This window comes from Martes martes (genome assembly GCF_963455335.1).
Source record: "Martes martes genome assembly, chromosome: 4".
Taxonomy (NCBI): Eukaryota; Metazoa; Chordata; class Mammalia; order Carnivora; family Mustelidae; genus Martes; species Martes martes.
Genome location: NC_137891.1, coordinates 102,114,983 through 102,259,161, shown reverse-complemented (window position 1 = coordinate 102,259,161; position 144,179 = coordinate 102,114,983).

Here is a 144,179-nt window from a genome sequence, read left to right as displayed (position 1 = left end):
TAATCCTTCACCATCTTTTCTCCCTTCTGAGAGTTTTAATCAGAGTGAGTAAGGTGATATAACTTATTACTTAAAAAAAAAAAATCATCATTCTTGGTTTCAAACAGAGGAGTAAAAGTGACACCATGGAGTCTATATTATCAGCCACAGGACAGAGGTATAACAGACCAGAGCAACAATGAAGGTGGTGGTAAGGAGATGTCAAAGAGGTCATGGAGAGGAGAAAACTTGCTGATGGATTGGAAGTGGCATTGGAGAGAAAGGGAGGAATAAAGATGACTCCATAATTTTGGGCAAGAATTACTAAGTGAATTGTGGTGTCATTAATTGGGAGGGGGAAGACTAGGGATGAAGGGACTTCAAGTGGGAAAGGAGGTCCGAGTTCTCTTTTGGACATGTTGCCTTTGAGACAGCCTGTGAAATATCCCACATATACTGTAGGCATCAAGAGGTATCAAGAAGAAAAGAAAATTCAGTAGATGACTCAAAATATGGTATTCTCCAGTATCAACTGTATCTGACTCTAAAATGTATTAGAATAATGTAGTGATTCACATAAAACTATTTTATAACTCAAGAAAAAATAATTGAGAAGCAAGCTTCTAGTTAAACGTTTACAGTACTATCCATTACAAGTTCACAAGGTTAATTTTTCCTACTAAATTGTGTTCTCTCCCTAGCAAATAAGAAATTACAAGGAGAAAAAAATATAGGCCAAAAAGGGCCTCTATTATTTAACACCAGACTCAGTCCCTTACAACACTTAAATTATTAACATTATCATCAAAGTCAATGTCCAGAGACTACATTCTGCTTGCAACCTCATTTCATTATTCAGCTCAACTCTGAAGAAATGCTTCCAGCACAAAATGAACAACCCAGATTATCTTCCTCCCAGGCCCCAAATCATCTCTTGCTACCATCTCCAGGGGGTTTAAGAGGAAAGAGAGGTTGAAAGGTCTATGTGTTTGCCAGAGGGTGTCTCTTAGTCAGTTAAATGGCCTTTGAGAATCTGCCTCTTCCCTTCCTGAGGCTTTCAGGCCACAAGAGTTTCTCCCTCTCTAAGAACAAATGAAAGAATGAAAACATTACCTGGTAGTTTCATTCCAGAAAAATAATTTCTGCCAAAAAGAAGTTTCTGAGAACATGCTTCTGTAATAAAAAATAGTGGAAAACATCAACAAAATAATTTTAATTAAAAAAAGATAATTAACAGATTTATAAAGTCAGATTTAATTATTTTAAAAGAGCCAACCTTTAGTAGTTTTAATGATATAAATGCATACTTTGATATTATTATGAGTAATTGAGGCAAGAATGCTTTGTCATTGGAAAGGCAAGTTAGTGTAGTAGTTACCAGCTGTCTCCAGAATCAAACACCTTGGCTTTGAATCTTGACTGTGCCTCCTATGAGCTGCATAATCTCAGACTGGTTTTACAATTCTCTATGCCTTTATTTATATTTGTAAAATTATTATACATTAATAAAATTTCCTCAGAAGGTTATATAAGTACTAAATACTTAAATAACTTAATAGAAGTAAAGTACTCACTGGGGCGCCTGGGTGGCTCAGTTGGTTAGGCACTGGGCTCGTGATTTCACCTCAGATCATGATCTCAGGGCCCTGAGACTGAGCCCTACCTCTGGCTCCATGCTGGGCCTGGGACTGGCTTAAGATTCTCTCTCTTTCTCTCTCTCTTTCCCTCTACCCTTTCCCTCCCCTCCCCCAACTCATGCACACTCTCCCTCTCTCTCTTTAAGAAAAAAAATAAAAAAATGTGCTCAGTACTCAGAACAGGGAATGGCACAGAGTATGCCTTATGCCAGTTAAGCTTATGTATTAGCCATTATTAATTCTCCTTCCCATTCTTACTCTTTAATTTGCATCTCTCTCAAGATGATAGTACTCATTGTTCGTTACATGATCTACATAGATCCTTTACCCTTTGAAAACCAAGAATTCCTCAATTAGAGGCACAGAATACTGAACTGAAATGCTCATCCTACATATAGTGACAGCAATGTAATTATGCAGATTATTGTAAAGAGGGTAGGAAACACTTTTAATTTTTCTTTGGAACTGTAGTAATTGTCATTTGTTATCTATTTGCTTCTTATAGATGTTTCGCTAATAAATAGTATCTAAAGACTGTTTTGAGTGCCCAGTAAAATTATGCGTGGGTGTGTATATATCCGTTCTATCCAAGCACTATGCTGAGTTGCTTTAAAATTCAATTCTTACAACAGGCCTATAAAGACACATTATTTGCCCCATTTTACAAACAAACAAACAGGCTCATGAAGATAAATGTGTACCTTAAATCATATCAACAACAGACATGACACTGGGATTTGACTCCAAAATCCATACCTAAGCATGGCAGTAATAACGAAAAAAATATAAATAAAAGAAAATCACATTATATATCACTGTATTAAAGTTTGTAGAAGGCTCCATGCTCATCACAGAGTCTGCCTGGATTCTTTTATCCTCTCCCTCTGCCCCTCTACCCTACACTTGCTCTTTCTCTTTCTTCTCTCAGATAAATAAATAAATCTACAAAATAAATAAAGTTTCTAGAGCCATATGAAACCAGTTTCTCATTTGGCTTGCAAATACACATGGAGATTACTCTCCACAGGATGGCTATTTTTGACCTCATTCATTAAGACAGACTATTTGAATTGGATGTAAGATAGAACACGGTGTATTGCAGGACAAATGACCCTGAACTGAAGGATATGAGACCTTACTATCTGTGGGGATTTAGGGATAGTTTTTTAAACACTAAAAGGCATCAGTTTCCTCAATTTGAAAGCAAAATGCTAGACACTTATTTTTTTTCATTGTGTTCATGTGATGAAACACAGAAAACATGGCTCAGTGGATTTGTTTTACATATTTATCTTATAATTCTGTAAAATGTTTTTTTAAAATGCTTAACTTTTGGAGTAGATAGTTTATATAGGGTCAATTACCTCTAAGGGTAAAGGGCAGTTCTCTAAGTCAGTTAGGATGCTGACGTGTTTATGGTAATCTCTTCACATAATATTCCCTGAAACTATGGTGGGTATTTATTATTATTCCAATTTTCTTGAGAGGAAACTGAAGTTCAAAGAAGTAAACTAAATGTCCAAGGAGCAGAGCTAATAAATGGTGGATTCAGGTTTCAGAAGCAAGTCTATCAGAATCCACATCGTTTCCATGACACTTACTGTGCCCTTCTTCAGCTATTAAAAAAGCAAGAGAGTGGAGTTGAAGTTAATTCTACTGACAAAAATTCTTTTGATAGAGGTGCCTTTTTTGGAGAAAGAATCTCAGACAGGAACCTATTCATTTCATTGAGATACACCCTTTTAAATGTTGGAAAATTGACTGTTATTGCTGAGTATTTGTAGCATTCTCATTTGAAATGATACTGTCCTAGTCATTTCCTTAGCAATTACTGAGCATAATCTAATTATTTATCTGGCATCTCCTAGGGATACTCACTAAAATACCAGCTGCTGTCTCTGGAAGACAGGATTTAGTGGGCTACCAAATGGACACAAATGATGACAGACTTGCAGGCCACCTCCACAGTGGAGAAATTCCATATGAGTTAATATAAATATGTGATCCTTCATGTGTCTACTCACTCTGATGATAGCTAAATCCTATCTTCTTAGGGAGATGGCTATGTGATTAAAATGACTCTGTGGATTTTCTAATTTCCAGAGTTTTATTCTCTCTCCATGCGTGAAATTTCTGTATCTCCAATGATGATGACTGTATTCTCTTTACCTGAAAAACATACTGTCCTCCCACACAGAGGCAAAAGGAAATGTAAAATGTCTTAGGAATTTTTAGTTTAAAAAAATCTTTTTATAAATTTGGAACAAAAAGTTCTTGTTAACTACAAAATTAACTACATCTGACTTCATTGTCACTAGTGAAACTTCTTAAGGGTCTATATCAGCTGTCAAACTTCCTAAATCTTATACTTTTGTTAAAAAGCTTTTTAGTTGCAACATCTTAGAATTGTGTCTGTATCCAATCTTATCCAACTGTCAAAATCCAAGTCCATGCTAAGTTTTTGAAAAGTAAGTTAACTACCTCTAAGAGTTAAAATCAGAGTAAGGAAACCTAATATCTGGTTTCCTTTTTGATACTAAGGCTTCATGCCCTTTAATCTAAGAGAGGATAAAATGCACAACTACTGCTGAAAATAAGACAGCATGCCCAACATGGAGTCACTTAGGCTAAGTACCACATGACCAAACTCGGACTGAGGTATGTACAGTTTCACCTCTTGCAGAGATGGAATCTCAAACCACCAATCAACCAGGAATTGCCTGATCAGCACTAGTTAGGTAATCTGCCTAATCGACCCCTGCCATCCCTAAAGGAACGTGACCTTGCAAAAACCAATGCACTTGTTTGCCTAATATAACTTCCCAGTACCCACTCCCTTCTGGCTATAAAATCTTTCATTTTGTACAGCTCCTGAGAGCTCTTTTCTATCTGCTAGATTGGATGCTGCCTGATTCAAATTGATTTTTGCTCAAATAAACTCTTAAAATTTTTAATACACCAGAGTTTATCTTTTAATGATACTCTCAACAGCTCTGTAAAGTTAAATCTCTCCCAAAAAATGACCTTAGAGATGGACATGGACCTCGAGGTTTCCTCAGGACTGAAAGGATCTTCTTTACACCATATGTGATACATAGAGGGACTCACTTCAGTGTCTTTCCCTTTAAAAAAAAAGATTTTCAAATTTCCTCTCCTCTAGAAATACATTTCCTTGCCTTTCCCCAAATCTAGGTTTACAGGCTTTTAAGACAAAAAATATTTTTGAAGAGTTCCCCAAGCTCTAAGAAATGATCTTTTTAAAAAAATTTGCTTTCAAATATGGAAACTGTAAAACATTTAGAACTATATTAATGTGCTTCTTTCCCATTTCTATTTTTTGAATTCTAGAACTTTCTCACTTTCCTGAATGAAAAAGGACTCTCAATAGGAAAAAAAATAGAATAAAATGATATATAATCATGGCACATGGCACATGGCAAGCAAAATCACTGTGTCATTCAAATGCCTCCCAATCCTAAACTATGTCTCTTTTCATGGCTCACTCTGTTCTCCACAGTGTCTTCCTCTGCCTTTATCCCTTTGTCTTCTAACAATTCCCACTGCCAGTCACCGGGATACTTCTCCCTATGTGTGTGTGTGTGTGTGTGTGTGTGTGTGTGTGTGTGTGAGTGCGCATGTACAAGTCTTTGGGTGGTCATTATATCACTTTAGTTATGAGTTACCAATTTCTGACTTTTAAAACAATTTCTACTTTGAAGTAAAATAAATAACACAAAGTGTATAGACCCTGTGGCTGATCAGTGAGCGTTTTAGCCTGGGGAACACTCAGAGATAATTCTAGCTCTATAGCAATAATTTTGAGAACATCTTTGTGTCAGGTTCTGTTATCCTGGGGAAGACAAATGTTATAGGAACTGTGCTACTCTTTGTGTGTACTGTTGTCTATTATACTGTATCCTTTGTTATATTGTGTGTGGGTGTATGTGTATGTGTGTGTGTGTGCGTGTGTATATACATGTACATCTGTGTGTGAGTGTGTATATATGCATGCAAACATATTTAACACTGAGTTTAAGATGGTACATGTAACCAAGGTACATAATAGTACCCACCATATATCTGTAACAGTCCATGTGTAGAACTTCTCCAGCTTTGCTGCACATCAGAACTTTTGAAGGAATAATTGCTAATTTGGATATTACCAGCAACAATTGCAAGATTGTAAAATTCTGGGATTCTGGGACATTGTCTCTTCTTTGGAGAATGTTGCTAAGCTGCCTATGTATATACTGATTACATTGAACATCTTACTTAAACTTTGGATCAGAAAATCCTGTTTTATTGACCCAAGAGAAATCTATATCTGAACTTTTAAAAAAAGATTTTATTTATTTATGCGAGACAGAGAGAGAGGAGAGAAAGAGTAAGGGGTGGGGAGTGGTAGAGGGCGAGGGAGAAGCAGACGCCCTGCTGAGCAAGGAGCCTGATGTGGGGCTTAATCCCAGGACCCTGAGATCAGGACTTGAGCCGAAAGCAGACAGTTAACCGACTGAGCCACCCCGGTGCCGCTCTATCTGAACTGTCTTATCAGAGCATGTCGACTAATGTTTGTCAATAGGTCTTTTTTGCATATGAGAATTTCAGTAAGGAAGACCATTTGGTGGCTATGATAGGACTGTACATGGTAGCCATTCCTAGAATAAAAATTGTGCTTAGTTTTGTGAATTCAAAATTTTCATTTGGTCAGAAAAACACCAACAACATTCATTAAGTGACCACTATCTAAATATTGTCAAGTACCAATGATTAAAAAAAAAAGAGAGAGAGAGAGAAAGATACAATTTCTGTCTTTAAATCCAGGAGCCTAGACATGAAAGATATTTAATAAATACCATACATTTTTGGTAAGTAGTACTTCTTTATAGAAAAATGTGGAATTCTGTAGCAAGGAGGATATACACATAGAAGTTTCTCTTGCTTTAGTTTAAATTTGTAAATGGCATCTATGTGTAGAAAAGCTGAAAGAATAAACCTGTGTTAAGGAGAGCTTCTATTCCCTCAATGTAGTATTTCTCCTATTCTTAGCAATGAATTTCAAATTTTTAGCTGAGTAAATGGTCATCCAGAGTAAACATTATACTTCCTATCTCCAGTTATCACCATGTAATCATGTGCTGTCCAATAGGATAGAAGAAGTGATGTGTGCAATCTTAAGACAGGTCCATAGAGAGAGGGAAAAAAAACAAGCCCTTCTCTGTCTTTCCTTTGTGCTGAGAAAACTGAAGCTTGAGGAAACTTCTTATTTCAGGAAAATGAAGCATGTTGAGAATTGCGAAGTAAAAGATTGAAGGTACATAGGTCCCCAGTGTTAGTGGCAACACTGACTTAGCCCCAGTCTCCTTATATTTAGATTTATTTTTGAATAATTTTTATACAATTCTGTTTTCATTTTTTATTATACTTTTTTTCCCTTAAAAAGATATAAGCCTTTCTTTAGGAATAACTTACATATAATGAATCATACCCATTTTAAACACAGTTTGATAAGTTTTGACAAGTGATTTTGCAGTCAATCCCACACATTCTCCCCACAAACTTCCTCCCACAGCAAACACAAATTTGCTTTCTGTCAAGAAAGATTACTGTTTACTTTCTGAGATTTTGTGGAAGAGAATAATAGACTTTGTAGTCTTTTGTGCCTGGCTTCTTTCACGCAGCATAGTGAAGTTTCATACATCAGTACTATGCCTTCTTTTAGTCCTGAAAAGTATTCCATTACATGGATATACTACAATTTAGTTATCTGTTCCTCTGTTGATTAACTGGTTATATCTGAGTTTTGGCTATTGTGAATAAAACTCCCATGAACATTCTAAGTATAAGTCTTGGAGCAGACATATGTTTTGGTTTTGCTGCATCAATAGGAGTGAGTCACTTATGCTCAGTGTATGCTTAATTTTCTATTGTTATTAGGAAACTGTCCAGTTGTTTTCCAACGTGGTTTTATTATTTTACATTTCCTTCAGCAATGTTAGAAAGTTCTAGTTGTTCTATATCCTTATTAACATTTGGAAAGTTTACCTTCATTTTTGCCATTGTAATGAAATCTCATTGTCACTGCAATTTAGTTATGTTCTTATTTTCTCATCGTGGCTTTCGTTTGCATTTCCTTGATGATTAACAGTGGTAACATCTTTTTTATTTAATGGCCATTCATAGATCTTTGGTAAAGTGTCTTTTCAACTCTTTTGCCCACTTTTAAGTTGCTTTCTTATTGAATTATAAGAGTTGCTTACTTTTTACAAAAGGTCCTTGTCACATCTATGTAACACAAATGTTTTCTCCCAGTCTATAACTTCCTATTTTTAATACTGTCTTTTTTTTTAATACTGTCTTTTAAGAGCAGAGTAAGGTTGTGCTTTTTCTGTCCTATGTAAGAAAGCTTTGCATACCCCAAGTTTACAAAGGTTTCTCCTATTTTTATTTTTAGAATTTTTATAGTTTAATTTTTTACATTTATGTCTATGATTTTTTTGAAGATTTGTAGATCGTGTAAGATGTCAATGTTTGTATTTCTTCCATACAAATACCTAGTAGTTTCAACACTATTAACTGAAAAGACTTTACTTTCCCTCATTGAATTGCCCTGAGTCCTTAGTTAAAAATTAATTGATCACATGAGTGGGCTTATTTCTAAACTCTATTCTGTTCCATTGATCTAGAAATAATACCCTTTTGTAAATATTGTTTTGTCTTCATTACTATAACTTTAAGGTAAGTGCTGAAATCTGGAATTGTTAATGTTCCAGATTTGTTCTTTGCTTTCATCATTGCTTTGCTATTCCAGGTCATTTGCATTTTCATATAAATTTAGTTCTTTTGTAAATTTCCTCAAAAATGCTCAATTATTTCAATTACCATTAAATCTAAAGAGCTAAAGATCAATTTGGAAAAAATAATATCTTAATAATAAATATTCTGTCTCTGATTCCAAAAGAATGGTATGTCTTTCAATTTCCTTATGTCTTTATTTTAGCAATATTTTACAGTTTTCAATATATAATATTATGCATATTTTGTTAAATATATTCCTAAGTCTTTCATGTTTCAGAACACTACTATATATGAAAATGTATTTTTATTTCTTATTACAGCTGTTTAATGTTAATAAATAGAATACTTTTTGTAGGGCGCCTGGGTGGCTCAGTGGGTTAAGCCTCTGCCTTCAGTTCAGGTCATGATCTCAGGGTCCTGGGATCCAGACCCGCATCGGGCTCTCTGCTCAACAGGGAGCCTGCTTCCTCCTCTCTCTCTCTGCCTGTCTCTCTGCCTACTTCTGATCTCTCTCTGTCAAATAAATTAAAAATTTAAAAAAATTTAAAAAAATTTAAAAAGAATACTTTTTGTATATTAACTTTATATGCTGTGACTTTGCTAAACTTGGTTATTTGTTCTTGTACTTTTTCTTGTAGATCGCTTAACATTTTCTAGGTATAAGTTCATGTCATCTACAACTGAAAATGATTTAGCTTCTTCCTTTACAATATATATTCACTTTTTTTTTCTTCCTTTATTGCTCTGGCTTGAATCTCTTGTATAATAATTTGAATAGAAATGATGGAAAAGAACATCGCATCTTCTGATCTTAGTTAAAAAGCATTTAGGTTTTTCATTAAGAAGAGTGATAGTTCTGGGGTTTTGGTGGATACCTCTTAACATGATGAGGAAATTTCCTTTATTCCTAGTTTGCTGAAAGTTTTTATCATGAATGTGTGTTAAAATCTCAAATAATTTGCCTCTCTCTAGTGAGATGATCATATGGCTTTCCTCATTTTTCTCTAAATGTTATAGATTATATCAATTGATTTTTTATTCTAAATAATGTTTTATTCCTGGCATAAATCCCAATTTGTCATGATTTATTATCCATCTTATATATTTTTGAACTCAGTTTTTTAGTATTTCATTAAGAATTTTTATGTCTGTATTAATGAGAGATATTTTTTAAAATTATTATTCAGATATAGACATTCAGCAAATATTTTCTTAAAAATGAATGAATCAAGCCTGTCATTTCAAGGAAAATAACTGATAATATTTGTTGCTAAAGATCAACATTGAGTTTCCAGATATGATTGAGTTTCAGAAAACTTATACTTGCTATGATGAGCTTAACAACATACCATTATTTCAAGTTTTTTCTGATGAAACTAGTGATTGTATTAATAAATTAGATTTTTTATGTCTTATAATAAAATGTGTTAATATTTGAAAATTTTACATCACTCACTGACCCAATATATTCCAAATCACTAAGACATGATGCTACAAAGCATGCATGCATTAAAATATTCAAAGTGCAAAATAGACCAATGGGTTTTGAAAATTTCATTGTATAGCTTCAGATTTGACAATGCAATGAATCTGTAAGTCACTGCCATTTGTGGAGTTCTGATTCTGAATCAGAGAAGAACATTAAAAATTACATGAAAAGGCTGATAAAATAGTCATCATTTTCTAACTACTTAGCTGAAATGATATTTTCTTCATACAGTTCAAAACAGTCTATTTTATTGTAACAAATTAAATGTATGACCATATTTGAAAATCAAGGGGAAATTTATGAACAAACTAAGAAAAATGTAGAACAGTATCACTGTTCTGACTACCATATTCTGTTCTAGAAATTTTAGTCCTCATTTGTAACGTGTTTTTGTGTCAGCAATTAAAGTGTTTATTACTGTTATTTTAAAATTAATTGGTAAGTATGTTTATAATATTTAGTTGGCTAAATATGGCATATTTAAGCCACATAAACAAAAGCTTTTTCAGTTTCTCAATAATATTTAAGATTATAAAGAAATTCTGTTGTGAAAATACTTGAGGACTCTTGGTCTAGGTATTATAACAAATATATTTCATTTACTATAAATTACTGAGAATTATTATGGATTTTTTTCAGGTAAAATATAGCAAAGCTCCATTTATTCCCCTGTTTAGTGCTAATGTTGTTATATATAACACAGCTATCTACGTTATAAACCTGACAATATAGTATAATATGTTTTTTCCTTATATACTTTAATCAGTATGTTAAGGAAATTAATGAATAATAAAAACAATTTATATAGACTTTTATAATGTTTTATTGAGGTAAAATTCATATAACATAAAATTATTTTTTAAATGAACAATTTAGTGGCATTTAGTACATTTGTAGTATTGAACAACCACCAACTCTATTCCAAACGTTTTCATCATACCATAAGGAAATCCCCGACCCACTAAGCAGTTGCTCTCATTTCATTGCCCATGCAAGATCCTGACAATCACTAATCTGTCTTCTATTTCTTTTTTTTTTAAAAGATTTTTTATTTATTTACTTGACAGACAGAGATCACAAGTAGGCAGAGAGGCAGGCAGAGAGAGAGGGAGAAGCAGGCTCCCCGCTGAGCAGAGAGCCCAATTCGGGCTTGATCCCAGGACTCTGGGATCATGACCTGAGCTGAAGGCAGAGGCTTAACCCACTGAGCCACCCAGGCACCCCTGTCTTCTGTTTCTGTGTGTGTACTTTTTCTGCATATTTCATAAATAGATTCACTCAATGAGTGGAGCTGTTTTGCCTGACTTCTTTTGCCTAACAAAATATTTTTGAGGTTCATCCACATCGTAGCATGTATCTGTATGCCATTTCACTTTATGGATTCATAATATCCCATTGTAGGTATATACTATAATTTGTTTTACCCATTCATCCATTGATGGAGTATGGATTGTTTCCACCTTTTGGCTACTGCAAGTATTACTACCATTAACATGTATTTACATGTATTTATCTGAGTAACTGTTTTCAATTCTTTGCAATATATATCTAGAAGTAGAATTCTAAGTTATATTAATTCTTTAACTTTTTGAGGAACAGGACTCTATTTTCTTAGATATACCTTTTTATATTTGTTCACACATTTGTTGTTTTTAGTATTTCTCCTTTCTTCCTTGGAAATATGGGTCAGTATCTGTTTCCACTGGCCTTGAACCTGAAAAATGTTCTTTAGGACTTCACAGGGCTATCTACAACACTTTTCCTCCATTTTTGTTTATCTGAAAATGCCTTTAAAAAAAAAATCTTTGTTTTGAAGGATAGTTCCACTGGATATAGAATTTTTCATTGACAGACTTTCTCTCCATCACCACTACTTTAAATATATTGTTCATGTCATTTGGCCTCCACCGCTTCTGAAGAAAAGTCATTTATCTAACATCATCCTCTGTTATATAAATGCTCTCTTTTATCTGCTTTCAAGAATTTCTTACTACCTTTGCTTTTCAGGAGTTTAACCCTGTTATACTTATGAAGATTTACTTTTTATTCTTTTTAAATATTTTATTTATTTATTTGAATGAGAGAGAAAGAGAACAGAGGGAGAGGGAGAGGCAGAAGCAGACTCCCTGCTGAGCAGAGAGCCCAATGTGGGACTCAGTCCCAGAACCCTGAGATCATGACCTGAACCAAAGGTAGATGCTTAACTGACTGAGCCACCCAGGTACTCCAAGGAGATTTTACTTTATGGGGATTTGCTAAGGGTTGATTGAATTTCTTGTTTCTATAAATTAATGTTTTCAATCTTATTTGGCAAATTTCCACCCATTATTCTACATATTTTTTCTTGCCTTTTTTTCTCTTTTCTTTCTTTCTAGGATTCCAGTTACATTGCTTGGTATTACTCTTCAAATTTCTGTGGCTCTGTGTACTTTTTACCAATATTTTTATCTCTATTCTTTGGACTAGGTAATTTTTATTCATCTAACTTTGTACTATTTCTGACAACTCTAGTCTGCTGCTAAGATTGTTCTTTAAGTTTTTATTTGAGTTATACTTTTCACATTTCAAATTTCCACTTTAAAAAAGTTTCAATTTTTTTGTTGTGACTTCCTGTTTCCTTATTAGAGCCATTTTAAAAATCATTCAAATATCATATAGTAGTTGCCTTAAAGTTATTTTTACTTATTTTTAATAGGCATCACATTTTCTTTGGTGGGTTTTGGGGGGGGGGTTGTCTAGTAATTTTTGGTTGAAAATTGGATATTTCAGGTAATATAGTGACTGGATCCTGCTGTATTTTTTAGAGGACAGTTGGCTTTTTAGTTGTTATTATTATTGTTGTTGTTAGAGTAGCAATTAATTTGCATAGGATCAAAGTAGAAATTCTCTCCCACAGAGTGTACAGTGGCTGATATATCTGCTCAAATCTTACAGTTTTAGTTGCTGGTTTATTTTATTTACCCTGGCTCCTTGGCAATCTCCTTTAGGCTTGCATAATTTGAGGTTCACCAAGCATTTGGGCAGATTGTGCACTCATATTTCAGGTTTCACCATGTCTGATTTTCTTACTTCTTGGAAATCTGCTCTAATTTTCCAGTGTCTGCCAGCCTTTGCTTTTATCTTCCTATACCTCAAGAAAATAAGATTTCTTCAACTTTATTTTAACCAACTTTTAAATAGCTGGGGAATGCATTCAGTTAAAAAGAAAATGAAAACCAATGGAACAAATTCATTAATTTGGATTCATATCCTTTCTGATACTTCCATGTTTTGTTTTGTTTGTTTGTTTTTTCATTTTCCTTTATCCAGTTCTCAGCAGTCTTTCTTGTGTGTGCATAGTTGAGCAGTCATTCAGGTTTTGGGTGGAGGATTTTCTAATTTTGAGTCTCAGTTGTTCTGGAGTTCTCTTACATTAAGATATCTCTCTTAACTTTCCTCCTGTTTTTTCAGGCTCAGAATTCATTTCTACTTCCTCAAGTGGAGTAAATAAGTCTTTGGATTTTGTCCACTGTAGCCATGAGTGCCAAGGATTGCCTTTGGGCAAGAAAACTACAAACTTGCATTATATATCCTTTCTAGATGAAATGTTTTACAAGTAAACTGTTCTGGCTTCTGTATGCTTTCAAATACTTTCTCATGTCTTCATACAGCTGGTTTTAACAGTATATTTTCTCAAGACTTCATCTGTTATCTGTGGAGTGAATGACTAACCCTCTTCATTCCACTACTTTTCCATTACAGAAGTTCATCTCTGGCTTTTTTATATAAGAGGAGTAATATTCTATTTTGTTTAAAATACAGTTGAGTTTCTGTTGGTCACAGATGGGAGGATTAAATGAATTGATACCAATAATTTTCTTAGAGCAATGTCTAACATATAGTAAATGATCAATATGTTATCTATCATAGTCATCATTAATATTATTGCCATTTATCCAAGCTCAAATACCACTCCTACTCTACAAAGCCCAGAATGCTCTTGTTTACTATGTAACAGGTACCAACTTCAAGGAAATACCCACATTGTAGAAATAGAACTACAAAAATAAGAAGAGAGAAAAATCTGCCTGCCTGCAACCAAGTTACAGCCTGGATTAAAAAGAAAAAAATATGTATATATATATATGATAACTGATAAGATAACTGATGAAGTGGAGGTATATTAAAAGGGCAGAAAGTCTGTCTAGGATACTGTGGGAAGGTTTCTCATAGAAGTTAGCATTTAATCTGAAATTTGAAGGAAGAAAGGAGTTTTACATGGCGGACAAAGAGAAAAACTGTCAGATCCAGTATCTTCTTTTTATCATAGCCATCTAATACAGTGTACAGCTGAATATTTAAAGTTCCCTTTTATACTGTATGCAAATCATCCTTGCTATGGGGATTATAATTAATTTTGTTAGATTTTCTTTTCATTTATAATACTTTTTAATATGCCCAAAACACTTTGTTAGGGCTTCAGAAATCCCAAATCTACTCAGTTTTTATGCATTGGTGAATTGAACAGCTGGCTAATATCATTCATTACACTCTGAGAAGGTGACACAGTTTCTATATTCTGAGAATATTTATATTATTGAAATCTACGATAATCTTTGTCTTCCTTGTACCCAATGTACACTACTTTTTACTCTTTTGATTCCAAACATCTGAACAAAGAAAACATATGTAAAATCAGGAGTACTCTAACTTCCAAGATCCTATCCTTCAAATGTTATTGTTTTTTGTCATTTTGGTTTGATCTTAAGAGTTTTATGCATCTAATTCCAAATAATGCTTTTGGGGGGTGAGATCAGATTTTTCCATGCTCCTTCCTCATATCCCACATCACATTTTAGGCAAACCATCTCTGGCTTACACTCAGTGAGTACTTTCCCATTTACTCCTAGAACAAATATAAACCCTAGCATGATATTTCTCAAGACTAAAGTCTCCAATCCAGTCCATTCCAAAACTTTTGTAAAATGCTAAAAAGTAATTAGTAGAAAAATATGTATTTAGATGGTATAACAATGTGAAGTCACTATGAAAGTTTCTAAATGCTTACTCTAAATGTCAGTACTTCTCTGGTGTCTGAAGCACACATTAGGTATCACTGGTTTTGTATACACCCACAGAAACTGGTCAAAAGGAGTGGACAAAAACTTTTACTTCATTGAGGGTTCCATAATCAGTGCCAAGTGGTAAACACTGTTCCTGACATAGCTTTTATCTGGCATCCTGACATATGGTCTCACTGTAACCAAATTTAATATCATTGAATTTGTTGCTATCCACCTGACAGAGATGATGTTAAATCAATCCAAATTCATCTTATAATTAGACTGACCTTTGAGGCTTGTGTTGATCATCTGAGTGTTTGAGAAGCCTGTGGGAAATATTCATATTTTTTGAAAATCAATATGTGGGGTATTCTGGTTTGGCTCCCATATTTATTAAGTGCAGAGTGGTATTTTGCAGGGATATTTTATGATCACAGTATGAGAAACATTTCATTAAGTTGTATTTGCATTAATTTAGTGGTTAATGGCATCTCAAATCAAGAGAGCTGGATGAGCTGAGACCTCAGAGGTCTTTTTTTTTCCCCTGTTAGCAATGACATCTCCATTTCTGTGCTATAAAAATTCACTATAGGAAAGCATGTTCTCATTAAAATAAATATATCTTCCCATTGGTTTCCAAGTTGGGATGCAGAGGCCTATGAAAATAATCAGTTTGGAAGAATTCCCATAGTTCCTGTTACCACTGTATATTGTTAAATATAATCCTCTTGCCTAATGTGCAACCTCAAGCCAAAATGAGTAGGTATTTCATACTATGGCTGTCTCAAACATACTGTGACAAACATCTTTAGAGTTAAAACTCAAGGTCAAGACATATCCAGGAAGCAGACATGAATTTTCAGTTCTGACTCAATTCATCTGGGCAAAAACCAGAGGAATTTTTTTTTTTTTATTTCAAATACTGTTTCAGTAGGAATTGCTTCTGTCACATTTGAATGCATTTTAAGCATTCATTTGGTATTTCAGAGACTTACCAAAGTGAAGTTCACCTCTGCTTCTGTAAGTCCCCAAATGTAAGATATATTCAAGATAACATTCAGATTTTTCAGACCAAAACCAAAAAGGGATAATCTGTTTTTTCAACATTTTTCTTTACTATAGACTTAAGATGTGCAAATCCTGAATATTGTCAGAATAGGTGAGTAGATGTTAGGCTTGAAGATCTGAGGTAGAGTGGGGGTTATTTTTAGTTGGTTCCCTATTATTGTTGGTCTTGCCCTACTGTAGTTCATCTGCATATGTTTTGATGTTTTGATACATCATTTTCAATATGGATAAGTTTGAGTGAATCTCCTAGGGTGCTTCATTTTTTCAACAAATATTTCCTGAGCTGTTAATACACAGGAAGAAGTGGATATGCAGTAGCATAAAACAAAATCACATAATACCCAAATCACATAATACCCACCACCCCTGGCTGGTGGAGCTCACATTCTTTTTTCTTTTTTAAGATTTGATTATTTATTTTAGAGAGGAAGAGAGAGAGCAGACGGGAGGGGCAGAGGAAGTGAGAGAGAGAGACCCCCGCATCCTCCACATGAGTATAGAGTGCAAGGCAGGACTTAATCTCATGACTCTGAGATAAGGGCCTGAGCTGAGACCAAGAGTCAGACACTTAACCGTTTGTATCATCCAGGTGCTCCCAGAGCTCACATTCTAAGAGGCATTGATAGACAACAAACAATCAATGTGTGCTGAGGAGAAAAATAATACAAGGAAGGAGAATGAGACATGCTGAGTGTGAGGGACTGTTGGGGTCATAAAATTTTGCAATTTTGAGACTCCTTTGACCCTGCCTTCTTACTAATGTTCTACCTCCAATTTGCTACTTCTCTGTCTTGGGTGAAACTTCACATCTCAGAATGTGGATCTAGTTTTCTGTGCAATAACCCAAGGGAACAACTGACATAATCCTTAGATGCCAGGGGAATGAGAAAGTCTTGGGGCATATTTTGACAGGTGGGAAGTGGGAAAGAGCTGGGCATTTAATCTTACCTTCTTTCTTATTTTTGTGGACTGCTCTGAAAGATAGATCCTTCTAGAAATTTCTTCCATACTGAATGAATTTGTCTCTTCTAGGCTTACAGTGAAGATAAACATATTAGAAAACAGATAAACAAATAAAATTTCTCTGTTTACTCTATAAATATCTCTGCCTACCATTTCTCTCCTTTACTTTAAATGAGTTTTCCCAAGATAATGCTACATTCAATTTTTTCCTTCCCTCTTGAACCCATTCCAATCATAGCTTTTTTCATGCCATTCCACAAAGACCACCATTGTCAAAACCACCAGTGGAGCAGAAATATTGATGATGCAGGTGAGAGAAGAAATTGTTGAGATTTATAGAATCTCAATATCAGTTTCAATTCCATGTCTCTGAAAATAAGATAAATTTTAAATATTATGTGTTAGCTTAAGAATGAGTCCCTGTGAAGACAAATGTTGGCATATGTGAGCACTCCTCTTCTTTCTATAAAGTGGACCATGACACAAATGAAGAAAAATTATTTTAGTAATCATTTAGTTCACACATCATTTGTAGTTCACACATCATCCTCAACTTCAAGGATAATTCAAGTCCTATATTCTATTAGTCATTACACTTATAAAGGGAAAGAATGCATCCCTGATGTATTAAATCAGTAAGGCAATAAAATGTCATTTTCTGAGTTCTAAGCAGAGAGCTAAATAAAACATTGAAAAGAATGAAGCAGAGGGATATGAATTGACATGACATAGCAATAGGGGTACCCAATGTTTGCCTCATCCCTAGAACACAGCTAAATAAATATCAAATCATTCCAAACACCCAGGAAATCAATCTGAATGCTGATAGAACAGACTGCATAACTAGAGGGAGAAAAGAAGCAATGTTTTGGAAGGTAGAGACATGACTCAGGGGAAAAAAGAGTTGTGGATGCCATAGAAGGGAAGAGGCCTTGATCTCAGAGAGAGAGGAGAGAGAGAGAGAGAGAGAAGTGCACATTGGATTGCACAAGAGAAACACTTCTCCAAAACTATTTACTGGGAAAACTAAAGTGACTGATTATCTTGAGTCTTTACAAGCAGCTGAGCTCAAAGTCTGAAGTTTTAGAAGTCCACGCCACTATTGGGTGGAGCTTGGTGAGCATAGCAGTGCTCCTGTAGAGAAGGAGAGCAGAGTGCCAGGAGTGGACAGTGTGGTCTGAGGATCCCCTGTGTCATATAGGAGAGACAGTTCCCCTTCTTGGAGTGTATTTGGAAGAGTTGGCATGGTCTTTCAGAGGACAAGAGAGCTGGTGTGCACTACAATGCTACCCCATTCATTAGCATAGGAGCAGAGACACCTGTTGAGGGCAGCAAACCTTGCTTTCAGCTTTTTGTTGTGCTTTACCATAAACTCCAAGCCCCTGCGTGGTCATGTGACTACTTTTCTGGAACAAAGAGACACTGGCCACAGCACATGAAGACCCTCCCTTAGAAGATTAGTGCAGGTCTGTGCCACACTGGATGGCTAAATTTTGGAGTCTGGGAACCCAGCCACTAAGAATACTGTGCCCTATGGTGGGCAGACAGTGAAGACACAGGGTGAAAGCAAAGATCTGACAGAAACTGGGGACACAAGAGGGGAGATTGTATGCTCTTCCGTGAGGCAGGCCTGAGGCAGGCACAAAGTCGCAGCTCCAGGGATGAGAGAGCAGGGTGATACCATTTTCCCCAGTCCATCAGCAGGGACAGACTCAGTAAGCAACACAACACTCCTAGTGGAGGCTGGAGCAACTTACACCAAGCCCCACTCTCCTGCTCCTGCAGGTGCATCTTTACTAGGGCAAGTCCTCCTGAGAACTAGCACAGCAGGCCCCACCCCTAGAAGTCCTGTATAAACCACTCACACACACCTAGTTTACTGATCATAGAGTACTGCAAAGCTTCAGCTGTAGTGGTAACAGGGTCAAGCTTATTTTAACAAGCAGACCAAAATATACTTAGTTAAAATGCCACACACTGGACAAAGTCCAAACATTCCCCCCACTGTAGTCAAGGAGAAATTGCAGAGTCCTGATCTGGCAGGGAAGAGCAGCCAAAACACAACAGCAGAGTGTATACTCTGAAACACTTCCTGAAGCACTTGGACAGTATAGGACCTTTTCTTAGTATAGCCATTACTGTCAGGAACAGAAAATATAACAGGCTTTCCTGTTTCCTAGACAAAATGACAAAATAGAGGAATTCACCCCAAAAGAAAGAACAAGAGGAGGTCATAGCCAGGGATCTAATTAAAACAGATGTAAGTAATATGCCTGAATCAGAATTTAAAAGAACCATCATAAGGCTACTAGTTGGGCTTTTTCTCAAGCATAGAAGACATTAGAGAATCCCTTACTATAGAGATAAAATACCTAAAAACTAGTTAGGCCAAAATAAAAAATGTGATAACCAAGTGTAAAACTTAATGTAATGACAACAAGGATGGATGAATTAGAGGAATGAAACAGTGATAGAGAAGATACAATTATGGAAAATAATGAAGCTGAAAAGAAGAGGACAAGAAAAGTATTGGATCATGAATATAGTCTTAGGGAACTCAGTAACTCCATAAAGCATAATGACATTCATATCATGGGAGTCCTAGAAGAAGAAGAAGGGGGAAAAGGCACAGAGGGTTTATCTGAGAAAGTTATAGCTGAAAACTTCCCTAATCTGGGAAAGGAAACAGGCATCCAAATCCAGTAGGCACAGAGGACTCTCATCAAATTCAACAAAAGCCAGTCAACACCAAGACATATCATATTAAAATTTGCAAAATACAGAGATAAGGAAAGAATCCTAAAAGCAGCAAGGGAAAAGAAATCCTTAACGCACAAGGAAAGACAAACCACATTAGCAGCAGATCTCACCAGAGAAACCTGGCAGGCTAGAAGAGGATGGCATGATTTATTAAACACGTTGAAGCCGAAAACTATGCAGCCAAGAATACTTTATCCAGCAAGTCTGTCATTCAGAATAGAATGAAAGATAAAGAGTTTCTCAGACAAACAAAAACTAAGTGAGTTCATGACCACTAAACCAGCTCTGCAAGGAATATTGGTGTGAACCCTTTGAGCAGGAATGAAAGACCAAAAACAACAAAGACTAGAAAGGAACAGAGAAAATCTCCAGAAACAGTGACTTTACAGGTAATACAGTGGCACTAAATTCTCATCTATCAATAATTACTCTGAATATAAATGGACTAAATGCATCAATCAAAAGACACTGGGTATCAGAATGGATTAAAAAAAAAAAAGCGAGCCATCTATATACTGCTTACAAGAGACTCATTTTAGACCTAAAGATACCTGCAGATTGAAGGTGAGGGGATAATCATTTATCATAGTAATGGACATCAAAAGAAAGTCAGAGTAGCCATACTTACATCAGACAAACTAGGTTTTAAACCAAACACTGTAACAAGAGATGAAGAAGGTCACTATGTCATAATTAAGGGGTCTATCCAATAAAAAGATCTAACAATTGTAATATTAATGTGCCCAACTTGGGAGCACCCAAATATATAAATCAACCAATAACAAACATAAAGAAACTCATTAATAATAACACAATAATAGTAGGGGACTTTAGCAGTATACTTATAGCAATGGACAGATCATCTAAGCAGAAAGGAAACAATGGAACAATGTTTCCATTGTGTCTCCAACAAGGAAACAATGGCTTTGAATGACACATTGGACCAAATGGATTTAATAGATATATTCAGAACATTTCATCCTAAAGCAGTAGAATACACATTCTTTTCGAGTGCACATGGAATGTTCTCCAGAAAAGATCACGTACTGGGTCACAAATCAGCCCTCAACAAGTACAATAAAGACTGAGATCATATGCATATTTTCAGAACACAACACTATGAAACTTGAAGTCAACCATAAGACAAAATTTAGAAAGACCACAAATACATGGAGGTTAAAGAATGTCTTACTAAAGAATGAATAGGTTAACCAGGAAATTAAAGAAGAAATTTTTAAAAATACATGGAAGTAACAAAAATGAAAACACAGCAGTCTAAAAGCTTTGGGATGCGGTAGAGGCAGTCATAGGTGGGAAGTATGTAGCAATACAGGTCTACCTCAAGAAGCAGGAAAAGGGAGTGTCAGGGTGGCTCAGTGGGTTAAGTCTCTGCCTTTGGCTCAGGTCATTATCTCAGGGTCCTGGGATCGAGCCCCACATTGGGCTCTCTGCTCAGCAGGGAGCCTCCACACACCCTGCCTGCTGCTCTGCCTACTTGCGATTTCTCTCTGTCTCTCTGTATCAAATAAATAAATGAAATCTTTTTTTAAAAAAAAGAAGCAAGAAAAGTCTCAAATACACTACCTTACACCTAAAGGAGCTAGAAAAGGACCAACAAATAAAGCCTAAAACCATCAGAAGAAAGGAAATAATAAAGATTAGAGGAGAAATTAATGATACAGAAACAGACAAACAGAAAACAGTAGTACAGATCAATGAAACTAAGAGCTAGTTCTTGGAAAGAATTAATAAAATGATAAAACCTTAGCCAGATTTATCAAAAAGAAAAGAGAAACGACCTAAATAAATAAAATCACAAATGAAAGAGAAGAGAGCACAAACAATACCACAGAAATATAAACAATTGTAAGAAAATATTATGAAAAATTATATGCCAACAAACTGGGGAATCTAGAAAAAAAAATGGATAAATTCCTAGAAACATACAAACTACCAAAACAGAAGCAGGAAGAAATGGAAAATATGAGTAAACCCATAACCAGCAAAGAAATTGGACCAGCAATAAAAAATCTCCCAACAAACAAAAGTCCAGAACCAGATGGTTTCCAGGGGGATTCTATGAGACATTTAAAGAAGAGCTAATACCTTTTCTTCTCAAATTGATCCAAAAAATAGAAATGAAAGGAAAACTTCCAAACTCATTCTGCAAGGACAGCATTCCCTTTATTCCAAAGCCAGGCAAAGACCCACTAGAAAGGAGAATTAAGGCCAATATCCCTGAAGAATATGGATACAAATATTCTTAACAACATACTTGCAAATTGAATCCAACAGTACATTAAAAGAATTATTCACAGCAATCAAGTGGAATTTATTCTGCTGCAGGGGTGGTTCAGTATTTGCAAATCAATGTGATACACCAGATTAATAAAAGAAAGGATAAGAAGCATATGATTCTTTCAATAGCATTTGACAAAATACAGCATCCATTCTTAATAAAAGCCCTCAATAAAGCAGGGATAGAGGGAATATACCTCAACATCATAAAGGCCATATATGAAAGACCCACAGCTAATATCATCCTTAATGGGAAAACACTGAGAGTTTTTCCTCTACAGTCAGGAACAAGACAGAGATATCAGGGATATCCACTCTCACCATTTTCATTTAATATAGTACTGGAAGTCCTAGCCTCAGGAATTAGACAACAAAAAGGAATAAAAGGCATCCAAATTGGGAAGGAAGAAGTTGGACTTCCACTATTCACAGATGACATGACACTCTATGTAGAAAACCTGAAATATTCCACCAAAAAATTACAGAACTGATACATGAATTCAGCAAAATCACAGGATATAAAGTCAATGTAAAGAAATCTGTTGCATTACTATACACCAATAATGAAGCAGAATACAGAGAAATCAAGGAGTAGATCCTGTTTATAATTGCACCAAAACCCATAAGATACCCAGGAATAAACCTAACTAAAGAGGTAAAATATCTGTATTCTGAAAACTATAGAATACTTATGAAAGAAATCAAAGTAGACACTAAGAAATGGAAAAACATTCCATGCTCATGGATTGGAAGAACAAATATTGTTAAAGTGCCTATAGTACCCAAAGCAATCTACACATTTAATGTAATCTCTATCAAAACATGACCAGCATCTTTAACAGAGGTAGGACGAACAATCCTAATATTTGTATGGAACCACATAAGACCCCAAACACCTAAAGCAATCTCAAAAAAGAAAACCAAAGCTGGAGACATCACAATTCTGGACTTCGAGTTGTATTACAAAACTGTAGTCATCAAGACCATAGGGTATAGGCACCAAAAAAGATACATAGATCAACAGAACAGAAGAGAAAATCCAGAAATGGACCCACAACTATATGGTCAAGTAATCTTTGACAAATCCAGAAAGAATATCCAATGGAAAAGACAGTGTTTTCAACAAATGGTGTTGGGAAAATTGGATAGCAACATGCATAAGAATGAAACTGGACCACTTTCTTATACTATACACAAAAATAAATTCAAAATGGATGAAAGACCTCAATGTGAGACAGGAATCTATCAAAAGCCTAGAGAAGAACATAGGCAGCAACCTCTTTAACCTCAGCCGGAGCAACTTCTTACTCCACACATCAACAGAAGCAAGGGAAACAAAAGCAAAAATGAACTATTGGGACTTCATCAAGATAAAACTTCTGCACAGCGAAGGAAACAATCAATAAAAGTAAAAGGAAACAAATGAATGAGAGAAAATTTTTGCAAAGGATGTATCTGATAAAGGGTTAGTATCTAAGATCTATTAAGAACTTCTCAAACTCAACACCCAAAAAAACAAATAATTTAGTTAAGAAAAGGCAGAAGCCATGGCTAGACGTTTTTCCAAAGGAGACATCCAGATGGCCAATAGACACATGAAAAGATGTTCAAATGACTCATCATCAGGGAAATACAAATAAAAACCATGATGAAATGCCACCTCACACCTGTCCAAATGGCGAAAATTAACAACACAGGAAAGAAAACATGTTGGTAAGGATGCAGATCAAGAGGAACCCTTTTACACTGTTGTGAATGCAAACTGGTGCGGCTACTTTGGGAAACAGTGTGGAGGTTCCTCAAAAAGTTAAAAATAGAACTACCCTACAACCCAGCAATTGCACTACTAAATATTTACCCAAAGGATACCAAAATAGTGATTCAAAGGGACACATGCACAATGATGTTTATAGCAGCATTATCAATAGCCAAATTATGGAAAGAACCCAAATGTTCATCAACTGATGAATGGATAAAGAAGATGTGGTGTATATCTATATCTATATATGGATATTGGTGTGTGTATATATGTATACACACACAATGGAATATGATCCATTAATAAGAATAAAATCTCACCATTTGCAGTGACATGGATGGAGCTAGAGTGTATTATTCTAAGTGAAATAAGTCAATCAGAGAAAGACAAATACCGTATGATTTCACTAACATATCGAATTTAAGAAACAAAAGAGATGAGCATAGGGGAAGGGAAAAAAAAAAAGAGAGAGAGAAGCAAATCATAAGAGACTCTTAACTACAGGGAACAAACTGAGGATTAATAGAGGGGAGGTGGGGGGAATGGACTAAATGGGTTACAAGTATTCAAGTGGCGCTTATTGTATTGAACTCTGGGTGTTATATATTTAAGTGATGAATTACCAGATTCTTCTCCTGAAACCAATATTCCATTCTATGTTAACTAACTAGAATTTAAATAAAAATTTCTAAAAAAAGGAAGGAAGCAGGTTAATCAGTAATAATAGTAGTAATAGTATATAGTAGTAATATTAACAGCAATAATAATAATAGTTTATACTGACTGTTTATTAAATCATGTATATGATGATATATGTATGACCATATCTGTCTGTCTATCTATCTTTCTACTTAGTTTACCTTCATGATAAAACTTTGTAAGGATTATCAGCACTTCACATTAGGACCCTGAGGCATAGAGAGATTGATTATGTAGCCAGTAAGAGACATTATTTATACATTTATTGACATGTTTCCTCTCATACATTTCCATTTAGATTTAGGGGTTCTAAAGTACGTAACAGTATTTTCAGATATTTGCACTAACAACTACTAAGTGGGATGGAGCACTGCCATCTCTTGCTAATTGAGAACAGTGCAATAGAATAAATTTAGTCCATTTCTAAAGAAATGTTGCATGTTAAAATCTGGTTCTTATGCTCACATTTCGATTTGCTCATATTTTTATTACAACTTTTATAACTTGGCCTAACTCCGTACTAATTGTTTTAATCACTGTGACTTCAAGTTATATGAACTACTTGGCCATAATTAAGTAATACGACATGACAAGCAGTCCCTTTCATGATGATTATAGGATATTATAATTTCATAATAAACTCCAGTGATGTTCTATCTTAATTATACACATTAATAGATTCTGTACACATTTAATTATCTTTTGCATTGATATTCCCATAACTTTTTAAACGGTTCTACTTGAATATAACCAATGCTCAAACATAGATTCACTAATGGGGCATAATGAACAAGTTATCACTGTGCTTTAAGATGGAAACCATTCATTGATGTATGTGATTTTTCATAGTTATATAGTTATAAAATTAAGTGATTAAATCATATAGTTACATTATATATGTATATATAAATATAATATATATATTTGGCAGGAAATCAAGTGGGGCTATGAATAAAAAAACCATATGTAAATAATAAAGTACACTTTATTTGCCTTTTTTAAAGAGAATGGATTACTTTTATTACAATAAAGCCTGTATTTACTTATTTATTTGTTTATTAAGATTTTATTTATTTATTTGTCAGAGAGAGAGGCAGAGAGAGCACAACCAGAGGGGAGCAGCAGGCAGATGGAGAAGCAGGCACCCTGCTGAGCAAGAAGCCCAATATGGGACTCCATCCCAAGACCCTGGGATCATGACCTGAGCCCAAGTCAGACACTTAACCACTGAGCCACCCAAGTATCCCATAAAGCCTGTATTTAAAGAGTTTAACTATTAGAAGAGATTTGTTTTAACAATTTCAACTATAGAAAGTTAAAAAAAAATTATGTTGAGTGTCCTCTTCAATAACGTAAATTCTTTCCAGAGACAAATCCACTCCAAAACATCTCTAGAAATTTGTAACAAATTCTCAGATGTCTCTATTTAGAAAAATGTTAGAAGGTAAACCTTAGTCGCCATAATTATTTTTTTAAATTAGTGTAATAGATCTTTCTCCTTTGAAATCATTTTTCATTCCCTTTTCTTATTCTAAATACCCATCAGTATCATCCACTTCTCCTTAATAATACTTTGATAATATCCAGTCTCGTTTACCAGCCACCAACCTCTCATTTTTACTGTCACATTACTAGTCCAATTTTTTTAAAGATTTTATTTATTTATTTGACAGACAGAGATCACAAGTAGGCAGAGAGGCAGGAAGCAGACTCCCTGCCGAGCAGAGAGCCTGATGTGGGGCTCTATCCCAGGACCCTGAGATCATGACCTGAGCCAAAGGCAGAGGCTTAACCCACTGAGCCACCCAGGTGCCCCTACTAGTCCAATTTTTAAAAAATCTTTTTACAGATAAATGCTTGCATTAATTGCTCCCTGAAACTAGTGGCTTCTTTCTCAACAATTTTCAAATTTATCAACTACGCCGAAGGCTATTTGATGTAAGCCAGCTTTTTGTTATCTGTGTCTCTGTATCTCTCCGTATCTCTCTCCCCCAGAAACACTGAACACATATACATATACATCTATTAGTGCCTTTCTGTTGTAAAGAAAGGCTTTTCCACTCCCATTTATTTATTTTTATTGGTTGATGTGTGGGTTGACTGATATCAGTGGGGACTTTCAGATTCCTCTCCACAAAGCTTATAGGAATTTTCACTGCCACCAGAAACTACATGTGAATGTCTGGTTCCCCGCAGACTTGCCAGTAGAAAGTGTTGTCATTCTTTTATTTTTTTTTAACATCTTAATTTTATTTTATTTTTTTCAGTGTTCCAAGATTCATTGTTTATGCACGACACCCAGTGCTCCATGCAAATTGTCATTCTTTGAAATGTGCATCAGTTTGATAGACATGATATCACAGTGTTTTAATTTGAATTTTTTCTGATTATGAGTGACCTAAGGGCCTTTTTAATTTATTTTTAATTATTTATTTCTATTTTTAGACTTTCTCTTCTCTTATTTTTCTCTTTTGTTCTAATGCAAAATTAGTTCACTCATATGCCAGAACAACAATATTTTAATTAAGGAAATTATTCTATATTTTAATATCTGGGAAGATTAAATCTCCTTATAGTTTCTTTTTCCAGTATTTCCTGGCTTTTTCTTGCAAGTTAAAAAAAAAAAAAAAGATAACTTGGTATTTTTTATTTGGATTGTGTCAAATGTACAAATTAAGCAGAACATAAATTTTATGATGGTTGGCATACCATCCAAAACCAGTAAATGTCTTTATCATTTGTTCAGTTCTCATTTTGTATCTTTCACAAGTTTAAGACATTTTCTCACATAGTATAGTATAGTATAGTTTTTGTACATCTCTTGTTAATTTTATTCCTAAATATTCTGTCTTCATTGCTATTATAAACGGGTTTTTTTCTGTCTTTATATGTTCTGACATATTATTAATTGTGTGTGTGAAAGACACTGATTTCTGCATGTTAATTTTATATCCTCTCCCATTTTACTGTATTCTTATATTATTTGAATTAGTTGTATAATAGATTCATTTTTCAGGTTGGCTATCATATCATCTGCAAAAAGAGATAATTTTGCTGCTTTTCCAATTATCCATTCCTTTAACTGATTTCTCATGTTTAATTGTGTTGGCTTATACTTCCAGCACATTTTTCAATAGCAGTGGAGATTGTTCCTAATCTAGTGTAAAAGTCTCTAATCATTCCATGTTACATCAGGTGTTGTTTTCAGGAATAAGGGGTATTTTAGTCTATCTATATTTTCTTTTTTTTTCCCCTCCATAGTTAAATAGTAGTATGTATATTTTGTTAATTAAAAAAACCTAGAATTTGATTTATTCATTTGTTACATGATTTCTGTATTCTTTATACCATTAATTTCATTCATTTTTACTAATTCCATATGTGTTCTTTTGCTCTTCCTTTCTAAACTTTTGTTTGGGAAATTATTTTATTCATTTTTTACTTTTAAATCTTAACATGAGTGCTTGGAGCTGTTATTTTTCCTCTGATCAGTGGTTTCAAAGCATCTCATAGATGATGATACAGGTGTTTTTGTTATCTATTTTTTAGGAATTTTAGAATTAAAAATTTTTAAAGACTTTATTTTATTTATTTGACAGAGAGAGAGAGATCACAAGTAGGCATAAAGGAAGGCAGAGAGAGGGGGGAAGCAAGCTCCCCGCTGAGCAGAGAGCTGGATGTGGGGCTTGATCCCAGGACTCTGAGATCATGACGTGAGCAGAAGGCAGAGGGTTAACCCAGTGAACAACCCAGGTGCCTAGAATTAAAATTTTTTATTTAAATTTAAAAGTTTTACATTTTTGTGTTTCTCTTTCAGCCAGGTTTTGTTTAATAAGCTTTAAAAAATATCCTCAGTTGGAAGAAATTTTTTATTACATTAATAATTTCTAGCTTGTTGCTTTGTCATCAGTCAATATTATTTAAAATATTCCTAATTTGTGGAAATTATTCATGTTTCCATAGTGACATAAAAACTATCAATTTTTTTAAAGTTTTACATTCTCAAACTTGAGGTGTATTCCATTATCACATACCATTACCAGTATGTAAAATTCAATATGTATGCATATGCTCTACCTTATTGATGAAGTTTAAGCCCTCTATAACTTTTATTTTTGTCTACTGGAACAGTATTCTTTTGAAATTGATGTTAAATATGTTTCTTATTATCATGCTTATATGTCTGTCTTCACGAATCTCTTTAAATTTCTTCATTATAAAGTAGCTGTTTTGTTACTTAACATAGACATACTTATGTATTATGTTTTTATTATGAATTGTGGCTTTTAGGATTTAAAATGGATCTCTCTCTTACTGTAATAGGCATGATAATATGGTAGGCAAAATTCTAAGATATCTGCCAAGATCCCCACCCTCGTTGAACATACCCTATATAATATCCTGTCCTGGAGGGTGGGCAGAACCCTTGAAGATTATGAGATATCACTCACAAGATTGAATTATGTTTTGTGGAAAAGGGATTTTGCAGATATAATGGAGGTTTCTAGTGAGTTGAACTAGAATTAATTTATGATTAGCCAGCTGAATGGACTCAACTTTATTAGGCAAGATTTTGAAAGAGACAGACGTATATTTTCCTACTAACCTAGAAGAAGCAGACTACCATCTTTTCAAGAGAGTCAAATGGCCGGGAAGAATGGTAACCTGTAAGAGCTGAGAATGGCTCCCAACTCATGACCTATATGATAAAGGGTACCTCAGTTGTGTAACTGCAAGAAATTGAATTAATCCAACAATGAATAGCTTGCAAATGGTCCCCAGTGAGATCATGGTCTTAGGCAACACCATTATTTCAGTCATGTGAGACCCCAATCTGAGAATTTTAACCAATAGAATTATGAGACAATAAAAGTATATAATGTGTTCACTTAATTGTGATAAAATATAAATCCATAAAATGTACTATTTTAATAATTTTAAATGTATAGTTCAGTGGCATTAAATATAGTCACACTGTTGTGAATCACCACTATGCATCTTGAGAAACTTTTCATCATCTCATACTGCAACTTTGTGCCAAACAGTAACTTCCCATTATTCCCTCCACCCAAACCCCAGTAACTACTATTCTACTTTCTGTCTCTCTGAATTTAATTATTCCAGACACTTCATATAAGTGGAATTGTATAATATTTGTCCTTTTATGTCTGACTTGTTCCACTTATCATAATGCCTTCACAATTTGTCCATGTTGTAGCATGTATTTCATTTTTATAAGGCTGGATACTATTTCATTGTATGTGTATATCCCATCTTGTTTATCCTTTCATCAGTATCTGTGGATTATTTCTACCTTTGACTGTTGTGAATAACGTTGCTTTCAATATTGATATACAAATATCTGTTTGTGTTCCTGCTTTCATATCTTCCGGATTTATGTCCAGAACTGGAATTGCTGGATCACATGCTCTTTCTATGTTTAATTTTTTGAGGAATTGCCATATTGTTTTCCATAGTAGGGCATCATTTTATATTCCCACCAGCAATGCATAAGAGACCAAATTTCTCCACATTCTGGCCAAGAGTGTTTTCTTTTCTGCTTTTTGTTCTTTTTCAATGATACCCATCGTAATGAGTGTAAAGTATAATCTCATTGTAGTTTTCATTTGTATTTCCTAATGACTACAGATGTTGAACATCTTTTCATGTACTTATTGGCCATTTATGTATCTTCTTTGAAATAATGTCTATCCGAGAGTTTGCCCATTTTGAAATTGAGTTATTTGTTGTTCTTGAGTTGTAGGTATTCTTAATATATTCTTCATGTTCATTCCTTAGCAGATCTAAGATTTGCAAATCTTTTCTCTCATTCTGTGTGTTGGTATCATACTCTCTTGATAATGTCCTTTGCTGCAAAATGTTTTAAATTCTGATGTAGTCCAGTACATCTATTTTTTCTCCCTTTGTTGACTGTCTTTTTGATGTTATATCCAAGGAATCATTTCCAAATCTGATGTCATGAAGCTCTTCCCCTACAGTTTCTTCTAACAGTTTTATAGTTTTAGCTCTTACATTGAGGTTCTTTGATCCACTTTGAGTTAATTTTTGTATATAATGTAGGTAAGGGTCCAGCTTCATTATTTTGATAATGAGAACTTCATTATGTTGATAACAGCACCATTTGCTGAGAAGACTACCCTGTCCCCATCAAATGTCCTTGGCAATCTTGTCAAATCATTTGACAAAATACATGAAGGTTTACTTCTATTCTGTTCCATTGGTCTATATGTCTATCTTTTTTTTTTTAAAGATTTTATTTATTTATTAGACAGAGATCACAAGTAGGCAGACAAGCAAGCAGAGAGAGAGAATGGAGGAAGCAGGCTCCCCGCTGAGCAGAGAGCCCGATGCGGGGCTCGATCCCAGGACCCTGAGATCATGACCTGAGCCCAAAGGCAGAGGCTTTAACCCACTGAGCCACCCAGGCGCCCCTATGTGTCTATCTTTATATTAAAACCACACAGTTTGGATTTCTAGAGTTTTGTAGTAAGCTTTGAAATTAGGAAGTATAAGATCTCTGTCTGTTCTTTTTCAAGATTGTTTTGGCTTTTGGGGTTCCCTTGAAATTCCTTATACATTTTAGGATGGGTTTTTCTATCTTTTTCTGCAAAATTCATTATTGAGTTTTCAATAGGTACTGTATTGAATCTGTAGATAGCTTGAGAAGTATCAACATTTAACAGTATTATATCTTTCAATCCATGAGCACAGGCTATCTTTTCCTTTATTTATGTCTTATTTAGTTTCTTTCTGCAGTATTTTGTATTTATCAGTGTACAAGTTTTTTACCTCCTTGGTTAAGCTAATTCCTAAGTATTTTAAGCTTCTTGGTGCTATTATAAATGAGATAATTTTCATAATTTTCTTTTTAGGTTGCCTATTATTAAGATATAGAAACAACTGATTTTGTCTGTTGATTTTGTATCCTGCAACTTGCTGAATTTGTGCTATCTTCTGGTTTTTCTACACGTAAGATTATGTTACCTGAGAACAGAGATTATTTTATTTCTTTGTTTCCAATTTAGGTGTATTATTTCTTTTTCTTGATTCATTGCTCTGGCCAAGACTTCCAATGCTATGCTGAGCAAAGGAGGCAAAAGTGAATACCTTTGTCTTGTTTTTGATCTTAGAGGAAAAGCTCTCAGTCTTTCATTATTGAGCATGATGTTAGCTGTGGGTTTTTCACATATGACAATGTTTGTTATTTTAATCTGCCAAGTTTGTGGTAATTTGTATGTGGAAATATAAAACTGATATAATAATGATGAAAACTATTAAAATAAATTAAAACAAAATTATAGGTGGAGACTGTGTGTCTATTATCTCCTCTTCAGAAAATCTAAAGAAGAATTTAGATGAGGTGATAGTAAGTGTATAAAGGGGAATAACTTTGCTTTTATGTGTAAGGATCAACTTCATCTGTGTACTCATTAGAATACACAGATGCAGCCAAAGTATGAAGCCTTCCAAGCAGGTCAGTTTAGATAAAGCATCTTACAGTAGTCTATTTCTATCATCTTGTCCATTCTACTCAGCATCTCTATCTACAAGGTAGGAAAAGGAAGTTCTCACTCTTGGAATACTGTTTATACTGGGCTAGGTTTGGCCATTTAGACAGTTATTTTTAATTCTTTCCTGCTTTTCCTATCTCTTAAAGAGTTTAGTTGGATAGGACAGAATAATAGTACAATGTGTACATACAAACATACACTTACAGACATATATATCAATCTCCCTGTGAAAATATAAAATGTATTACAAGTGGATAGACATGCTTAAGAACAGATTTATGCTTGCACATTCTCTCTCTCTTCCTCTCTTCGTCTCTTGATTTAATACTTCATCTACTTCTTAGCATTCATCAGGAGATTTATATCATATTATAAATATGATATTTATATTGTTGCAGATCTGTAGCAGATCCCTTCTTTATCAGGATCTGATGAGGATTCAGGAAGTATTTTTTTTTCTTTTTTTCTTGTCATTAGTAAATATAATGTCCTTTAGAAAAGGACAACCATTTGACTACATATATATGGAATAGAGGAAAAGTGTTGTGATGACCCGGGAAAAATATAACTATAACTGAAGGTTTATCAACTAAATTCTAGGCTTTCTTTCTTATCTCATTTATTACAACTGCTTTTTAAAATTTATAGTCTTTAATGTGTCTGAAGCTATAGCCTCTTGTCTCTAACCTCATCACCCTTAAGAACAAGGACTCTGGAGCCTGACTCTGGGCTCAGATCCTGGGTACATTATGTATTTGTTTTGTAACTTCGTATGAGTTCCTTAGCTTATCTGCCACTCTCAGTCATGTGAGATTTCAAATTGAATTTAGAATCTCTGCTTTTGAACATCCCTATCAACAAATTTAACTAAGTCACATATTCTATGCCTTTTAACCTGATCCAGCATCCATAAGGATCCATTCCCACACCTGTTGCCTAAGTTTATGACAATACAAATTAGCAAAATTTGCAATCACATCAGTATGATTTCTACTTACACACAGGCTACTTTTTTTGTGTTTATTTGTTTGTTTGTTTGTTTGTTCTTACCTCACCCTCTGGAACAATGGGAGGTTATGGAGCATGGATTACCAACCCCTGTAGTGCAACTACTTTAAGAAAAGCCATTAAGTTTCCTTAGGCAGGACAAGGGAAGAAAAGCTGCTTCTATAAGCAAAAGAGGCTCAGAATTATTTAGGAATCAAGTTCCCCATCTTTATTAGAATCTGTTCCATATAATTCTATCCATATTTTCAGATAAAGACTCCTTCCCATGGAATGTCTAACTTTAATAATAAGAGATCTTGTGAAGTCATAGATTTAATTATTTTTTAATTTAACCAGAAACAATTTTAGACTTCAGTTTTAGACTTGGGTTTTCAGAAATCTCAGTCCTACAGCTATAGGCGATAAAGGTTTATTTCAGGGCAAACATAGATAGAAGCATTTCCTATCTTATCATTGGCTGGAAAGTAAAAACTCTGAATTCATTATGTACTTTCTGGGGAAAGTCCTCTGGTACACTTAGAAGCCACCAGCCAAATCTATTATTCTTTCTTATTTTTACAAAATATTCTGTGGCAAAAAGTACCTGATCATTCAAAGTCATTCCTTCTATGGACACTTGATTACAGGTATCCACAGGTGATATTTTATGTTACATGTATTAACCATGTGTACATTATCACTGTTCATAGGGTCATTAATGTCTTAAAATATAATTACCTCAAGTAACAAATTCAGGTAGCCCAGAGCCATTCCAAGTACACTTACAAAAGGTTCTGTTCCCCTAGAGCCTTTCTAGAATGAATTTCTCTATAGTTTAAGGTTTAGCCAGAGTAGAAGAACAGCTTGGAGTGATTTAATAATGGGCCAATTATAGGGAATATGCTGTGTACAATTATGGGTGCTATGGAAGGTTGTTGACTCTGTATCTTAAAAGAGCTTGAAATTACTGCAGATCAGCAGTCAAGGAGAAAAGCGAAGCATGAAGCAAGAACAACTGTAAACTGGATCCCAGCTCTATCCCTCATGGCCTCCCATCTTGATGGTGCGGTGAGGTGGAAAAGAAGTGAATGCTCTTTATCTGTTGCACAATTTGAATAAAGTAATGAATAGTTACAGTGGGATTTGGAGTCTCTGCAATCCCAGCTGTGGCCCCACACCATCTTCTGTAAGACAGAAGATCGTGACAAGTCGTGTTTCAGCTGCAGTGTGCTTGCCCCCTACACCGATTTCAGAGAGTAATGGCTGCTTCTTTACTCTTGTCTTGCAAATCTCACACAGATCTCTCCTGTGGCAACCTAAAGGGAAAAGGAAAACAAGGAAATGTTCTTCCATTTAACCCAGTTGATGATATGCAAAACTATCAGACCATGTTGATATTATTATGTTAAACTACAGAATTCAGCAATTCTTTGAACATTCTGGAAATCAGACTTATCATCCATCCTAATTATTACATTTTGACCCATTATCTCAGCCATTAGGACTTCAGTTTGTAGAGAGTTATATTGCATTTTGACCTGTTGCTTAAAACTCTTTAAAATTCATATATTATAGGTGGATTGAATTTCCATTAAGTTTGTTATTATTTCTCTAGGTCAGTTTCCATAGTGTCTGTATCCGATAGCATGTTTGTTTGCATATAATAGATCCCAAGTGCCAGGGAACTGTGAAAAGAAATATGAGTAAAAATCACAATGTAGACCATATAATTTGCTGACAGTTTCACTCATGTCAGTTAAGTTTCAAATTAGGGCTTTTCATCACTGATACTCCATGACTCAACCCCCAATTAACTAACAATCCATGCAGTCTGACTAAATTTGGGGAGTTTTCAATAATTTTGCAAAATCTGAAATATCCATCCTTGGAAAAAGTTCTTGAAAGAGAAAATACATATTACCTAATGCCAGTGTGTATTTGACATGAAAATTAACATTTAAGAACTTGAAATAAATGGAACGGAAAGCAATCAGAGAGGAGACAAACCATGAGAGGCTCTCAACACTAGGAAATAAACTGAGGGTTGCTGGAGGGGAGGGGGATATGGGATGGGGTAATGGGGTAAGGGACATTAAGGAAAGCACATGATGTGATAAGTGTTATATGCAACTGATGAGTTATTGAACTCCACATCTAAAAATAATGATGTACTATATGTTAGCTGAGAATTTCAATTAAAAAAAAAGAAATAAAAAGTAATGCTGTAACAGGAACATTCCCTGTCTTTCGTGTCATTTAATAAGGAAGTTATGCTTTAAAGGAAGTCATGTCTTGTCTCAACTGTTGTCAGTGATTCCTGCCAATAGTACACATCCAGTTTTCTGCATGAGTTTATTTAATGCAAGAACTATGATGTTGCTGACTGCAAAATACTAATGAATTTTTCATAGACTATCCAACCAGCCATTTAAAAAATCTGTATGCTGATCTAGTGGGTTTAAAGCCTGTATGTATTTTATCTTGTATTTTATATAATTCCACCTATGTGATAATCAGTTATCACAACAGAATTAACAAAGATACTAAAATACTGTATCTTCTAGGGGTTCCTGGGTGGCTCAGTGGGTTAAAGCCTCTGCCTTCGGCTCAGGTCATGATCCCAGTGTCCTGGGATCAAGCCCCGCATCAGGCTTTCTGCTCCATGGAGAGCCTGCTTTCTCCTCTCTCTCTGCCTGCCTCTCTGCCTACTTGTGATCTCTGTCTGTCAAATAAATAAATAAAATCTTAAAAAAAATTTTTTTAAATGAAAAAAAATACTGTATCTTCTAAAAAAGAAGTTATCGATTTCCATTATTGGTTACTGTGTTTGGAAAAATAAGAATCATTACATACATTTCAGTGTGACTCTATTCCATAACTAAATCATCAATATCTTTCTAGAGTAAAAATTTTAAAATTCTAAAATGCATCCTATCAGAATAGTCATTTTCACTTCCTTTTTTTTTAAGATTTTACTTATTTATTTGACAGACAGAGATCACAAGCAGGCAGAGAGGCAGGCAGAGAGAGAGAGGAAGGGAAGCAGGCTCCCCGCTGAGCAGAGAGCCCGATGCGGGGCTCGATCCCAAGACCCTGGGATCATGACCTGAGCCGAAAGCAGAGGCTTTAACCCACTGAGCCACCCAGGTGCCCCTCACTTCTTTTTTATTAACTTTAAAAAAAATTCCTTGTAAGTTTTTCTTCCATCTTTTTATTTCTGTTGAAGTTATTTTTCTCTTTCTTTTAGGTTCTTTTTCTCCTTAGTGTGCTAACTTCTACTTACTTTTTCTTCTGTTTGCTTATTTAATTTTTATTTCAACTGTCAAAACCCATTAAACATTATTCTGTTTCTATTCATTCTTATTCAACCCCAGGTAGACATGAACATTCCCTTCTTTGTTCTCCACTGTGCATATATTTCTATGACAGACTCTATGATAATTTATTCCTCTTATTTCTTTACATGTCTGTCATCTCCACTATCCTAAAAGCACTTTGGAGTCAGAGACTATGTTTTACTTTAAATCCCCAATGTCAAGCGCATTATTAGTAAAGCAGGCAGTGACTGAAGGATGGATAAGTGGGTGAGTGAATAATAGAAGCAAAGTGCCTTAGGAATCAGAGACTGTTTTTCTCAATGCAGAAGGAATAGTGTCATCAAAGATGTGTTTGAGAATCCATAAAGCAGAAGTACAGCAATGTTTGTACAATGACTGGGAGTAAAGTGCAAGAGAATGATTGCTCTGCAGGATCAATGCCTTCGGTGTCCTAGTATTGGTGCAAATGTTCATACACTGTGTGAATGTGAGACAGAGGAATAGACATCAACCTGAACAAGCAGCACGTTTTTGTAGGGTTGATTTAATATTAATCTCGTGGAGCTATTCCCTTCTATTCACTGGGAATGAGCCATCTTCTCTATGAGTTAAGGAAAAAAATCATACAAAAGGTTAAGAATCACTGCTCCATGGTTTAAAACCAACCATAAGTTAAAATATAAGTAAACTGTACATGAGACCAATTTAAAAGCATATTGCCCGTGATTCATTGTCTGGCTGCTGCTCTAAAGGCTGATGGATGTTTATATCAGAGTGGGGAAGGACTGACATGTGCTCACATAGTACTTTCTGTGCTTTTCGAGCTCCTGGTGAGACCTTCGGGCATATACATGGTAAGAGTGTACACATACTGATTTTCCCCAATTACGTCCTTAGAATAGCCATGGCTGCGAAAGCTCAAGCCATTTTTTGTCTCTCTTTTAATACATGGCTAAATTGAGAAATATATTAAGCAGGGCTTCTTTTCTTCACTCACTCATCAGTACTGTAAAACAATTTTTTGTTTCAGAGCTGCCTGTTGTAGCAAACAATATTTCTTAATTTCATTTCTCTGAATTTTATTGCTTTCTATTGTTGTCTTTCCATTGTCTTTCTATTGATTCTTACATATCACTTGAAAGATCAAAGGACTTCATTTTGTAACTCTTGGAGGTGGATCAAGCCAACCACAAATTTGTACATTGTTTTGTAACTTAGAAACACATCTAAAATTAAAATTGACTTGGGTAGAGGAAGAATGTCTCCAAGAGGCCTCGTAGTTTTCATTATACCAAGGGAGGATGAAATTGGTATTTTGGTTTTAAATAAGACACACACACACACACACACACACACACACAGAATTAATGTGATTTGCAATTTCATCCTTTTCCTGAGAAGAATTCAAATTTCTAATATTGCAAAACAGGCGTAAAGAAACAGTTAAAAAAAAAAAAAACAAGATATAAAAATACGTATATAATTCCCAGCCTAACCACCCTCAATAATTTCAGATTTGATGTATCTTATTGTTTGCTACTTGATTTTGTGCCTATGACTAAATGTTTTAATATGGGTGCCGATGCGAATTCCTCAAATTGTTTCTGTAGATAAATGTATCTATCTTTTTGGTACAAAGCCCATCAAGGCAAAGGCTAAGTTAGATCTATTTTAAGGAGAATTCTGGTCTACAGAGACTTTGTTATACTGAAGTTACTATGCATTTTTAATTAAAAATAATTTTCAAATTTTTATGATATCCCTAGGGTGCTATAAAACCAGAGTTTGTAATCACCAAAATAGACAGTTTACCACACGGTTTCACATAGTGTTATGACTTTGTAAGTAACTGTTTTATCTTTAAGTATATGTTTGTCAAATATGCTGAAAGGACATTATGTACTTTTTCAGGTTTTAAGAAAGGAAAACCATGTTAATTCAACATTTTTACATATCCATATCTGTTTCTTATAATCCCTGATCCTCATTAATGGAATGCCCCGAGGGGCACTTAAAAGCAGCTAAGCATCCGTTGAAAATGCATTATGACTTTATTTTCTTCCCAGAAAAAAAAAAAAAAGAAGAGTCTCGATCCATTTCCATCCTTATAAATTATAAAGTACTGCTGCCCTTCGCTGAGGTTTTAACGGCACCGAGGCAGAGTTCTCGGCTTGTCAGGTATTAATAATGGCTCTGCCTATCTGCCCTTCAGCTGAGACATTAAACTGAGGTCTCATCCGCTTGCCTCCAGTGGCTGCTCAGGTGGGCTTAAAGATTGCATCACACTTTTCCGAAAGAGGATGGGGCAACCTCAGAGCCTTGACCTTCATTTTCAAAACATGTAATACACAAGGCTGGGGGTAAGTTATTGCTTCATATCTGAAGCTGCTTCAGAAGTTGGTTTCCATGGGCTGTGGAATCCTCAGAATAAAAAAAATGAGTTCGAATTTTCATCTTAGACTCGTGAAATTATGAAACATAATGCAATCTCTTTTCATTCTATTTTCCAATGCCGTCAGGACAATAGGCATATCGGTAATTTGATGAGAAATAACTTTTCCATTATTGTTAAATTTTAGACGTCTACAAAAATGCTTTTTGAGAACCCATTACCTAAATAACAGGACCTTGTAAGGAGGAGGCAGAGCAGTCCCCATTGGTGTATATTTCATATACTACATTAAATCAGAAGCCTAAGAAGCAGGTGGGATGGTCCAATATACAAAGGAACATTCCCATGTCATTTCAAATGAATTTTGATTACTTCTGTACTACTTGAAGCAAGCAAATATACTCAAATTTTACTTGAGTATGTAGCATTATCCATTACAAAAGTAACTGATGGAAACAACCCAAATGTCTATCAACTGACAATAATAATAATAATGGCTACAATGTGGTGTAGCCATACAATGGGGTGTTATTCAGCCATGAGAAATGAATATGGATACATGCTACCACCTGGATAAACCTTGAAAACTTCATACTAAATGAAAGAAGACGGACACAAAAAGCTACATAATATATGATTCTCTTTATAAGAAATATCCAGAATAAAGAAATCTAGAAAGACTGAAAGTGGATTAAAGGCAGTCTGGGGACAGGGGCAAAGGAAAATAAGGGATGACTGCCTAATGGGCCTGCATGCTGAGGTTGGTGTGGGACGAGGTTGTGGTTCTGATTGCACAGCACTGTGAACGCTAATTGGCATTAAACTGTACCTTTTAAAATGGTTTAAATAGGGGCCCCTGGGTGGCTCAGTCAGTTGAGTGTCTGCCTTCGGTTCAGGTTACTGTCCCAGGGTCCTGAGATCAAGCCCCACATCTGGTGCCCTGCTCAGCCTCAAGTCTGCTTCTCCCTCTGCCTCTCCCCCTACTTATGCTCGCTCTCTCCCTCCAAGGAATAAATAAAATCCTTAAAAAAAAAAAAAAAGTAGGTAAAATGGTTAAAATAGTAAATTTTGTGTTACACTGTGTTTTGCCACAATAAAAAAGGTGTTAATATAGGGTTAAAAATGTAACTGGAATGGACAATTTGCATTTGAAAATTGGAGCGAAAGAGGAATTACCAAAATAACTCGAAGCACACTCACTTGGATTACACAAAGAGAATTGCACCTTTCCAGAATATAAATTAGATTTAATTTTCTTAACTTGACTACAGAAAGTGAGAAACTAAATGCTATCACGTGATTGCGTGACATGAAACAAAAATGGAAGTGATCCCCAACTCTCTCTTACCTGCAAGTTAAGTAAATACCTTGAAGGCAGGCTCTTTCCATTTCACGCTCTTCCCCCCAGAGTGCCTCACAAAGTTCCCACCACACATTGCTCAAGCAGGGAATTTTCGACGTACAGGGATGAACGGAAGGAAAACACTGCCATTTGAAAAAGAACAAATCTATAATTTTAAAGAGGCCTCTTTTAAATAAGACTCCAAAGGCCTTGAATCATAAAAATCAAAGAAAGATAGATTTCTCCAAATCCTCGTGATCTCAGAAAGACATACTGTCGGACTCTTTGAGGTATCTCAGGAGAAAGCCCTGAGGCTACCTCAGCAATTGTAGACCACCTCCTCTCAGCATCTGTAATAGGAGTAGGATCACACCTCACTTCTCGGTATCAAATATTACGCTACACTTTGCTTTGTCACCCAGTACAGCAAGAAATATAAAACATTGTTTTTAACTGGATAGAACAGCACATTTCAGAAACCACTGAAGGGAAGTGTCTGTTTTAAGAATTTCTTCCTGAACACCATTGTCTCTACCGTGGCTTCATAAAGAAGTCAACCGGTTTAAATTTATGATTCATGTAGCCTTCCAGGCCACTTCATTCAACTCTTTTTCCCTACAACCATGCAAGAGAAGGATCCCGCTGGAACTTTGGACAGGGAAGGAATGAAAAGTTGCTTGGAATAATTCAAAGACACTAGACATAGGAGAAGGACAGAAAAATATAAAAGCCATCATCTCTAATTCTCTCTGGATGGGTGTGCAACATTTGATTTGGAAACTACAAACCAGAGTGAGTTCTTTTAGCTCCTGTGTGAAGGTTTTATAATATGACCAATAGCATGTTTTTTCTCTTCTCCAACAAGCAGATCAGGGTGATTCTGAGCTGAAAGAAGGAAATAATTACCAAACATTTTTAGAATAACTTCCTCACAGGGAAGGAGTCCGGACAGGGTATGAGAGGACCACGTCTGTAAAACTCGGACTTAGCTTCCACAGTTGAAGTGATAACTTTGACAGCTAGGTAGCTCTTTCCAGGACATCACAGCTCTTCATAAAACTCCCTGTGTAACTGTTCAAGGTGAGAGGCTGAATAAAACGCTATGATAAAAAAATAAAGCTGGTAGAAGGGAAAACTTTCTGTACAAACACATTTTAAGTACACTTATTAGGGTAAAGTAATTTTTACTATAAATATTTCATGCTGAGTCAGATTTTTCCAATATATGATCTCCTACCTGGAAATAAATTAGAAATTTTTGAAGGCTGCATGAATATGTTCAAGCCACTGGCAGAAAAATGCGGTAATGGTGCTTTAAAAGACTGAATAACTAACAATTTTCACAACTGCTTAATTCAGGGTGGGTGTATAAAATGCCAACTCCAACCAGTCAATTCAGTCATCAGGTAAAAAAAGAAAATCAATTACTCTTATTAAAAAAAAAAAACACTTTAAAAAGTAAAATCGATTACTTTGGCATCATGTAACTCATTGTATTAGCAGACTGATGAAATTCCCTGTTTTCCCTATTTTCAAAAGCTTCAGGAAATATGGAAATGTGGTTTGACCCATGTTACCGTGTTATACACAAACACAAACATATAAATATGTACATCTAATCTAATATGGTGAAAATCACCTAAAAGTCACATGGAAATGTGGAAACTGTGGTGACACTAAGTTAATTAATAAACAAATAAGGAGGGGTGCCTGGATGGCTCAGCCTCTGCCTTCGGCTCAGGTCATGATCCCAAGGCCCTGGGATGGAGCCCCACATCCAGCTCTCTGCTCAGCAGAGAGCCTGCTCCCCCCTCTCTCTCTGCCTGCCTCTCCGCCTCTTTGTGATCGCTGTCTGTGAAATAAAAAAAAATCTTAAAAAAATAAAAAAACAAACAAATAAGGAGCATACTTAGTTTTCTGGAACACTATTATCATAAGAGAATGACATAAAATGCTAGGCACTTCCCTATTCTCTTTGATTATATAATAGCAAAAGTAATAGCCAGTATGTATCGATTAACTCCAAGTGTACCACCTCACTTAATCTTTAAAACAGACCAAGGCACAGACACATCAGTCATCTTGCTAGGAGTCAGGAATCTGACAATGTCAGAACATGGATTTGAACCTGTGCTGTCTGAGGTCAGAACCCTATGAGATCGTTCTAGAAATAGGATAGATGTATAAAGAATTTGCAATACATTTAACCTAAATTCCCAACTGATTCAAGTGATGGGGCTGATTATTTAAAACTTGCACTTTTTGTCTCATCCAGGGCCTTCCCTAAAAATCTTATAAATTTAAACATTTAATATAGGTGATCAGGGTTCAAATTTTTATTGGTTGAGATTTTTTTTTTAAGATTTTATTTATTTATCTGACAGAGAGCGAGAGAGAGCATAAGCAGGGATAGCAGCAGGCAGAGGGAGAAGCAAACTCCCTGCTGAGCAGAGAACCTGATGCAGGGTTTGATCCCAGGACCCTGGGATCATGACCTGGGCCAAACGCAGACACTTAACCGACTGAGCCACACAGACACTCCTGGTTGAGCATATTTAGAATGAGGCCTCAGTCTTAGACAAGTCAGGAGTCCATTTTTAATCAAATTGCAAAATGAAGATAGAAACATTTTATTTCTTATCAAGAGTGTTCAATGAGAACACAGTGTCTTTATGCCACTGACCTCAAACTTAAACTGTAACTGTGGTACCTATGGATCACCTCCTGCTGTGTCATGAAGAAGCAGTGTGAGAAATGGTCTTGAAAAGGAACCAATGAACCCTGCTCCCTAGGATGCAGGAATGTCATGTGATATTAAATTGATGCCAGATCAGCTTTCTTTCTGCTTCTTCATTTTCTTGCCTCTATTTGCTTATTATCCTCCAGCCCAAGGGGGACCACTAGGTGTTTGAGGTCTACATGCCAAAGACTAATAAAGCTGGGACAGACTTGGTTGTAGAAATCAAAAATCTAAGGGTTATTCTTGATTACACCACATCTCTCTCACTTTGATTACTTGAGAAATCATTGAATCTCTCTGAGACCCTTTGTCTCTTTGTAAAATGACAGTAATTATACTCGCTCTGAGTTTCTATGAAAATCAAATGAGATAATATGTGTGAAAATGCTTTGTGGATTGTCCAAGTTGCTCTTTTTGGTGAAGAGGCTAATTTAATAACCATCCCCTTCTTAATATGTTTATAAATCCAAAAAGCTGGGAAAGCCTTTAAAAATAATGTACTTTGATTTCCTTGATCTTACTACCAGTCTAAGAAAATTATGAACCCAAGTGATAATCACGAAAGAGACAGGCACAGAGACCAGGGTTGGGTCCAGCATGGGGAGGACCAGGCCTGAACCAAAGGAGGAAGGTTAGTGAAGGTAAAATGTCCTATGAACACTAAGTCAGCAGGCCTGGCTGGCAGGCTGGCTTATCTCAAATAGACAGAAATGTCATTTTTCAGTTTTTTAAGGGTTCTGAATTTCTTACACTTCAGATATGAACATTTTTTTTAAGATTTTATTTATTTATTTGACAGAGAGAGAGAGAGCACAAGTAGGCAAAGCAGCAGACAGAAGGAGAGGGAGAAGCAGGCTGGGCAGGGAGCCCGATGTGGGGCTCGATCCCAGGACCCTGGGATCATGACCTGAGCCAAAGGCAGACACTTAACAGATGAGCCACCCAGGCACCCTGATAAAAACATATTTAATTATGAATTTCAAAGATAACTTTGAATGTTTTGAGTAGGTTAGTCATTCTTACAATTTTTATGTGTTATGAATAGATATGAATATGCTAAAAACTCTTCCTTCTATCATAGTTATTCAAATGAGTTACTATATTTCAATAAGTACATAAACAAAATTGTCAGATACACAATAATTGCAGTAACATTAAAGACATATTTATTTTTTAATTTTTTTAAAGATTTTATTTATTTATTAGACAGAGATCACAAGTAAGCAGATAGGCAGGCAGAGAGAGGGGGGGAAGCAGGCTCCCTGCTGAGCAGAGACCCCGATGTGGGCCTCGATCCCAGGACCCTGGGATCATGACCCAAGCCGAAGGCAGAGGCTTTAACACACTGAGCCACCCAGACACCCTTAAAGAAATATTTAAAAATTCAGAATGTTTCATCGATGACTTGCCAAATTTCTCCATGAGGTGTTTTGTTTTTTGCTTCAGTGTTATATGTGTATACCACTAAAACATACATGTGTAAAAACATGAGCAAACAGAAAACAGTAAGACTAGCTCGTACACAAATTTGTGTAGCAGTCATACTGAACATCCGTCTAAGAACTGTGAATAAGAAAAGTCAGAAAAAGTTCTAACTTTAAAAAGATTTAAATATGAATATTCATCTCACTCTTAACAATCAGTTAAGGTCTGGCCACTATTTTATTAGAAGTGGAAGACATAATGCCTATGACACAGATTTAAGAAAGGAACAAAATGAGGAAAATATATAACGGTTAAACAAAGCACGGGAGAATTGGAGCTGTGATTCCATATTTCATTTTCAAAAAAAGAAGACTGAAGATCCTTTCAAGTTTTGTTCCCCTAGGGTCTCCAAAATAGGACACTGTATTGAAATCAGCAGGTCATGCACAAGAAGATGGTTTAACTGCTAATTAACACTAGATGATATACTGAGAATTACATGCTAATTAATTCTCTGTAGGTCTAAATGCCCTTTCTTCTATGTCATTTTCAATGAACATATTAACATGAAGACTAAGGTAGCATGTCTGTCACATGAATTAGTAATCAATGAAAATTGTGTGTGAAAAATTAGATGTATTAGGAATTTTTTTTTTATACAGAGATGACTGAAATGCAGAAAATTGCTTACTGGGAAAAAGCCTACAGACATTCATGTAAATGTCCATGCGGATATTTTGAAAAACATAAAAGCGTTATCACGAGAAAAAGGAATGAAAGTGAGAAAGGAATTTAAAATCTAGAAGATGCCTGCTTGTAAACCCTTAATTTCAAGAGCTGGACTTGCCTACAGCCAGAGCATTATGTCAGTGTGACCCAACTGCGCCTCAGTGAGTGGTTTCATAAAATCCCTTTAACGAAATCCCTTTAAGAGTGCTTCTTACAGCCGCCCCTTTTAGCCCCCTTGCCTGCGGTCTGGGTTGAAGACATGTCCATGAGGCAGAGCTTGCCTGACCGTCTGAAAAGCACGATTTCCCTGGGAGTAAGGGACATCTATAGTTAAGTTGGGTTTTGGGGAGTAGCCAGAGGTTGAGTAGTTTCACTCTTACTCCTTCCAGAAAACTCAGTATTTTTAATTGTGGTCACCATGTCTCGCTGGTTTGCTAATGCCCTCCATCATTGCTTCCTCTGTGGTCTTCTGAGGGTAATGAGGTTCACCTGTTTAAGAATCTCCCCACCACAAATAAACACTATCAAACGGATTTTAAAACCTCTGTGGTCGATCCTGTTGTAAAAGGCCTCACTATCCATCGGTCTTTAGATGCGATTTGTCTACTTATTTATTTATTGCTTTCATACATTATTCTATTTGGTCTCCAGCATTTAAAAAATACCTAAATATTTTACAATCATTAAAGCTGGCTGGAGAGCTTTAAAAAAAAAAAAAAACCTTGTTGCAAGAGAGTTTCTAGCAAAAGCCTCCCTTTTGGTGATGTAAGGTTGAAATGTGACTGGGTATAACAATTATAATTTTTCACATGCAAAATAATTCATCTCTTGAGTAAACATTAGCTGTGCATACATTTTTTAATAAGGAGAAAATATGCATAGCTACTCAGAAATGATAATGTGCACCCAGGAATGCATATCACACAAGGGAATGTCATTGTTTTGCTCTGTATTGACAAGGTTTTTTTTTTTTAAAGCAATTTCATTTAGAGAGGTCAAATTAAAGCCCCACAAATGAATGTACATTGTATTTTAACTAACAGAATTGTACATATTCAAAATCAAAGCGGATTTTCATTGGTAATATTTATAAAAAATAGTCAAGGTATGTAATGATAGAAGGTCTTTGAAGGTTGAAAGAGCAAGGTTTGATGATTAACACTGAAATTTAATTGTTTTATGATGTTGTATAAATTTCTAAACTTCTATTCTTAAGATCCCACATATGCAAAATAGACATAATAATATTTGCTATAACAGAGTGGTCTTGTGAGAATTAAGTAAAAAAATATAAGTCAGTTATCCAGCATATCCCCTGACATATAGAAGACAACAAATGTTATAAAATAATGATTATGATCAAAATAAACCTATTTTTTCTTTAATCAGCAGTCCCACCTATTTAGCTCCACTTTAGGTTTGACCCAGGAATAACTGATACCATTATTGAAATGTAGTAAATAAATAACACTAGCATGCAAAGCTAGTGCCTTCACAGGTCCTGGTCAGTAGCTATGAATCTCAATCTGTGTTTAATACCATGAATCACAGCAAAGAAATCTTAGTTTAGTCCTGGTGTGTTAATAAAAATCTCTTTACATCTTTGGGTGTTTGCCCTTCAAGAAAGGAAATATCTACTAGTTAAATGCATATGCTTAGGTTTGGGGGGCCAAACTGTAGATTTTTTTAGAAAAAATATTTTATTTATATATTTGTCAGAGAGAGAGAGAAAGAGAGTGAGCACAACCAGGGGGAGCGGCAGGCAGAGGGAGAAGCAGGTTCTCTGCTGAGCAAGGAGCCTGATGTGGAACTCAGTCCCAGAACCCTGGGATCATGACCTGAGCCCAAGGCAGACTCTTAACCAACTGAGCCACCCAGGTGTCCCCAAACTCTAGATTCTAGTCTTGGTTTTAACATTGATATCTGTACAACCCAGAGCAAATCACCTGATCTCTCTACGACTCAGTTTCCTTGGTGATGATAGAGGTAGGTTATGTTTCATAGGATTTTTGAGGGCATTAAGTTAGTTGAGGGTATTAAACATTTAGAATAGTATCTGGCATGAAGTAAGGAGTTGATTTATTATTATCTATAAAATAAAGGTAAGCTGTAGACATCAAAAGTTTCCTCTAGCTCTGAGCTTCTATAAACACATGATTTGAATTGCATTCTTACCCTTACCCACTAACATGAATTTTCCTGAATCTGACAGCCCTTTATCATTCTACTTCCTTTCACATTATTGTCTTCCTAAGCCTGAGGATAGGTATTGGAGACTACCAGCCTCCCTATTCCTATTTTAACACGCATATTATAGAACTAAATACGTATATTCTGTATCTGAAAATTGCCATGATTTGGGTATAATCAGCCTATTGTTTAGAGCATCAGTTCTACTACCACAAAATTTAAATATACTTCTACCGGCAAAAGAGAATAAGACAGTATTTCATTCTTCTATCTGTGGCATTGATCTGAACTAACGTAGAATCAAGGGAAGGAGTGCTGGAGCTGTTTCAGGAAATTTAATTGTTCCCTAGTGTATCCAAATACCCCTTACATTTGTTATATTCCCAGGCATATAAAATTCTCCCTAAAATTTCATTATCTTGACAAAATTTTCTTTTAGTTTAGCAAACTGTTTTGCCCTTGAATAGGAGATTTGTGCATTGCAGGGAATGGAGGATATCTCAGAGAAATCTGGGGATGGGTATGAAACAAAGAAGTGATGTTTGGAAGAACTTGCTAGAGGCATAGCACAGCAGGGTGGCTATGAACTTAATAAATACTTTAAGCTTTTTCCTAACGGTGATTGATCAAGTCATGCTGTTTCATATTCCATATTAGAAGCCATTGGCATCCAGATTCTTAGTCTGTTTTGTACTCCTTCCCATTTTCTTCATCCATTCTGATAAGACGTCATCTTATTTTCTTGCAATTTGTCCTCCTTGGTGGCCCATTTCTCATCTTTTGTCCAAATACATTTTGACATATGTCAGCTTGTATCATTCATTATCACCACAGCAAAGGTCCCAATCCATGCCCCTATTAAATCTTCGTTAACTAGTTTGCAAAAAAAAAAAAAAGCAGAAAAATAATGGAAGGTTTCACTTTATCAATCATAGATTACACAGCCATGTGTACACATGATGCTAATTATATGTCCTGTATATACACACTTCATTACCTTACCTGCATAAAACGTACACATCAACACTAAAACAAATCTAAAAAGTTTTAAAACTCACATTCATTTTTACATTTATATGTACTCTCTCCTAAAATTCCACTAACCCATGAGTAGAGGCAAAATTAAATTATAAGCATATAAATCTATCCACAAGGGGAAAACAAGTGTGTAGAGAGAGAGAAAAAAAAAAAAAAAAAAAGGACCAGTAGGTAAAGTATTTAAAGAAATGTTCATAGGTTAGAACGCAGATGGAGGAATGGAAAATGCCTCATGGTAGATAGAGGAGGAAGCCACAGTGTAATTACCTATAGAGGAACGTAACTGCAAGAAAAGAATCAATTTGCTGGGGCACCTGGGTGGCTCAGTCAGCTAAGCGTCTGACTTTGGCTCAGGTCATGATCTCCGGGTCCTGGGATGGAGCTCTGCATCTAGCTCACCACTCAGCAGGGAATCTGCTTCACCCTCTCCCCTCCCCCTGCTCATGCTCTCTCTCTCCCTCTAATTAATAAAATCTTGAAAAAAAGAAAGAAAAGAATCAATTTGCCTCTAGAACCCCAGTAAGGCAAGAAACAATCATGAAGCTCAACACAGAGAAACCTGGTCAAAAATATAGCTAGAGTCAGGTGATTAGTACCCACCTCTCCCTCACCCTTCAAAATATACTATGAAACACAGTGTTATGTTTCTGGGGGAAAAAAAAAAATTACTCTGAAAGACATTTTGGTCTCAAGGCCACCAGGCACCATAGAGAGTTGAAGTGCAGGGCTGACGGTAGACTCCATAAAGATCTGGTACTGACCAGCCCCTCTCAGTGTATGTCCTCTGTCCTACATATCAGAACACCCTCTTCAAGATGTATAATGCCAAGCAGAAGATTGAAGAACTCTTATTTTGAAAAACTCAAATATTCCAAATAACAACACCGGAGATTCCCTCCAGTGATCAAGTTTGCCCAGCCCTGGATCATTCATGGTAACAATCAACAAGCCCCAGTCATTGGAAGAAAGAATTCAGCCTAAAAATGAGAAACCAGAAGACCCAATAGAAGAAAGAAACTTTGGGGAAATAGAAACAAAGTAGGGAGCAGGAAACTTAAGTGTTTAATCAGTATCCTCAAAAAGAGAAGATATTCCATCCATGAAATGAATGCAGGGTGCAATTAATTTAAGAGGAACAATGAGGAAACAGGAAATGGCCCCTGAAAATTAAAAACAGGACCACCGAAATTAAATATTACTACTACCAATCATGGCTATGGAAAGCTTGGGAGATTCATAGAATGCAGAATAAAACCAGTTTTTAATTGTTAAAAGCAAAATGAAAAGATGTTTTAAATGAAATATTTAATCAAGAGAATCCAAAATCCAACTAATAGAATAAAAAAAATGGGAAAAACAATCATACAACAAAATTTCTCATACCTGAAGATTTGCTCCAAAGTGAAAATCCAAATTCTTATCTCCTAATACCTGGAAAAGAGGCAGATGGTATCGTGGTTATGCATATGGAGTCTTATGCTAGACTGCCTGCATTCAATACCCATATCCAACAGTTCACCAATTGCCTACCTTTGTCTTAGTGCTCAGTTTCTTCATTTGTAAAATGGGATTGGCATTGATAATATCTACCTCCTATGAGATAGGAGATCCTCTCCTATTATGAGGATTAAATTATTATTATTATGAAATTATTATAAAAATTTTTACAAAGTTCATGAAGTAACGTATTAGAGAAAGTAAAGAATTGATTATTATTACAATTACTATAAAAATTTTGGAGGTGGGTGGGAAGAGTTTGCATATAAAATATCAGGCACTGGAATGATACCAGCTTTTATAAACAACACATTAGAAAAAAATTAAACCAAGCTTTCATAAATTTGAGGAGAAAATATTTTTAACTTAGAATTCTCGAGAAGCCAAGCTACATTTAAAGCGTTAAGGGGTAGGACAAAAGTGTTTTTAGAATGTCAAAATTATCCCGTTTTTGCTGTTTTGTTTTGTTCTGTTTTAAACACCCAAGCATTCTTTTTCAAGAAAGTCCTGGAAGAAATTCTATCTCAAAACAAGGAGGCAAATGAAGAAACAGGAAGATACTGAGAGTCCAGAATCAAGAGCTCCAAAAAAGGAGAGTAGTAAAAGTTGTCCCAGGATAGTAGCTGTGCGTTAGGTCCTGCAGGGAAACCAGTGTACAGTCATGAGTGTGTCAGATGTCTAGCAGAAAGAGATTGTTAGAAAAAGAAATAGAATTGTTAAGTTATTTCATGCCTTGGACCATTTGGAAAATATAGTGGAGAGGATTTTATTCCATGAACCTGAGTATTATGGAAGATCCACTGTAAATAAAAAAGAAATGAATTTTAAAAAGATACACAAATATTAATTGCCAAAAAAATTGACATGTACCAGACCAAAAAAAAAATCATACTATATATCTTAGCTCAAAAGTGAATACCATTTACAGAATTATAATGACAAGTACTGAGGACTTACGTAACCAAATCCCTGCTGTAACTCTCCCAAAGAGGGGAGGAAGTGCTGAGGAAGGTCATTAACTCCCATAGTAGGCCGTTGTGGGCTAATGTCTAAGCTGAGCTAAGAAGGCACGAAAAAAATTAGTATTTAGAAATAGAGTGCCAAATAACAGAAGAAAACACTAAATAAGTTAATTTCTGTTGCTGGGTAGCGTGAGAGAGGTCAGAAAGAAGGGAAATGTGTTATTAACAAGTTTTCTAATATAACTTGAAATTTTAAATTATGCACCTGGAATAAATGGATATGGTGATAGATTAATTGTAAAATAATATTTTATTAAAACCTTACGGCTCTCTGATGTACATCTGATGTATGTCTCCTTCAACTCTAGAACCCTCTCTTCTTAGCTAAATAGTTCATATATTAGTTTTACCACCTCTATCTCCGATCAGCTTTCAGGCTTCACATTCTCTCATAAATTCCCTTTTCTTTTATTTCAGGACCTGCCAAAGACCCTGTGGATTATAACAGCAGGTCTTTCCCATTAATGCTACTGGCAGAGATGCCCAAAATATTCCTGATTGATTGAATCCTGGTTTGCTAGTCCCTCACTTTCGGAACACTAAATTCCTTTGCAAATTAAAAACAAACACAGCTGAACTATCTTATGTTTAATTTAGCCTAGCCCAGATTAATGGAACTTTAGGCAGTTTGGAACCCTTAGGAACTTTTCCAGGATAATTATAAGAATATACATATTAGCACCAAACTTTCTTCTTTAAATTATTTTAAATACCACATTTATGAATTCGAAGATGGTAGGTTTTGGGAGTGGGTTTCCGTTTTGTGGGAAGTGGGGGGATTGATAATATAGAAATAGAGAGTGTTTAATAAGGAACATGGATTATTGTCATAAAGAAGCCCCTCTCTAAAAAATTACATCAGAGTTGCTTACAAATATTTGTCCCAAGTAATTACTAGTACGGATACATTGGTCACATACATACATATGTAATATTATTTATTTGGTGTAGCTGACATGACTATCCCTGCCTTTTTTCCCCGGCTCCCTACTGTATTAAACACATGGAAATGCTTTTCTTGGGTTCCAAAGCTACAGCTGCAATGTGTAGCTTATTTCATGGATAAAGCAATGTTTAAGACTCGGGCTGTATAACATAATCTTCCCCATGCCTTTGCACAAAAAGAAAAACAAACAAAAAATGAAAAACAGATGCTGAAATCCGCACCCTATTTTATTAAGCTTATAGCAACATAGTCTGGGGAACTATGACAGTCTCAAAAGGCTCATGCCTGTGTCACAGAATGCCTTTACAATATTTCTCTAACCCTGCTTTTTGGATACACACACATACACACACACACAGACACACATACACACACACACATACACACACACATGCACATACACATACATACACACACACATATTAACTCTCTTTGTGGGGCTTTTAAGCTCTCCCGCTACAATTTATTCCAAAATATTGCCCTCAAAGATTATAGTATTTCCTCAAAGATTATAGTATTCAAGGTCCTCCATTATTTCTAGGATGTCCATATGTCCCCATTTGCCTGAAAAAGTCAGTCCCAGTTTATATGTTTTCCAGCAAATTTAAAAATAACAATTGTTTTCACTAACAAAATTTGCCTGGTTCAGGTTTTAGGTGTTGCCTATCTAAGGAGGTAGTGGATCCAAGTCAGGTCCCTAGTTTTTAAAGGCTGGAATATGTAAATATTCTAGATCCCTGCAAGAGAGACAGTCTGGAGTTTGGGGAGGTAAAAAGAAACAGGCAGACGAGATGGAAGATAAGTAAAAATGATTCAGATACACTTGAATCAAGTGGAGCTCTAAGAAATATTAACAGATTGAATCCTGACATATGACTTAGACAATAGCTATTTTCGGTCTGGTTTGAAATTATTGGCTTGCAACTGGAGACATCGTGTGATTGAGAACCAGACCTACGAACTGATGCTTTGGCTAAGCCAGCAGGAGTCTGACCTTGCAGGATATCTTGTACAAGAATCGTGGTAAGAGCCGACCAACGATTCACCACTCAGACGTCTGCTTTGAGCAGAGTTTGTAACCACATTGACATCACTTCTACTTCCTCAACCACAAAATATGCTGTAGGAATACAGAGAAAGGTCAGGTCACTTACTAGAATGGAACGTGGTGATAAAGAAAAGTTTTCTGAGGAAAAAAAAAACAAAACATTTTATCTAAATATTTAAAGAGGAATTAAAGTTTGCCATATCAGGGAGGGAGACGTCAAAGGCTATTTCAGACCCTTCTTAATCCAGGAGTATAGCTAGACATGCAATACATGCCCAGACCCACCAAACCTGGCCCAGAGCCCAACAAATACCACGATCTTATTCCCACAGGCAAGATTTTGATTGTCCTAAACACTATCACACTGCACCTCAGTGGCTGCCAGAACTGTAAGTTTCCTTCTACCATGTATTGCTCCCCCTTGGATTTAAAAGTAATGTTTCAATTCCAGTTTCAATCCCCGTCCTCCCCCGTCACTAGCTGAAACCGTCTGACTGGACTGTGTAAATGCAAGGGTTACGTCGTTAAGTGCCTCTGGCAGGTGCTTCCTTTACAAGGTAAAGGAGTATACCATTTTCTCCTCTACCTGCTTTTCTCTCTCTGTGCTGGGGATGTGGTCTGGAGTCCTAGCAGGCGATTTGAACCATAGGAACGGGAGCCACATCCAGGGTTGGTGGAAGGAAGAGCTGGGTGTTCCTGAAAAAGCTATTCTCGAAGTCCTGAATGCCCTGTTCCTGTGTAATCACTTCCATCAAAGGAAAAAGAAGTACATCTCATGTTTAACTCACTGTTAGGTTAGCCAAACTTAATCTTAATTGATAAACCTTCTTAAGAATTGTCATTAATTTAGGAAGATCATTGGTATAAGTGGCCTCATATCGGTTCCAGGTCATCTCTGAGAACTGTACCTGAGAATCAAGTCAGATTGACCCAAAAATGGTTTTAATTATGCTTTCTGTTAAATGATTGTATTCCAAAGCACATCCCTCCTCATTTTTAGGTAAGCTGAATATTCAGCTTTATTTATGGTACATTTTAGGGGAAAAAAATATTTAAAAGCCTTTGTGTTTAATGACACAGAAATAGCAATCACCTTTTAAAGATGTTGTGGGAGCATAGATTTTAAATCAAAACAACAATGCCATTTCGAGCTGGGATGGACAAGCCTCGGAAGGATTAGGATTTGGGCTCTAATTTGCAAAGAGGCCTGCGTTTGGATTAGGATTTGACTCCAATTTCCCTTTATGGATTTAGGTAAAGCTTTTATTAATCACTCATCCTAAAGAGTGACTTGAGTCTGTGTGGGATGGAGCAACAGAAATATATTTTATCTAATAAACTCCAGCCAATGCAAAGTCTACAAGTGACTCCGGCTCTTACACCTCAGCTTCCTGCCTCTTAGATGCCAATTGGTTTTTAAGAAAGCATGTCGTTTTTTTTAGGAGTCTAAGATTCGATTCTCAGGATTCACATAGAGTCCATACAATGCAAATAATGTCCATGTTGAAATAATTTGGAAGAATTTGGTTTTTAGATAAAAAATTTTTAATGTGTGCATATGTGTATGTGTGTGTATACATATATACATATATATACATATATATAAAATGTATTATTATGCACTACATATTATGTTATTGGGTAATATTTATTTATATTTGTGTATGTGTATATAGATATAAACATTCAAAGAATTCTGGCTAAGCAAAATTCTGTATAATAAAATGACAGTAATCATCTAAGATAACATATCCGTGACAACACAAATTCTCATGTAACTGCTAATTCAGATATCAGGTCATAGACTTTGGTGCCTGAGTGCCTCAGAGCCCACTTTGGTAAACAGGGGCATGTTAGGTCTTACCTTCTGTGTAGGGAGAGAAGGTAAAGGTAGAATCATGAGGTCAGAGGGGAAAAGGGTGGAAAAGCTGGGGTTGACAGATGGTAGGACCTTGTTTCCCCCAAATTCTCTTAGCCCAAATCTACCTACGTGAGAGGTGAATTCCAGCTACCACGAAGAATTCTAATGTCTACTACTGACCAGGAATTCCCAATCAGCCCAGAACGTGGATCCTCCCCACCATTTTGCAAGGCACACAAGAAACGCTAGAAGGCACCGACTAGCCAGGAATAGAATAAAGCTTGATCTATAGACAGAGCTCAGGAATTCCAGCAGGCCGGCTTGAGGGCCAGTCCCTGACAGTCATTTCATTAACCTCTTAATAGTGATCGACTCTTTGGACCACATTTATTGTACTCTGATGGAGTTGCACTGTATTGAGAAGAAAGACAAACCTCTCGTGAATTACACATTGCCCATCATTTCCTGTGAGTTGTTGTAAATACATATGCCTGAGTCCACCACAGGAAATTCTCATTAGTGTGTCTTAATGGAAATCAGGGATCTATATTTCAGAAATCCCCCCCACACACACACACCGGGTAAATCTGATGCGTGTCCATATTTAGAATCACAGATGCAAATGACAGCTTTATGGGTACATTTTGTCTTCTCAGCAGGATGGAAAATTCCTTAAGTTTTAAGACCTGCCTTAAGACTTCTCTTGGTTACTCAACGGCTGTTACTAAGACAATGGTGACACTTAGTGCCACTTGAGTAACGTGATATGGTGGCTTCATCTTACCAGTCCAGTCATCTATCCCTGAAGATCTCTCTGTCCTGGAATAGAGAAATGAGATATATATAGTTATATAGCTGTATGTCACTATGTAATTATTACTATAAAAGTATAGTTATGTGTTTAACTATAACATACGTATATATAACTGTATATGGCACAGGCCACTCAGCTGTGGGAACTCAACCCAAAAGAACTGGACACAAAATGAAGACAGATTTCTCTCAGTTCTGGAGAGGAATGACAGGGCTGAGGAGACTTGTACCCCAAGTTGTCACCGAAGCGAACGCAGTATCTCAAGCAGTATTGAACACAGAAATGATAAGGAATTAATAGACCAAATGGTATTAGTAGTAAAAGTGGTCAGCAAATGGTATGGAGTGGCCTGAAATGAACAAAAGACAGCAGGATGTGGCAGTAGCTAGAACAAGAGAGATGAAAAGGTCAGGCAAAGGCATTGAGCAAAGGCTGGGCGGCACCCCTCCTTGGGGTCTAGCGATGGGGGCTAGTAATCCTGCAGTCCTACAGAAAAACTGAATAGTGACCTTGCTCAGGACCACAAAACTGGTGAGGTCTAAGGCATGTCAGACAATACACGTGAGAATAATTGGGGATTCTTACAAGTACTGATGGGAGGTAACTCCCAAAATGATGGGTATTTCCTTTTGGCTCATGGGTGTTGAGACTTGAGATAGGAAATAATATGATTGTGAATGTATTCAACAGGTAAAAATTTCTGTCCTATTAGTGACATATATTTTGTAGAATTAGTTTTTTTTTCCCCCCTGAGGAGCAATGTAGAAGAAAAATTATTTCCTTTTTACCTTGTTTTGTATTAAACCAGGGGACCATGGGATTAAAAATAATGCTCTACATACACAAAGTGACTTCATTACTTGTAAACATATTTGTTCATTCAGGTATTGTGCTTTAAAATATCTTTGTATATTGATAGGAAACTAAATATAATAGAGTGAGTCCACAGCACTTCTAGTAGCTCGTTCTTTAAACCGAACAAAGGGCCCAGTAACACTCCAAATACATTTCCTTGGGGCAGATTTTCTCTTGTGTTTCTCCTTCATTCAAGATAAAAAGCTAAAGCCTCTCCCTCTGTTATCTGTTTTTGTTGAACTTCGGAGTGTGTCTTTAAGTAGTTGGCCCTAATTCTTTGTTTCACGCAAATCACATGCAATTATAATAACATGTTTATACTATAAGAAATAATGTTTGTTTCTCTATGCCTTCTATTCTTCATTTAATTGCAAATAATCTCATCAGTGACTTCTCTTTTTCCCTTTCCTTTCTTAATTATTCCAACCCATATACATTTTATAAAACCTCTGAATGGGGAGGAGGAGCTATCTTAATAGATGCTTGTTATTAGACGAAAAGTGGCAGTGTGGACTTTCGATTAAAAATATTTGCAGCTCTGATTTCTTGGCCAGATTACATAATCATAGTGTACAATTTTTTTTTTTTTTTTCTCCACTTGATAGTTTCTGAACAAAGTCAATGTGGTTGCTTGCTAAGAGTACGAATTTAGGAGCCAGACCTCCTGGATTCAAACTCTGGTATTGCCACTCAACCTTTGTGACACTGAACAACTTGTTTAACTTCCCTGGGCCTCAGTCTTGTCATCTCCAAAATGAAGATTTTTTTTTAAAGATTTTATTTATTTATTTTGAGAGAGAGAAAGAGTGAGAAAGCACGAGAAGGGGGAGGGTCAGAGGGAGAAGCAGGCTCTCTGCACGGAGCAGGGAGGCTGTTGCAGGACTCCATCCTGGGACCCTGGGACTCTGGGATCATAATCTGAGCCGAAGGCAGTAGCTTAACCAACTGAGCCACCCAGGTACCCTGAAATGAAGATTTTTAATAATACTCATCTCATGAGGCTGTCAGGGGGATACAACATTAGTATTTGTCAAGTGATTGTAGCCATGCCTGAAATAAAGTGTCATATACGTGTTCAGTTAAAGTGTTGCATGCTTTAATAAGGTATAGGCGTTGCAGAATCAGAAAATACAGGGCGCCTAGGTGGCTCAATGGGTTAAGCCTCTGCCTTCAGCTCAGGTCATGATCTCGGGGTCCTAGGATTGAGTCCCACATGAGGGGGACTGCAGAGAGCCTGCTTCTCCCTCTGACCCTCCTCCTTCTTGAGCTTTCTCACTCTTTCTCTCTCTCAAAATAAAGAAGGAGCAGAGAGAAGGGGACTGCTTCCCCTTCTCTCTGCCTGCCTCTCTGCCTATTTGTGATCTCTCTCTCTCTCTGTCAAATAAATAAATAAAATCTTTAAAAAAAAAAAAAAGAAGAATCAGAAAATACATATCTTGATCTCTGCCCTCAGTTCCTGGCACAGAGCTCTTAAATTCCTTGGAATTATCAGGGTGATTGGATTGTCTTTTTTTTTTTTTTTAAAGGAGATATTATTGCTTGGTGGTCTCCTGCATAGGAGCTGAAAGAGGGCAGTCACTGGAAAGAACACTCCATGATTAGCAGTTTGGAACTTCCAGGGAACCTGGGGGGCTCAGTAAGTTAAGCAGCCATCTCTTGATTTCAGCTCAGGTCATGGTCCTGGGGTGAGCACCATTCCATGCTCAGTGGGGAGTCTGGTTCAGGATTCTTTCTCCCCCTCTGCCCCTTCCCTGCTCACTCTCTCTCTAATAAATAAATAAATCTTAAAGAAAAAAAAAAAGGAGCTTGGAACTTCCAGCCCCACACATCTCCAGGAAGGGGAGAGGGACTAGAAATTGTGTTAGTAATCTATCATACCTATTTGATGAGACCTCCATAAAAATCTCAAAAGTACAAGGTTCAGGGAGCTTCTGGGTTGATGAACCTGTAGAAGGGCTGGGAGGGTGGCACACCGTGAAATCCTCTTTTCTGTGCCTTGACCTCTGCATCTCTGCCCCCTGGATGTTCATCTGAATCCTCTATCATATCCTTTAATAATAAACGAGTAAGGATAAGGATGTGTTTTCCTAAGCTCTGTGAGCCATTCTAGTGAATTAGCAAACCCAAGGCAGAGGTCTTGAGAACCTTGATTTATAGCCAGTCAGTCCAGAAGCAGAGGTGGCAACCTGGGACCTACAATTGGCATCTGAAATGGGGGTAGGGGTGGTCTTGTAGGCCTGTCTTAACCTTAACCTGTGGTATCCGATGCTATCTCCAGGGAGACCATGCTAGAACTGAATTAAATTGTAGGGCACCCAGCTGGGGTCCGAGAATTGCTTGATGTGGGGGAGAAAACCCAAACATCTGGCGTTAGAAGTCTTGTAAGTAAGTGAGGAAAGGAGAAGCTGGGGGAGTGGTTTATCAACACAAATGCTATATAATTTTAGATAAAATGTACTTCCCACGTGCTTTTCATAACATTATTTGAAACAGCGCATTATTCCATAGCTACAATTACTCATTTCATTCCCCACGTCTGAGAACTTGCAATAATGTGATATTAAAAGCAACACTAGAATAACATGTATGTAAATAAATGTTTAACATATTTGTCATACTTACAATAGGGTCAGTTTCTGTATGTGAGATTTACAGTCACAGCTTGCACATCCATAAGGCTTCAGAGGCTGAGTACAAATTTATGGCAAATAGGTTGTGGCAATAGGACTTCCCCTGGTAGTTTACAAGAGAATATCTGCTTGTACCCACTTGCTCACTAACACTGGGAACCATCTCTTCTTTTTAACTCTTAATTTTGAAATATATTTAGAATCACATATACTTGAAAAGTCAGTACAAACAAGCTTGTTTACTCTCCACCTCCATCTCTTATTAGATACATTCTTAGGCATTTTATACTAGCAATTGAATACTAATTCTTCTCAGCTTGGTGCACATGTTAGCCAAGTGATAAAAAAAATATTATTTATTAAAGTGCATATAATTGAACTAAATGTTTCAGGTCTTAGAACTTGCTCCCAAACCTCAAACTGCATATGAACCTGGAACACCAAGCTGTTGTGTGAAAGCCAGTTTTCAAACCACAGAGTGGAAAGGAAAGACAGTTACATGATCACATTTGTAATGTTGTGTTCAGTTTTGGAAAGCACCTAATAGAGGAAATATTGAAATCCTGAAGAAGATGCATAAGGGAAGAACGATATAAAGGACGGATGAAACAGAGATGGTTATAGGAGAAAAATAAAAATTGGAGGAGGCATAACTTAATCCTAACAATTATCATAAAGTGATATTGGCAGAGGGAATACAGGGCATTTGCATAGATAATTATAGCTAATATGTAAGTTATTCTAGGCATATTGTTATTTCATATATAAATAAAATGTTCATTGTTATTTTGCATAACAAAATAACAGAGAAAACACTCCATTGAATAGAGGTGTATAAAGAGGAATAATAATAGCATCTAGCTCATAACAATCATGTTCATCACCTAATGCAGGGCCCAGTGTGCAGCTAATACTCAGTAAAGAAGAGCTATGATATTTTATTGTTTTTATTCTCATCATTCTCGTTGTTATTATTATAGTGATGGATTTAGTGCTTTGGGAAATATTAGACCCATGAGATTTTTAAAAAGGGTTTGAAGATTGGGGAGAGAATGTTAATAGGGGGTGGGAGGTTAGGCTGCATCAACATATTTCCTTCCAGATCTCAGATTCAATTATTGTAATTATGGTTTTATTTATATTCAATGAGATTATCATAGAAAAGTTTTAAAATTAATCTAAGTCAGCTTTTCCTAGGCCTCCCTGAGGGAACTTTCTGTCAAACCCTCCTTTTGCCACTCTGTGGAGGAGCAGCTAACCTAAAGAGAAATGATACCAAAAGGGGCAAGAGATGAAAAGAAACAAAGAGGTTGAGTAATCCGAAAACTAGTGGATGGTTTCCTGAGAAATCCAGGAATAATTCTGCTTTAGGGCATAAAGGAATCATGCCGAACCAAACACTAATGTGTTTCTCATGCTCTTTCCTCCTCTCTGTGGAACCATCTTTCCTATTTTCCAACTTCTACATGGGTGGTCATAGTCACCCTAGCTGTCTGGGCTCTGACTCTAATCAATCCATCTTGGCACCAATGGAGTCCTGAAAGTGTGTCTCAGGATAAATTACCTGTATTCAACACTGTACTGAGATGGAATAACATTCCATCCTAGGAGGAGTTCTCCTCCTAGGGCAATCCGAGTTTAATATGTCACAACTCAAGAATAGTAAGAGTCCATTTGAACAAGCTCTTTCAATCATATACCAAAAAAATATCAATAATGGAAATTCCAAGCAAGAATGGGGACTTGTAGATAATATTAGAAGTGTGTCTTAATGCTAGACATAAAATGATGAGTTTATTAGAGGAAAGAAAATTGACTTGGGGACTGTAGCAAGTTATGTTAAGATTAAAGCTCACTGAAATACTGTTGGTGGACAAATAATATTGAGTAGCCCCAGTATAGGTATATTTAGTATGCTATTGGCACAGGACAGATCTATAGTCAGAGTTTTGTTTTTTTCTCAGTTGGTGCTGGTGTTTTCCAGTCTTCTAGCTCTTCTGTGGATCTTTAGTACTCCATATATTGATGCTTTTCACTTTACACCAAAGTGCATCAATGAGGGAATGTCATTAATTTTGAATTTTCATCAGTCTGATGAAGACCTGATATGGTATATGAATAATGGAAATATGTCTGGAAAAGCCCTGGACCCTGAACTTTGTGAAAATCAAGAACTTATAGTTTGGATCATCTCAACTGTACACTCCTTGGAAGTTATCCTATGTAGAATCAATATCTGAGGTCCTATCAATACCTCTTAATAAAGATAGCAGATGTCTGCGCTTAATTTAGTGCTTTGAGGGTCAGGGAAGGATAAAGCTGTTATACATAATTTCTCATCATTTTCTGATTTAATTAACTTCACTATGATACTCAATTTCAGGACTGAGTCCCTTTCCATCAATGATATAAAGATTTCTTTTTAAACTAATTTTCTAATGCTTTAATACAGAAGTAACAATGTAGGAATGTATAACCAATTGCCTAAAGTTATTTCAAAATATAATTTCACCCAAGATCAATGAAATGGGGAAAGCTTGACTAATGAATAAATATAACAGAACAAAAGATCACCATACTGAGAATTAAGTTTAATAAATTATTCCAAAAGAAAAGCCCAGGAGAATTAACAGAATAAAGCTATTTTTTTTTAGATTGAAAAAATGAGTTTCCCTAATATTTATGCAATCAGTTGCTAAGTGCAGAAGAAAGAATTAAAAAAAAAACTATCAAAGGTTATAGTGTTTATAACAGCACATATTCAACAGACTGATGAGCATAAGAATTTCAGGCAATTAAAATACGTGATGGGGGAGGGTCTTTCTCTGAAATTATCAAAGGTATTTAGAGTTAGGAATCTCTAATAGGTAATTATAATTTCTTACAGCTGGGTAGGTTGACAGATGGGTTGGAAGAGTTAACATGAATCTCTTCTGTGGGGTAAAGCAATTCCAGTCAGGTGGACTGAGGCACCCACTACCTCCATCCATTCATGGCTCTGTACCTCAACAACTTGATCAGAACTCAAAGTTTTCAGGAGTTTTGGAAGTGAAACAAGGATGAGTGCCACTGAAATAATTGTTAGAAGAGAATTTCTAAAGAACATGCCTTGGTATTTGTCGTCTTTTGGCCATTGCCATCCAGTGGTCTGGTCTACAGTCAGATAGATTCTTCTTTATTTTCATTTATTTTTCCTAAGAGTTTAAAGCCACCTTTGTCTGGTGGTGTAATGGCATGTGATGTGGTTGAGCAGTGAAATATCCTTACGAATATTTTTCCTGACTTCCATATAAGTCAGTTTGCACAGCAAAGCAGATGCGTAGAAGCTTACTTTGAACATCCTTACGCAAAATTCTTGCCAGAAGACATAAACTGCTATACCCTATGGCTCAGTTCTGATGAGGAAATTCAATGACTGCCTGAAGAATTCTAAACCTACATGTCTAAGTCAGTGTTCGATGCTATGACAAAGTAAAAGGGTATTTAAAATAATTTGTTATTTTTAATGAAGTACTGAAACTTGCAAATTATTTTTCAGCAGAATTTGGAGAATTTGTCAAGCTAAACAATTAGAACACTCATCAACGTTATTGAGTTCTTTTACCTTTAGAAATGGTTTTGCTCAGTTGCATTTATGCCATCAGTCTGACTAGAGAGACTAAGAATAAGACACATCTATTAAGGACATCCTATTTTATTTACTGAAAATGTTGTCAAAGACATCACACCATATTCTTTTTACGAGAATCCAGGGGAACAATGTTTTTAAGGTATCAATATCAATAAAACATGTGCTTCTCCTGGTTTTCTGGTTTGTTCTAATAAGATTATAAATAACCGTATTGACTCTGCTTTGACTGAATGGAAAATGTGAATTAAAGTCTTAGTCTCTTATTTAACATTTAATTATGGAAAATTCAAATATATATAAGATAAACTGGACACTGCATTGCACTCCCATGCATCCATCATCAAATTTCACTAATTATCTAATCTTTGGTGTTTGTTTCATCTGAACCATCTCCCACCCTCCATAATTATCATTATAATGACAATTATTTTACTTAAAGTATACATACCTTACACTTTATGAATACCACTGTGTAACCCAGAGCTTTATTGTGATAAAGAGCATTTCCATTTCCCTTTCAAATACATCACCTTTAATGACTGAATAGGTATTTTGACATTTATCAGGGTTTTTTTAGACAGAGAGAGGAGGGGGAGGGGTAGAGCGAGAAGGAAAGAGAATCTCAAGCAGGCTGCACAACCACATAGAGCTGGACATGGATCTCAATCTCATAATCCTGAGCTCATGACAACCCTGAATTCATGATCTGAGCTGAAATCAAGAATCAGATACTTAACCAACTAAGCCACCCAGGCTCCTGGTCCTTTTGACCTTTAAATCTATTTTACTTACTTCTTCCCTCAGCCATGTTCTTAGTTCCCTTTTATCCAAATATCTTCTACTTAGTTTTGCCTTTTTATTACATATATATATATAATAAAATAGTCTAAATATATATTTATATATTTATAATATATATTTATATATATATAATTTTATATTTTATATATATAATTTTATATTTTATATATATAAATATATATTTATATATTTAGACTATTTTTATTTTTTGGAGTAAAGTGATTAAATTCAAGAAATGGGGAATTTTCAATGGGTTATTAACGAATGGGAAAAAGTTGACATGTCTTTAAAAGAAAAGGTTATTTAAAAAAAGAAAAGAAAAAGTTAATTCTTAAACACCTCTGATAGTTCTAAAAGAAAAATGAATATGTAGAAGAAATGAAGGCACATATCCTTCCAGGAAAGCTGTTAAGAATTTATTGAATTAATGATGTAAAAGCATGTTATTACCTTCAAAACAAATTTGAACTTAATATAATAAGCAGACCCAATTTAATGACATTTAGAAGACAATACATGTCTAGAATTATGTCCTTTTATATAACCAAGCTCTGCTAGAACCCTTTACTTTCAGTTTTAGTGGTTTACCCTTTGATCTCAAAATTTGATATAATAGGCTATATCCTCACATGACAAGGTTTATTGCTTATGATTAGTTAACACTCTTTAACTAAGGTAATAGATTACTTTTGTTCATTAATTTTAGTGGCTTTATTTACAAAACTTCAACATGATCTCGTAACATAACTTTAAGATATCTAGATCAGATGGGGCACCTGGGTGGCTCAGTGGGTTAGGCCTCTGCCTTCGGCTCAGATCATGATCTCAGGGTCCTGGGATCGAGCCCCGCATCGGGCTTTCTGCTCAGCAGGGAGCCTGTTTCCCTTCCTCTCTCTCTGCCTGCCTCTCTGCCTACTTGTGATCTCTGCCTGTCAAATAAATAAATAAATAAATCTTTAAAAAAAAAAAGATATCTAGATCAGAGTAAAAATTACTTCTTAAAATATGTTTCCTTAAAATAGTTGGTTATATTTATTAGTAATAATGATGAAAACAAAACAGTAGTAACTATATAGTAATTGTCATGTACCAGTGTATTCTAATTGCTTAAAATATAATTTATTAAATCCTCAGAAGAGCTTATTCAGATATATGCAGTTATCATCCCTACTTTATAATTGAGAAACTTCCTTATGCAGCTCAGAGGTTAAGCATTTAATCTCTGGAAACTGACAGTATGGGGTTGAGCCTCAGCACATATGGTGTTAGCCATATGACTTTAATCAAGTGCTTTTGTTGTCCAATACTATGGAACTGTCAAAACTAAGTAAATTACATGAACTCTCTTTCTGTTTCATTCTCCAGGGATTTTCCATGTAGCTTGGTCTTCATAATGCGAGGTGATCCTAGGCTCTTCACACATTCATGTCTTAGGACATAGCTATACATATAAGCCTCACACTGCTACCTTTCTTTGTTATCAATATTTGGTGCCCTCGGCATGCATGCAGGATCTAACCTCCTTAATTAACTTTTGTATTATTTTTTTTAAAAACCACTATTTTAAGAAACCATTTTCTGAAAGGTAAATGTTTTGTTTTGATTCTTTGAATGAATACCTACTACTGTAACGCTCAGATATCCAAAGGTAACATCTTTCCTGATGACTTTTATGAGTGCATAGTCTCTGTTGTACCAACCCATGTAAATGAAACAGTACAGAAATCTATTTACTTAGAAATTAAAGAGACCAGTGCATATAGATGACTGAAAAATGTAATAGCAAAATATAAAACAAACAGAAACTAAAAGAACTTCATTAAAATAATAAGAACATTTTATAGCTTTTTCTAATGGTGTAAGTTACTAAAAATATCTCAGGATCAAAAAAAAAAATTCAGGTTAGGTGCAGCCACCTCCATGTCGACTATAAGAAAAGTAGATCAGGGACACTACAGCTCAGTTTTCTGGGTGTTTCTTGGACATAAAAGTGAAAGGGCAAGGATATGAAGGAGAAAAAATTTATATAAAGTACGAGGGAAAATATGGGGTTATTTCCATTCCACAATGAGCCGTGAGGTAACTTGATGGGTTATGTGGACATCAGCCATTGAAAGGATACTGTGATATCACCAAGAGAAGACAAGGTTATCCCACTTGTGGCTCATTGTTAACTTCTCCTCAACCCATGCTTCTTTTATACTGTAAACATGCTTTTAATCTGTATCTGCAGAATCTTTAGGACATCAGGGGGAGTGGTATGGGAACCACTAATTTTCTTTAACAATAATCTGAAACAGTTTATGACAAACCTCAGCTTCTTCCTCTGTGTTTAATCAGGGGACTCCTAAAGGGATATTGGTCATCCTTTTTATCTTCTCTGTCTGTGCTTTGAAAGACAGGGCCAACTAAACCCCTTTTCTCATTCCATTTTCTTTCTAGCTCTGCATTGCTGAGTATAGTAAAGGCAAACTCCTCATCTTGCCCATGAATCCCCCATCTGATCCTAATGGTCTTCAAGAACACTCCTATCTCGTGTCGATCAGTAGTCTTCTAGCAGTAAATCACCTATTCTTAACTTAGGCTTAAGAGAAACACAGTAAAATATTATCTTCCTTTTTTTCTTTATTCAAGTGTAAATTATATTAATTTGGTGTTGTTTTTACCATCATTGCAGCAAAGTCAACCCCACTCAAAAGCGTATAGGAGTTTGCTTACATAGTAGGAATACTGCCATGTGACCCCACCCTCACCTTAATACCCACTGTTAAAAGACAAATTGAAACATTTCAAGAATTTGAAGAGTTAATTGGAGCAAAAATCTATTCCAGTCAGGCAGTGCCAAACCGGAAATGGTTAGGAGTTCTCCATCAAGAGCTCAGAGAAAGGCTTATACAGAGAAGCTGTGGAAGCACGGAAGGGAAATGATTTGATTGGCTGTAGTTTAAAGCCTCGTTAGGTCTTCGTGACTGGTGGTCCCTAGGTTGTGATTGCATTACCTTGAGGCATTTGCTGGCTTAGATTTTGCTTTGCTTACATACCTGGCCATTACATTAGAGCCACCTCAGTCTAATTGCCTCCTTATTTAATCAATTTAACACAACTCTACTATTTCTTACTCTGAGGTTCCTAAAAACAATTAGTGCAATTTCACCAGAAGTTTCCGATTATAATGCCAATTATGAGATGGAAATAAAAGTGGGAAATTTAAGAGGATCTTTTCTAATATATATTAGTGCAAAATAGTTTACTTTTTAAAAGGCTAATAAAAAGATCGTGCCTTGGGAGTGCAGGTAACTTTTATGTTCAATGTTCACTAGCCTATGGATGCAAAATAGGTCACAAATTGGCCAGTGGCCCAATTATAAGGTCTGGCAGTTTCTTCTGCTTGGCTGCAAACCTCAGTATGTCCTTCAACCACCAGAAGGGGGTGCCTTCTTGGTACTCAGAGGAGTTCAAGCAAGCTCTCTACCCCCTACAGCCACTCCACAATGCTGAATAGCATTCTTGGAAGTCTCTTCTGCATCCAGCTGGCCTTTTTTTTTTTTAAATGCCATCTAGCCTTGTGTTATTGAGAAGTATTCCTTCAGTTCCATTGGGCCACTCAAGACACAGAGAATTCTGGTAGATTGTCAGCTCCTGGCAAAGAGGGAATGTGCCAGTTTTTTGGCATACCCACACTCAGAGCGGGCTTGCTTTAGTCTAATTTTTCTTACAACACACGCGGAGTCATTTTATTCTCAGGGTACTTGTGTATACCTAAATTAACTCGGAATTGGGGATATTCTAGAATTAGCTGCCCTGCTGATCTCAGAACTCTTTAAACTCTCTTTTGCCTGGATTTTCCTTTGCAATGCACCTTGGCTCACAGACCCTTTAGTGCCTTGCAGAACTTTAGCTTTTATTGGCAGCTGGTCTCCCTTCTACAAATTTTATACATCTGAACTTGGATTGAAGACATGGTACAGTTTATTTTCTCCCTGTAGGATGCTCCATGGAAATCACAGAAAGCAGTGGATGTGGACAGATACTTGGTTTTGAAAGAAAAGAAGTTGGCTAAATTTACATGCCTATTTGAGACCAGCCAACACTCCATTTCCATAACCAGTGGAATGGTATTTAGAGTTGAAGTATTAAAAATAAAGAAAATGACACCTAAGCAGACAAATAATATTTTAATCTCATATACATCCAGTGATGACAGCATCCAGTGTCGCCTCCACTCTGCTTTATCCCTTGGGATACATAAATTCACATGAACGGTAGCCTGTAAAAAAGACAGAGAAGAGAAGGGGTGTGCCAGTTAGTGTTTACAAAAGGGCCAGCATTTGATTGTGAGCTTAGCTTCTTGAAAATGGTAAGGGAAAGCAGCAAATAGAAGAAAAATCATCACTACTTCAGAACTTTAAAAAAAAAAAGATGTCCATTAACATAAGTATGTCAAGGACACAAAATAGAAAAATTTTTATTAAAAAATTATCAGTAGATGATTGTAGGTACAACAAAAGAATCCCTGCTACTTTAAAACATAACCTTTAATTCAAATGGTGCCTAATCAAGATAAAATTAGGGTCAAAGTCTAGCTCCCATGGTGCATATGCCAAAAATTTTACTCCAAAGAATGGAGAAAGCATTTTGGACAAAGCTTATCCTTAAAGCACGTTTTTATGTTTATTTCAGTCTTTTCTTTCTCCATTTTCCTTATACTTTCTGCTTTCCGCTGAGCCTGTGTCCATGTACTAAATAAGCAAATGTGCTTTCACTGATACTTCAAAATGTTCCACGCAAAGGAAAAGATGAACAGCCCAAGATCATGGTCCTGCTGTTCATTTTGACAGAAAGAGTGAGAAATGCCACTCAAAAACATAATTTCACAATGAAAATGTTGACAAAGCAAGGCCCTTCCCATGTAATATAGCCTATGTTCCTGCCAATAACAGTTGCTGAGATCAACGAGAAAGGGATTAAGTGAGCATTTGCTTAAAGGTGTTTTCATATAATAGCAGTGCCACCTGACTGAAGATACCTTGCCACTTGAATGAAAATAGCTTCTTCACTGCAATAAAACATGAATTTGTGTGATCACCTGGAATTACATTAATTCATTGTAATTGGTAGACAGTATGCTCATGCGTTATGGACTGAAAAATAACATCAATACATTTACGGAGCTGAAGGTCTTTTTTTTTTTTTTTACTTCCTAATGAAATTGATTACATATAACAATTTTATTCAGTTTTCGTACTTCCATTTTTTCCTTACTTAATGAATCTTTTATAATCTATAAAGTAAATTATAATTCACGAATATCTGATTTTAAAATCAACTGAAATCACTGACGAAGGGAAAATAAATCTGTGTGAATCCTTATTCAGACATTATTTGCATGCACATTTATAAACATGACTGTTTATATATAGTATGCTAAATGTCTATGTACAAATATAAACGCAAGAATGAATACAATTATATGGCTATCAACCAGTAAAACATTCAGTGCACATTATACTTTGTGGAATATATTTTGCCTGGATGAGTTGAAACAGATTGTATAATAAAATGAACATGGCAAAAGTGGGTTTTAAGTCAAGAAACAGAACAGTAAAGCAATTTCCTGAGTTATTTAAATGCTTTCAATGAGAAATGTCATTACATACTTGAGTTACACTGGCATATAATTACATGAGCATCACAAATAACAATGTCTTACTAAGAAAAACAGAAGTTATTATAGAAAAATTATTTCCCATCATGAATCTTCCCTTTAAGCTCAGGTAAATACACACAAAGAGGATTTGCATGTTTTCAAAATTAATTCTAGTCATTAAACCATCAATTATTATGATTTTAAAAAGTTTGTTTCTAATTACATTTTTAAAAATCTTCCTCAGTCTTAGTAATTTTGTGTTAAATGTGAAATAGCAATAATTATTTACTGAGAGTTAAATTCAAGTAATAGTTTTATTCAAAATTATTATAATTGTAGAGAAGGTAGTAAAACCATAGGTTACATTTTAAAAGGTATCTATTGTTCTTTGTATTAAAATTAGATATTTGCTAGACTTTCAAAATATCTATTCTATAGTTATAAATAATTGATAATGTAAAAATCACAAGTGACCACTTCTCCCACTTTAATGATGATAAAGATCCAGATTCTACAAAATTGTAACTTTGAGTTCATAAGGAGCTGAGGTCGCAAGGTAATCAGATAAAGTGAATTTCTAAGTATGACAAGACCACTGAGATACGGTAGAGCAGGACATATGAACTGTTTTACACTTTAGTAGAATATTGGAGGAATTGGAGGTAATTATAAAAGTGGATAAGAGGAAAAGAACTGATATTTTAATGACTTCTGTAAGACTCGTACAAACCAGAGTATCAGTTTAGAATCCCTGGGAGTCCCAGATACAAAAAAGCCAATCAATAACAAATGACTTCCTCTTTTCCATTGGTTTCCACTGGTGATTACAAGAAAGACTGTGGATAGGGCAAAGACAAGAGAAAGCTCCCCACAGTGGTGCACAGAAGGTTTTTTTTTTCATATGAAGCAAATATTATTTGGCACTACAAAAGTGAAAGGATGCCCTCTTTTCCCAACTTCCAAGACAAGATTCACTGCTTTTGGGCAAGTAGTAGAAATATAAGTCATCTGGGAGTGCCTGGGTGGCTCAGTTGATTAAACGTCCAACTCTTGGTTTCAGCACAGGTCATGATCTCAAGGTTGTGAGATCAAGGACTGAGCCCTACATTGGGCTCCTGCTCAGCACAAAGTTTGCTTGGGATTCTCTGCCTCTCCCTCTCTTTCTGCTCCTCCCTTCACCCCCCTTCCCCACTTTATGCACTTGTGCTCTCTCTCTCTTTTTCAAATAAATAAATAAATAAATAAATCCTTTAAAAAAAAAAAAAAGAAATACAAGTCATCTGCTGCTGGAGGACGGGGAGAAAGCCTTTCAACTCCTTGCTTATATGCAAAAGTTGGCAGCTACTGCTGCAAAGTGGTAGGAGAAAAAAATCATCTGTCACTGGAGGAAAGGCAGAAAATCCCACATGAGACAGAACCCCTCACCAATACACAGTAGGTATCTGAGGCTGCCAAGAGGAAAGTGGTGGGGACACAATAGGACACAAGTTGATATAGAGCAGAGCCTAGCTGTCACTGGGGGGCAGGAGCATAGGCGACAAGAATGCTGAGGAAACACCTCTGAGACTGACACTGGAGCCTGAGAAGCCTGACTCTTATCTGACCATGAACCTGACACGGAGTAATAAGCAACATCACTAGATCATGAGGGAGGGGGAAAAGTAAGGAGAGAATCTCTTCTTGGTACCTGTGTGCAGGGTCTGCCAAAAGCTGAGGATGGAGCATGGGGCAGATCAACTTAGATGAAACCCTTTATGCCCATATGAAGCATAAGGTAGTACAAGCCCACCACTGAAATGTAACATCAGTAGTTATAGCTACAGTAAAACTCAAACTCCCTTCACTTACTGATTAGGTTGGCTTGGACCCTCACAAAATGCCTGACGGAAGAAGAGAAATGCCCATTTCTGGATATAAATGCTATTTACCTCTGCCTCTAATGTTCTGTTATGTCCAACATGTAGCATTCAATCAAAGAATGCACTTTTGACCCTTGGGCAATGCAGGGGCTAGAAGTGCCAACCCCTTCGTGGTTGAAAATCTGCATATAACTTTTTACTCCTCCAGACTTAACAACTTATGGTGTACTGCTGATCAGAAACCCTACTAATAACATAAACAGTTGATTAACACATATTTTTAAAGTTATCAGTATTATATATTGTAGTCTTATAGTAAAATAGGCTAGAGAAAAGAAAATGTTAAGAAACTCATAAGAAAAATACATCTACAGTACTGTATTTATTGAAAAACAAGCCTGCGTGTAAGTAGACCCATGAAGTTCAAACTTGTGTTGTTCGAGGGTCAACTGTATTATGAGATACACAAAACAACATATTGTCAAGAGAAAAAATAGTCAACAGAAAGAGAAACAGACATTGCTCAGAAATTAGAACTACCAGAGAAATACTTCTAAATGACTATGTTGAATGTGTGAAAAATTTCTTTTTAAAATATATTTATTTTAGAGAAAGAGGGAGAGCGCTCATGTGCAAAGGGGAGAACAGGGAGAGGGACAAGCAAACTCTGCTCCATTGAGCACAGAGTGTGACATGCGGATTGATCCTAAAACTCTGAGATCATGACCTGAGCAGAAATTAAGAGTCGAATGCTTAACTGACTGAGCCATATAGCTCAGTCACATTAGGCACCCCAAATGTGTTAAAGATTTTACTAGGAAAGGTGACCAACAAGTATGAGCTCTGATGAAATTCAGTAAGGAAATGAAATGAAAGCTTGGAAAAAAAGGTGAAATAGAAATGCCAAAACAAAACAAAACATGGTATTAGAGATGAAAAATCACTGCAATGGAGTTTTAAAAGCAGACTAGCTATAGCAGAGGAAACAGCATACAGAACTATATAAACTGAAACAGAGGGAAAAAAGAAAAGAAAAGAAAAATAGAAACAGGCTTTCTATATCCATAGGATAAATATAAAACAGTCTAAAATATACCTATAGCTGGATTTGTGGTAGGAGAAGAAATAAGTAACAGGTCAAATGAGAAGTAACAGTTTTAGTAGATAATGTCTGAGAATTTTCCAAAATTAATTAAAAAAGAAAAAACAAAGATCCAAGAATGTTAGAGAACTCAAGCAGTAAGAATACAAAGAATTCTTTGTATGCTAAAATCCAAAGGAAATAGAAAATCTTGAAAGAAAAAAAATGTTTATAAAGAAGTAAAATTAACATCATCAGACATCTCATCAAAAAGTAGGTGACATCTTGATTATAGTAAAAGAACAAAATAAAGTGACATCTTTAAATAATAAACTACAAAACTGGCAAACTACAATTGTATACTGAGAAAATAAACCTTACAGAAATGAAATGAAATAAAGATTTTTCAGAAATACAGAAACAGTTAATTAGCTGGCATCAAATAGGAACTGCAAGAATGGTTCAAATGTTTTTCAGACAAAAAGAATGTGGTAGATGGAAATTGGACCTAAACAAAGAAATTAAAAAACCAAAGTGGGAAAATATAAAAATATTTTCTTTAATATTTTAAAAAGATAGCTTTATGAAGAAAAATACAACAATGTATTTCATAAACGTGTAGAATTTATAAGCAAGTAGAAATAAAATATACAAGGAAAAAAGCACAGAGGATTGAATGGGCAGTGGAATGTACACCCTTGCAAGTGACAGTTATAATTGAGATAAATTAAAGACAGTGTAATTGGTAAAAAAAAGTTTTTAATTGGTGCAATTAAAAAGTCAGTAGTGATAAAAAAAAAAAAGGAAACAAAAATTACTAAGTTGACATCCAGTTTCAGCTCTGATGTATAAAGAACCTGAAATAATCACCTCCTTTTTTTGACCTTAAAAAAAAAAAAAAAAAAAGCTGGACAACTAGAAAGTCAGTAACTTTTCTCAGACTCCTCAGAAATGGAAAACTGCAGGACAAACTAACACCCCAAAATCTGGAGATAAAGGTAAGTCCATAGTGTCACAACCAAGATTTGCTTATCTAGAGTCCAGGACGTTGAGACACATAAGTCGAAATTTTGACAAAAAGCTGGTGGTTGAGTGTGCACTATTGGGAAAGCAAGAAACTCCTAGGGTAGCAATCCCGTTCACCCCACACTTTTGTGGGCCTTATGTTCAAGAACCTCACTGTATTCTAATCTTGAAGATCTGAGAAACATCCCCACAGTGTTCTAACAGATGAATGGGAAAAGCAATCCTCGTGAAATGAGATAAACGAGCAAGGAAGAAAAAAAATCTACATCCAATACTAGAAAACATAAAGAAAATTTTGCCATAGTTTCTACAGACAGTAAAAATGATAAGAGAATATTATGAACAATTTATGTTCATTAATTTGATTTAGATTAAATAGAAAAATGTCTGAAAATTAAAAATATGTCAAAGTTCAATGAAAAAGAAATAGATAAATTGAGTAGCTCAATATCAATTAAAGCAATTGAATAGACCGATTGAATTTTTAACTTAAAAACTTTCCCACAGGGGCACCTGGGTGGCTCAGTGGGTTAAAACCTCTGCCTTCGGCTCAGGTCATGATTCCAGGGTCCTGGGATCGAGCCCCGCTTCGGGCTCTCTGCTCCGTGGAGAGCCTGCTTTCTCCTCTCTCTCTGCCTCTCTCTCTGCCTGCCTCTCTGCCTGCTTGTGATCTCTGTATGTCAAATAAATAAATAAATAAATAATAAATAAATAAATAAATAAAAAGAAAAAAACTTTCCCACAAAGAAAACCCTAGTCCCAGGTGGCTTCACTAGTGAATTCTACCCAATATGTAAGAAAAAATTATAGAAAGACTTTTCCAGAAAATAAAGGTGTAAGTAACTTATGACTTACCAATTCATTTTATGAGGCTAGTTTTTACCTTGAAATCAAACTGATTACAAGAAAAGAAAACTGCAGACCAATATCCTTTGCAAATATGGAAATAAAATTCCTTGGCAAATACTAACACAGTCCATCAAGCGGAATTTATTCTAAGAATGAAGGGCTGATTCAAAATTCATACATCAATCAATGTAAATTACTATGTTAACACATAAATAAGGAAAACATGAAAAGATTCAGAAAAAAACATTTGACAAACTGAGCAGCCAAGCACGACAAAACAAAAACAAAAGCAAAACAAACAAACAAAAAAACCTGTCAGTAAACTAGAAATTGGAGAAAAATTTCTCAAGTTGATATACAACCTATAGCTTATACTTGATAAGAAATGGCTGAATTATTTTCCCTTAAGATCAGAAACAAGCTAAGAACGTCTGGTCTCACCACTTCCATTCAACATTTTATTGCAAGTCTTAGAAAGTGCTATACTGCAAGAAAAAGAAATAAAAGTCAAATAGATTGAATAGGAATAAAACTGCCATTAATGGACGATAACATGATTTCATTAATAAATGATCCCAGGGAGTCTACAAAGAGACAACTAGAACTAATAAGTGATTTTAGCAAGGTTGTAGAATACAATGTAAAAACTCAGTTGCATTTTTAACTATTAGCAAGGAGCAATTGCATTGAAAATTTTAAATCTCATCTACAGTACCATTGAAAATTATGCAAATGATTTGGTATAGCACTAAGGAAATATGTGAAAGACCCATACATGAAAACTACAAAATATTGCTAAGAGAAACTAATGAAGACTTAATTAATTGAGAGATATTTTATGTTTGTGGGTTGGAAGATTCAATAGTGTTATGATACCAATATCCTCTATCTTGACCTATAGATTCAAAGTAATTCCAATCAAACATGATGATTTTACTTATGTAAATAATTAAATCAAGTTATATTTTTAGAAGTTGGTGGTGTAAGTCAGGATAATTGTTAGTCTGGTTTCAGTGACCAAAATAGGGCACAAGGCAGGCACTAAGCCGCTGGTAATGTTCTTTCTTTTGATCTATTGCTGATTGAAGGAGTGTGTTTACTTCATGAAAATGCATCAGATTAAATACTTAAGATATGCTTTTATTTCTCTAGATGTACTATTTAAAAAAAAAAGCTGTCTTCAAAGATGAAAAAAAAAAAGGGAAAAGAAGACCAGTGATACTTATCTAATGAGATGCTTGATTAGCAATAGTAGATTGTGAAACAGAAGAAGGCATTAGCCAACAGCTCTTCCATTTTTATCCAATTCAGTGTACAAGACAATCTGAACCTTCAGTGTGCAGGTGAAATCACCAGTGGCAGATCAAAACTAAAATCTTTTGTCCCAAATCCATGATGTCCTTATGACCTGGTGTATTTTAAAATAACATTTGAAGTATTTGTAATTAACAAAAGTGCACAATAATTTCTCAATCGATATTTGAAGTTCTAACTTGGAACATACAACACGCATCTGAGCCACCCAGACAGTCCTTTAAATCACTCTTTGTTTCAATTTGATGCCCATGAGGTTGATGATTCAGAAGAAAGGATAAATTTTGAGGCCTAGTTATGTTTACAATTTTTTAATATTCTGCATCTAATTAATAGCAAACAGAACTTCAACCTTGCTGTCTACACATTAGGCCAGTAATTAATGTCATCCAAAGAGTGTCTTAATGCCCAGATCTATAATATTTTTTTTAATATTGGCCCCACCTTGGACACAATTATTTAAAATTATTGCTCTGATCATGAGAAAAGTTTTGTATAAGTGGGATTTAAGTGAGACTCAACTTAAATCAAGCCTTATCCTTTGTAGTAAACAGGGAGTAATAAACAAAATTAAGTAGACATTAAAAAGAGGGAAAATATCATGGGACAATCTTTAAAAGACATTTGACTTGGATTACTTAGTTTCTAGAACAAAATTGTTATAATTCATTTTTAATGCCCTGTAGTAAGCAGATTTGTCACCATTATTAGTCCTGAGAAACATTATTTAAACTACAAAATAATGGCCTCAGTTCAAATTCTAGGGCATAGAGCTTGCAATACTGGTTATGCAACACCGTTAAGAGACTCTTAAAAATAGAGAACAAACTGAGGGTTGATGGAGGGAGATGGGTGGGGGATGGGACAAATGGGTGATGGATATTAAGGAGGGCACTTGTTATGATGAGCACTGGGTGTTGTATACAAGTGATGAAACACTAAATTTAAAAAAAAAAGTACTAGTTATGCAACTAAAAGAACCATTAGGTACAGTAAGAGAGATCTAAAGCCAGAGGATTTTCATTTTAAAGGATTTCATTAAAATCAGAGATGAAATAGATACAGGTGGCATTTGGTTTTCCTAACAGATACTGTAGGGGGAGGAGATCACTTTCATTTGTCCCTACCCTCTTCCTCAAAAAGCACTCCCTGGTAACCAAGGATAATGATTATATCAACTCCAAGTGAGTGATTGGCTGTAGGTGAGTTCATATACAAGGCCATGCTGTCTCCTATATTCTGACTTTCTTCTCATAAGGAAGCATGCATCCAGGTAAATTCTCTCTGCCTGAAAGCAATCTTGTAGTAATGTGGCAGAAGAGCCCTCCACCACTGTGGAATATGAGAATGGGCAGATTATTAAAAACCTCTGTGCCTCTGTTTCCTTATCTATAAAATGGGGATATAATGAGGTTATCTAGAAGATTTGACTGCATTAAATAAAGTGATAAGCTCAGTGCTAAGAAGATAATAAACATCAATGTTGGTTATTATTATTACTACTACTTAGAGTTCAGGCATAAAACTCTGCTCTAGCCCAGTTTACTAAGAATTCTGTAGTAGATTATTAAGAATTAGCCTAGTTATTATCCTAGCAATTCCTTGATTCCTCATTTGTTATTGTTCAAGGGTAAAAACAACACATCCCTTGAGATCTTGATAGACAGGAAAATAATTGTTCTGGCAGTATTTTGTGTTCCTGGGTTTCTTAAGCAAATATTAACTATCAGTTCCTCAAATACTAAGTCTCCAGTTGAAGCATACGTACAATAGGGCCATAAAGCTTTATGACCTGGATTCTACTAAAATTCTAAGCTACGATACCTAAAAATTTCTTTTTTAATAGTTTATTTTTTTATTTCCTTAAATATTTTATTTATTCACTTATTTTCCAGAGAGAGAGAGAGCACGCACAAGCAGGGAGAGTGGCAGGTGGATGGAGAAGCAGGTTCCCCGCTGAGCAAGGATCCCAATGTGGGACTTGATCCCAGGATCAAGGGATCATGACCCAAGCTGAAGGCAGATGCTTAACTGAGTGAGCCACCCACACATCCCAATATCTTATTTTTTAAATTGAGGTATAGTTGCATAACATTATATCAGTTGCAGGTGTACAACATAATGATACCATATTTGTATGTATTGTGAAATGATCACTACTGTAAATAGAGTTAACATCCATTACCATACATTTATGTGGGTTTTTTTGGTGATACAGACTTTTAAGATTTACTGTCTTAGTAAATTTCAAATATGCAATACAGTATTATTAACTATAGTCACCATGCTATACATGGCATCACCATGACTTAACTATTTTGTAACTGGAAGTTTATCTTTGGAGCCCCTTCACCCATTTCTCCCACCCTCTACTCTGTACCTCTGACAACCACAAATCTGTAATCTATATCAATGGGCTTGTTTTGGGTGGCGTTGTTTTTATTTTTTTTTTTAAGATTTTTTTTTTTTTTATTTGACAGAGAGAGAGAGATCACAAGTAGGCAGAGAGGCAGGCAGAGAGAGAGGGGGAAGCAGGCTCCGCGCTGAACAGAGAGCCTGATGCAGGGCTTGATCCCAGGACCCTGAGATCATGACCTGAGCCGAAGGCAGAGGCTTAACCCACTGAGCCACCCACGCACCCCAGTGTTGTTGTTTTTAATTTTACATATAAGCGAGATCATACAGCATTTGTCTTTCCCTGTTTAACTTATTTCACTTAGCATAATGCCCTCAAGTTTCAACTATATTGTCTCAATTGGCAAGATTTCATTCCTTTTTATGACTGAATAGCATTACGTTGTTGTATATGTGTGATATAGGTGGATGGATGGATGGATGGATGGGTGGATAGATAGTACATTCATTCAATGATAGAAACCCAATTGTTTCCATATCTTAGTTATTGAAAACAATGCTGTAATGAACATGAGGTGCTAACTATTCAAGTTAGCATTTTTGTTTTCTTTAGATAAATACCCAGAAAGGGAATTGCTGGACCATAAGGTAGTTCTAGTTTTAATTTTTGGGGGAAACTTCATGCTGTCTTCCATAGTAGCCACACCAGTTTACATTCCTATCAACAGTGTGTGAGGGTTCTCTTTTCTCCACACCTTTGCCAACATTTGTTAATTCTTTTTTATTTTGATAATAGCTATTCTAACAGCTGTGAGGTGATATCTCACTGTGATTTTGATTTTCATTTTCCTGATGATTAGTGATATTGAGCATCTTTCCATGCACTTTCCGTCTCTCTGTGTGTCTTCTTTGAAGTGTCTATTCAGATCTTCTGTCCATTTTTAAATCGGGTTTTTTTGATTTTTTGCTGTTGAGTTTTAGGAGTTCTTTATATATTTTGGATATTAACCTGTTATCAGATACCTATGATTTGCAAGTATATTCTCCCATTCAATAGGTTGCTTTTTCATTTTGTTGTTGGTTTCCTTAGCTGTGAGAAGCTGCTAAGTTTGATGTAGTCCCACTTGTTTATTTTTGCTTTTGCTGCATTTGCTTTTGGATTCAGATCCAAAAACTCATTGCCATGACTGATGTCAAGGAGCCAACCACCTGTGATTTTTTTTTTCTAAGATTTTAATATTTTCATCTCTTACATTCAAGTCTTTAATCTATTTTGAACTAAGTTGTGTGTATGGTATAAGATAGAAGTCTAGTTTTATTCTTTTGCATGTGGCTGTCCAATTTTTGCAACATCATTTATTAAAGAAAATGTTCTTTGCCATTATACGATCTTGGCTCCATTGTTATAAATTAATTGACCATATAAATATGGGTTTATTTCTGGGCTTTCTGCTATGTTCCATTAAACTATGTGTCTGTTTTTATGCTACTATCATACTGTTTTGATTATTAGAGCTTTGTAATTTGGTTTGAAATCAGAGCATGTGATACCTCCAGCTTTGTTCTTTCTCAAGATTGCTTTGACTATTTGGAATCTCTTGTGGCCCCATACGAATTTTAGGATTGTTTATTCTATTTCTGTGAAAAATGCCATTGGAAGTTTGATAGGGATTGCACTGAATCTGTATATTGCTTTGGGTAGTGTGAATATAGTAACAATATTGATTCTTCCAGCCCATGAGCATGGAATACCTTTTCATTTATTTGTGCCTTCTTCAATTTCCTTCATTAATGTCTTATAATTTTCAGTGCACAGTTCTTTCATTTTCTTGGTTAAATTTATTCATAAGTACTTTATTCATTTTGATAAAATTGTAAATGGGATTATGCTCTTAATTTCTCTTCTGATAGTTCATTATTAACGCATAGAAATGCAACAGATTTTTGTTACTGATTTTGTACCTTGAAACTTTACTGAATTCATTTATTAGTTCTGAGGTTATTTTGATGAAGTTTTTAGGGTTTTCTATATCTGCAAATAGTAACAGTGTTACTCCTTCCTTTCCAATTTGATGTCTTTTACTTCTTTTTCTAATGGTTCTAGATAGAATTTCCAATACTATATATTGGAAAGTAGTGAAAGTGGGAATTTTTATATTGTTCCTGATCTTAGAAGAAAAGTCTTTAGCTTTTCCCTGTTGAATGTGATATTAGTTGTGGGCTTGTCATACATGCCTATTGAGGTACTTTTCTCTAGACCCATTTTGTAGATATATTTTAATCATAAATGGATATTGAATGTTGTCAAATGCTTTTTCTGCATCCTTTAAGATAATCGTATGATTTTTATTTTTCATTTTGTTAATGTGGTATATAATATTTATGATTTGAGGATTTTGAATCATTTTTGCATCTTTGGAATGAATCCTACTTGATTATGGTATACAATCCTTTTAATGCATTATCGAATTTGGTTTGTTAACTTTTTGTTGAGGATTTTTGCATCTGTTCTCATCAGGATTATTGGTCTGAAATTTTCTTTTCATGTGTCTTTTTCTTGTTTTAATATGAGGATAATGCTAGACTTGTTAAGTGAGTTTGGGAGTGTTCCTCCTCTTCTATTTTTTGGAAGAGTTTGGGAAGGATTGATATTAATTCTTTGAATATTTGGTAGAATTTACCAGTGAAGCTGTCTGGTCTTGGATTTTTGTTTGTTGGTTGATTTTTTAGAAGCTTCCTAACCTGTGAGTATCACCTGTCCTTTTCTGTAAAATGGATGTTGACAGCACTTAAGACAGAATCTGGAATCTGATTTACACTCACCAAGAGTAGGCTATCATCATTAACATTATCAGTTCGAGCCAGAGATTTTGACACTTTTTAAGAAATACATAGATATTTTAATTTTTACCTATTAAAACCAGAAATAAGAATCCAAAGAGCAAAACAGAGCCTCTATAACTCAGTGTTAAAAATTGTTGGTGATGAAAAAATCCATACAATGTTCACCCTACAGGCAAGTTTAACATTATACCACAGCAGAATGGATAGCTTTTCTGGGAATTCCATGGAGTTATTGCAGAATTTTGGAATAATTTCCAAATGTATCTATACCCTGAACACCATGAAATCCATACTTGTGTCTATTTATAACATACAATGAAACTGAGATACAGAACAAGTCTTACAGAGGTCCTTTCACACACAGTGCACTAGATAGAGAACCTCAAGCAGCCATAGGATGTCACAGAGAGAGAAGTGTTAGAGATACACTCAGTTTCCTTACAAAAACTCACAGCTCTGTTTTAACTTATATAAAAGAACTATGGCACTTGGCATACAGTAACTATGCAGTAAATATTTGGTGAGTGTATAAATGGGTGAGTGAATGAAAAAAGGACTAATTTTTTAAAAGATACCTTGGTGACAAATCTCACATTCACATTTCCCTGTGAGTTGTCTGAAGTGTAATAAATTTTTAGTTGCTTCAACATGTCTTTAGGGCTTCTCCTTTATTTTGGTGATTTATAACATAGAACAGCAACAAATTAATTACCAGTGGAATATGTATAATTAAAGTTCTGTATTAATGTTCTTGAGACATGAGAATATTTTTCATCGTTGTTTCCCCTGTGTTCAAATTTATTGATCACACTGGTTGTTGCTTTTTTTTTTTTTTTTAGTAGAAATAAACCAAAATCAAATATGTATGTATTTTTGCCCACCATGATTTCTTGGTCCTAAGGATCATTTCCTACATGCATATTATAATTAGGTTAATGAAATTTTTAACCAATACTTTAAGCAATGTTTGAAGTGAGTACTTACCATAACTTTGAGATTCTAATAAATCCTTTATTACTTCTCAGGTCAGAGATCCTTCAAATTTATGTAGAATATAGCTAACTCAATCAAAAATACCTTGGAGATTATACTCCACCCCACATACTGGGCTGGGAACAGCAGAAATCAAGGCAAGTCAGTCCTTGACTTTTTGGAGCTTACAGGCTTCTAACCTATTATTAAGAATCTGTTTCCTAAATAACATGGACCTCCAAATTCTTGGCCATGGCCCATGTATTTTTTCCATACTTTAAAGGTTTTTTTGGTCTATAGTCATTAAAACAAATTCTAGGTAAAAAGGTTGAAAAAAAAGTCTCCACATCTATGGAAATATATCTACTCAAGTTTCAGAAACAGATGGAGCCACAAACTAGAAATGAGGAACATCTTGTTTTCTCCTTTCTGTGTTCTAGTGACGGACATCAACCTGTTATACTTAAAATAAATTTATGATGCATATTTTAAAAGTTAGACTTTGAATAAATACTGTGACTGCATTTTTTTTCTGTGACTGCATTTTTACCCCAAATATGTATCTAAATCATTTTTCAGATATGTATACTTACCTATGTTTACTGTATTTATTTTCAAAGTGGAAGTAGGAGTATATCTTCAAATATGTATTTGACCTCAAATACTGTGACTCTCCCTGTTTTCAAATATATGTTTAACTGCTTCTCATATATATAAGTCACTCATAGCTTTTATTATATACTCATGAATATGAGATCTTATCCCACTTGAGAATCCCAAACACTTTTTGGGAGACTGTGTATATGTGTGCACATAAGGGTAAGGAGTTGATCCCATGTGTAGGAAAGAAAACATGACACCGATATGTGAAGAATTGTCATAGTCAAATTCACCTCTTGCACACGGCTGTTTCAGCAAATAGCAAGAGTCTTATTTCCAAAAACTTGAATCTCTATTCTTAGTTTTGTAATATTCGTGTTAGGGTACTTCAGAAAAACAGAATTAATTTTATATATATATATATATACGTTATGTATGCAATAAATTATATATATTATGCATTTTATTTTATATCTACATCTACATATATACATATATATACATATATATCTATATCTACATTATATCTACATATAATATTGTAATTAATTACCAGTGGAATATATATAATATATAATTTTATATATTATTTATATATAATTATATAAAATATAGAATTCTATATTATATATTACATAATTTTATTATATTGTATTATAATTATTATAATCATTATATTAATATTTAATTGTAATATTATAACATTTAATTCAAATTAAATACATGACTGTATTTAATATAAATATGAATACATTATAATATTTAATTTAAAGAATGATTATAATTATAAATTATAGTCATATAATTTTTATTATATATTATATACAATTATGTAATATATTATTAAATTATATATATGGTTTTATATATAATTCTATATTATATATGTATATATTATTTATATATATAAATATGATTATGTAATTATAATATATAAACTATAATCAATTGGCTCATGCAATTATGGAGGCTGAGAATTCTCATGATCTATCATTTTAACCCAGGAATGTTAGAGGTATTGTTTCAGTCCAAGACCAAAGGTCCCAGAACTAAGAGAACTGACTGTGTAAATCCCAGTTATTTGTGAGGACAGGAGTCAATGTCTCGGCTCAAGCAGTCAATGAGAACAAATTCTCCCTTTTGCCTTTATTCTATTCAGGCCCTCAACTGGTTGGTTAATGCTGACCCACGTTTACCACATCTACTAATTCAAATGCTAATCTTATCTGGAAACACTCTCATAGACACACCTTGAAATAATGTTTAACCAATAACTGGCCACATAGTGACCCAGTCAAGTTAACATAGAAAAGTAACCATCACAACACTCCTGTTTTCTGCTTATGGTTACCTTTGTCCTTTCTTATTGTAAACACCTTCACATGGAGAAAGATGCGGCCACCATCATCCCCAAAGGGCAAGCTATACGATTTGAATTTCATTAGTCTCCCATCCAAATATTCCAGGAAGGAACTAATTAACCCACCATAGGTCAAGTGTCCCAAACTCATACAATCCATTGATACTTAGATTGAGTCACCTTTTTTTTCTTTTTCTTAAGATTTTATTTATTTGAGACAGAGAGTGAGAGAGGAAGCATGAGCGAGGGGGAGGGGCAGAGGGAGAAGGAGAGGCAGACAGCCTTCTGAGGAGGGATCCTGACATGGGGCTCAGTCCCAGGATTCTGGGATCGTGACCTGAGCCAAAGGCAGATGCTTAACTGACTGAGCCACCCAGGTGCCCCTCAGAGTCACCTTTGAAAGGATGTGAACATTCCCATAGCAACTTTTAAAATTGGGGATCTCCTCAAAAATCAAAGATAGTTAACATAGAAGGCATATGGGGAGTACCCCCTGAAATGGGTCTCCCATATAATTTGGGGACACCTCATATTTGCGAGGCTACATCTTCATGTTTTAATGATAACCATCAATTAGTATTTCTCTCTCTTTCTTTGTTATCTATATAAATTGGACCTTGCCCCTTTTCTTTTGCCTACCCCAAACCAATCCCTTCTGAATTCCCAAGTATAGCTGAAAGCACTTGAAGAACTTTCTTGCTGTCCTATAGAGTCGTTCTCCATTTCTTTTTTTTTGTAGCTCATCATGGTATTGTCTTCTGTTGCTTCCACTACTAAGATATGTTTTGCTATATGGGGGTATATCATCCACTTATAACCTTCACTAACATATCCACTGTTTTTTTTAAATTAATTAATTTATTTTAATAAACATATAATGTATTTTTATCCCCAGGGGTACAGGTCTGTGAATCGCCAGGTTTACACATTTCACAGCACTCATCATAGCACATACCCTCCCCAATGTCCATATCCCCACCACCCTCTCCCGTCCCCCGTCCCCTCTCCCCCAGCAACCCTCAGTCTGTTTTTTGAGATTGAGTCTTTTATGGTTTTTCTCCCTCCCAATCCCATCTTCTTTCATTTTTTCTTTTCCTACCTCCCCCCAGTCCCCCCCCACATTGCATCTCCACTTCCTCATATCAAAGAGATCATATGATAGATGTGTTTCTCCGATTGACTTATTTTGCTAAGCATAATACCCTCTAGTTCCATCCACGTCATCGCAAATGGCAAGATTTCATTTCTTTTGATGGCTGCATAGTATTCCATTGTGTATATATACCACCTCTTATTTATCCATTCATCTGTTGATGGACATCTAGGTTCTTTCCATAGTTTGGCTATTGTGGACATTGCTGCTATAAACATTCCAGTGCACGTGCCCCTTCGGAGCACCACCTTTGTATCTTTAGGGTAAATACCCAGTAGTGCAATTGCTGGGTCATAGGGAAGCTCTATTTTCAGTTTTTTGAGGAACCTCCACACTGTTTTCCAGAGTGGTTGCACCACCTTGCATTCCCACCAACAGTGTAGGAGGGTTCCCCTCTCTCCGCATCCTCGCCAGCATCTGTCATTTCCTGACTTGTTAATTTTAGCCATTCTGACTGGTGTGAGGTGGTATCTCATTGTGGTTTTGATTTGTATTTCCCTGATGCCAAGTGATGTGGAGCATTTTTTCATGTGTCTGTTGGCCATCTGGATGTCTTCTTTGCAGAAATGTCTGTTCATGTCCTCTGCCCATTTCTTGATTGGATTATTTGTTCTTTGGGTGTTGAGTTTGCTAAGTTCTTTAGAGATGTTGGATACCAGCCCTTTATCTGATATGTCATTTGCAAATATCTTCTCCCATTCTGTCAGTTGTCTTTTGGTTTTGTTAACTGTTTCCTTTGCTGTGCAAAAGCTTTTGATCTTGATGAAATCCCAATAGTTCATTTTTGCCCTTGCTTCTGTTGCCTTTGGCGATGTTCCTAGGAAGAAGTTGCTGCGGTTGAGGTCAAAGAGGTTGCTGCCTGCATTCTCCTCAAGGATTTTGATGGATTCCTTTCTCACATTGAGGTCCTTCATCCATTTTGAGTCTATTTTCGTGTGTAGTGTAAGGAAATAGTCCAGTTTCATTTTTCTGCATGTGGTTGTCCAATTTTCTGAGCACCATTTGTTGAAGAGGCTGTCTTTTTTCCATTGGACATTCCTTCCTGCTTTGTCGAGGATTAGTTGACCATAGAGTTGAGGGTCTATTTCTGGGCTTTCTATTCTGTTCCATTGATCTATGTGTCTGTTTTTGTGCCAGTACCATACTGTCTTGATGATGACAGCTTTGTAATAGAGCTTGAAGTCTGGAATTGTGATGCCACCAACTTTGGCTTTCTTTTTCAATATTCCTTTGGCTATTCGAGGTCTTTTCTGGTTCCATATAAATTTTAGGATTATTTGTTCTATTTCTTTGAAAAAAATGGATGGGATTTTGATTGGGATTGCATTAAATGTGTAGATTGCTTTAGGTAGAATAGACATTTTCACAATATTTGTTCTTCCAATACATGAGCATAGAACATTTTTCCATTTCTTTGTGTCTTCCTCAATTTCTTTCATGAGTACTTTATAGTTTTCTGAGTATAGATTCTTTGCCTCTTTGGTTAGATTTATTCCTAGGTATCTTATGGTTTTGGGTGCATTTGTAAATGGGACTGACTCCTCTATTTCTTTCTTCCGCCTTGTTGTTAGTGTAAAGAAATGCAACTGATTTCTGTGCATTGGCTTTATTTCCTGACACTTTACTGAATTCCTGTACAAGTTCTAGCAGTTTTGGAGTGGAGCCTTTTGGGTTTTCCACATATAGTATCATATCATCTGCAAAGAGTGATAGTTTGACTTCTTCTTTGCCAATTTGGATGCCTTTAATCTCTTTTTGTTGTCTGATTGCTGAGACTAGGACTTCTAGTACTATGTTGAACAGCAGTGGTGATAACGGATATCCTTGCTGTGTTCCTGACCTTAGCAGAAAAGCTTTCAGTTTTTCTCCATTGAGAATGATATTTGCGGTGGGTTTTTCATAGATGGCTTTGATAATATTGAGGTATGTGCCCTCTATCCCTACACTTTGAAGAGTTTTAATCAGGAAGGGATGCTGCACTTTGTCAAATGCTTTTTCAGCATCTATTGAGAATATCATATGGTTCTTATTCTTTCTTTTATTAATGTATTGTATCACATTGATGGGTTTGCGGATGTTGAACCAACCTTGCAGCCCTGGAATAAATCCCACTTGGTCATGGTGAATAATCCTTTTAATGTACTGTTTGATCTTACTGGCCAGTATTTTGGTGAGAATTTTTGCATCTGTGTTCATCAAGGATATTGGTCTGTAATTCTCTTTTTTGGTGGGATCCTTGTCTGGTTTTGGGTTCAAGGTGATGCTGGCCTCATCAAATGAGTTTGGAAGTTTTCCTTCCATTTCTATTTTTTGGAACAGTTTCAGGAGAATAGGAATTAATTCTTCTTTAAGTGTTTGGTAGAATTCCCCTGGGAAGCCATCTGGTCCTGGACTTTTGTTTGTTTGGAGATTTTTGATGACTGTTTCAATCTCCTTACTGGTTATGGGTCTATTCAGGTTTTCTATTTCTTCCTGGTTCAGTTGTGGTAGTTTATATGTCTCTAGAAATGTATCCATTTCTTCCAGATTGTCGAATTTGTTGGTGTAGAGTTGCTCGTAGTATGTTCTTATAATTGTTTGTATTTCTTTGGTGTTGGTTGTGATCTCTCCTCTTTCATTCATGATTTTATTTATTTGCTTTAGGTAGAATAGACATTTTAAAATTTATTTAAATTGTTTAAAATAAATAAACATTTATTTTATTTATTTATTTCCTTTCTCTTTTCTTTTTGATAAGTATGGCCAGGGGTTTATCAATCTTATTAATTCTTTCAAAGAACCAGCTCCTAGTTTCGTTGATTTGGTCTATTGTTTTTTTGGTTTCTATTTCATTGATTTCTGCTCTGATCTTTATGATTTCTCTTCTCCTGCTGGGTTTAGGCTTTCTTTGTTGTTCTTTCTCCAGCTCCTTTAGGTGTAGGGTTAAGTTGTGTATTTGAGACCTTTCTTGTTTCTTGAGAAAGGCTTATACCGCTATATATTTTCCTCTCAGGACTGCCTTTGTTGTGTCCCACAGATTTTGAACTGTTGTGTTTTCATTATCATTTGTTTCCATGAATTTTTTCAATTCTTCTTTAATTTCCTGGTTGACCCATTCTTTTTTTAGAAGGATGCTGTTTAGTCTCCATGTATTTGTGTTCTTTCCAAATTTCCTCTTGTGATTGAGTTCTAGCTTCAGAGCATTGTGGTCTGTAAACATGCAGGGAATGATCCCAATCTTTTGATACCAGTTGAGACCTGATTTGTGACCCAGGATGTGGTCTATTCTGGAGAATGTTCCATGTGCCCTAGAGAAGTATGTATATTCTGTTGCTTTGGGATGGAATGTTCTGAAGATATCTGTGATGTCCATCTGGTCCAGTGTGTCATTTAAGGCCTTTATTTCCTTGTTGATCTTTTGCTTAGATGATCTGTCCATTTCAGTGAGGGTAGTGTTAAAGTCCCCTGCTATTATTGTATTACTGTTGATGTATTTCTTTGATTTTGTTATTAATTGGTTTATATAGTTGGCTGCTCCCATGTTAGGGGCATAGATATTTAAGATTGTTAGGTCTTCTTGTTGGACAGTCCCTTTGAGTATGATATAGTGTCCTTCCTCATCTCTTATTATAGTCTTTGGCTTAAAATCTAATTGATCTGATAGAAGGATTGCCACCCCAGCTTTCTTCTGATGTCCATTAGCATGGTACATTGTTTTCCACCCCCTCACTTTAAATCTGGAGGTGTCTTCGGGTCTAAAATGAGTTTCTTGTAGGCAGCATATGGATGGGTTTTGTTTTTTAATCCATTCTGATACCCTGTGTCTTTTGATTGGGGCATTTAGTCCATTAACATTCAGGGTAACTGTTGAGAGATATGAATTTATTGCCTTTGTATTGCCTGTAAGGTGACTGTTATTGTATATTGTCTCTGTTTCTTTCTGATCTACTACTTTTAGGGTCTCTCTTTCAATATTTCCTGTAGGGCTGGTTTGGTGTTTGCAAATTCTTTCAGCTTTTGTTTGTCCTGGAAGCTCTTTATCTCTCCTTCTATTTTCAATGGTAGCCTAGCCGGATATAGTATTCTTGGCTGCATGTTTTTCTTGTTTAGTGCTCTGAATATATCATGCCAGTTCTTTCTGGCCTGCCAGGTCTCTGTGGATAGGTCTGCTGCCAATCTCATGTTTTTACCCTTGTATGTTACAAACTTCTTTTCCCGGGCTGCTTTCAAGATTTTCTCTTTTTCGCTGTGACTTGTAAATTTTACTATCAGGTGTCGAGGTGTGGACCTATTTTTATTGATTTTGAGGGACATTCTTAGCATCTCCTGGATTTTGATGTTTGTTCCCTTTGCCATATTAGGGAAATTCTCTCCAATAATTCTCTCCAATATACTTTCTGCTCCCCTCTCTCTTTCTTCTTCTTCTGGAATCCCAATTATTCTAATGTTGTTTCACCTTATGGTGTTGCTTATCTCTCGAATTCTCTCCTCATGGTCCAGTATTTGTTTGTCTCTCTTTTGCTCAGCTTCTTTATTCTCTGTCATTTGGTCTTCTATGTCACTAATCCTTTCTTCTACCTCATTTATCCTAGCAGTAAGAGCTTCCATTTTTTATTGCACCTCATTAATAGCCTTTTTTATTTCAACTTGGTTAGATTTTCCTTCTTTTATTTCTCCAGAAAGGACTTTTATCTCTCCAGAGAGGGTTTCTCTAATATCTTTTATGCCTTTTTCGAGCCTAGCTAGAACCTTGAGAATCATCATTCCGAACTCTAGATCTGTCATATTACCAATGTCCATATTGATTAGGTTCCCAGCCTTCGGTACTGCCTCTTGTTCTTTTTTTTGCGGTGAGTTTTTCCGCCTTGTCATTTTGTCCAGATAAGATTTGCTTTCTCCTCCTCTAGAATTCCGCTGTTCTTGGTGAGTGAAGTTGGTCTTGGCTGGGTTTCTTGTTGATCTTCTGGGGGAGGGGCCTGTTGTAGTGATTCTCAAGTGTCTCTGCCGCAGGCGGAATTGCACTGCCCTTGCCAGGGGCCGAGCTAAGTAATCCGCTCGGGTTTGCTTTCGGGAGCTTCTGTTCCCTGAGTGTTTTCCATAGAGTTCCGGAGGCCGGGAATGAAGATGGTGGCCTCCCAATCTTCAGCCCGGAGGAGCCAAGAGCTTGGGGTCCTGCTCCTCAGTGCGCCCTCAGAGAAAAGCGCCCAACCGCCCCTGCCTCCCTGGCCTCCTGTCGCACCTGGAGGAAAGCAGTCAATTGCTGGCACTTGGAGAAAAGCGCCCGGTCGCTTCCGTCTCTGTGGCCTCCGGCCGCGCTCCGAGCCCACCCAGCCTGCGACCGGCTCAAGGTAACCCCGGGCTGAGAGCTCACTCCTCGGCTTTGTCGCTATAGCTGACTTCCCCGCTCTAATACCTGCCAACGTTGGCACTCAGACACCCCCGGTCCTTCTGTGACCCCGCGGGACCTGTGGTTACACTGACCCCGCCTGGGCTTCCCCCCGGTTTAGCCTCTGGAGAGATGTCCCTCCGTGGAGCAGACTTTTAAAAGTCCGGATTTTGTGCTCTGTTGCTCTGCCGCTTGCCGGGAGCTGGTCCCTCCCCCCGCGGTCTGTCTTCCCATCACTTTGGATTCACTTCTCTGCAGGTCCTACCTTTCGGAAAGTGATCAATTTTCTGTTTCTAGAATTGTTGCTCTTCTTCTCTTAGATTTCCTGTTGGATTTGTAGGTGTTCAGAGTGGTTAGATAAGCTATCTAGCTGATCTCCTGCTACCCGATGTCGTCTCAGCTTGCTACTTCCATATCCACTGTTTTTGATGAGGCTTCTAATTTCAGAGGTTCTCTTTTACACAAACTGGCTTTAGCACCATAGTGTCTGGTCTCTCTATGGTTTTGCCATTCTGTTCTTTCTCCCTGCCCAGAAACCATCCCTGACTCCTCCCATCTTATTCTGATAAATGGGTAGATACGATTCAAAGCTTATTTCATTTCACCTAATAAATCAGTTTAATGATCTGAAACATTAAATATAATATAACCCCATAATTTTTAATGTATTTTAAGAGATAACTTTTTATGCTTTGTTTTAATTATTTGAGCAAAATCCATTTGCAGATCCATTAAGAATTACATAATAATTTGTAATATGACACATTCAAAACTAAGTAACACAGAAGGGGTCTTTCAATAACATAAGGTAGGAAAAATAAATTTACAAAATAGAAATGCACAAATCAAATCAAATCAAAAAAGTGTCAATAAAACCGTTTCATAGCAATGGCACTAAGAAGTTGAAAGTGTTGCAAAATTTTTAAATTAATTCTGTATCTATATAATACATTACACAGAAAGGCAAAATAAAGCTACTTACTTTAGATTTTAAGAAAGCAATCATCTTCAAATTATAAACTAGAATAACCTAGAGAGGATTGCTAAAATTCATATACCCACACCTGATGAGTGAAGGTTCTGAGTAGGACCATACTGAGTCCTGAGCAACAGGGCCATTAGAATTTGAGAAACTGCCTTGAGGAGTGCTGCTGAGCTCAGTTTGTCTGTTCTTTTCTTTAGTATCTTTACTATAATAGTTAGGGTTAAGCAAACCCTATTACCTATGTGTAACCACACCTGGACCTAATTTCCAACACAGAATTTTGTGACTATCAAAAAAAAAAAAAAAAAAGTAATGTTTTGAATGACTAAGTTCCAACATCAGGATAAGGATTATTATATACTTTTCTTTTTTGATCTGCCTTATGGGAGGTGGTCACTTCTATCTTGGAGTTCTGGAAATGATCCCTCTTTGAACTATATTATGACACTTCTTAAGGAGAGTAGTTAACCATCAGAAGATACTTAGGGATATCTATTTTTAACAAATAATGAGTAGCTCTGGTTAGATCCCAGGTTTTAGCACCCTCCCTCCCAAAAAAAGAGTAGATGATGCTTCTCAAACTTTAATGTGAGTGCATTTTCACCCCTGTGTCTTGTTAAAATGCAGATTTGGATTCAGTGGGTCTGGGGTGGGGCCAGAGATTCTGCATGTCTATCAAGCTCCCATGGGGTGCAGATGCTCTCTGTCCCCATCAGACTCTGAGTAACAAGGATAGAAACTATATTCATACTATATGCTTTCAAGCTTATTTACTGTATGAAATTATTCCTCTGGCTGATGCTGGGGTAAACCTTACATGAATGTAATAAATTCTCAGACAAGAAGAAACTTTTAACTATAATAAGGCTGGGGGGAAGAAAAAGGCTGAAGGTTGGAAGGCTGGGAGAGTTTTACCAACTTAAAAAAAAAATATATATATATATATATATAGACACACACACACATATGCATAACAAGGTACACACACACATATATATGTGTAACACACACATATATATGTGTAACACACACATATATATGTGTAACAACATATGTTATATATAATTATATATATAACTATATATATAACTATATATATAACTATATATATATATAAAATTAATCAGTCTACCAGAGTTAGCTTTATTTTAACTAATTTGGAGAAAAATGCAAAGAAATAATGTATGATAAAGGGCATTGTATTAGTTTTCTGTGTTCATAACACGTAACTATAAACTGAGTGGCTTAAAATAATACAGCTTGAGGGCACCTCTGTGGATGGCTTAGTTGGTTAAGCATCTGCTCACACGGTGATCTCAGGGTCCTGGGATCGAGCCCCACATGGAGCCCTGCATCGGGCTCTGTGTCCCACGCTCACATGTATGGAGTCTGCTTCTTCTTCTCCCTCTTTCTCTCCCACCCCTGTCCTCCCCCCAACTCATGCTTGCGCACATGTTTGCTCTCTCTCTCTCTCTCAAATAAATAAATAAAATCTTTTAAAAAAAAATGCAACTTGGTCACAATTTCCTAGGGTCTGAAATCTGGGTGAGGGTTAGTTTAGGGTCTCACAAGTGAAATAACTTGGTCAGCTGGGACTACATTCCTTTCTGGAGATTGGGAACATCTTTTATTTCATTTATTATTATTTTTTAAAGATTTTATTTTTTTAAGTAATGTCTCCACCCAATGTGGGGCTTGAATTCACAACTCCAAGATCCAAGAGTGCCATGTCCTACTGACTGAGCTTCCCACATACCCCTAGGATCCTCTTTTAAACTCACCTGGTAGGGACACCTGGTGGCTCAGTTGGTTAAGCGGCTGCCTTCAGCTCAGGTCATGATCCCAGCGTCCTGGGATCGAGTCCCGCATCGGGCTCCTTGCTCCGCAGGGAGCCTGCTTCTCCCTCTGCCACTCTCTCTGCCTGTGCTCACTCTCTCTCTCTCTCTGGCAAATAAATAAATAAAATCTTTTAAAAAAATAAAAAAAATAAACTCACCTGGTAGTTGGCAGGATTTGGGTTTTTTGGCTATAGACTAAGGCCCTATTCTCTTGCTGGCTGTTGGAGGTGTTCAGGAAGGGGACACTCAGCCTGGCCCCTCCCTCAGCCTCTCCTACTCTAAATATCTCTCATTTCTGCTTTCTGTGACCTCTCAACTGAAATTTAAAGCATCCATGTGATTAGGTCAAGCCTATTTGGATCATCTTTCTTCCAATTAGACAAAAGTCAATTGATTAGTGACCTTAATTATATAAGTGATATCCCATTATATTCATAGGCTCTGCCTGCATTCAAGGACAGAGAATTACACAGGGTATGTTCACCATTGGCTGAGATTCTTGGGGGCCAGGGTAAAATCCTGCCTATGGAGAATGTTTTTATCTAAGAAGCAATAACATAATCACCCTCTCTCTCCCCACATTTCTTTAGACATGATTGTACTCTAATATTTTTTCATAACCTTTCAAAAATTTTTCAAAACCTTGTACAAGATAGATTAAAGGCATTGGCTGATTTATTTCCATCGAGTGTATTTCAACATATTAACAGAATTTTTAAAGTGTTACCTTTCAGCTGTGTTTTTTAAAGATTTAATTAATTAATTAATTAGAGAAAGAGCATTAGCCTGACTGTGAGCAGGGAGGAGGGCCAGAGAGAGAGGGAGAAGCAGGCTCCCTGCTGAGCGCAGAGCCCAAGAATGACAACGTGGGGCTCAATCCCAAAACCTCAGAATTTTGAACTGAGCCAAGGCAGACGCCTAAGTGACACTCCCTTTGGCTGTGTTTTTAATGCATCAGAGATCTCTAAAGTTAGTACAGATTTCTCTCAGATCTTTGTCTGCATAATATCCATGATGGTCAATATTTTCTAAAGTTTATAATAGAAGAAGCCAATATAAAAAGTAACAGTTTACATAGTACTTTACAATTTATAAAATATTTTTAAACATGTTATATCTTCATAATAACAATATGAAATTGGTGTTGTAATTTGAAGATAAGAAAGCCAGACTCAGAGATGAAGTGAGTTTTCCAATGTCCTTCCAGAATAGTAAATGATGAGACCAAGTAACCTAATGCCAGTTTCTACTTCCAATCCCAGTGCTCCAGATTTAGTGTTATCTTTCACCTGAAGGATCTGCACCAGAGGGATTGGGTCATTAGATATAATGACTAGAATAGTTAACGTAACTGTTAAAGGTGCCCCAAACTACAGGGAAGCTTACACACCTAAGAGAATCTGACCCCAGTAAGAAAAGTGTAGTGTGTGGTGATAACCTACAATGAGTGCTGTGAAGTGATCATGGTATAGCTGACACAGATTGATAGTTTAAAAGCTTCAGCCAGCCACATGGTTAGGAGCAGCTGTAATAGGTCAAATAAAAAGGTAATTATTATATGCACTGGGAAAAATACTGTTGTGATATACTGTATCTTAAAAGGGTTTCTAGAAAAATATAGTTTTCATTTACCCTGGAGAAGATAATGAAATGGTATTTTATAAAAGGAATAAAAGAAGAGTTTTTTTTAAAGAGAGAAGGAATGAAAAATATATGTTGGAATTTATAATAAGCATATAAGTATATAAATAACATGTATTAGCATTTTTATAATTTTATATGTATTAGCATTTTATAATTTTAGCCATATACCCATAATTTCACTTACTTTACTATAAATAAGAACATTATATATTACCAAAAGCCCAAAATAGCATCACTGAAAAACATGAAAAGGAAAATATATGAATTATTTATTGTAAAAATCATTTTCTAAAACATAGAACATACAGTTAGACCTAATAAACTAGACCGATACTATTTTATGCCTATTATTAAAATTTTTACCTTTTCTCTCATCACTGATGTTTTTATGGTTTTCTTTTAACCCTTACTATTTTATTTTATTTTATGGTTTTTTTTTAACCATTATTATTTAATACATGAAACAGATTTGAACGAATGAGTACATAAGTTTTTGTTTAAGAACAGGCCATAAAAAAGCATATTTACCTTAAAGAATATAGTATTGTAGGGGTAGTTTCTAAGAATAAAATCAAACTACAATAATTTGACCAGAAGGCATCTTACATGTTGGTATTTTATACGTGAGGTTATTTAGCTTAAGTCAAATTAAAATATCAATCTGTTCTACTAACATAAGGATAATTTCAGTCAAAAATGAACAATAAGAACACAATGGGAATTGATTGAAAATGCTAAGATTTGTGTTCATTTAAGAGGAAAATATTGAGAACTGCTGACTATGGTGATCAGATAAGGAGAAATGAAAGAACTAGAATTAGTATCTGTTCAGAAGTGGCATAAAGGATGAACGTGCTCTTCCCCATTATATCCACTGGCTACTTCCTTCATGTCAGTCAGCCTCCCACTCAGATGTGCCCCCATCTGAGGCCACAGTCACCCACCTGGCTGCCCTCACTCAATAACTGTATTTGAGTTATTTTAATGGCCCTCCCTAACACTCATATCTATTTGGCCCTCACTCCCACTAGAATAGAAGCTCAACAATATGATAACTTCATCAATTCTGTTTCTCTCTGCAGTCACTGCATTTACTAGTTACTTAGTAATACTCACTGAAAGATTCAAGGGGAATTCAATTGGTTACAAAATGATTAATATCGAACAAAAGCTGTTCAAATGAAGCAGAGCAATGATGCCGTTGGCATCATTAGCAAATGGTGGTGACAGACTACCTTGTATATTTTATGCTTTCCCTTCACATAATCAAATTTCAGTTTTGGGTCATTTACTTATTTACTTATTTGAGAGATAGCGAGAGCACGGGGAGGGGCAGAGAGTCTTAAAAAGACTCCCTGCTGAGCATGGAGCCCTACTCAGGGCTAGAACCCATGATGCCAGATCATGACCTAAGCTGAAACCAACGTAGGAGGCTTATCTGACACTCAACCAACTGCACCACCCAGGTGCTCCCAGTTTTGATTTTTATTATCACATTGTATAAAGGCAATGATAATCCAGAAACATATGTTTTGACCTGGGCTTTCATGTTGTTAAGCATTAATTTAATGGCATGTAATTTTTTGATCATTTTTTTTAAGGATCTTATTTATTTATTTGAGAGAGAGTCAGCTCAAGTGAGAGACAGAGCAGGATGGAGGGCAGAGGGAGAGGGAGAAGCAGGCTCCCTGCTCAGCAGGGACATGGGGCTCAATCCCAGGACCCCAGGAACATGACTTGAGTTAAAGGCAGAGATGCTTAACTGACTGAGCCACCCAGGAACTCCTTTGATAAGTTTTAATCAACAAATTAATTTACCTTACATTAATAAATTAATAACTTATTGGTATTTATTTATTACTTCAACTTCAATGAATGTATGTTTTAGCTCTTAAAAACTAATATCAAAATTTTATAAGGAAAAGTAGTTTTATCTTTAGGATTCTGAAACTCTCAGCTCATTACCAAGTTTTCCCAATGAAATAATTATTTTTATGGGATAGTTTTTAATAATATATACTTAGAGTACAATATCACTTGGGGGCAAAATAAACTTTTAGGTACGGTGTCATCATGTTATAAAAATACAAAGTTATTGAATAAACAGGACTTCCTACTGTGAAATTATGAAATACTTTTCTTCTATACCATTGCTTTCAAAAGTTATGTCTCTCTGACCCTGGCTAAATCTTAGGTAGATGACAGAGGTTTTCCATTCACATCCTGCAGTAAACAAACAGATTTATTCTTCAGATATTATGCATCCTAGTAATCTAAACAAAAGGATATTCTCTCACCTGATTTAAGGAGCATTTTACGTCCTGTGCTTAGTTCTGAGTTAGGCCAGAAACCTGAAGTGGGGACAGAGATTTTTCTGCTCTTTTCTTGTATTACCACTTTTTATTAACTAGGTCCTGTTTTTAGACCTTCCTCTCTAGGGGAAAGACAGCAGCAGGGATTTTTTTTAGAAATGAGCAAAAATGGCAAAGTGGTTATTCCATGCCTGAGGGAAAATGCCCACGTTGTTGGCTCTGACTTCCGTGTGGCAGTTTTGTTTGTTCTTCTTAACAACCCCTGTACACCCATGGATATAGTTTACCTGATGTGTCCAATGTGCCGATGCCTCTTCCAACACGGGCGCTTACAGAGACTTCTCTGTCTTTGATTTCAGGTAGTTCAGCACATAATACGATGTTCTTTTCAGAGTTACCTGACCTCTTCAGGAGGGCCTCTGCAAAGGATTATTCTTACAACTGCCCAAATCATACTCCCTTTCTCACATCTCCTTAGTCCATGACAGCATTCAAGATTCATTGTCCTTGCTTTGCCATCAATGGAAACCAGCTCTGCCCTATGATAGCCCTTTCCTGAAGATCCATTTGCTCTAGGACTTTTTACTGAAGGTGTATCAGTCAGGGTTCTCTAGAGAAACAGAACCAGTAAGAGATATATATGTGTGTGGGTATGTATAATATATAATACATACTCTACATAATACATAATATCTTCCAGGAAACCTCAATTTTTTGCTCTTTGGGCCTTCTAAGTGAATGGATGTGTCCACCCACATTGCCAAGGGTCAGCTCTTTTACTTAAAGTCAGGTGATTGTAGATGTTAATCACATCTGCAAATACCTTTTCAGAACACAGAGATTATTGTTTGGTTAAATAACCAGGGACTGTGGCCTAAACAGACTGACACAAAAAACTGACCATTACAGAAGGCATCACACACTGCTCTCTGTGCTTTTCCCCAATTTCTAAGAGCATATTCCAGATTCTTAATTGGCTTGAGGGGCTATGAATGCCTCCCCAGCCAAGAGGCCCACAGCACTCCAAAGAGCCCTACTATCAGCTTCTGTCTTGAATTCTTAGCTTTTTTTCCATATAGCTTAGAGAAGGTTTATAGACCAGTGGATGTTGACTCAGTTATGAGCCCCTTCAAATACAAGCTCCATATAATGACCAAGTACCTTGTTTTAGAATATAACTGTATAACTCCATGCATATTTAAGGGAAATTCCTTAACACATACTGGCAAATTAAGCTCAATTATATATAAAGAGATAATGTATTACATAAAATGGGATTTATACCAGAATAACAAGGTTGGATTACAATTCAAAAATTAATCAATATACTTCTCAGTTTAAGAAAATTCCACATGTGGGGCGCCTGGGTGGCTCAGTGGGTTAAGCCGCCGCCTTCCGCTCAGGTCATGATCTCAGGGTCCTGGGATCGAGTCCCACATCAGGCTCTCTGCTCAGCAGGGAGCTTGCTTCCCTCTCTCTCTCTGCCTGCCTCTCTGCCTACTTGTGATCTCTCTCTGTCAAATAAATAAATAAAATCTTTAAAAAAAAAAAAAAAGAAAATTCCACATGTGAGTGAAGTCATATGGTATTTGTCTTCCTCCAATTAACTTATTTTTCTTAGCAAGAAGTAGGTGATGGGGATTACAGGTACACTTCATTTCTAGATGAAGGAGGTGAAGAAGATTAGTACACTTACCTTATGAGCACTGAGTAATATGTGAAACTGTTGAATCACTGTATTGTACACCTGCAACTAATCTAACACTATATGTTAACTACACTGGAATTAAAATTTAAAAAGAAAAGAAAGAATAAAAACAATAATATCAATTAAGAACAGAAGACAACTCCCTCAGCATTATTATAAAGGGCATTTCTAAAATAATTTAAGCTAACATCATAATTAATAGTGAAAGAAAGAACACTACCCTGTGGGTGTGAAAAAAGGAAAAATATCTACACTTACTTTTATTTAGCATTTTGTTAAAAGTCTGAGTCTATATAATAAGACAAGAAAAATAAAGATTAAAGGCTAGAGATCAGACAGAAACAAGTAAAACTGTCTCTATTGAGACAGATGACATGATTGTTTATGATGAAAGCCCTAAAAAGTCCACAAAACTCTACTAGAGATGATAAGTGTGTTTAGCAAGGTCACACCTGTAAGTTCAATATACAAAAACCCTTTACGTTGTTCATATACGTTTAGCAAATAGTTAAAAAAAATCAAAGAAAAGATTCACTCTGCAGTAACATCAAAAAGGATGAAATATTTGGGAATAAATTTAGAAATGATTGGCAAGAGTTTTTTTCTGGATACTGCAAATCACTGCTGGGGACAGTTAAGGGTATCCAAATAAATGGAGATTCATAACCTGCTTATAAATTGGAAGAGTCAATATTGTTAAGATGCCAGTTTTGCTAAGACTTTCCTGTAGCTTCATTGTAATCCTAATAAAAATTTCAGTAACCATCTGTGTGGAAATGGAGAGACTACTTCTTAAAATTTATGTGGAAATGCAAAGGACATAGAATATACAAAGTAATCATGATGAAGTAAGAACTTATACTAGCAGATTTCAAGACTTAATATAAAGCAACAATCATCAAGATCTCATGGTACTGACAAAATAGCAGGTATACAGAGCAACTGAAACAGAGATTCAAAAAATAGCCCACATGTGGTCATTTGGTTTTCAACAAAGGTGTCAAAGTAATTTAGTAGGGAAAAAAGTTTAACTTTTACCTCACCACTCATGAAAAATTAATTTGAAACATGTCATGGAGCTAAATATGAAACAAAACTTCTAAAAGGAAACAGGATAATATATTTGCAACTTGGGTTTAAGCAGGGTTTTTCTTAGTAGTAGAACTTAGTAGAACACCAAAAGCAAAAATCATGAAAGGAAAAAAAAATTAGTGAAGTAGACTTCATCAAAATTAAAAACTTCTCATCAAAAGACGCCATTCAAGAAAGTGGACAGGCAAAAAACAGACCCATAGAAAATAATTATAACACGTATGCCTAAGAAGTACATCAAAATATATAAAGAACCCCTACATCAACAATAAAATGGCAAAAACTTCTCAATAGGCAAAAACTGACAGACTTCACAAAAGTAGTTCTAGCGCTTCTTTATAAAATTAAATACACACTTATTTCCTAACTTAATAATTTCTGTATTTAACTGAAAGAAACGAAAGCTAATGCCAACAAAAAGACTTATATAAGAATGTATATGCAGGTTTTACTCATAATATGGGATAGTCCTGACACCGGAAATAGCTTTGGTTTCTATCAACAGAAATGGAAAAACAGTGTACTATGTTAACACAATGAAATACAACTCAGCAATAAAAAGAACAAACTACTGATACATACAGTAACCTGGTTGAATCTCAAAACCACTATTCTGAGTGACAGAACCTTTACACAAAAGAGAACCATACTTGCAATTTCATTTATATGAAATTCTAAGAAAAGAAAAAAATATATGGTTAAAAAAAAAGCAGAAGAGAACACATGGTAATTACAGCCGAAAAGGCAGGAGGTTGGGACCGGGAATGAACACGAGTGAATTTTGTGGGCTGGTATTTCAATAATTTACCAGTTGCACATATGTATGTATTTGTCAAAACTCATTGGCCAACATACTTACGATTATAGCATTCCGCTCCATGTTAATCTTTCTGAAAATAAACAAAAACAATCCCAAATATTTACTTGATAATTATAAGCATGTTGAAGGGTTTCAAGATAGCAACATCTGCTATTTTCTTTGAAATTGATAAAAATAAGATGAATTGATGGATGGGATGAATAGATAAATGGGTAGATATGTGATATGAAACAAAATATTGATTGCGGAATTTAAGGAGGGAGTAATATGAGTGTTTGATGACATTTTTGCAACTTTTCTGTGTTTGATAATTTTCCTAATAAAATTAATATAAGGTATAGAGAAGAGAAACAGGACATGTTACAAACTGACTGTCATTTAAGCATAGCACTTGTTGAAAGACAACTAGAAACATGCCTGGGAAGTGAAGGAATTTTATTTGTGAAGGAAATTGTGTACCATGCTTTCAACTTTTTATTATATCCTGTCATCTGTGGGAAAATATTAATGCAACATGCTCAGATCAAGTCAACTCATTTTTAAATTGTTTTTGCACCATACTTTCCATACTACACACTCTATATCCCATCTGTTAGATCCTAACAATGTAACTGTAAAAGAGAAAAATGTAAGGGATGTATTTTAATACATAGAAAACTGGAAGATGATGTTTCAGACATGACAGTGGATAAAGGACAAGGAACTTTGTAAACACCAGAATACATGAGTTGCATGGGCAATTTTAGGGAAGGAACTCCATAATCGGTGTAAAGGATAGACTGGAAAGCTTTGCAAGCAGTCTAGGTGAGGAGAAAGTTCATGAAGGAAGTTGATAGTAAAACTGGAGAGGGGCATATTGTAAATGCACTTACCATTAGATAATTCACTGTTGCTTAAAATGACTTGGGGGGCGCCTGGGTGGCTCAGTCGGTTGGGCGTCTGCCTTTGGCTCAGCTCATGGTCCCAGTTGGGATCGAGCCCCACATCGGGATCCCTGCTCAGCAGGAAGCCTGCTTCTCCCTCTCCCACTCCACCTGCTTGTGTTTCCTCTCTGGCTGTGTCTCTCTCTCTTTGTCTTGCCAAATAAATAAATAAAAATCTTTTTAAAAAAAATACAAAAAAATTAAAAAAAATAAAATGACTTGGTTGGGTAGGCTGACATCAGACACAAAGTGAGTGCAGGGAAAATGAAAACAGTATTAGAGTTATAAAAGTATTTAATAAGATCAAAGAGAAAGGTTGCTTGTGAGAGCAATTTATCACCTGGTGTTAAGGCTGGATTGTTGAAAATTCCATGAAACTGAACCCAAAGCTTAAAATCACCATGGTTATCCTCACTATCATTCATTGCTAGCTGCCCAAGGTAATCTTTTTTCAGTCGTTTTTCTGAATGGATCAAATAACTCAGACCACCCCAGTGAAGTCTAATTAGGATGAGCTTTTAAATTTATCTAGGGAAAAATGTGTTCAGAGCTAATGAGGCATTGCGGGGAAAATAGACCTAGCCATAAGCAATCTCCGTAAGAAGAGAACATTTCAACAGCCTAATTCAAAGACTGCATTGTGTGTGCATGTGTATTCAAGAGAGGTTTTTTTTCTCTTCAACTTCTCACCCTTAAACCAAATTTCACTTGAAAGAAGTGAAAGTGTTAAGATGACACTTTAAAATTTTATTTTAAGAAAAGGACAGGCAACATTCTTCTATGAGAAGCCAGTAGCATTCTTTTCTTCATAAATAAAGCCCCTCAAATGTTTGAAAATGTAATTACATCTTGTAGCAACTGAAAATAAACTGATGTTGAAAAGTGAAGAAAGCATCTTTAGTATATGCATTTTCATACTTATTTTGTATAGAGAAAAAGCAGGGTGGTTTTCTTTTTTCCTAGGTAAGATGCAATCTGAAAGAATGCTGTATTTTGAACTGTGTTAACTGATTCAGACTATTTCAGGTAATATTTAAGGCTATGAAATACTGATCAATTTGGTAACATTTTAATGAAGGAGAGCTGCTCTCCACCACTGAATGGTGGAGATTCATTTGGAAACAACCAAACCCCCATGCTTAACAGGTAAGGTTGATCTCGGGCAGGTCTTCTACCCTGGGTCCCAAAACTTCCCAGCTGAAATACCTTCCCTTGTCCACAGTGGTGACTGACTTGCTAACAAACCCTTTATTAACAGCCCTCCCTTCCTTGAATCACTTTCTCACTTCCGGGCCAGTGTTTCCTGAAATTGGCCCCTAGGTACCCCACTTCCTTGTGAGTCTTTGTCTCAGTGCCTGCTTCTGAGGAAAGCCAGGGAAGACAACCACGGTAGGTTAATTTTTAATGCACAGCTGGAATCCCTGAGCCAACATGTTCTTAAGGATCTTTCGTATCTTCATAAATGAAATGAATCTTTACTTTTATGTTCTGGCATTAATTTTATACGGTTGTTGGAATCAAATTAGAGTAGACTGATGAGATTTAAAATTATTACTGCGTAGTTGTTCATAGTATGGTTTTGCTTTTAAGTATTTTGCGTCATGATTTTGTTCATTTGTACCTATTTTTTTCTTGTCATAGATAGGCCTACCTACACAAAGAACATGTTTTTAAAATTTTTTTCCTTGTGATTTTTCTATTTCATTGATTTTTCATTTTAGCTTTACTCTTTTTATTGTGTTTCATTCAGTTTCCTCAGTTCCCTTATTTTCTAATTTCTTTTGTTGAATGCTTAAGGTGTTTATTTAAACAATCTTCATATATTTTAAATATATATTTTGGTATAGTTAAAGCTGTTATTTCCATGTGAGGACAACGTCAGCTGTATTTCATAGAACCTGACATACTTTTTTAAAATATCAAATAATTCGGAGTATATCTAATTTTTAAAAATTCTTTCATGATTTCTTTTCCAACCTAAGGATCATTTAGTAAAATACTATGTTGTTCTTAAAAATAACACATTTCCAAAGCTACTGTTTAAATATCATTTTTAATTTTATTGTAATTTAGAGGGGCACTCTGTGGGATATGATTTTAAGGAATCTAATGAAGGTCCTTCTTATGACTGAATACCTGCTCTATTTTTATAATTTCTTAATGTGGGTTTATCTCTGTCCTTTTTGTTGTTCTACAACTTCTTTCAATCAGAAGATTTTTATATTTAACTGTAAAATGCTTTTTTTCTGTTATTTTAAAAATATTTCCTATTTTTACAAACATTTTCTATCCTCCTTGCCTTCCCGTTCTTCTGGGATTTCTAATTTCAAGATGTTGATATTTCTACCTCATATTTCTATCTCTACCTGTATAAATCTGTATTCATTTGCTATGGCTCCTATAAAAAATTAACACAAACATAGTGGCTCAAAACAACACAAATTCATTATCTTCCAGTTCTGGAGGTCAGAGGTCTGTGATTGGGCCAAAACCAAAGTGCCTAACTGGGCCACACTCCCTCTGAGGGCTGAGAATTGGTTTTCTTGCGTGTTCCAGCTTCTGGAGCTTCATTCCTTCCCTCCTTGGCTAGTGAACCCTTCCCCATTTTCAAAGACAGCAGCATAGCCTCCTCACATCTTTCTGCTCTCCTCCCCAGGTCTGCACTCTGATAATCCAGGATAATCTTTCCATTTTAAGACTCTTAACATAATCACATCTACCCAGTCCCTTTGGCCCCCTACAATTGCTTAGCGCTTTTTTCTATCTCACGTCCTGTCTGGGAAAGTCATTCATTCTTCAAGTTCACTAAGTTCTGTTTGGGTTATCTCCAGTCTTCTCATTCTGTCAATTATTATAGAGATTATATTTATCATTTCTCACATTCCCATTTGGTTCTTTACATGACCTACTCTTTCTCTATTCTTGTATGTCTTTGAGTCTATTTATTAGGCTTATTTTAAATTATTGTTCTGTGAGGTTTCCTAACTCTCTGCTTCATGTCACTGGTATTGTTCAGGTTGTCGTATTCCATTCATAGCTATCCAGCCATTTTAGCTTATGAACTCATGACTTCCTAAGGGTAGCAGCTACTATTTCTGTAAAGCATACCTGGGAATTTTAAAGGACAAATTTTACACTGTGCATTTTCTGGAAGGCCTAAAAAAGATTGAATGAAATGCAGATAGAGGCTCCAGGTACCAGAAAATAATATAAAAACTTCTGTATGGTGCTGAACCACACTAAACCCTTCTGGTTTTGGCTTGCAGAAATAGGCGACTTTGGCAGAGATGATTTCCTTGGGTTGTAATTCTAGTACCCTAAGTGCTGGAGGGGGAGAAGGTAAGCCTGTCCCATTTACCTCACCCCAGCTTGGCTTTTGGCTTCTGTGGTGTTACCCATCCTCACTCTGCTGCTGCTGTGGAGCCCTCAGTAAGGAGGGCCATGAAAATACAGAGCAAGGCAGGAATGGGGAGAAGTGGAAGTGGAAAGCTTTCTTTTACCTTATCCTCTTACCACCACCTCAGTTCCCATCTGTGTCTGATTGCAGCCATCATTCCATAAAGAGCCACACAAACCCACATGAGTTTCTGACAACCTTCAGTCTTCCCAAGGATTTCTCAGTGTTTTTTTTACTTCCTGAGATCTGTGTTCTCTTCTGTTTCTATAGTTCTGTGTTTGCTTTGGAGAGAGAGATCCAGAAGGTTCTCTACACTAGTTCCCCATCTCCTCTGACAGAGAGAAGAAGCCTATTTCCAGAATGGAGTTTGTTTTGAGAACCTCAGATGTTGGATTATTCCAAATTTCATTCCGAAATGACCTCTGTTCTTCATTTCTGTGGCCTCCCTCGAAGCTAGTTCTAGCCCTGTGACCTAATGTCACAGGGCTAGAACTAATTTCCCCAGTGAAATTAAGGGGAAGTATGCTGTGGGATTTCTACAAATCTTTATATTTTCCAAACTAAGGACCCGCCACCGTTTTCCTCTCATCTTGAATATAGATATGGTGCCTAGAAAAGTGACAGCCATTTTGTAATCAGCAGGGGAAAACCAAAAGAACTGCATGTGGAGGCTAAGAAAAACAAGGCTGTACCCATCTCGAGTCTAGCCCTGACATAAGTGCAGCCATCTTGATGTTCCAGATTATCACAAAATATTTCTTGGGTTCTGACCTATTCAGGTTAGCACTTTAAACAGTCCCTCTCTCCTTTAATGATTGATTTAAACCCCTGGACTCAGCTGCCTCTGTCTTTCATAACTCCCCTATACATTCCCCAACTGATCAATGTTGACCCGAGTAGGTAGGGACAACTTTATGCCCCTACTCAGCAGGAAGAAGTTACAGAAGATGAGACCTTCCACCTTCAACAACCTTAAAGATTTAAGGGTCAAAATTGTTCAGGGGGAAATGTGGAGGCGGAGAAAATCAAGGCCATCCCACCTCAGGTTTAGCCTTAGCATAAGTACAGCCATCTTAGCTCCGGCAGCCATCTCAGACCCCTGTGCCCAAGGCCTGAACTTTCCCCCACCCTGCTTTAGTAAGCCCCACCCTGCTTTGGTTCCAGGAATCCCCACCCTGCTTTAGTAACAGGAACCCATAAATACCCCTGCCTTAACTAAGCTCTGGGTCCAAGACCCTACTCCGCTGTGTCGGGTATACTTGGGCCCAAGCTTAAGCTTGCCAAATAAACCCTCATGTGATTACATCGGTGCTTGGCTCCATGGTGGTCTCTCAGACGCGAAAACTCAGAGCACAACACTACACAGCCTAACTCTGTTGTTACTGAGCTTCCGGACCTGTGCCTGCTCCTGCCTACCTACGGATTTTTTGTAATGTAGGAAAGTTTGTTATGCCACTGTTAATTGTGTTTTCTGTTACATGGAACATGAAAACGGCCGCCTTCTTATTTTATATAATAGCTTTTTAAGAGAAAAATAATGAGTATTTAGGAAATACATACAAATCACACCATGGGTATGCCAAGGTCTCTAAACAAATCATTCCAGTTAAACCTCATGGAAAACCCACATGGAGTTACACACGTTCCACTTTTTTTTTTTTTTTTAATTAGAAAATTGAGGCTCATGGAAGTGGAAAAAACCTTGCTAAGGGCCAAAATTTAAAGACCGTTCTGTTTTTTCTAATACACCTTGTTACCTACCCAATCCACCTATCTGTCTATAATAGATACGAATCTATTTGTGAGACTATATGTATATGTGTATATATATATGTGTGTGTATATTATGTATGTATGTGTGTGTACACACACACACACACACACACACACACACACTTTTAACTTACCTCCCGTCCTGAAGAGACTTCTTATTTTTGTAAATGACGTTCACTTCTGGTAAAATTATAACTCTCAATTCCTTTGGTTCTCAAGGTTTTTTGTTTGTTTTGTTTTATTTTGTTTAGCATTGAGAATACCCTGTCATAAGGCAAAGCCCCTTGTGTGGGCAACATCTCAAATGTTTGTCAGCTAACAGATAATACAGTCTCAAAATCTAGCGCTGAGAGAATGGAGCCCAAGCTAGGCCCTTGGTGATGGTTCTGAAAAGGGAGGTTAAAATGTCCCAAAGACAGCCTTTGTCTCCTGTGCTATTCTATCTGAGACAGGCCCTGGGGATATTATTAGTCTCTTTAACATCTGTGAGGGAATTAAAGTTGGAACACAGGCCAGTGGCCTCACACTAGGGAAGTGAGATATAATGTGCAACCAAAGAAATCTAAACTGCAGAAAAGATGCTGTCATGCCTTTCTTTTAAATCCACTCTCTGTGTAAAAGAAACCAGGCTTTGTCACTGGCACTGACAAGGAACGGAGGCAGATCCAAAGAATATGTCAGACTACAGCAAAGGTATTAACCGAAGCACCCGCAGCGTTATGTGGCTTTGAGCTATAGGGAATAATGAGACTCGGTCTTGATTTGTTTTTGAACAAGAGGAACACTTAAGGAGATGGTAAATTGGCTTTGTTTTGAATTTTTCAGCTTCGTGCCTAGATCAAATGATGTAATCTCTATTCTCCTTAGAATATTTTCAGCTATTTCTAGCAAGATACAGAATATTCTAATTTTGGAGCAGAGGTTATTCTTGTTTATTGCTGCCTTAAACAATGAAGGATGCAAACTTGACCATGAAAGACCTCAATAATTAACTCGCAGAGAATCATGAAACTTTACCTCTGGTGAGGACCTTCGAGATCACAGAGTTCAACCTCTGTGCTTTACAGATGAATTAACTGAGATCCAGGGAGGTTAAATGACTTTGTCCAAGGTCACAGTGCTCATCTATGACTGTGCTGGGACTAGAACCAAGAACTCCCGAAATTGCTTCATTGCAATTCTTCCCACCCCAGCCAGCTTTCATGTGATAAACTACAAATAGGCACATTAAAAGGCCCCAAACTAAAAGACATCCAGGTCATAACAATTCCCAAATCTTCCCAAATGTTAAAAGATTTGTAGAATGATCAACATTGCAGTGGCACATTCTCAATGCTCCCACCCCCCACCCCCACACACACAGTAACAGGGACCCAGGAACCCTGTGTCATGCCTCAAAGACATGACAAGGTATTTTTGGTGGAATCACGCCTATGCCAGTATGGATCCTAAAGAAAGGGTATTCCAGTAGATTGATTTAGTCCAGGATTTTGTTCTTCTAAAATACATGGGTTCTCTTAGGAGATTATAAACTATATGGCTTTGTATACATTATAAATAACATATACATATTTTAATACTTCCATTAAGGGAGAATAGTAAATCATAACTGCTTTGCTACTGGACTTTAATGTCCATGCCAAAGAAATGCCCTCATTTTCCTGCTGTTTCTTAGGTTGTCCTGTATCATTTTCTTTGCTGGCATAATCACCTAAAATATAACCTTGGAAAAGTACCTTGCTTTTTCTTAGTTCTAACTATTGAAAAACATCTCCGGGTGAGCACGGTATCCTCATTTCTTTATTCTTCCAATCCTGATTCTTAGACTGCAAAGAGATGCCTCTAGATCAGACTTCTTTTTGGTAAAACTTCCTCATTTTCCAGGGTGGAAGTTATAAAGGTAGGGACTGACTGACCTCCACCTTCTATTGGTATTTTGGACTCAACACACACTGTCCTGAGCCACCAGAAGCCTGATCAAAGCTCAGCCAGTCCACCCCTCTCCCGCTGGAGAGAACTCAATGACAAAGGAGAGATTCTGTGACTAATATTAATATCAATAACAACAATGACTTGTATTCATGGTTATGCCCATAGATTACAAAGAACCCTCCATGTTTGATGTCATTTGATATTCATATCAAATACTGTGAGGAAGATTTCCATGTTCAATTTAAGAAAGTGTGGTTATGGTATAATTTATTATTACTTATACAAATAAATAGTTCATATAAATTATTAACTATTTATGAATTAATTACTCTGAAAAATCTCAGAAGCAGTAATTGCGAATAACATTTATTGAGTTCCTCCAATATGTCTAAATGAGAAAATCCTAGGACAAATCAGATATCTTCATTTTTTACGTGAGCAGACTAAAATTTGACAAGTGATAAGCCACTTGTCCAAGATCGCACAGCTAGTAAGCAGAAGAGCTATAACTGAATTCAGTCAGTATGAGTATATAGCCACGGGTTAAAAGTTCAGTTAAGCTGTGAAAATGGAAGTTAAAAAAAAAAAAAAGTTACTATTACTGCATTATTGTTACCTAGAGGTTTCCTACTGGCAGTTAGGTTGAAAAGGAAATCATGGTGGATTTGGTAATTTCCTTTTTCAGATTTTGTCAAGAGGGAAAGGGCACTGCAAAGAATTTCAAAATAGAGAGGGACATGGCACTGGAATTGAATGATACAAGAATTTTTCTTTGGTGATCTAATGTCCACCAACATAGGTGTGGGTACTGGGTACACCCCACTCCTTTCTCTCAACTCCTTTCTGTGTTCTTCCATCTTGTTGAGTGCTGACCTTTAATAACCTGCTTTCATGTGTTTCTTTGCCCCCTACCTTCTGTTAGGTTTGTCCAGTGGAGGAATGGCAGGAAATGTGAGTTCTAGCTCTAGGACAGGAGATCAGGGTGCTATTCTCCCCAGGTCCCTCTTGCTGGGTCACTATGAGTTGACTGTGTCTCTCTGTTATAGACTAGTTATTAGGCAGCTGCCTCAGAATTCTGCCAATTGTTCCTTCCCTATCCCTTCAGACAGAAGGTAAAGACTCCTACCTGTTGTGAGCCTGAGTACTATACTATCCCTTGTTGGGGTTCCTGAACTCTGTCCACCTCTTTGTGAATAGTCCCTTTATAAAGCTCTTCTAAGCTTTATCATCCAGGTCACATAGTTTATGAGTTCCTGGCCATGCTTCAAATATAACTTGTCTGCTTCTGGAGTCTGTAAACCTTCCATCACCACATGAAAATTATATCCTGCTATACATATTCCTTACTGATAAGAAAGGACTGTCCACTTGCCTTTTAAATGTGTCAAATGTAATTGATCTATAACAGGAGAGTCTCCTCATATTCAGCTTTCCAGATACTTATAATTAAGTATTGCTGCTTTAGTCACTGTGTTGGACACTTCATGTTACTGCATTTAACTTAGGAATGTTGAGTTTCTATAGCTGTCTAACAAAATCAGCAGCACTTTTCCTAAAGTTACCTACCTTCCTTGTGTACCTTTAGTCAACATTCATATTTCCTACCCTCAGCAAAAATTGCTTTATAGTCAGTCACTAGTAGCATTATGGTACACGGTATACGTTGTATATCTCTGTATTTACAGTTCCCCCAACCTCTGTTCTGTTTTTCCTAAGCCACTTGATAAATACGTACTTTTATATGAAGTAGAAATTCTATGCATGATATTAAGCAATCAGTCATGCCAATTTTTAAATATTGTGGTTGTAGGATTCATAAAATTTTTCTTGGGACACCATCTCATGCTGCTTAATAAATAAATACTGGTTTGACTGTTTTAAACATGCTTGCCACCTTAACAAGAGATATCTTCTGTGTTTTCTTATTTCTGCCATGGTAAAAAGTCACTAGGAAGTTAAGGTCTTTGAAATCAAAAGTCGTATCCTTTTAGTACAGAGAATCATGTATGAGACATTCTAATAACAGGGGAAGAATCAAAGATGAAACAAGGTTAGCTCTACCGCAAATTTTATTTGAATCTAGTTCTCTTTTGGCAGCACAGACTTAGAGGTATGGAATCTGTGTCCTCTAAGCGTAATCACTAAAATAGATGTCACCGGCAATAGAATAGATTCTGCCACAGCTGTCTCAAACAGGTCCTTCAAAATCATGCTTGGTAATAAGTAAAGAAGCCCAAGTGGGAGGCTTACACAGAAGTGTTACTAGACAGATTCCTGCCTTCTAAAAGTGTTATTAAGGAAGTCCCGCTCTACCAACTTCACCACAAATCAAATTAAAATTTGTCCTATTTAAGATGAATCACTGTATGATCCCTGGACCAAGAGATTCCAATCTCAGAAACTGATGATTTAGTTATGTCTTCCCTTTCTTATAATTGATAAAAAATATTTTTTATTAAACAATAAATTGAATCAGGTTAATATGTACCCAAATGTGCTAAAATCAAGCAGAATTGGAAGAACCTTTTTGATATTCACCATCAAGAAAGTATTGCAGCAGCCTGTCCTGTGCAGGCGAACTTCTACAACTTTAACTCGTGTTTGTGTGTGTGATTTGCCTTTCTTTTGAGTTCCTGCTGTAATGTCTACTTCAGATCTTACTCAAAGGTTTTCTTAGGTTAAAGCAACAATTGATGTAAAGTTGCTGAGAAAACCTCAGGGGTGTGTTTGTATGTGTTTGTGTATGTGCAACTGTGTATATGTCAATAATTTTGTGAAAGCCACATTTTCATCTTCAGGGTTCAAAGTAAAATAGACCACTTTAATAAAAAACATAACAAAAAACCTTTACTGGGTCTCGGTGGCAACACAACTTAACCCTTTTCTTATTCAGTTACTGTTTGCACACTTTAGTCCCTGGTCATAACCTTTATGTTCCTCTTATATAATAATAATGTCATCATTTTCAAGGAAGATACTGGAATCAAATAGCCAGACTAGAAGTGTATATTTACCACCTGCAGATTCTGTGCAGATCATGAGAAAATTATTCCCCCACCAGTCCGTGCTTTTAAAGTATCAGTAAAGTAGGATAAAAATTAATTAAATCCTACCACTTCAGAAGATCAGTGTTTAAATACATTTAAAGGAACAATGGCTGTAGGAGACTTATTTTAGTCCCTGATACATGGTGGGAGCTTAATAATTGGTCTCCCAAAAAATACATATTCTTAATAAATATCTTTTCTGATATGGTTTCCATCTCTGAAATGCTGAATTTTATTTATTTTTTTAAAAAAATCCTTTCTAAAAGTAAGAGGCCACTCTACAACAGTTTATAGTATCTCTTCAGTGTGAGGTAATAGAAGTGGTTTAGGGAAAATTATGAAGTGAGTGATGTTAACCCTCATCTCTCCTTACTTAGCAATCTTATAACCCATTACCAATCACCCCCACTCCAAAATACATACTACAAGTATGATGCTTATTATAGAGAAAGAATTTTTTAAAACTCATGGACATTATCCTCAGGTTCTGCATTATAATGTATTCTAGAATGCTATATGTCTCCATCCATTTAGTTAGAGTTATCATAATTTATAACTGTATATTAATTTGGAATAACTTCATATTCCAGTTTTCTATTGTTGCCTAACAAAATGCCAAAAAGTTAGAAGGCAGATATGACAAAAATATTATTAGATTTCATTTTATTATTTTATGGGTCAGAAAAATTCAGGCAAGGCTTGTTGGGTGTACTCTTTTTCTGCTTGCTACAGACTGGGATCACTGAGTGATATTCAACTAGTATTATGGCTAGTCAAGAGGAGACAAGATGGTCAATCACATAACCAGTGTCTTGGAGAAAATGAATGGAAGAGTGAGCTCAGCTGGACCCCCTTCCACTCTGTGTAGACTGAGCACCCCTCAACAAGTCTATCCTACAAAACAGTAGGACTTTTTGCATGGCAGTTCAGAGCCCCAAGAGAACAAGATCTAAGTAATCAAGCATAGTGCATTAGGTGTATTAAGAAATGGATAAATATTTGTGATCTGGCTGAATATCTTTCCTGGAAATACTTTCATTATACTAGATAACTGAAAAGAAACTCCATAATTCCAAGTATGGTTGAAGAATTATATTAAACCACATGTACTGAGTCAATGAGTATGGACTTATAGATGAGATATTATTGCTTCACTTAACCTGGCCACAGAAAACTCTCCATTTGAACAATGGTAATAAAAGTGTTTGGATACCAGTCGCATACATTACCTTCTTTTGGTGGCTGCTGATGATTTAAGAGCAAAAGGGGACTCAAAGCTTCCCATATAATAAGCTATATGAAGACAGGGACATGATACATTGCATGGTGTGCAGTAATTTGTTGGGTAAATAAATGAAACCCACTAAGTATAGATTTTCTCACAGTTGGAGAGTTCATCCTATTACAAATAGATATGTTGTCATTTTTCTTTTAAAATATAAAGTATTGGAGCACCTGGGTGGCTCAGTGGGTTAAAGACTCTGCCTTCGGATCAGGTCATGGTGCCGGGGTCCTGGGATCGAGCCCCGCATCGGGCTCTTTGCTCAGTGGGAAGCCTGCTTCCTCCTCTTTCTCTCTCTCTCTGCCTGCCTCTCCACCTACTTAAGATCTCTGTCTGTCAAATAAATAAATAAAATCTTTAAAAATACATAAAGTATTTTATTGTTAGGGAAATATACAAATATTCTAGCATATAGTATTTCCTACTGTTCTTTTGTGTATTTTTATTAGCTGGTAAGTTTAGGTGGTAATTCACCTGATGTCCTTGGTGAATAGTAACAATTTAACTTCTTCTTTACCAATTTGGATGCCTTTTATTCCTTCCTCTTGTCTGATTGCTATGGCTAGGACTTGCAGTACTATGTTGAATAAATGTGGTGAGAATGGATATCCTTATCTTGTTCCTGACCCTAGAGGAAAAGCTCTGTTTTTCACCGCCAAGAAGATGTTAGCTGTGGGTTTTTCATATATTGCCTTTATTATGTTGAGGTATATTCCCTCTAACCCCACTTTGTTGAGCATTTTTATCATGAATGTGTGTTGATTCTTGTCAAATGTTTTTTCTGTATCCACTGAGATGATCATATGATTTTTATTATCCTTCATTTTGTTGATGTGGTGTATGACATTGATTGCTTTATGTATACTGAACCATCCTTGCCTTCCTGGAATAAATCCCACCTGGTCATGGTGAATGATCTTCTTAACATATTGTTACATATGGTTTACTAATATTGTGTTGAGGATGTTTGCATCTGTGTTTGTCCGAAATACAGGCCTGTAAGTTGTGTGTGTGTGGGGGAATGTCTTTGGTTTGGATATTGGCCTCATAGAATATATTTGGAAGCTTACTTCCCTCTTCTGTTTTTTGGAATAATTTGAGGAGAGTAGGTATTAACTCTTCTTTAAATGTTTGGTAGAATTCTCCTGTGAATCCATCTGGTTCTGAGTTTTTACTTCTTGGTATTTTTTGATTACTGATTCAATTTTGTTACTTGTAATTGGTCTGTTCAGATTCTCTATTATTCCTGGTTCACTTGGAAGATTGCATGTTTCTAGGAATTTATCCATTTTTTTCCACATTGTCCAGTTTGTTGGCATGTAATTTTTCATAGTATTATCTTATAATCTTTTGTCTTTCTGTGGTGTCAGTTGTTACTTCTCTCTCATTTCCGAACCAGCTCTTGGTTTTATTGATTTTTCTCCACTGTTTTTCAAAAGAAAAATAAATGTAAAGCATAATGATGTGATTTGCAACTTTGAATTAAAGTCATAATAAGACATAAAATAAAGTCATAAAAAGAGCAAAAGGGAAAATATTTGTGCTGCATTAATCATTAAAAAACTGAAATTAAAATCAAAACCAAAAGTAAAACTAAACACATCAGTTTATGTTAGGGAGAATTAGGAAAAAAGAATGGCATGTTACATTGTGAACATTCACAAAGCTAGTATCTAAATAACAATGCCTACCACTTATTGAGTATTTATGATGAACAGAGTACAGAACTATGTTGTATAATTTACTTTTCAAAAGAACCAGTGAATTATTATACCCATCTCACAGATGAGGAAACTCTGAGTCCTATAGTTGTTAACTATTTTCCTTCCAGATCATTGAGCTAATAAGTGACAAGCTAATATTTGAATCTAAGTCTGGTTAGGCCAGAATCAACGCACCTAACCATTTTAGTGCACAAGTGCTCTATTCCTTTATTTAATCAACAGATAATGATTGGGTGGTTACAAAGTATAAGACATAGTTCAGGTGCTGGCAATAAAGATAGGAACAACCCAGACAAAGTCCTATTCCTTCAAAGCTAACTGTCTAGTTTGGCAAGAAATATAATAAGATATGAATAGAAGTCATATTGTAATTAGAGTTATGAAAAAAAAAAGAGTAAGTGAGGGAGATATGAAGTATCCATATTGAGGTTGATATTAACATAGATCAATGAATAATATCTTTGCTGCAATATTTAAAGCATTTTTCACTTGTATGCTTTTAGGACCTTAAAATTCCTTTAAGAAGACACTAAGTTCCCAATTATAATTAAAATTAAATTACTTTAAAAGAGCTCTGAACCCATTTATCCCTCCAGGTACAAAGTAGTTTTAAACAAGGACAGTGAACTCATAACATATATAGTGATAGTCAGGTCTGTAACTCCCATGAGACCTAGGATATCACTTTAGACATATAGAGTGCCAAAAACACAGGAAGTGAGAATTTTTTAAAAATTTATTTTATTAACTATGTTAAGGGATGAGTATGATCAAATGAAAATTACTTAACTAATGTAGAGGAGAACATGGTTGTACATTATAGGTTTGGGTTTCCTATTGGTCATATACTTATATACATATATGAAATAATACATAGTATTATATCACCTATTGATAAATATTATATTGGTCAATGTAACGTAAAAAGAAATTGATTGCTTCAAGTCAGCTTAAACTCAAAACTAGGGTTAGCTCACAAAACCAAAAGGTAAAGATGAAGCAATTCCAGGTATCCCACTAGATCAATTTGTGGTCCTCCACAGGTGACATTAATATGACTCAGTCTCAGTGAGGCCCATATTTTGATGTCTCTTATTAGATTTTCAAACTGTCAAGAGAGAGACCATGAATGGCCAAGCTTACACCAGGAATCTCCACCTCTGGCCCAGTTCATGTTGGCCTGGAGGATTGGGTAATGTTGCAGAGACCTGGCCAATTGGAGAATTGTTTATGATATCTAATTCAATGGGTGCCGCATTATTTGTTTTCACTCACCATAATTTCTCTAATGCCCAGCAGAGTGCCTCGCATGCAATGGACAATTGATAAGCATAAGTTATACACATGTTTATCAGATCTCAAAGTTACAGCCTATGATGAGGCTATTATGAGCACTGGCATATAAGAGTATAATAAAGTTATGCTTTCAGAAACTTTTTTAATTTAATTTAATTTAATTTTTTTTATTTGACAGAGAGAGAGATCACAAGTAGGCAGAGAGGCAGGCATAGAGAGAGGGGGAAGCAGGCTCCCCACTTGAGCAGAGAGCCCAATGTGGGGCTCGATCCCAGGACCCCAAGACCATGACCTGAGCCGAAGGCAGTGGCTTAACCCACTGAGCCACCCAGACGCCCCTTTCAGAAAGTTTTATTGAGGGTGCCTGGGTGGCTCAGTGGGTTAAGCCACTGCCTTCAGCTCAGGTCATGGTCCCAGGGTGCTGGGATCGAGCCCCATGTCGGTCTCCCTGCCCAGTGGGGACCCTACTTCTCCATCTCCCTCTGCTGCTCTGCCTGCTTGTGCTCTCTTGGTCTCTCTGTCAAATAAGTAAATAAAATCTTTTTTAAAAAAAAGTTTTATTGAATCAGGTAGTCCTAGAAAAATTGGTAAAAACCAAGTAAGAGTCCAAAGTATTTAAATGTTCAGTATTCTCCAAAAACAATTATAGTTCTTGATGCCTTTATCAATTTATTAGACATTTTCAATCAATGAATTAAATGCATTTATTAATTGGCTAAACACAACAATCAATATTCATGTTAACTATACAAAACCAGTAGTGAAGCAGAGTTACTGAACGTATATAAAGATATATAAGCAAAAGATGCTTGAACAGAGGAACACACACATATTTTGGTGATTTGTCTACTCTATGAGGTCAGTCTCGGGATTCAGTTTCCAAATGCATTGTGCAATGAAAGGAGAAATCTGTTGTGCTGGATACTGTATATACTGAATCCATCTACAGCCATACTACCCTGAATGCGCCCGATATCATCTGTATATACTGGATCCTCAGGAGTCCAGACTTAGGAGAACTGCCATTACCTATCAATATAAGGACCACCAAAAAATTATAAAGACAGCTGTGAAAAGGATTATAATAATCATTTATACTTTTATTTGGCTTTATAACTATTTTGATATTTTCTTTGTAAATAAGAGAAAAATCTAGGGATAGGAAATCTGACCTCTATTTATAGGTGAAGAAACTGGAGTCCAGAGAAGCTCACTAACTCCCCAAAGTAAACATAAGTGTTCATCTATAGAACTGAGGTTCAAAATCTTGCCTGACTTGGCTCTGAAGCCCATGTCCCTTTTTTTTTTAAATATTTGATTTGATTTGATTTTTACAGTGTTCCAAAATTCATTGTTTATGTACCACAGCCAGTGCTCCATGTAATGCATGCCCTCCTTAATACCTACCACCAGGCTCACCCATCCCTCCACTGCCCTCCCTTCCAAAACCCTCAGTTTATTTCTCAGATTCCAGTCTCATGGTTCATCTCCCCCTCTGATTTACCCCAATTCACTTTTCCTTTCCATCTCCTAATGTCCTGTATATTATTTCTTATGTTCCACAAAAAAGTGAAACCATAGGATAATTGACTCTCTCTGCTTGACTTATTTCACTCAGCATAATTTCCTCCAGACCTGTCCATGCTGATAGAAAAGTTGGGTACTCATTCTTTCTAATGGAGGCATAATACTCCATTGTATATATGAACCATATCTTCTTTATCCATTGGTCCATTGAAGGGCATTGTGGCTCTTTCCACAGTTTGGCAATTGTGGCCATTGCTGCTATGAATATTGGGGTACAGATGGCTATTCTTTTCACTACATCTGTATCTTTGGGGTAAATACCCAATAATGCAATTGCAGGGTCACAGGGTAGCTTTATTTTTAATTTCTTAAGGAATCTCCACACTGTTTTCCAAAGTGGCTGTACCCACTTGCATTCCCACCAACAGTGTAAGAGGGTTCCCCTTTCTCCACATCCTCTCCAACACACGTTGTTTCCTGTCTTGTTAATTTTGGCCATTCTAACTGGTGTAAGGTGGTATCTCAATGTGGTTTTTATTTGAATCTCCCTGATGGCTAATGATGATGAACATTTTTTTCATGTATCTGTTACCATTTTTATGTCTTCTTTGGAGAAGTGTCTGTTCATGTCTTCTGCCCATTTTTTGACATGATTATCTGTTTTGTGTGTGTTGAGTTTGAGGAGTTCTTTATAGATCCTGGATATCAGCCTTTTGTCTATGGACTCTGAAAAACAATCTGAGGGTTTTGAAGGGGTAGGGGGTGGGAGGTTGGGTAAGCCTGGTGGTGGGTATTATGGAGGGCATGTATTGCATGGAACACTGGGTGTGATGCATAAACAATGAATTCTAGTACACTGAAAAATTAAAAAAATAAATTAAAAAAATCATACTATACAATAAAATCAGGGGTTAAGAAAAATAAGTAAATAAATAAAAGTATTTGAACCAGAAGCTAGAAGAAACAATGGACAACAGAAATAAACCACCAAAGCTTCCAAACATGGACACATTTACCTGCTTACTGTATTCAAGAAGATAAAAGAAAATATTGAATTCTAGGAGAAAATTGTAAAAAAAATAAATAAATAAAGTACAAGGGGACTCTGTACTGCAAACAAACAAACAAAACCAGAATTACCTATTTGGTTACTGACAAGCCACAGCCAAAAATAGAAAGCTGAAGATAATCTTTCATGTTCATGAAACCAGTATTTCCTCTATGTACCTGGCTAGAACGCATCCAAATTTGTATAAATTTGTGAATTGACAATTAGTAGTAATAGCAGATAATTTAGAAAAATATTAGTTGATTCTAAACTATCAGTTTGGATATTGTGGACATTGCTGCTTTTTTTACACTGGGGTGCATATGACCCTTCTTTTCAGCACATCTGTTTCTTTGGAGTAAATACCCAGAGTGCAATTGCTGGGTCATAGGGTAGCTCTATTTTTAACTTTTTGAGGCATCTCCCCACTGTTTTCCAAAGTAGCTCTACTAACTTGCATTCTCACCAACAGTGTAAGAGCGTTCTCCTTTCTCCACATCTTCTCCAACATTTGTTGTTTCTTGACAGTTTTTGCCATTCTAGCTACAGTAAGGTGGTATCTCAATGGGGTTTTGATTTGAATTTCCCTGATGGCTAATGATGAACATTCTTGCATGTGTCTGTTAGCCATTTGTATGTCTTCTTTGGAGAAATGTCTGTTCATGTCTTCTGCCCATTATTTGACTTGATTATCTGGTTTTTGGGAGTTGAGTTTGAGAAGTTCTTTATAGATCTTGGATACAGACAAGCAGATCTTGTCTGTAGTGTCACTTGCGACTATCTTCTCCCACCGTGTGTTGCCTCTTTGTTTTGTTGAATGTTTCCTTTGCTGTGCAGAGCTTTGGATCTTGATGAAGTCCCAAAAGTTCATATTCACTTTTGTTTCCTTTGCCTTTGAAGACATGTCTTGAAAGAAGTTGCTGTGGCCGATGTTGAAGAGGTTACTGCCTATGTTCTCCTCTAAGATTTTGATAGATTTCTGCCTCACGTTGAGGTCTTTTATCCATTTCTAGTTTATCTTTGTGCAGGGTGTAAGTGAATGGTTGAGTTTCATTCTTTTATACATAGCTGTCCAATTTTCCCAGCACCATTTATTTAAAAGACTGTCTTTTTTCCACTGGATATTTTTTCCTGCTTTGTTGAGGATTATTTGACCATAGAGTTGCAGGTCCATATCTGGGCTCTCTACTCTGTTCCACTGGTCTATGTGTCTGTTTTTGTGCAACTACCATGCTGTCTTGGTGATCACAGCTTTTGTAGTAAAGCTTGAAATCAGGCAACATAATGCCCCAGCTTTGTTTTTTCTTTTTCAACATTTCATTAGCAATTCGGGGTCTTTCCTGGTTCCATACAAATTTTAGAATTGTTTGTTACAGTACTTTGAAAAATGCCAGTGGAATTTTGATGGGGATGGCATTGAAAGCATAGATTGCTCTGGGCAGTATCGACATTTTAACAATGTTTATTCTTCTGATCCATGAGCATGGAATGCTCTTCCATCTTTTTGTGCCTTCTTCAATTTCTTTCATGAGTGTTCTGTAGTTCCTTGAGTACAGATCCTTTACCTCTTTTGTTAGGTTTATTCCAAGGTATCTTATGGTTCTTGTGCTATAGTAAATGGAATTGATTCTCTAATTCCCATTCTATATTTTCATTGTTGGTATATAAGAAAGCAACTGATTTCTGTACAATCGATTCTGTATCCTGCCCCATTTCTGAATTTCTGTATGAGTTCTAGTAGTTTGGGGGTGGAGTCTTTGGGTTTTCCATATAAAGTATCATGTCATCTGCAAAGAGAGAGAATTTGACTTTTTCTTTGCCAATTTGAATGCTTTTTGTTGTTGTTGTTGTTGTTGTTGTCTGATTGCTGTTGCTAGGACTTCTGGTACAATGTTGAAAAACAGTGGTAAGAGTGGACATCCTTGTCATGTTCCTGATCTCAATGGGAATACTATCAGCTTTTCCCCATTGAGAATGATATTCGCTGTGGGTTTTTCTTAGATTTTATGAAGTTGAGCAATGTTCCCTATGTCCCTATAGTTTGAAGAGTTTTAATCAGGAATGCATTCTGTATTTTGTCAAGTGCTTTTTCTGCATCAATTGAGAGGATCATGTGGTTCTTCTCTCTTCTCTTATTGATTTGTTCTATCACATTGATTGATTTGTGAATGTTGAACCACCCTTGCATTCCATGGATAAATCCCACCTGGTCATGGTGGATAATCTTTTTAATGTACTGTTGGATCTTATTAGCTAGGATCTTGTTGAGAATCTTGGCATCCATATTCAGCAGGGATATTGGTTTTTAATTCTCCTTTTTGAGGGAGTCTTTAATGGTTTGGGGATCAGGGTAATGCTGGCTTCATAGAAAGAGTCTGGAAGTTTTCTTTCTGTTTCTATTTTTTGAAACTGCTTCAAGAGCATAGGTATTGGTTCTTCTATGAATGTTTGTTAGAATTCCCGAGATAATCTATCAGGTCCTGGGCTTTTGTTTTTTGGGAGGTTTTTGATTACTGCTTCAATCTTATTACTAGATATTGGTGTATTGAGGTTGTCAGTTTCTTCCTGTTTCAGTCTTGGAAGTTTATAGGTTTCCAGGACTCCATCCATTTCTTCCAGGTTGCTTAATTTATTGGGATATAACTGTTGATAATAATTTCTGATGGTTGTTTCTATTTCCTTGGTGTTAGTCGTGTTCTCTCCCCTTTCATTCCTAATTTTATTAATTTGGGTCCTCTCCCTTTTCTTTTGGATTACTTTGGTCAGTGGTTTTTTGACTTATTAATTCTTTCAAAGAACCAGCTTCTGGTTTCATTGATGTGTTCTACTGTATCTCTAGTTTCTAACTTATTGATCTCTGCTCTAGTCTTGATTATTTCCCTTCTTGTGCATGTGGTTGGCTTAATTTATTGTTGATTTTCCAGTTCTTTAAGGTGAGGTGTAAAGAGAATTGGTGTACTTGGTATTTTTCAGGGGTTTTTTTGAGTGAGGCTTGGACGGCTATGTATTTTCCCCATAGGACTTGCCTTTACCATAATCCCATAGGTTTTGGACTGATGTGTCTTCATTCTCATTGGTTTCCATGAATTGTTTAAGTTCTTCTTTGATTTCCTGGTTGATCCAAACATTCTTGAGGAGGATGGTCTTTAGCTTCCAAGTGTTTGAATTCCTTCTTTTTTAAATTCCAAACTTTTTCTTGTGGTTGTGTTCCAGTTTCAAAGCATTTTGGTGTAAGAATATGCAGGGAATAATCTCAATCTTTTGGTATCATTTGAGCCCTGATTTGTGACCCAGTATGTGGTCTATTCTGGAGAACATTCCATGTGTTCTCATGAAGAATGAGTTTTAGGGTGGAATGTTCTGTATATATCTATGAGGCCCATCTGGTCCAATGTGTCATTCAAAGCTCTTGTTTCTTTTTTGATTTTCTGCTTAGATGATCTGTCTATTACTGACAGTGGCATGTTAAAATCCCCTTCAATTAATGTATTTATATCAATATGACTCTTTATTTTGGTTAATAGTTGGCTGCTCCTGTATTGAGGGCATAAATATTTATCATTGTTAGACCTTCTCAGTGGATAGACCCTTTAAGAATTATGTAGTGTCCTGTTTCTCTGGCTACAGTCCTTAGCTTAAAATCTAATTTATCTGATATGAGAATTGCTACCCCCACTTTTTTTTGAGGCCCGTTGGAATGAAAGATGGTTCTCCATCCTTTCACTTTCAGTCTGGATGTATCTTTAGGTTCCAAATATGTCTCTTGCAGATAGCATATGGATGGGTCCTGTCATTTTATCCAGTCTGCAGCCCTGTGCCATTTTATGGGAGCATTTAGGCCATTCACGTTGAGAGTGATTATTGAAAAATAAGTTTTATTGACATCATGTTGCCTGTGAAGTCCTTGTTTCTATAGATTGTCTCTGTAAATTTCTGTTCTATGTCACTCTTGGGTTCTTTCCTCTTTTATAGAATGCTCCCCCCACCCCCCCTTAATACTTCTTCTAGTGCCAGCTTGATGATCACATAATCTTTTAAACTTTGCCGGTCTTGGAAGCTCTTTATCTTTACATTCATTTTGAATGTCAGCCTTGCTGGATAAAGTATTCTTGGCTGTATGTTCTTCTCATTTATTGCCCTAAATATGTCTTGCCAGCCCTTTCTGGATTGCCAGGTTTCTGTGGACAGGTCTAATGTTATTCTGATGTTCCTTTCTCTGTATGTAAGGAATCTCTTCTCCCTAGCTGCCCTTAACACCTCCTGTCTGAAATTATGATTCATGAATTTCACAATTAAGTGTCTGGAGGTCTTTCTAGACTTGTTGATCTTGGGGGGTGTCCTTTCTGTCTGTATGATATGAAAACTTGTTCCATTCCCCAGATTAGGAAAGTTTTCATCCAGGATTTGTTTAAGTGTATCTCCTAGTATTCTCTCTTTCTCCACCCCCTCAGGATCCCAATAATTCTGACATTGGAATGCTTCATGGCATCATTTATTTCCCTAATTCTGTTTTCATGGCTTCTAAGCTGTTTGTTTCAGGCCTTCTCTTGATGCTTTTCTATCAGTTTGTCTTCTAGATCACTAATTTGATCTTCTGCCTTGGTTACCCTAACTGTTAGAGTATTTAGATTAGATTGGATCTCACTGATAGCATTTTTTAGTACTGCCAGATTAGCTCTCACTTCTGTCTTTAGAGATTCTATGTTGCCACTAATGGTCTTCTCCAACCTAGCCATTGCCTGAATAAGGGTTACCCTGAATTCCCTTTCTGACATATTGTTTATGTCCATATCCAGTAGTTCCGTGGCAGAGGTCACAGTCTCTGAAATTTTCCTATGTTGGGTGTTCTGCTTCTAGTCATTTTGGTGTGAGGTGGTTGAGGGGATGTATGGCTAAATATATCAACCACAATCCAGGCAGGTTGCACTCTGGAAAGTTTCGGAGCTCTTGGAAGTCACCACCAAAAAGAAAGAGAAAAAGAGGGAAAGAAAAAGAAAAAATCCAGCTAGAATGAGCCCAAAAGTAAGATTTATAAGGTACAATAACAAAAAAATAAACAAGAAGGCCATCAAAAATAAAAGACAAGATGAAAAAAGAAAAACCCAGCCAAAATGAACCCCAAGAATAAGATTTATATAGTATAAAACCAAAAAGAAATACACAGAAACACTGACAGAAGAATAAGATGGGAAGGTGGTTATAAACCCTCAATATGGACAAGGAAGCTTATTTCGTTCTTCCTGAGTGTATCTTGTTATCTTTGTTAGAGGACTGAACTTCCCAGAGATACAGGGAAATTAAAACTGGTTTATATAGGGGTAGTATTAAATAGGGAAAAAGGATTACCTTGAAGCTCATATCTACATATATATTAATTTTAAAAAAGGAAAAGAAAAACACAGGTATGTGTATGAAAAAAGTTCATGTTAAAAGCTTATTATGTAATATACTGTATTAAACATCTAGTTGTAGTGGTAAGTAGGTTAAAAATAAAAGAAGAAATGTGAGAATGAATTAAAAAAAAATAAAGTGTATCTATGAATATACAGGTTTGGGGACAATACCGGGGGCTTAATAAATTGTTTTCCCCTAATGTTGGGGTTTTACAGTTTTATGGGGACCCTGTGGCTATTGTCCTCTTGTTCTTTTGGCTTGTCTTCTGGGGGAGGGGCCTGCCACATTGCTCTCCAGTCAGTCTTACTTGGGTTGAGACACCCTGCAGGTTACCAAGGGGCTGGACTGTATGGAAAACTGTTTTTCAGGCTTTTGTTCTCCGGAAGTTTTTGTTCTTTGGCGGCTTTTTGTGGCTTTTCACAGGGTTAGTGCAAAGTAAACTGTCAGCTCCCAGACCTCCACTTCCTAGAGAAACCTCAGTCTGCTCCCCTCTGGTTGGTCCATAACACACAGACTCCCACTTTGCAAACTCCACTGAACACCACAACCTCCCACAGGTGGTGTGCACTCCAGCCACCATCTCAGTGGTTGCCCGAGGCCCCGCTTGTCTGTGCACCTCCATGCAACTAAAACTGTGATTGATACTGGTCTGGGGAACCTGATTCTGGTGGCTGGCATTGCCAGCACTGCTCTCTGGAGACCAGGTCCACACCGGGTGCACTCACACCTGGCGGCAGCCTGCAGGTTGGGGAAGGCTGTGGGCCCAGGGACCACAGACTGGATCCCCTGCCAGGTTCCCTCAGGCACAGGTGGGTGCCAGCTGTGACCGTCCTGGGACCATGGGCTTAGGGCCGTACCTGGGGACACCCGATTCCACCAGTTGCCCCTTAAGACCCTTTGTTCTTTTTTAGTGCTTTTAACCAGACCAAGTGTAATGCTGGTCCCCAAGCACAGGGAACTTTCAAATTGGGATATTACTTTCCAATGGGTCACTTCTGGCAGCTCCCTCCCCCTTCTGTTTATCCTCAGATATCAGTCTGAGGGATCCCACTCTGCATTACCTCTCCACTGATGTCTTCTGCCTCTGTCGAGATCCAGAAGTGTATAATCTTACATCTCAGGCTGGTTCATGGGTGTTCAGAGTATTCTGGTAGCTGTTTAGTTCATTTCAGGGGACTAGTTGAAACGGGGTCTCTTACTTTTCCACCATCTTGCTCTTCTTCCTCCCATGTCCCTTTCTTTACATCATGATGCTTCCAAGTACATTTTTAGAATGGGACTTGAGATGTTAATATATGTCTTTAAAATAGTACCAGGAGAAGTGTCACAAAATCTATTTGTCAGCAGTTGAAAAGAGGAGGCTACTGAATAACCTGAAACCAGATCATCTGTTTGAGGAGCAAATTCTAGAACCCAACACTGACCTCCATTATGCAGTTATATACACTCCTGAAAAACCAAAAGAAATTATTTTTACCAATGGAAAAAAAAAAAAAAAAAGCTGCCCAAATGTTTACCAAAAAAAAAAAAAAAAAAAATCATCAAATTAAGCTGTAACTTTAAATAAAATATTCTTGACACCTGCACACTAAATTTGAATTCTTGTGACAAATATTTTAGGTGATAAGCAATCTAACAATAACCTCAACCACTATGACTTCATCCAGCAAATTCATTCTTTAGAAATTGTGCAAAAGACATTTTCTAATTGTGTAACCTTCTGTTATCTTCTTTATATAGAAAGGTGAAGGAACTGTTGCGTGGTTGATAACCTAGTTGAGAACACAGACAATGTATTTTACATTGGGTAGAATAAAGCCAGGATCTACCACAGTACCTAGTATGTGGCAAAATAGTCAGCCAATGTGGAATGAACACTTTTCCATTTTGTGGGATGGACTTGAACTAATCAAGTCACCCTGTTGTGCCCTGTCCCTGATAGAATTGAAAAACTAACTGCAGAAAGCCACTGTACAGGTAGTGTCCATGGAGCTGTCAGAAACTGAGTGGCCCCAAGTGGGGATTTATCTGTGGCTACACACCACGCTGGCAATACTGCCATGGCCTTCAGCATGTTTTACCAATTAGCTTAGGAATGAAGAGAACTTGATGATAGAAGTAACTGGTAGTGTAACCCAGTTTGAAGCATCTTCAAATGTCGGTAGTTAATATGTTACCATGTATTTCCCAAAATCATGTTTCCATTAGAATATCTCTTTTAGCCCTTTGGTAACAGGGCCCAAATTCTGTCAATGAATCTTCAGTTTTGTGCATGGTAGAGTATTCTAAAAATTTTGGATTTTATCTGTAACTGATTCTGCTGATTCATCTCTGCATTCTAGAGCCTTCACCCCAGTTTTTCCCACAGAGAATTTGAGAAAGCAGGGGTAGACCAGAAAGAGTACTGAGAAAGGATTCTAAGGACCTAAATAACTGCCCTCTGACCTTAGGGAAATAACTCAAGTTCTCTCAACTTTCATTTACATACCCCTAAATCATAGTTTAGCTGGGAGGATCAAATAAGAGGAAATGCTTCATAAACATTCCTACAAATGTAAGTTAGTCTTATTGTGAACATCATTTCACCACTTTGATGCTCTTATGGACATGAACAGTAGATTCCTAGATGAATCTCTATTTTTACCACAACATTTATACCTTATAGGTATTGGCTTATGTATCTCTTTGCTCTGGTACAGAAAATGTGGTTTAATATTTTAGTGTCCCTGTGAATGCTTCTGTTAACCTGTATGTCAGTCTTTCAGCAAGTATTACTTAGATCCATAATTAAGTGCAAGTGATGCCAGTGGATGGGAATACAATGGTGGACTAAATGCCTTATCCCTTATGCTCACAGAATAAACACACCATTAAAATATGGCAAAGTCATTCTTTCCATTCAGTGCTTCTCAGTGGAGACGGTGTTTGGAAAAATGAAGAAACTGCATTACAGTTGAATAGTCATATAAAGCCAGTCTCTAGGAATTTCTCCCTCCCAGAACTATTTTTTTCTACTTTGTTTGCACATACTCATGAGATTAAAAAAAAAAAAAAAATTGGTCAACCTAGATGTTTTGCCTAACTCTTATTCAGATAGCCTACATTATAAAAACATTACTAGGATCATCTGAATTTTGTAATTATTATTAAATACCATTTAGAAATAGCCTAATATCATATGTGGGAAACATTATGAACCTACAGATCAGAAAGGGATTCACTATGAAAGTTTACGTTAAAATAATTACCCGACTTTTGTTCATAGCCAAAAATGTGTGGTCATATGTATATGCCCAAAACTCTTGGTTTCAAAGCAAGATGAAAATTCCTTCAGTTCACCTTGATTGAGAAACAAATTGGCCAGAAATTTTGTCCTCCCTGGAATATGAAGGGCAACGATAACATTAATGATATTCTGTTGTATGTCAAACAGATATAAAAGCTGCAGACCTCTGACAAAAAGACTCCCATCCCTGAATGGCAGAAATTATTGAAACCACGGGGCATAGAGCACTCTCTCTGGGAACCTTTGTCAGGGAACAGTTGGAGGTGGGCTTTTTGGAGCAGCCTGTAGTTAGCCCTCTATTCATGCTGGTCAGGTCTTTTACCAAGGGAGTTTTGCTTTCAGTGTTTATGTAGTGCAGCAGGCAACTGTTTACCTCAGGGCATGAGAGTCAATCCAGAGCTTCAGAATCTGTGTTGCCCATGGAAACAAGTGCTTCTTTGGAGGGAGGGAACTCTGAAAGGGGCAAGGCAGAAGATAATCCCATCAATTGGGCCAGTGCCCTCTTTGAAGGTGTTTTGCTGCATGAACAACAGCCCTTAAAAAATTGTACAGGATTACAATATTTTATAATCATTTAAGAACTTGCTTTTGACAGCTCTAAATTATATATGGTAATAGGTTCACACTCTTTTGAATGAATTGGTTTTAAGTTAGAGGAAACATTTAACTGGGAAGAACTTTCACGCTTTCTCCTCCCTCGGCTAACAGAGGGAAAATGTCGGTGCAAATTCTTGTCTAACATGTAGGGGAAGGTTCTTAGATTGTGTTATTAAGAAGAAAGCTTTGGACATGGATTAGGCTGGATGGACCACAGTGCATGGTTTAAAATGACGTGCAAGTGGCTTGGACTAAAAGCTCACAAATGCTTTCTTTTTTCAACATTCAAAATGTAAATTAACTCTTATGTTAGATTTCATTAGCAATAAACATTTTTGAAGATTAGCAGCCTGACCTTTCCAGCGGCCTTCTAATTAGCTCACTTTGTGCCCAGATAGCAGAATGGAAGATGGATTGCAAAAAAGGTGGAGAATGAGAAACCATTGAAGACAGTCATCTAGTGAATACTGTAGAAGGCTACAGGAGCGGGAACAGAAAAAAGGAAGGGAAAAAGCGAAAAAGGAAGGGAAAGAGGAAGTGTGAGAAATTTGTATTTAAGGAGCGCTTGCCCTCCCTCCGGGCCAGAAACTTTACATAAGTTATCTCACATAAACATCGTAATAAAACTGAAAGACCTATGTCATTGTCCCTGTTTTAGATACTGAGGGGTTGCAGAGGGACCTGTGGAGATGGACTTAGTAGGTGTTTGAATGAATACGAGTGAAGGAAAGTAACTTTTCAAAACTGTTTCTGAATATTCCTAATGAGTCAAGTTATACCTCTTTTATTTTTTTAAATTACTGTGCCTATAGTACTGAGGGCATGGATAATAGAGTCATTTTTTTTTTCAGTGAATTATGTTATTCATTGAAATAAAAATATGACCACCTACATTTTGTAATATGTTCTGGGCATAACATTGAGCCTTGTGGAGATTGGGTTGTGAGAATTTTGATTTGTTGTTATTCTTAAACATTTTTATAATGTAATTTCATTTTACTTGAAATTCAGTTTTCATATCCCCAAAAGGAATAGAGTAAACCCATCCCTATTTTGCATCAAAGGAATATCTATGAAAATGAATAAGGCATAAAATAAGACTTCATTTTTCTGAGATATATAAAGCATGTGAAAAACCTGGTGATTTCTTGGTATGGATCTAGTTATGGGACAGGCAGTCTCCCTGGATACAAATCTGAGCTCTGCTCCTTACTAGATGTGTGCCTTTGGACATATTATTTAAAATTTCTGCAAATCTGTTTTCTCACTTCCAACCTGGGAATTCTACTATTTCCCCCATAGAATTGTGATTAATAAGATATATTAGGCAAAACTGTTTTAATCGCTACCCTAGTTGCATATTGTAGGAAGAATTAACAAAAGTCTCTGAAGCACTGAAGAATATGGGTAATAACAAATAATATATGCACTCAAAGTGAAGCCAGTAAGATGCATATATTGGTACCTACTGTGTGAAGTATGTGATGACACATAGATCTGCAAAGACAGATCAGACATAATATATGGCCTTGTGTAGCTTATCACAAAGTGGAGAGAAAGTTATTTTAATACAAGGTAGTAAAGCTATTGGAGCTATACATAAGATGTTGCAAGATGACAAGAGAGAAATAGTTATGATGAACTATAGGCTTCCTGGAGATAAAAACCAAACTGAAACTTAAGAATGAACACATTAAGAAAGACAAAACTTTTAATAAATGCTCTGTAGAATGAGCAGGTCCAAAGTCAACCTGAAAGAGATCTCAAACAAAAATGTACAGAAATATAAACAATATAGTTTATATAAATGTTTAATACCAAACCAAAGAGATTTTATTTCATCCTATAGATGGTGAAGAGCCACTGAAAAGCTTTAAAAAGGAGAGTGATTTGGTCCTTTTTCTTTTTTCCTTTGTCCTTTTATTTATTTATTTTTTTTACATCTCTCTGGCTGTAGGATGGGGATGGATTGATCGGCTGTGAGGTGGGAAGGAAAGGGCACACTGAAAATGAAGAATTCGGTTAATTGGCTATCTCACTATTTCATGCTAATGAGAATGAGCCTGCTTGGGCTTGGTATCAGATGGTTGTAGCACAAAGTAAGAAACAGATTTCAGAACAATTTGAGATGAGATCAAAAGGATTTGGCAGTAGGCTGGATGCGATGGATAAGGAATAGGATTCATTGGTATTTCCAGGTGGATGGTGATGCTTTTTACAAACCTGTGCAATGGGCGGGGTGGGGGGGGGGGGAGAAAAGGAAATCTGGAAGTCAAAATCACAAATTCTTTCAAAAGAGACCTGTTAAGTAGCAAGTATTTCTGCAATGTTTGGGTGGAATTATGCAAAAAAGAAGTTAGATTGCCTCAAGGCAAACTGGAGTAATTTGCCTTTCACATACATATATGGGCAAAGGTTTCATCTAAAAAAGAAGAGGATGGTATCCAAAGAGACTAAGAGTTAAGGTGGGCAAAATCATAGACCATGAGACTGGAATACAAGAAATCACCACAGTTTAAGTGGTATGCAAAAGAGGTACTCACTGGAGAAACTTAAAGAAGAGGTCAAAGACAGTAAGAGGATAACTGGTCCCACAGAAGGCAACTAGGAGTTTCAAGAAAGTCAAAGAGATTATATATCCATCCAGTAAAAGTTAGTGTTTTTATTCTAGGCCTTTATTCCAAGAATATAAAAGTTGAAACATGTCCATTGGTTGTTGACCCTTGCCAGAGCAATTTCAGTTAGCTTGGCACAAAAGCTAATCCCCGTGAGTTGCATTATAAATGAGAAATGAGGAAGTGGGGGCAATGAGTGTAGATTACCTCTTCATGGAGAAGAGGGCAATCAGGCTGTAGCCATAAGGAAGTACAAGGTCAAGGGAAGCAAATTTAGGATGAGAGAGAGCCCAAAGGACGTTTAAGAAAAAAAAAAAAAAAGAATGGAGATATTTGGAAAGAAAGTGATAGTGGCAAATAATAAAGGTCAGAGAACAACAGGATAGGCAGGAGGAAGAGAGATATCTCACCATTGAAAATAAAAATGTCACATAAACACTATGTCCAGTTGCGCTTGTGATATCAGACAATTCACTAAATCGAATTCCCACTAATATTGTCTCCCCACATAAAGTAGTTTAAATAGAGCAGGTAAGTAAAACACAGAACTTGCAATTAATATTAATATTGATTGTAAGTGAAAATGGACCAAGTAGTACTGTGTTGTATCTGTGTGATGGGAGGAAGAGAGCTTTCCTCAAATCGATTTCCTCAAATTCCTTAATGTCGTCAGTGAAATGTCCTTTCCCTTTGCTTCTCCCTTTGTCTACATTCTTTGGGATAGAGATGTATTTCTAGAAATTTCAGTTTTACTCAAAATTTACTGATCATGTGTTGTATTCAAAGCACTCTACCAAGGGAGGGTGTTAAAAAGTTAATGAAGACTGAGACCTAATCCATTAAAGCTCATGATCTGGTAGGGTAGGGAGGCAAATATAAAAATACCTAAAAGGTAAAAATATTGTCACCTAATTTTGTATTTTTTACCTCTTTAAAAGCAAAATAGAACACTTTTTAAGTTCTGAGATACTTGGAACGCTTGAAATGTCATTTAATGTGTAGATACAATTGCCTTACATTAAAGAAGTAACCTAAGAGGTTTGTCAAACCAGAGACAGTGTGACTTTCTGGCCTGAGAGGGATGACGGAAGCCATTGGAATGATTTATTGATAAGTGATGATGTGCATTGTAGTTCAAAGAAGGGCAGAATCAGCTCTGAATAATAATAATAAAAAAATTCCATTCCAAAGGGATCTTGCTTTTTTTTTGTTTTTTATTCATTTCACAGGCAAAAATAGGATGTAGGCTGGGAGAATTGCTTTCCTTGAAACAAGAACTTTTACAAAGTGAAAAACTTGAAATTAGATCATACATCAGCATGAATAAGATAGTCTAGCATGTTCTCCACTTGGAACTGTGGTTTCTTGGTAATATGGCTGGCTTTAACAGAGCTGTTTGTGGAAAAGTAAAGATTGTCTTCCTCACATGGCATTGTTTCATGCTTGGACCTGTAGGGGCAAAAAGTTCTTTATTTGCAACTCGAAGATTATTTTCAGATTAGTAAAGAGCAAGTCTGAACACTAAGCTACGCAACCAAATTGTGGAATATTTAGGAAAAATATTGTGTATGAGAATCTTATTCAATATGTCTTGATGGTACAGTTTATTTCCAAAAGATGTGATTTCTAAATGTATAATACTTAAATGCTTCCTTTTACCAGATTTATTCCCGTAAAACACCCAAGTATACTTACCAAACACTTTAAGTTCTAAAATTATTTGTGAAAAATAAAGTTTGATATTAGAATCTGTGATTTTCAGTGGCTCATGCAGTAAAATAATCAGAGCAATAGAAGGAAGAAAGTACCAAAGTAAAATCAAAAAGATTTAAAACTATAACAAAAAAATTATAGATCTATAAAATACTTATAAAAATTTACCTGTGTGCATCTGACTTGTAATTTTCTGTTAAGGGTTTTAATTTCAGCTTTCTAGTTAATCCGTGAGAATTATATCTTCTACATAGAAAGGCATACTCACTTCCAAAAATATCTCTCTGGTGTCTATTGAACACAGTTCACCTACAAATCAAAGATTGAGGGTCATAGCAACTTCTCTGTCCTCTACAGGGGACAGAACCTGTACTTATTGGAGAAATGTGTCCCCACTTGCTGATACTGAGAGTGCTAAGCTTGGTGGTTTGTCATAGATGGAAGGATGGCAACCCAGGCTCATGTCGAAAATTGGGTTAGAGATGTTTCTGGAAATATTTGGGAAACCCAGGGGAAATTTAATTCAACTTTGTTCTTTTTCATCATTTCTCTCTGTTGTGGACTAAGTGGGTCTGCCCCCAAATCCTAAGTTGAAACATCACCCCACAGTGTGATTCTATTAGGAAGTAGGGCCTTTGGGAGATAATTAGGTTTAGATGATGTTTAAGGGTGGAGCCTACATGAATGGGATTAGTGCCCTTGTAGGTATCATGAGCACGATCATCCAATATCTGTTCTCTACCACATGAGGATACTAGAAGTCCACGGTCTGTAGCCTGGGAGGGGGCTCTCAACAGAACTCAGTGAAGTTGGCATCCTGATTTCAGACTGCCAGTCTCTGAAAACATGAAAGATGATTATTTATAAACCATCCAATCTATGGTATTCTAGTATAGCAGACTGGAAGACTAAAACACTCCCATACTTTTCTAATTCTTGCATTATCCAGGCTTTTGGGGGCTGAATTCTTATATACATGCATGTGTTGAATTCTAGATCATCCTGTAACAAAATTGTTGGTTTTCTTTCTTTTTAGGCTATTGAATTTAATTCAGTTGACCTAAATTAATTTGGATTGTACCTAAGATTTGTGGATTAAGTGTCTCTGATACAAGGATATAGTATATCTTTCCTTGAAATCACCTTAGATACAAGCACTAGACAAAAACTCAAATTATGTCTTCATCCCATTTCTCTGTACCTTAATACATTCAAATTCAGGTAGGATCTGTATTTAAATATTAAGGATAAATATTTACAGGGAGACTAGCTGGTATGCTGAGCAAAGTTCATAATGTTTAAGCTGAAGGGGGGAGCTTTTCAACAAATTCAAGTATAGTTTCAAATGACAAAAGTCATACGTTGTTTTGTATTTATTGTTGGTATCTCTTATCCCTAAGAAAATAAATGGTAGTGACAAGACTGTGTGTGTGTGTGTGTGTGTGTGTGTATTAAAAGGCAGAGTGGATTTAGTTGATCCAGCATGAAGCATAGTAAGAGAAAATATAAATATTCATTCATATAACTCTATAGATATTTTTTCTTTTTTTCAATTAACATATGATGTATCACTTGTTTCAGGGGTACAGATTTGTGATTCGTCAGTCTTACACAATTCACAGCACTCACCATAGCACACACCCTCACCAATGTCCATCACCCTGACACCCCATCCCTCCCATCCCCCTCCACTTCAGCAACCCTCAGTTTGTTTCCTGAGATTAAGAGTCTCTTATAGTTTGTTTCCCTCTCTGGTTTCATCTTGTTTCATTTTTCCCTCCCCTCCCCTATGATTCTTTGTCTTATTTCTCAAATTCCTCAAATCAATGAGATAATATGATAATTATTCCTCTCTGATTGGCTTATTTTGCTTAGCCTAATACCTTCTAGTTCCATGCACATCGTTGCAAAGGGCAAGATTTTGGTTTTTGATGGCTGTATAATATTCCATTGTGTATATAAACCACATCTTTACCCATTCATCTATTGATGGACATCTAGGCTCTCTCCACATTTTAGCTATTATGGATATTGCTGCTATAAACATTGGGGTGCATGTGCACCTTCAGAACACTACATTTGTATCTTTGCAGTAAATACCCATTAGTGCAATTGCTAGATCTTAGGATAACTCTACTTTCAACTTTTTGAGGAACCTCCATACTGTTTTCCAGAGTGGCTGCCCCAGCTTCCATTCCCACCTACAGTGTAGGAGGGTTCCCCATTCTCTTCATCCCTGCCAACACCTGTCATTTTCTGACTTGTTAATTTAAGTCATTCTGACTGCTGTGGTATGGTATCTCACTGTGGTTTTGACTTGTATTTCCCTGATGGCAGGTGATGTTGAGCACTTTTTCATATTGGCCATTTGGTTGTCTTTGCAGAAATGTCTGTTCATGTCTTCTGCCCATTTCTCGATTAGTTTATTTGTTCTTTGGGTGTTGAGTTTGATAAGTTCTTTATAGATTTTGGATACTAATCCTTTATCTGATATGTCATTTGCAAATACCTTCTCCCACTCTGTCAGTTGTCTTTTGGTTTTGTTGACTGTTTCCTTTGCTGTGCAAAAGATTTTTATCTTGATGTAGCACCAGTAGTTCATTTTTGCCTTTACTTCCCTTATCTTCGGCAATGTTTCTAGGAAGAAGTTGCCATGACTGAAGTCGAAGAGGTTGCTTCCTGTGTTCTTCTCAACAATTTTGATGGATTCCTGTCTCACATTTAGGTCTTTCATCCATTTTGACTATTTTTGTGTATGGTGTAAGGAAATGGTCCAGTTTCATTCTTCTGCATGTGGCTGTCCAACTTTCCCAACACCATTTGTTGAAGGGACTGTCTTTTTTCCATTGGACATTCTTTTCTGCTTTGTCAAATTAGTTGAGCATAGAGTTGAGGGTGCATTTCTGGGCTCTCTATTCTGTTCCATTGATCTATGTGTCTGTTTTTGTGCCAGTACCATACTGTCTTGATGATGACAGCTTTGTAATAGAGCTTGAAGTCTGGAATTGTGATGCCACAAGCTTTGGTTTTCTTCTTCAACATTCCTCTGGCTATTGGGGGCCTTTTCTGGATCCATATAAATTTTAGGATTATTTGTTCCATTTCTTTGAAAAAGTTGATGATCTGCTTTTTCTAAAAGGAGTGGAATAGATTTGAATTTATAAACCATAATGACTGTTTACCACAGATCATTACTTAGAAGCTCTTGTTACCCACTTCTGCTTACCTCCTCTAGTTCCCTTCCTAGGGAAGCATGGATACCTAAGACTCCCATGTCACTGCCACTTCCTTTTAGATGAGGCTATCACAGATATGATTCCGCCTCTGTGTCAGACAGTAATAAACATAAGTTTCCATGCTGCAGGAAAACAATCCTCCTTCACAATTGAAATTGTAAACACTCTGAAAACCAAAGAAATAGTGGTTGTTGTTTTTTCACAATCTCAGTAGTACTAAGTACATGGGTCAGAAAAGTCATACATTCAAAGATGCAATTGGTAATATATTGTACTATTAGATTTTTGTACTAGAGCTAGTGCTGAACTCCACACAGGAGATGATAGAACAGGATACACAGGAAAGGGCCCAGGAAACAGAAGCCAGTTAGGAAAAGAACTAATAAAGAATGGTAGAGAATGACATACCAGAAAGTGCTGGTTTACACACACACACACACACACACACACACACACACACACACACACCCTGATTCCCCAACCAGAGATCATAGAATAGCATGCTATTGCAAGTTGTATGTGTATATCCCCCACTCCTTCCCCCTACACTGCTCCTTTCCATCTGATTATCAACCTTCCCCTTTCCCAGTTCTTGAGAGTATAGCTCCTCCCCACCGTATGCATATTTATGTTCCTGCCTGATACACATCACGTTAGCATATTTAGCTGGAATTCTGAGTGTGGCCACAGATGCTTCACAATAAATGGGGAAGTAGGACTGTATTAAAGTTGAAGGGATGTCTGTGAGATGACCACAGTGGGCTGTGATGTTGGAGCTGGAAGGCTGGTTTGGGATTGGCACTCACATGGCATACAGCTGTGCTCCCTTCAGATTCAACTTCTCTTCCCACTTCAACATCAAGTAGCTGAAAGGCTTAAGCTAGTTTTTCAGTTCTGGTTGCTGAGTCCAAAGGACAGGAAATCATTACAGGGAAAACATTTCTAGCAAAGGTCACTTTAATAGAAAATTACATCAATCACCGGGAAGAAAAAAAAAAAAATACATTTCAATTGATGTCATCCATCCATGGGATAACATCCGTTTTAGTTTCTGACTTGAGTTTTTAAAAGTTAGTCTAACTTTTGGAGAAAGCACATTAAAAATTAACCATGTCTTCAACAGTGATTTCCATCTTTTAAAAAGGAAGAGATGGTTATTAGCTATTTCATGTCAGAAGCTAAATGGTTACCTACTTAGAAGGGGAAGAGAATTTTTTTTTTTTTTGGATGTACTCCCAATGGAATGCTAAAAGGAGCAAATCTTTCAGAGTCAGAAGATCAAGTGTTTACTTTTTTAGCATACTTACATGATTGAAATTTGGCAGATGTACACCTTAAAGGTTTTTTTCTATGTATTTTAAGTATATGCCATTTATTTCCTAAAAATGCCATGCTTATTTTGCTTGTGAGTTTATGTAGAAGGAAGGAAGGGAAGGAGGAAGGAAACAGGAAAATTAGGAAAAGGCAAGTATATGACAAGTGCAAATATTGCAACTGTTTCTGGTTGTCCTTCAAACCTATACTAGAGCTGCCTAGAGTCCCTGGCCTGAAATGCTCATAGTTCAACACAAACCATTTTTCCCTTTTATGCCTCAAATGTTTTCATGGGTAAAATGGCTTCTCAGTCATCTCCTATAAAAATGATGCAGAATATTTAAGACTGATATTAAGTGTAGATTTGTAATGTAGGCAGATTGCTGCAAATGATTCTATCTGAATGACCAGGCTTAAGAGGTCTGGGTGCCTCTAGCTCCCTAACTACACACATATTTCAGCCTTGGTCTCTGAGACTTCCTCTCCCTTCCAGGCCACTTAAGTGCAAAGTCTGAACATCACACCTGGAAATGTTCTTGCTTGAACACTAACACTTCTATCTGACCTATTACAGTGATCATTTTTTTTTTTTAAGATTTTATTTATTTACTTGACATAGGAGATAGAGACACAGAGAGAGCACAAGCAGGGGGAGAAGCAGAAGGAGAAAGAGAAGCAGACTTCCCACTGAGCAGGGAGCTCAATTTGGGGCTCAATCCTGGGACCCCGGGTCATGACCTGAGCCAAAGACAGATGCTTAACTGAATGAACCACCCAGGTGCCCCTATTATGAGGAGTCTTAAAATGTGTTCCCCAGAGTAGCAACATCAGGATCACCTGGAGAAAACCTCAGGCTTCATGTTAGAACCAGTGAATCAAAAACTCTGGGAGTATAGCCCAGAAGTCTGTGTGTCAGCAATTCCTCCAAGTGATCTGGAGAACCACTGGTTCCTCATTGGAACAAACAGAATGGGTCCACCTTTTACTTCTCTGCGCAGTAGCCCGGATTCCCTGGATCTGATGATAATGAAAGAGATGCCTGACAAAATGTGATGGTAGAAAAGACTGGAGGTTCTAGGGCTCACCTGAAAGTTCTATTTTCCTCGAACAGGCTGCTTCTGATTCCCAAGGCCAGATTTAGAAAAATCAGCAGGCCAGTGGCCATCAGAGGCAAACCTCTAGCAAACCTGCAAGTATTTATTCTGGGGAGTAAGTCCGCCTTCTATAGTTATCTGGAAGTACATTAATCATTATCATCTGGCAGGGTATACACTGAGCATGGTGGGCTGTTTGATCACAATATCTCACATTGCTTCTTCGGAGCCTTACCTGGGTACACTATATTCACCAAGGAAGAGGTAAAATGAGGCAATGTACAAACTGTCCCAAGGATGAATGGCCTCTTCATGATCTCACCACATTGTTTTTCTTCTCCTGTCTTGTGGCCAGGGGAATCAAGCCAGAGCAAACCAGTTCATACTTCTATTATAACAGAGAGTTGAAGGCAGTTGGTAAGAACCACAACCTCTTGGCACTTAGTAGTTAGTAACCTCCCTCACTGGAGAAGCATTCTGAGAATTTCCCCTTTCATTATAAACTTATATATTTTTATTGTAAATTTCACTCCTGCCCCACCCTTCCTCATGGAGAACCTTACAAATAAGAGCCTGTGATTTCCTCAGTTTTTAGAAATCTTGCTCAAAATGTCTTCTCTTCAATAGTAGGCTTATTTCTCTTCTCTACATTTTTACACTTTGACTAGATTGTGTGAATGTTTTCACTTGTGATATCATTTTAGGTCAAAAGCCAACAAACCAAAAACTTTAGCAGAATTATAATATGTCCACCAAAAGAAAAACTTCTGTTGTAGTAAATTTGTACTCCATGTTGGAAAGGAGTGAAAATGCTACTGAGTAATCTCAGTGCCAAAGAGATACTATAATATGTGTTGTGGTAGGGTTGCATTGGTTTTTTGGGGGCTTTACAAGAATGTATTTCAGCTTGTCAAACTAAGCAATATAATTTCCCAAACTAACTAGTACCCCTCCCCCCCAAAAAAAGCATTCCAAACAAAATGGAAATTCCATTTTGGTGCAAAGGAGATGCAGAGCCTTGGGTTTCTCTTCTGTTGGATCTGACCTAATGCCACCTTTATTCTCTTATTGGGTTGGGGATGGGGTTGCTAATGATAAGGAGTATACTATGCCTTTGTAAGGGAGAGGAATGATTTTCCTTCTATCCTTATGAGTTCTTAGCTGAGACCCCTGTAATAAAAGACAGATTAACCAGAAAGAAACAAACAGAAGCCTATTATCATATATACCTCCCCTGGGGAGATACCTGGGAAAAAATGGATAACTCCCCAAAGTAGCATAGAATTTGGACTGAAATACCATCTTAATACTGAAAGGATAAAGGGGATGTGGGCCTCTTAGGGGAGAGTAAATGGTGTTTAGGGAAGATGGATGGGTCTTACAAGAACAGATGGGAAGTATGACCTTTCATGATAAATTTGACTGAGTATGGTGTCAACTTCTAGTCTCTCTCCAGTGATAAGAGTCTATATTCCCTGTTGATGTGACAAATAAGTTCTTTTTTAAAGGATCTGTCTTTAGGCAGATCAGAGCATTTACAGAAACCTCTTTCTGTATTTGCTGGTTTTCAGGTGCTATTAACTCAAGATAATCAGTATTCTAAAGTGTATACTGAAGCCCTATAGTCACATTTTGGGGTGGCATATTCTCCTAACCCTTGACTTTCCAATCCTGACTTCTCTTTAGCTAGCAGAAATCTCAAGACATTATTCTTTCCAGATCTCTAAACGACTCTTCTATGAGGTTTGTTCTCTTTGGCCTCTCAGTGGGGACGTTGATACTTAGGGTAGGGTGTCCTCTTTCTAGATTCCTTCTAAAGTTCCAAAAATCCAAATATGTAGGGTAGAGATAATAGTGTTAATGAGTGTCAGACAAATCTCTCCACTGCAGAACAGGCAGCTGAAGACTTTAACTCATAGGCAGACTAGAAAATCCCGGCCATCATTGTCTTTCTCCATCTATTGACTTATGTATGTGAACTAAAATCTTGGTCTGGCCCCAGGTGACCTCTATTTCGGACGATATCGGGTGCGTTCAGGGTGGTATGGCCGTAGACGTGACCTATTTCAAACCTTGGGTAAGAGGTCATAAATATTGGATTATGTCCTTTAAAAATTTAGGGAACTCTTTTCTGGAAAAGAGACTTACCAAAAACATTCTACTGTACTGGTCATGTCAAAACATCTGCATGAATAACTGGGTGTTCTCCCTTCACCAAGGGGGAATGCTACCAATCTTACCTACCCAAAGGCTTTGTGGATCCCACTGTTGGTGAGACTGTGTTGGGATCCCAGCATAACTTTGAAATTTAACAAGAAATGCTTTCCTGTGGAAATATTTATAATCCTAGTAGATGACATGGGCTTTTCTTCCTTCCACACTCAGCCACTCATGCCTTTGGGGAAATAAGATAGCTTAAAAAACAGCTATCAATTGATTATTAGTCTATTTTCCTTGACATCAGATAAAGGACTAGATTACTTGAATCAGAGACTTCAATTCCATAAGAAAATTCAATGTCCTTACCACTCCTGGGCAATAAGCATTAGGATTTAAAATACAGCATTTCAACAAAGGACCCTTCACTTGTCTTGAAATACTGTGAAAAATCCACATATACAAGTAAGTGAATATTTTTAATAAGTCTGATTTGCAAAGAGGCTATCTTCTGTGCTTTCCTTCTTTTCTAAATATGTTTTATGCTGGCTCCTAAAACCCCATTAGAAAAGGAAATTTGTGAAAACACCTTCTAGGGGTTGCTGTGTTCTCCCTTAGAAACAAACAGAAAGTGAAAATCATTATGGTTACTCAACAATCTTAGTGTGGTGAGATAATATTCTGAGATACTATTCTTTCTCTGTCTTGTATTATTTCTCTTTGGTTCCCTTCCATTTTAGCAGTTAGCTGGTTCTGTTCCAACATTGCCTTGGGTTATGTATGTGGTAAGTAGCAAAAGTAACATTAAGAAGACAGCTTAGTGGTTAGATGTGAGCTCCAAAGTTAACAAGTCCTCATTCTGAGTCTCACGTTGCTATTTAATAGTTGTGTGACCTTGGGTAAAATTTTTAACTCTCTGATCTACCGTTTTTCATCTGCTGAATGGAAACAATGATGGGGTTTATCTTATAAAGTTTTAGTATTGTGATACTATATCGAAGGTGATTAAAAATGTAACAATGGGGCGCTGGTTAGCTCAGTCAGTAGAGTCATGTGACTCTTGATCATGAGGTTATGAATTCAAGCCCCATGTTGGGCATGGAACCTACTTCAAAAAAAAAAAAAAACCATTTTTAAATGGTAATGATAATTATTGACACTTACTGAGCACTTCCTTTGTGTCAGATACTGTTCTAAGATACATAGTGACTCATGTAATACAGGCAGAGACACTACGCTATGGATAGTATGTTACCACCACCACCATTATCTTTCTCGAACAGATAAAGAACAAGGGCATACCACCATTAATTGGCTGTGGGTCTTGGTGTTGGGTGGAATCAGATAACTCCACTCCTAACTGCTACAAGTGTTTATTCTTGCAAAGGTTGCTACTGGGACCTTGTACTTCTCATGGTGAATCATAAGAACACAAAAGAAAAAGTCGTATTCAACAGCATGTTTAAAGTCTGCTGTGTCTCATCACTATCAAGACCAACAGATAAAGGTGAAAAAGTAAAATCTAGTTGCCAACAAACCATGACAAAAAGGGGGAAGTATAATGTTAATGAAAGAGAACTGAAAGCAGGAATCCAATCTACTATAGTCATCTAACAGAGAAAAATAGATATGCAAAGAAGTATTTATCATATGATACAAAGAAGTCACATTTAAAGTGAAGGTTAAACTGCAAAGTCAGTGAGTCAGAGGAAAATTATTGAATAGAGTTTTAAAATTTCCCAGAAAACTCCTTAGGAAGACAACTTATCAAAGACTGAGTTGTTCATTAAATCCTATTTGATCAGGCTCCCTTCAGTATCGGAACAAACAGTTGTTCTATTGTTAGGTTATCAAATCAAGCATAAGCCTGTTTGGGGTCACATTGAATGAACCAAGCATAGTGGTGAGATCTTACCTTCTGAGATCTAGGTAATTGAGAATAGCTAAGGGAACCCATCTAGGAACTCATGCTCATTTAGGATATTTGCTTTAAATGGAATGAGATATGGTTAGGGGCTTTAAAATCACCCTCTATTTAAAATCTCTCTCTCTGCCACATGCACATGTGCTCTCACGCTCCCCAATCCCAATCCATGCATATCCAGATGAATTTGTATTATTGAGTACATGTCTAATGCAATTGCTGGGGTTGTGTACTAGAAGGAGGAATAATTATGGGCTGGACTACAAATCCTTCCTGGAAGAGAGAAAGCGAATGGATACTTCGTGAATAGCTACAAAGGTAAGGCACTGGCTGGCATGCATTCTATGAATGACAATTGACTTGAAACTTAAAAATGATTGGGATTTAAATGAACAGAGATAAGAAGGAAGGGTATTCCAGGTGGAGAGAACAGTTTGAGGAAATGTACAGAGGCAGGAAAATTAAACAACCGAGACTAATCCCAATTCATAATAAGTTAAAGAATATGAGTCAAGAATCAATTAGCAAGGGGTTACTTTTACTGAAATATGTAATGTCATTCAGAGCTGATATTTACAATGGTAGAATGCTATTAGCACAGGAATTTGTTTAAACAGTCATTAGGCCAAATTCTCTTTAATTCTCAAAATAACAGTTTTAACAATGGCTTAGGAAGTTATTTTCAAAATAACACCCCTACTTAAAAAATACACTTTAACTGACTAGGATACCTGACAGCGTTTCATCTATTTAAATTACAAGTACCATTATTGAACAACAAATAACATTCTAGCAATAAATTGGCACTTTAGAAAAACAAAAAAGTCAAGTTTAAAATAATTAAGGAAGCAGTCCTGGCATTATTATAAACTGTGAGCTAATTTAAAGGAAAATTACAGTTGCTATTTTATGGTCAAATATAAAGGGCTACTTGTATATCATTCTTATAAACAAAAGCCAATTTCTCTACATGATTTGTATGTTACCTAAAATTTCTGAAAATCAGCTGATCCTAACATTCAGTCTATGCCACTTTATCCCACGAGTCCAATAATTTTGCCTCTGCAGCATATAAAATAACAAGGGGGTACAGAGCTGAGCCCTGAAAATTCAGAAACTTTTATTAAGAAGCTAATATGTAGTCAGGCACTGTCCTAGGAGCTAGAAAATGAGAATGATCCAGGTTATGCCCTAAAGAACCCAAAGAAAAGCTAAAAGGGGGAGAAAAATGAGTCATAATGGAGACTAAACAGTCATAGGGTAATGGTGAAACTGGCTAATTAATAGAGGTACTTCAGAATGCTAAGAGCACACAGACCCTGGGGGTCATGGAAGGTGCCATTAAAGAAAATAATATACAAGCTAGAATTAAAAAAAAAAAAAACAACAACAAAAAACAAAACAAAACAAAAAAACCCTCTCCAGGTTGACTAGCAGTGAGGAAAGACAGTTTTCTCAGACGCTAAAGGAACACTGCAGTTTTATAGGCAGAATTCCCACCCTTCCTTAACCCCCAAACCCCATAGCCATTACTTTTCCCCACCCCCCCTCACAATATCTCAGCAGGAGATGATAACTTAACGTAATATGTAAAAAATCCAACCATGAAACAAAAGGAAAAGCACGCATTAGATGTGAAACTCATCTTCCCTATAAAGGTTTGGGAAATTGCTACGTGGAATATTTTCCCCCTAGCAATTGGACCACTGTTCTTGTGAATTTATAGTTAAATTAAACACGAAATCATTCAAGTCAAGCAAATTTAGTATTATTTGCATGTGCTCCCTTCTTGTTTTGGAGTCTCCTCTGTAGTCTCAGATTGGGGTTAATTACTGATGATTTCTTCCTTTGTATTCATAATTTTTCTCCGGCAGTTTCACACTGTTATTATTGGGACTTTCTTTTGTCCTGCTTAATTAAATGCTGAAAAGCTTCCAGTTGATTTTGCAGTCTGCTGAGGTAGCTAGATAATTTGCAATCTAAATAAAGTGTTCAGCATTGACTCAACTCTCAAGACCCACTCTCTTGCAGGTGATGTGTATGAGATGATGCTGTTGGTTTTATTCAACAGTGACTAAAAACAAACAAACATTGGCTTAGAATAAGGTTCACCATCCTTCCAACAGGACATTGCTTCTTGGATTTTGGCTGTCTGTGCTTTCTCTATAGTTCATTCGGTATTGAGAACTAATTGTCATTGTCACATCGAGCCACTCATACTAGAGGAAGAAAATGCAGCACGCCTTGGGCAACAATAACTAGGCCCAAAGCAGCAGGCAGCTGCATGTGTGAAGCAGTTGAAAAAGGCTTGTGTCACCGAGGAAAATGGCCCCTTTGCAACAGGACAGAAATCTCACTATATGCATGTAAGAATCCGTGCTCTGAGAAGGCAGTTTAACACACAGAAACACGTTTCTGTAAGGTCAGCTTGAGAAGGCATTTCTCAGGGTAAAAATAAATAAATAAATAAAAATGGGGATGCTAGGTAGCATTTGGTGGGCATTTATGTAATAAATAACACTGCATGTGCTCATGCACACTTGCATTATTGTAACAAATGGCCAAAGCCTAGGGATGAAATTATTTGAAATATGAAAGCCATAGTGCAGACCTATGAAATATACATGGGGATGTACTGTGGCTTTCTGACCACTTTGGGGTCTATAGTGCACCGCATAAGGCTAATTAAGATAATAAAATGAAGCCCACAATTCCCATTTCTGTTCAGAAGAGGCACTGTGGGAATAATCAGAACCTGTATTTTCCCCACAAACCTTTCCTGTAGATTAG